We start from the raw sequence: 108,926 nt of genomic DNA, 5'->3' as shown, positions 1-108,926 counted from the left end.
GCATTTAAATATTTTATTTTTAATTATGTAAGTGGCTTTGGGACGTTTTTTTAGGAGAAAGGTGGAGATAAAATATTTAAAAAAAAACAAAATATACTTCGTATATTGCAAGGGCAAATGCTGTCTTTCTCTACCATTAACAGCTGAATAATTAGGCTCTCAGAGAAATAGAATCTCTAGATTCTAGTCCCCACTGGGATACCGTGCATGAACTGGCCGGCTAATTTAAAACATGCATCTTAAGTCTTAACTGAAAAGAAAGAGGGATGTGTAAAGGCAACATAACTGTAGAGGAGGCATTATTATTTCTTTTATTTGTAGCCTGACTTTCTCTCAATAAGGGGATATTTTAAGAGATAACGTGCTGCCTCATAGTTCAGAATGTGTTTATTCCCAAGCTGTGTACATGACACGTGGAGAACACTATGTGAACGGTCCTATGTGAGATAGGGCATGGCTACACTTCTGATTTGTATCAATTTCAGCTCAGATGTATTTTAAATAGATTTTTAAGAACATGATTTTTATATTGCTGTGTGTGTTCACTTTGAAAGTTATTATTCCAATATAAAGTAGAGGCTTTGCTTCGGGAAACTACCTGTGAGATTTTAAAGCGTTTCATATTGTTGCTGTTCTGGGTGCTTTGTCAGTGATTGCAACCTTCTCTTTCCCATTTGTTTTCAATGTTGTGCAGGTTTTTATTTTTCGTTTTCAGGCATCCTTTGGGAGATGTGCATTTCTCTCTTTAAAAAAATTTTTTTTTAAGTGACATAGCGAGAACATATGACTTTGGATGGACAGACAGCAGTATTCCTGCCATCTGAAACCTGCAACCACCCACAAAATGGTATTTAATACAACAGGGACATTTATTTTGCCTGAAGTGATTCATAAAGAATTGATTTCGCAAGCATATTAAATGTAAAAGCCCCCACTGGCTTCTTCAAAAAAAAGGCAGGTTTCACCATGCGTCATGTAGCTGTGAATTTTTTAAAATAAATTTTTATTACACAAAACCCAATTCAAAAGCAGTTCTTACTGTTAGTGTAATCACACCCTAAGTTAAAAATCCACTCTGATGTGATACCCAGCACATCTCAGAGACATCTGCAGGCCTGGAATTTTGGTTTGTTGACTGGACTGTTGCAAAGGAAGAGCAGACAAGCGCCAAACAGCAACAGGTCAAACAGGATTTTTATAGCTGATTTATACTTCTCTGCAAGTCAGATCCCCATGGAACTTGTGATTGAAGGGCTCTTTCCATCTTAAGATGACCCAGCCTTCATGAGAATTAAGATTCAAGTCCAGTATATTTAAGTGTATCTGAAAATCTTTGCTACCTGAATTCACTGTCTTGGTTGAGCAATATCAACATATGCAAAGTGTATGTATTTGCCTATTTGTCTAATCCCCTCCAAACACATCTGCTGTCATTTTGGACATTTCCTAGGCTCCTCTAAGGCCCTATTTCCATGTTACCTACAATGGTGAAAGCATTGTGTAAGTGGAGAACAGGACTTTGCCAAACAGCTCTGGTCTTACATTCCACTGTGCTTGAAGAACACCTGTAAAGATGCATTTTATGATTTAAACGATGGCATTGTTGCCAGTGGAGAGGTCATCAACAACACCGAACTATACAGCATTATTAGTTGACAGTGTTAGATGGTCTGCAGAGGTTGCTCAATAAAATCAGAGAAGAAATGAACAGAGTCTGAAAGCAAACAGTTGAAGAAATGCAGTTCAAGATCCCAAAATGAAAGTGTGGAGTCTGTTGACAAATACAAGTCTCTTACAGCTTGGTTGAATAAAACAGTGAGGCAAGAGCAATAAAAGCCTAAAGCAGTTATCTTAAAACAGAGAATACAACATGCAATAAAACTTTGCATTTTGCCTGGAAAATGCGTATTACAGTGGACCCTCGACTTACAGACTTTTCGAGTTACAGACTTCTCTGGCCGCAAAATTTAGGTTTGACTTGCAGCCGGAGAATCGACTTACAGACCAGAAAAAAAACAAAATTTAACAAAAATGGCCGGTTACGGCATTAATTGTTTTTCAATGCATTGTAGGTCAATGGAGACTCGACCTACAGACTTTTCGACCTGCAGACACCGTTCCAAAACGGATTAATTCCGTAAGTAGAGGGACCACTGTATGCAGTTCTACTGTACAACAAGGAATCATGAACTGTAACACAGGCGACAATAAAGACTTGAGAAGTAACTGAAATGGGGCTTCACTGCAGGATGCTACAGGTTTCTTAGGCTGAGAACAGCCAATGAAAAAAAGTACCAAGTTGAATGAATAAAGACCAAGGAATCATGTCTGTAATTCATAAACGCGGAAAGCCGGAATTTTTTTTCTCTCCAGAGTACATTAGTGACTGAAAGCCAGACATTTATGTCAGATAAGTCAGTGTATTATATATATATTTAAAAATCTGCAGATAGCACTGTGGCATTTGTAACCTCATACAAAAATTTCTCACTGAGCTCGGGGATGGGAATCTGTTCTGCCTAAGTAACAGTGTCTCCTTTATGGGGGAAGGGGGCACCCCCCTCACCTGGAGAGGCCTGAATCCTGTTCTAGTTGCTTACAATCAGTCATATGCCGCAGGTAGTGGGGCATAACTGGGAATGTGGACCCCTAATGACATTAAAGGCATTTTCTCAAAAAGTTATTTGGTTGGATCACAATTCCAGGATCCCCTTGGCTGGGAGGCTTCTGGGAACTGTATTTTTTTTTTTTAAAGGTACCTTTTCCAGGCTAATTAAAAGAACAGTGAGATGGCTCTGCTGGGCTGATGCAAATAAAAGTATGCCTTGGTTGGCACTATGGCAGTCTGACTATATGAATCATTATTCTCATGTTGGACACTTGATGTAACACATCATTTCTGATGCAATCACAGTAACAATGATGATATGATTCTTGGTGCTCTAGACACTTCCCTTTCAAACTTGAAGGGCCAGGATTTAGAATATTGCACCAAGTAGCTCCCTTGATTGCTTGCAGAGGTATGAATTGTCCCAAGACACCTAGAACTCCAAACATGACAAGATTGGGGAATTATACAAGGGCATGGTGAAAATGGGTGTTCTTTAACGATACTGGACTCTGCATGAGTCGGTAGAATAAGGGGACAGTAGACAAAGCCATGCCTTCTCTAGGAGCCAGCTGATTACTCTGAGGCTTGCTCCCGCGCCTCTCCCATTTCCCTTGTACTACCTTGGACATGGGATATAAAAGTATTTGCTCATGCACTGTTATAAATACCTCTTGCTCCCGACAGACTTTCCAGGACACTGCAGGAAATGAGATTCTTTCCCTCAAGGCTACTTGAAATGACTGGGGCCCGCGATGAATCAAGAGGAGAATGAAAGGGAAAGAGAGCTCATAGGCTAGGACACAGGAAAAAGTGTTCACAGTGAATCAGCTGAAATCTGTTATTCTGTGTCCGGAACTGCAGACAGCTGGCCAGCTTTTGATTACTCACTGTTGAGGAGCCAGTTGTGTATTTATTCTTGGAGAATACTCTTAGAACTGCAGAGCTGGAAAGGACCCTATGTATCTTTGAGTACAACCCCTGTCAAGGAGGCACAGTGGGGAATCAAACTTCCAACTAATGGATCCTCTGCTGGATCCCACTCTTTCCAAAAGAATCAGCAACCCCTCTCCCTGATGTAGCCCCACTGCATGCTGGAGACATCCAGGGGGCTGGGAACCCCCTAGAATGTCGTGTTAGTTGAGGCATGAATGGGAAATGGGGAAAAGTCCCGGTTTCGCTGGTTTTGGATATTGAAGGATGCTGGTAGATCTTGGCTACTCTTGGATGTGCAGGTTGCTAGGCACGTTCTTCACCTTTCTGCCTGCAAAAATTTGAATTAATTTGATGCATTTCTTTAGCTGATACCCAAGCTATGGCAGGTGCAACAGAAGCCACACTGAAAGCTGATGTAACTTCATTGGTCACCACAGTAGAAGGCAGTGACCTGTAGTATATCCACAGTTTCACCTATTCTGAAGTATCAGAGTGATCAGAGCAAATACAGTGGTGCCTCACACAACGATGTTAATTGGTTCCAAAAAAATCAACGTTGTGTGAAACATTGTTCTGTGAAACACCATTTCCCATAGGAATGCATTGAAAACCGGTTAATGGATTGCCATCACTGAGTGAAAATCCCCATAGGAAACATCGCTGTGTGAAACAATGTTTCCTCCATTGGAATGTATTGAAGCCGACTCAATACATTTCAATGGCTTTGCGAAGTCCTTTTTCGCTCCTGTAAAAGTGTCTTACAGTGTTTGGAAGCTGTTTTAAATGGTTGCAATGGTTAGCCCACCTCCTGAAACCTATGCAAACTTAATTTGATGTTGTTCTGACACTTCGTTAATTTATGGTAATTTTTTGTTTTCTCCATTGAAAACTATTGAATGGTCTGTCTAATGGTTTCCAATGGAGAAAACAAAAAAACATCATAAATTAACGAAGTGTCAGAACAACACCAAAATCAGTTTGCATAGGTTTCAGGAGGTGGCCTAATCATTGCAAGCATTTAAAACGGCTTCCAAACATTGTAAGACACTTTTACAGGAACGAAAAAGAGACATCGTTGTGTGAAAATCCCCCATAGGAAACATCGCTGTGTGAGGCGGCAAATTTAACAGAAAAAGGCATCGTTGTGTGAATTCATCGTTGTGTGAGGCACCCGTTGTGCGAGGCACCACTGTATAACAGAACATAAGGTGTGAATTTGCTGTATGTAATGGAGAAAATAAGGCTGGAATTACGTCTAACAATTCAGTGTGCAGCAAACTCTACACTGAATTCTGCTTCTTAAACATTACATGATCTGAAACTCTCTGCCAGCATCTGCTGATTAGGCTAGGTGCAGAAATGAAAAATACTACATTAGGAGGAATAGGAGTGGTTGTTTTAGTGTCAGTAGTGTATCTAACATAGTGTGTAATTCCAGTCTTAGACAGAGTATTTCTATACTAGCTATTAGTATTTCTGAGAATTCATTCTACCAGAATTAACACTTTGGTGCTTGACGTGACCTCTGAAGGCTTTTATCCCGATTATGCTCAGTTAGAAGTTAATTCTGCTAAAAGAAACTTGTTTGCTGGAAATTTCACCAGTCGTTTGCTCAAACAAAATCATTCTGGTAGATGTGAACCAAGAGGAATAGCTGAAAATGTAATCCTAATAATTTTAAATCAAAAGTGTGTGTCCAATGTGGCTTATGCCTGAGTAAATCTACTGCATTTCTTAAGAAAAGAAATACACAGCTAGGAGTCAAGACTTCTACAGAGAAAATACTTTCCAAGTTGTATCCACTATTACACTGAACATGGCTCTGTTGTTTGTCCACAGAGTTGTTTCATCTGTGTATCTTTACAATGGTATAGCTGAAACTTTGCACTGATGTTTTAAGGCTACCATTTTTTTTCTCGTTACAAGAATTTCCAGCTTGCTCTAAATGAACTGGCTACACTGGTAAATTTTTTTTTTTTGGGGGGGGATCCCAAATAGGGTAATTGTTCTCACTCACCAGTCAATGTACCCATCTTACAAGCTTTAATTAACAAAAAACCAACAACCCAGAATCTTCATAGTGCTGTGAAAACTGTAATGGAAAAAAAAGGTGCTGAGTCACACAGTGCTGCTGCTTTCTCCACTTGAAAACTCCCCCATCGCTCTGGGCAAGGTGAATTTGACGTACCTGCCCCTTTCCCACCCATTCCTAATACGCCACAGTCTTTGGTTCATACATGGAAGATGAAAGAAAAGTTTAGCCAAGATGACAACACATGGTACCAGCAGAGTGAGGGTAAAGGTGGGAGGCAGGTAGAACTTGTACTGGCTTTCATCAAAGGCCCTTCCCCAGCCGTAGGTCAAGGTGTGGAGGGTGCTCACCACCAGAGCAACAAAGCCGAGGGTAGACTAGAAAGGAGAAAGAAAAGATGTAGCTGATGTAGTTCTCCAAGCATACTGCATGTAATTAAGACAACTGTATACTTTACAAACTCCCGCCAACCTAGCGGTTCGAAAGCATGCAAATGCAAGTAGATAAATAGGGACCATTTCGGTGGGAAGGTAACAGCGTTCCGTGTCTAAGTCGCACTGGCCATGTGACCACGGAATATTGTCTTCGGACAAAATGCTGGCTCTATGGCTTGGAAACGGGGATGAGCACCGCCCCCTAGAGTCAAACACGACTGGACAAAATTGTCAAGGGGAACCTTTACCTTTACCTATACTTTATAAGACTTTTGGCTACCCTACTCAAGACAGTATTCAAGATTCTACTCAAGATACAAAGCAATGAGTCCAACTGTTGGTCAGTGTAGCAGACTCAGAGGCAGAACTGGACTGCAAATGAACGATAGCTCTGTTGAAGGTGGTGTGCCAGGTTTTGAAATTTTCACATGTGTTATTTGAGCAGATTCTGATATTTAACTCTAGAGGCACTGGTTACACAAGGGGGATTAGCCTCATAACAGAATATCTGAGTCCTGCATTTTCTGATCAGTGTAAGCACAGAATGTCCTGAAAAGTCTACTGATACAGGGAAACACTGCCCTCAGTTCAGTACTAGCAGAGAGCCATCCTGTGCCATTATCAATTAAGTTTAAATATTGATGGATAAATGTTATTGCTCCTCAGTGCAATCACAGTTACACAAAGTGTCTGTATCTTGCGTTGGGCTGTGATGTGTCATTGTGTCTTTCTTTTGGAGCTTGATTCCAAAATAGGATGGACAATAAGAACACTTAAGCAGCACAGCAACGTGATTCATTTGTGCTGGAACTTCTGAGATGTGTTCCTGGAAACAAACAAAAAAGAACTGTGCACAACTAAGACCCTAAAATAGATAAAACTCATCAATATTAAACATGAACCAATCTATAAGCAACAACTGGCAATATGAATCTCTCTCTCTCTCTCGATCTTGGTTTCCAGTGACACCTCCTTGGCGATCTTTTCTAGTTCCTTCATTGCTGCCCTTCCTAGTGCCAGTCTTCTGATTTCTTGGCTGCAGTCTTCATTTAGAATAATGATTACACCAAGGTATACAAAAATATTTCACTATTTCAGTTTCTTCATGGTCAATGTTAAAGTTGTCTAATTCTTCTGTAGTCATGATTTTTGTCTTAACATTCAATGGCAGTTCTTCTTTGGCACTTTCCTCTAAAAATCAGTTCAAGTCATTGCTGCTTTCTGCTAGTAAAATAGTGTCATCTGCATATTTTAAATTATTGATGTTTCTTCCAATAATTTTCACTTGTCCTTCATCTGAATCTAGTCTGGCTTTCCGTATATGTTCTATTATCTGACTGAACAGATAAGGGGATAAAATGCACCCTTGTCTGACACCTTTGCCTGTAGGAAACCACTCTATTTCACTGTATTCTGTCCTAATGGTAGCTTCTCGTCCACAGTACACATTACATATCAAGATAATCAAATGCTGAGACACATCCATTTCTTGCAGAAGAACCCTTAGTTTCACACCCAGACAATCAAAGGCTTTTGACTACAGCCTTAGTAATACAGGCAAGCATATGGTGAATAACCCAGTGAAAAAGAAATGTTGAGTTTTTGTTTTTTTCACAATTGACATGACTCAGTGAAGACCTTAAAGGCAATGTCTTCTTGAGGATACTTTCTATACATGTAGAACCTTTCACCACTTGGGGGCAGAGAAGCAGTGAAGACCGCTGTTTAGGGGACAAGCAGTTGTGCTAATAAAAAAACATCTGGATAGCTCTGGAAAAATGTAAATATCAATATATGATACCTTGAGCTCATCAGTATGAATAGTGTTTGCTAGTATTAAAATCTCATCCCACCGTTTCTGCATCTAATTCATAGAGCTGCTAATACTGGCATTTCAAATCTGTGTTGAAATTTCCAGGAACTCCTCTGTGTGGTGGTGCTGGCTGGCATCTGAGGAGCCACCAGCAGTGCCTTTTTGCAGCCAAGGGGTTTGGGGGTTCTCAGGGTGTGACCAACAATCACGTCTGATATGAAGGCAAAAGGATCCAGAATGGGTTTCTGAAGAATGAAGCCACAGATTACCTGCAAACCATGCAACTTTTTAGCAATAAAGAAAGTAGCGATTAAACGTGTTGAGAAAGAACACAGTGGTACCACGTAGAGGTAAAATTTCTAGTGCATCATGACAGACTTGCTTTAACATAAAATTTAAATTGTGAAATGCAGGAAGAGTAGGAATCAATTCAGCTTTTCTCGCATTTGTTCTCCCCATTTACACTAAAACTCAGTTAATACCTTTCTTTCCTTTTCATGGTGCAACATCTGTACATAGTCTCCACCAGTTAGAAAGGGTTGGTTCTTACCTCAAGGCAGCATTTCTACAGAGTTGAGGGAACTCCCTATAGCTCAGTCTATCCTAGCCTCCACATCATTTATGACTATAGCCTCCATCATTCCTAGCCAGCGCAGCCATAGCTGGGGAAGGGCAGTGCTAGCGTTGCAGAACCATTTCTCAAAAGGTTCACTCAGGATAACAGTATTTCAGAAGTACTAATGAAGCTGCATGGATGAGCAAGCCTTAGGGTGTGTTAACCCCTTCCAATGTGGGGGCATACGATCCCACCAAGTGTGAAGTAGCCTCTTCAGCAGAACAGTATCAACCCACATGGAACCATTTTGTTGGACAGCATTCAAGCCTGGCTCAAAGCAAAATGAAACTGGATGCTGCAGTTAATCTAATCTTATGGAACTAAATAGGTTTAAATCAAATACTGTTAGAAATAGGTAGTGGAATTCTGCTATTCAAACAAGAACAGTCCTTTAAAAAAGAGCACACTTATCATATAGTACCTTCCATCTTATTGTATCCCAGAATTTATGGCAAACCTTTTGGGCATTTAAACATGTGCACACACAAGCACACACACACAGAATTTGGGTGGAGCCTGTCGTTCCAGCCCAACAAGGCTCCTTGGGATCAGTTCTGATGCTTCTGGAAGCACATTTCTCTCTGAAGTAAACTGAACTAGCCAACTGGACAGCCTCCCCTGCTTCTTGCGACCTGCTCTCTTTGCACTTACGCTTCAGCCAGAACACTTCACACACCTATTTATTTGCACAGCACTCCTGCCAGGAGGAGATCAAGGCCGGGGGTGGGCGGTCTGCTATTTACTTCTAGGCATCTGCAGGCTTGCCTACACTTGTCTCCTTGCTCTGACAGGTGCCTCCGCTCACCTAGCTCGCCTCTGCCCAGTGTGAGCGAGTAGTTCACCTTTTTGCCAAAGTGTGGCGCTCCAGCCTGTGATCCGGGAAACACTGTGCCCCAACGAGCGTAGTGCTTAGTCTTGGCAGGTGCCCATCTGACTGATTGCCCGCTTTCTCCACTCACGCCAACTGCATGCTGGCTGCCTTTATGCTGCTGCACGTTCCCACTGTTGTCCTCATCCTTGTGACCACCATGTTCACACTGTCTTTGCTTGGCTCAAATAAAAGATGGCAGCTATATGTAGAGGTCTGTCTTGCTCATGGTTAAGGAAAAGCTGTACCTGCTGAGACGGCTTCTTGTTAGGATCTCCTCCCAAGACTGGCACCGGTGCATGGAATTATGGACAAAGCAAGGCCAGATGAGAGAGGGCTTAGATGGGACTGTGAGATGGTCTGTGTACCCTCTAATGACACCACGCTTCTCCACTCAAAAAAGCCTTACACTTATTTCCCACCATCGTAACTAGCTCCCAAACTCATATTTTCTTGTCTGCGGACATCTCGGTGTTATGTGCCATTTTCACACAAATGGCTTTCTCCAAATAGCGTGCAGGGGGGGGGGTGTTCCTCATTCCCCGGGTGTCAGGGCTCCCTTTCTGCACATCACTGCATATCCTTCTGAAGCTTTGCAGATTTCCTACTTTGTGCTGCGCACACTCTCTCTGCCCCTTGCAGAACAAGAGGGAACTAAAGGGACAAGCACGTCCTTTTTTGGGATACGCAACCTACCCACCTCCCATGATGCTTGCATGAACTCGAGCCATCTCTGAAAGAGGAGAGGCTCCTTGGTCCAGGGGGAATAATTCCTTGCCTGGCAGGAAGAGAGAAGGCAGCACAAATGACCTGAAAGCTATTTTGCATTTCTGACTTAGATGAGTAGCAAAACAAGCACAGCAAGCACTCGGCAACAAATGTCAGTGCAGGAAATGAAGAGACTGATTTAAGTGAATTTGCAGGAGCAATTTGCGAGCAAGCGGAGACGTGGTTTGATTTTGCTAGGAAGTCAGGACCCATCTTCCAAACTGTGAGATCTATTTATATACTGTGCTGTTTTACAGGGCTTCAGTCCATTCCCCTATAAAAGCTGAAGCCAACCTCACACAAAAGCAGCACAGCTTTTTGATCTGATCCGTTTCTTCTAATGTGCAGCTCATGGGAACAAAGTACCTTGGTTTTATATTCTTAGCAACTAGTTGTTTTCTTTCATAGGTATCTCAGTTAACTCAGGGGTGCGGAAACGTTCGCCTTTCCCAATACTGTGGATTGTCAATCACTGTGCATCCTAAATGGTACCAATACGAGTTGTAGGCCAAAACATCTGGAAGGTCAGAGGTTCCCTACCTGTGATTTACCTGCTCTATATCTCTTATATTTAGTACAAGACTACACTGGAACCATGAGATACTCCTCCTCTGTTATTTAGTGGAGCCAAATCCCTGTAAGCAGGGTGGATAAAATCAATGATCTTTAAAAATCAAATTGACTTAAATCACAATTTAACTTTAAAAAATTTAATTTTACACTTTGCCTGTAACTACGTGACTTAACTCAGAAGTTTCAGTTACACCAAAAGCAGTGAGAAGTTATTCCTTGTTAAGCGGCAGTTTTAACAAACTGGAGCTATCTGTTTTGTTTACTGGAAAAATGATTAATTACTAGTGATCAGTTATTTGGAACTGGTTATGTCAAAGCTCTGCTCATGTTATTCAGCCCACGGCTTATTAGCAAGGCCTGCAAAACTCTGCCTGTTTTCCGAAGACCCTGACCTGATTGTATGGTCCAATGAGACAAGCCGGCCATGGTCTCCTGTCAGGAACCCATCTAAGCTGCTGAAGACTTCAAATGCAAACCCCTTGAGATGAAGTTTATTGTTGCTGCCATATACTGACAGATTCTGTCCCAGACTGAAATGAACACTCAAAACTTATGTGGGATAGCCTGTGTCTTTCCTATGGCATAGTTTGGGACTTCATCCTCTTTCAGACAGTTTCAACACAAAAAGAATAAGGGGGGCTGAAAAAATGATCAAGGGTTGTAGGTGGGCGTATGCTTCACTTGTGAAACATTCCAGATTCAGTCCCAGGCATCTCCAGACAGAGCTAGAAGAGGTTTCTCTCTGAAGCCCTAGAAAGCTGCTCTTAAATCAGTATGAACACGCTTAAACGTGATGGGCCAACTTTTTGACTTGGTATAACAAGGCAGCCTCCTTTTAGTTACGCTATACGTACTCTCGATCCATCACTGGAGGAGACATTGCTCTCTGGTTGAGCAATGGATAGTTATCTAACGTACACATGCACACCCCTTGTAGATTAGGTGGCACTATAGCCAAAATCCTGTTGCTTAGCATAGTAAGTTATAACTAGAGTAGGCCCATTTGGATCAGTGGAACTCACAGAAGAGCTCACTTATCAAATCCCCATGGTTTCAATGCCCCTACTCTATTAAGCAAACAGGATTGTGGCCACTGTGTGATTGTCTAGGCCACTGATGGCAAACCCATGGCACATGTGCCACAGTTGGCATGCAGAGCCCTCTCTGTGGGCATGCGAGCCATAAGTTGTCGCTACTCCCCCCCCCCCCGCAGCCAAACCTGAGGAGGTGGCTGAAGATGTGGTGCTGGCGCCCCAACAGGTGGCGGGCCAGGATCTGGAGCAGCTGGTGCTGGCGGTGGATCCGGAGTGGGGTCTCGAGGCACCTCGGTGCCCAGGATTCCCCCCTCTGCCACCACTTCAGCTTCTGCTGCCGCCCGCTGGTGTGTTTCCTCTCTCACCCCCCCCCCCGAGATTGGGCATTCGGGCCCAAAAAGGTTTGCCGTCACTGGTCTAGGCAATCGTAACAGGGCTAATTGTCTTATCCGTTTCTCAACCTCCTCACTCCTCCAACTACACATTGCTATAAGAATCTTTTAACATCACCCGCCCTGGGCCAACGGCTGCAACTTTATGTGTCTGAGGAACCGACACACATATATTGTCACTCTCTTTTTCTGCCTGCTAATTTTTAAGATGCCTTGCGGTTTTTACTAGAACAGACTAATAAAGCTGCCCTCCTAGAAACAGGCTGTGTCAGGAGGCCAAACTAGATGTGCTACGGATGGCCCTTTTCTGCTGACGCATAAGGGAGTGGGCAGAGTGTGGGAGGAAAAGTGCTCAGTCTTTTCCTGCGCTCCCCAAGAATCTTATATCCCCCTTAGTTCTTTGTGCCACTTATTTTCTTCTCTTTTCGGTCCACTTTTAGTATTGGAAACAGCCGTTACTGGAGTAACAACTTGCAAGTTAGGAAGGTACAAGAGGTGGAAGGGTTGTGTGCTCCTTGCACAGATAAAGTGATGTTATCAATAAAAGTGGCTAGGCGAAGGGTGGCTCCATCATGAATGGTTGGCACCTAAGAATGTGGGTTTCAAGGGCCATCGCCCTATCTCGAGAAGGCCCTCAGACACAGTGCTTACCTGAATGAAACTGAATTCCCTCCAGTTGAGAGAGTTGGCGATGGAAGGAAGCGAAGTAATGGCAAGTAAGGAGAGCAAGCCCAGGGCCATGATACCAAATGAAATGTAGATCTCCATCCTCCAGACCTCCTCCTCTACCCAGGCATCCGTTTTCTTCTCCACCTGAGGGAATAAGGACAAAGGCGGGCGGAATGAACCAATACAGTGGTGCCTCGCATTACGACTTTAATTTGTTCCAGCAAAATCGATGTAGAACGAAAATGTCGTAATGCGAAAATAAAAAGCCCATTGAAACGCACTGAAACCCCTTCAATGCGTTCCAATGGGCTGGAAACTCACCGTCCAGTGAAGATCCTCCATAGGGTGGCCATTTTTGGTGGCTGTCTTGTGAGGAATCCGTCCCAGAAAACAGCGGGGAGCCATTTTACTTACCTGGCGGCCATTTTGAAACCGCCGATCAGCAGTAGGAAAATCGTTGTTTTGTGAAGAATCGGTTCCCGAAGCAGGGAACCGATCATCGCAAAATGAAAAAAACCCATTCAGACCATCGTTTTGCAATCTCAATTGTGATCGCAAAAAGATCATCATAATGCGGTTTCATCATAATGTGGGGCAATCGTAAAGCGAGGCACCACTGTATTCTGTTCACTTTGCTGACACTACATGGACTTGTGACTGACGGCCATCCTATTTGACAGCTGTCTGAACTGTTTGACAGAGACTGTATTGATTAATCAGTTTAATTCAGACCATTATTGACGTCTACTTTAATCTACGTGCTTAAACTGGGCTGCTGGCTACAGTACTTCTGTCCCCTTCTCTACCCATACCAAGGACAGAATGAGTTGGTACCAAGGCTGTCACTGCAGTACATTAGTCTTTATGTTATGTTTCTTTGTACTCTGTTCTAAAACAAACCTTCTTCTACACTTAGCTAGTGGGCAGTTTCTTTGCTTCATGTTGGTTGAGCATGACTCTCTTATCCAACTACATTAGGTTTAGAAACAACCTGCCTGAATAAGTCCCATGTTTCAATTCAGCTTGCATTCACATTTTGGAAAGAGTCTGTGAATGCACTGTTTCCCACAAAGGTGTTCCAGGACTTGGAACATGTTTGTCTCATCTTCAGCTTTATAACCTTAGCTTGGGGCTCAGCTAACGATTTACTGCAACCACCAGCAGACTCTGGACCGACTCCTTCCCTTCCTGGTCCACTGCAGTTTCACCAGCAACCACTTGTGAAACTGTCTGTTGTGGGACTGTGACTCCCCAAACCGTGCTCAGTTGCACCCTGCTAGCAGAACTGGCAGTCAGCAGTGACAGCACTGGTGCAAACCTTTAGTGAAAGTGAGGCAGTGGCCTCAAATAGTTGAATGTGGGTGTCGTATGACCAACAACAGCTGCTTATTATGACTCCTCATAGCCAGCCCATCCCTATAATGAGAGTTGAAAAACTGAGAGTGCTGCGTGGGTCTGGATGCAGAAATGAGGAACAGCTTCTTCTTCTTCTTCTTTTTTAAGTTAATGCCCATTTAAGGAAATCACACTAAAATATTTTGCATTACAAGAAAGATAGCTTCCTATAATACACAGTTCCCAGAAAAATCTATTTTTTGTGCAGCTACTTGACAAGTGTACCTAAGCTCAGAGGGAACAGGAAAGCCTCTCTCTCTCTCTCTCTCTGTGTGTGTGTGTGTGTGTGTGAGAGAGAGAGAGAGAGAGAGAGTCCCAAGGCTGCTGCAACCAGGTAACTAAAGCTTAATTATTACATTTGTTATTTTATTGCTAGGGACAGCAAGATTTACCTTTTGAATCTTCTGTGTCAGATGTGGAATAAGTCGGCTACTTTGAGGTGTGTGCGCGTGTGCATTTCCTACTCTGCCTCAGGCAGCAAAATGTCCGGGCTGGCCCTGCCTGTCTGGATGCCAAGGAGGGTTAGGAAGAAGAGGTCACACTAAAGAAGTGATTGGCTCCCTAGCTGCTCATGTGAGACTGACTAACAGCTGTCTTTGAAAAGACTGGCAGCTAGTTAGGGGACAAATATAAGATCCTGTCCACAAAATCCTGTCCCGGGAAACGCTGAAATGCGACTCTTGAACGTGGCTCAGCTAACGATGGCTGAAGTCATGGCCATGAGAGAGGGGCTAAAGAGCAGTGATACTTCTCTCTGACCTCTGGGATACTATCCAATAATTCGGCGCCTGGAAGCTCAGGCTCTGTTTTGCCTCTGAACGCTGCAATGAACAAGGAAAGTCGGCTCCAGTTTCCAGCTTAGACCACAAGCCCAGCTCTCTGAATCCTTGACTGCTCAGGGGCTTAATGGGATTTGCTTTAAGTGCATTTAGGAGAGAAGTGTTTGGGCTAATGGAAAAAAAAAGAAATGGGATTTGTACTATATTACAGAGACTGACACTTAGGCCCCATCCATTTATTCTATTACATCAATGTGATTCACAAAGCAAGGATGTTGCTCGAGGGGGGCCGGCATGTAAGAAAGAGGAAAAGGCAGAGAAGACTTGCTTGAGATTTATTTACAGGAATCACAGAAGAGAAATGCACGTGGAATTGAGAGATGGTTGTGGAATATGGCATGACAATCAGATAGGAGGGGGATACTGGCAGCCATAACTGACTGAAAAGTAAGCAGGTTTGGGAGACGCAGGTTTCACTTGGCCATTAAACTAACTTTCCAGCCTGTCCTGCAGATATTGATGAATTCCAATTCTAATCATGCCTCATTATTGGTTATACTAGGTAGAGCTGACAAGACACTGCAGTCCAATACCTGAAGGAATACCCCACCTCAGACATATAACTATAGTTTCACAGTTCCAAACAGTAAAAATAAGGGTTAAGGTAACACCTTAAGCTTTTTTTAAAGAGACATAAGGGTGTCACGACCTACAGAATTGCCCTGGGGGGACTAGGAATTTTGGGCACAGTGAGGTCAAAACACTGATGATCCTACAAGCCCTATTTAGCCATTACCGCTATATCACCATGGACACACCTGATCTCATCTGATTTGGGAAGCTAAGTGGGTCAGGCCTAGTGAATTGGATGGAAGACCACCAGGGAATACCAGGGAATCTCTAGATAGTGCTAGGAATGAATCCTGCCTGAAACCTTGAGAAGCAACTGCCATTCACTTAGGCTAGATGAACTAATGGTCACGCTTGGTATAAGGCAGGTTCCTCTGTTCAAAAAGAGATTAAATCAACATGAGCGCAGAAGGCCTCATTCCCACAGAGAGAAATCTGAACAGCTTAAAATAATCCATAAAGTTTCTCCATATAAGCCACAACTTGGATTTTTGGGGTTCTGGCTCACCAGGAGTGCCCTCACGGCTAGATAGGCTCTTCTGCTTCAGATTTCTCAGATTTTGTGCAGGAAGATGGCCTTAGTGTACTCTTGTTCTCACAGGTTTAGTGAAAGCTCTTTTCAGCATTTGAACCAAGCCTTGAAACAACCTTCTGTCCCTCAAAACTAGCCCAAGAGCAAGAGGTACAGTACCTGCTTGACGGCCTCGCTGAGTAGCAGGTAACGATGGGACCGTCTCATAGGAAGACACAAGCTGTAAACAGCATGCAAAGCGGCACAGAAGAAGCTCAGGAGGCCGATCTGCTTCCTGTGTTGTAGCCACTGGTCGAGCCAGTCTGGGAAACGCTTGTACTTTGTACAGTGGTACAGCTGAAAGATGGCTGCAAGCACTCCGGGCAGGTAGACGAGGGACAGCATGACGTAGGCGACGCAAGGCAGAGTGGTGTTGACAACCTCCACGGGCATCTTGTAAAACTTGTTCTTTTTGTCCCGAATGTAAGGATGCAACACCTGCCGGATGAAGTTGTAGGTGTAGAAACAGAAGAAGAGGCCCAGCGCCAAGAAGACGGGGATCCTCCAGGCTGGGAGGAGGCGCAGGGGAAGGTTCTCGATCTCACGGGCTGAGAACAATGACCCCATGTCCGTGGGGGTGAATCCCAGCTTGTGTGCAATTTCAGAAACAGCCTGTTTGGCTTCTTGGTTATCACTACAAAGGAAGACCTGCAAGAAAAAGAAGGTGAATGAGTAGCAAACTGAAGCCAGGAGTGCAGGAAACTGGTATAGGGTGAGAGCATCCAAGCGAGGCACAGAGAATCTAGCAAGCAATAATATAGTGACTGGTGGGTATAACACAGGATTCCTAAATCAGTTGCATCAGTAACCTGAATCCACGTGTAGTCCCCGTTAAAGCAGCCTCAGTGGATCAAGGGGCCTTCCATAAGTGTTGACTTAGTAAAACCAGTTTGTTCAGATGGTGCACGCTAGGCAAGATTCACACCAACTGGACTGTGTGTGTCGGTCTGCTCCTATGAGCTTCCTGTTCCCCTGAAAACTAAGCCTGCTTTCTAGAATGTTTGGAAAAATAATTGCTTCCACCCAAGTATCTGCAGAAATACCTGCCTGTTCAAGTAACATGTTCTGTATCTGATAAAGTCGGTTACGGTCCACAAAAGCTTAGGCCGTGTGAAACTTGTTGGGCTGCAAGGTGCTCCGGGACACTTTGTTGTTTTTGCTGCGGAAGACAAACAAGCTAACCCTTGCAAAATCTACAGTATGAATGTTAGGGTACGTTGTATTCTACGATCTAAAATACTACCAGTAACACCACAGAAGATGTGAAGGATACCATTTGGTTACAGAAACCTTCATTGTACGCCTTTTAACTGATTTCATTAATTCAGTCTGCCTAAAGTTCATGTTTCTCACAACTACGGGACCAAGAATGTACCATTTTACTTGGAAGAATGCCGAGGGCTTTGAAGCTCCAAATGATGTGCAACGGAGCAGGTTATGAGCCACCTTTGTGAGACAGGCAAACCATTCATCTGCGGACAAATTACAGTTCTTTTCCCTCCGAAATTTCCTGGTATAGTGCTACAAACACAACAGATAAAAGCAGTGAAACAATACCTGCTTATTGCCATCTCTAGGGCCCGACTGTAGCGTCCACGCTGAGATGACATTAAATCCTTTGACAACAGTGCATGCTGGGAAAAGTGCTGCCAAGTACTCAGCATTTGATTCTTTGTGATGGTTTATTTCAGTGTTGTTGCTCACATCCACCAATATCTTGCCGGAGAGCTCATCGCTAAGATCACAGAGTGTGGTATAGTGTTCTCTGAAAACTGCCACAAAGATAATGTCTGTCTTCTTTATAGCATCTGCCTGGAATGTTACTTCAGCGGCTGAAGGGAAGAGGCTGGCATTGCGCTTCGGGTTCCGGCTTCCAACCACCACTTTGAAACCTGAGCACACCAGACGCATAGACAAGGAACGGGCAAAGTCACCACTTCCTAGAATCCCAACCGTCCTGCTACTGGAAGTGGGGGCAAGGTTTGGGTCGCTCTCTGCATTTTGATGACGCAGCAATGGCTTTACCATGTCGCTCGATGGCATCCCGTGAAGCTAGAGCAAATAAAGACAGGCTCGTGTCAAACAACCAATTGAAAATGGCACCTCACTGTCCTACCACTGTAAATGAAAGTTTTTGTTTTTCATTTTCATACTTAATAAATGTATAATTGATAAATAAATTTAGCCACTACATAACAGTTTCACGGATTGGCTCACAAACAAACACACAACAGTTTTTCTGTTGTGAACAGACATATTCTTGTTTACAGATTAATTCAGGACCCCAATATCTCAAGGCTTACCCTTTCCTCCTTGAGGTCTGCCTCTGAGACTCTCCTTTGTGTGTCCTCCCCAATAAAGGCTCAAGGTACACATGCAGGAGTTCAAAAGCAGGCTGTTGCATGTTTATAGAACATCCTTCTCAAGGAAGTTCAACAGTGCCAACAATAACATTTGTCCAACACCAGACCAAAGACCTATTTTTTTTCTCAGGCATTTGAACAAAGGAAGCCTGCTTTGGGCTAGTGAGTTTCATTTTGAGTTGAAAGTGGGGAATGAATACCGTATTTTTCGCTCCATAAGACACACCTTTTCATAAGACGCACCAATTTTTTAGGAGAAGAAAACAGGAAAATATAATCTGTTTTCTTCGCTCCATAAGATGCACAGACTTTCCACACACCCGTTTTGTGGGAAAAAAGTGTGTCTTATGGTGCGAAAAATACGGTATATACAGTAAACGTCTCCACTGTAGATGAACGCTTTTAGTTGTGTGTAGTTTCCAGGGATGTCTGGTTCTTGTACGCTGATCGCTATGCATCATTACATTGTTTCTGGATGTTTTAATGTTTTCTCTTGTTAGACAGACACAGAGAGACAGAGATAGAGACAGAGAGACAATTACTAAACAGTAACTTGAAAGGTGTCTCAAGGCAGGGCCGGCATTAGCAACACAAAGAGAGAGAGAGAGAGAGAGAGAGAGAGAGAGAGATATGTTATGGAAGCTAAAATAAAAATAAAAAGGGAAATAGAGTTGCACAGTATCTTGCAGTTCCTGATATGTTTTGGGAATAATTCTTTCTTGCAGGAATTTTTCACCTTTTTAGTGAAAGAGACAGAAGCAAACACATGCCAAGCAATCATTTGGAAGTTTCAGTAGGAATAAAAAAAAATCCCTTGATAAAAAAAAGTTGTTCTAGAAATGCATCAGGAACTACAAGGTATTAGTAAGAGTGGCATTAATCTCATGACCACTAAATGAAACACAATAAGTATCTCACTTATCTTAAAAGTTCTATTTAAATTGTGTTAAGTTGCTTTAGACCTGATGGCACACTAACATAACATTGAGTTGAACATAGCATTTTTGGGAAACTTTGAATGTAAACTGCATGATTTACTAAAAGCAGAAACATCTGAACAGTTCTCTGTATATTTAGTGTGCCCTCTTGCCAACACCGAAACATAAGCCTCATCCTTCCTATAACCAATGTGCACAGTATATGCCAAAAAGAGTAAACTGCTTGCAAGAGACAGGTACACAAAACTATGAACCAAATTCATTATTATTATTTTATATTATTTGTTCAATCTTGACAGCTGCCCTGGGACTATGATTAAAAGGTAATATAAAAACCTTAATGACATATAAATAATATTTAATTAAAACCCTAGCACTTATATGTATCATCACTTCTAAGGACAGCCGAAGTGCATGTGTAGCAACCCATCTGGTATTAAATGTGGGCACCATATTAATTAATTCTCAAGAAAGGGTAGGAAAACTGGGGGAGGAGGGAAACAGCACCATCTAAAATAAACTTCTGAAATAGTTTTCATTGTTATTTTTAAGTTGGTCTAAAACAACCTTCTCCGTGCAGCTGTTTCATTAGGAGGAAAACAAAGCCTGTTAACGCCGCTCTCAAACCAGGAGAGGCTTCCTTCAGAACAACAGAGCAGGTGGAACATCGCCCACTGAGATCCAAGCAGGCTTTTGGTAAGAAAGAGATCTTTCAATCAAAGCTCCTCCCCCCCTCCTCCCTCTGCCATCCAGGCCTTCAGCTCAACAAGGCTTCCCAAGAGACTCTTGATCAAGGATAGCAGTAACCTGACTCATTTACATAAAATGAGGGGGGGAGGGAGGGGGAACCAGCATGGAAGATGCTAAGCAAACAGATCCATTTACCTGTACGGGGAAACATATACAATCTTTTAGGACAACATGCCTGCCGTATTAGCTGTTTTCTAGCAGTCATAATTAGCCATCATATGCAAGACCACCCCCCAGTTTTTATTTATTTATTTATTTAATGGCTGGGCAAAACCTACTGTTGATCCATTTCTTAAGTTTGTAAACTGACCACACAATCCTATACAGGTCAACTCAGAAGGAAGTGGCTGAGGTCCTTCCCTTCTACCTATAGACGCCGATGGACTGAAAGAAGAGCTTCCTTCAATGCTAGGGATGGGGCAGCATTTCCAGCTCACTTGAGGACACAAGAGGCCCGCAAAGAAGAGGGAGTGGGAGGATGGCCTCTAGCCTCGCCTTGGGCCACAGGTGGCCTCCTTGTAAAGGTAACAGGCTTCCATGAGGGTGCGAGGCGAGCTTTTTAGAATACACTGAATTGTGGTCCAATGGAAGGGGACAATCAGACCCTTTTTCTGCCATCTAAAGTGACTGTCTTACTCCACCTAGTGACATGACTGGTTCTGGAAGCACATTCCTCTGTACTGTGTATGCACATACCTATGCTGCTTGGTATTTGCCCACCGAGTGTGGGGGATAGCCAGTTACCTGCCTCATACTAGCACTAAAGATTTGGAAAAGTGACTGTCCAGTTTTGATCTGCATACAGATTACCTGGGTAAGTGGAAGTGAATCCTTCTCATTCTGCTTGAATGGGAAGGGCTTTCAAAGCTCACAACAGGGACTTCATCTGGAACAAAGCCCAATGTAACAGGATAAGTGCCAGCCATTGTCCCATAATTGTAACTGAGATATAATTAATGAAGGATTGTGAAGAAGCTGCACTATGAACATCTCTGCTTGATCAAACTGAACTGCAAATGATGATCTGAACAGCAGCTAAGATGATGGCTCAACAGTACATCCTTTTTTGCTATAAAAACCATAGTCCATGATCTCTGTGTCACCTACTCTTTCTGTGCAATCATGGAAAGTTCTTTGTGAATCCACTGGGTAATAAAGAAAAATATTACACAGAAATCTGACATCCAAGACATTAAAACTCATATTTTTCACTGAGTGAAAGTTTTTACTTAGTTTAGGGGGTTTTAACCTTCCTAAGGTTAATGCTGATTATGTAATAAGTTACAACTTGCCACAGTTAGTGTCTGCAACTGAAAAGTGAAAGATCTGCCATGAAATACTTAGTCAAGAATCAGAGATGATGAAACCAGCTGTTTCTGTAGTGGCACAATTGCCTCTTGAAAATCTGACATATTGTACCAGTGGTGTTGCTTGCTGTTCTTGTATCCTATTCATGTGCTGGTACTGACTTTTAAATTGAGGCTCTATCTCTTACAAAGGCAGGTGACTGAAAGTCCACCTTTACCTGCAACAGCCTGCCCACACCCCTGGGCCTTGCTTCATGGGAAATAAGTTCTGCACCCTGGAGAGGAAAAGCCTATCAGCTTATTCTAATGAGAGCCTGCCTCATTCCCTGTTTCATAAATTAAATTTCCTTTTGCATTATAATGGGTCAGTCAGGAGATAGCACAGCTCTGTGTGTCTGATGTCTCTGACATGCAACTGTGCAAAATCTGGATGGACAGCTCTGTGAAAGAAGCACATGTGTACTCAGCTCTCTGAGGACCTACTTTATACACCCGCCTGCAGCAGCTATCAGAGCAATGGACATGAGGGGCAAAAAGGGCTTTCCAGTAGTGCCTCCCTCATTTATGGTATTATGATCCAATGGAAGTAGAAATGCATCTGTTCCCGCCATCATTAAAGTCTTTAAATTGGCTCTGAAGACTTTTGTTTACCACTGCCTTCTCCATGCTGCACAGTATGTGGTTTTAGGCATAATTATTCATCTGATCATAATGTTTTTGGAGTGTAGCATGTTACCAGCTTTTAGTATTATGTTTGCTGCTTCCAACTATATATTAATCCTGTTGCAATTATGTTTTATGATTTTAAAATGTACTGTTATCTACTATAATTTTACGATATATTGGAAGGCACCCTGAGAGGATTTTATTGTAAGAGGTGACCTACAAACATTTACTTATAAAGAAATACATGAGAGGCCGCTGGAAACATCTTTAGACTCTTTTATAGATACTACCTTCATAGCTAAAGAGAGTAAACACTTCAGCATTGTTTAATTCGCAACTCCACATTATGAGAAGTAAAAGGAGGGAGGAGTTGAGCATGATATTCACGACATACTCTGAAGTGAAACCATTTGACAGTGTGGGGGGAAAAAACAGGAGAGGCAAGTGGCACAAGTTTCCTGAACAAAAGAGATAAAAGATGCTGTATCATAAACTGAAAATGTTTTCTGTCTAAGAGATAAAAGACAAAATGGTGTGAGGCATTCTGGCATGACAAGGAGCGATAGAGACCCCTTGTACTTGAGCTTCTAAGCTTCACAATATTTGTTCTCAGGCACTTCTATGTTACTATTAGGATGTCAAGGAAAGTGCCAAGGAAAGTTAAGGAATGAGCAATTGATTGTATTATGCTCTATCAAGTTACTTCTCGATTATGGTGACCCTAAACAAGGTTTTTGAGGCATGTGAGATGTTCAGGGGGTAGTTTAGCACTGCTATCTTATTTATTCATTTATTCATTCATTCATTTATTTATTTCATTTATACCCCACCTATCTAGTCATTGCAACCACTCTAGGCGGCTCACTTCCAGTGAGTTTCCACAGCCAAACAGAAATTTGAACCTGTATCTCATGGGTTCTAGTTTGATACTTTATCCACTGCACTGTATTGGCTCTTCATAGCTCACTGGTTTAGGTATCTGGCTGCAGAGACAGAGGCTGGGAGTTCCATTCTCCACGGTGCCTCTTGCAAGTAGAGTCAGCCTGTGTGGCCTGCACAGCCCAAGAAGAAGGGATTGGTAAGCCACCTCTAAGTATTCTCTATCTGGGAAACCATGAAAAGAGCCACCGTAAGTTAGCATTGACTTGATGGCACGTGAGGATGACGGCGATTTTCAATACTCTAATAATTTTACAGTATTTAATTGTGACATTTGTTCCCCACCCTTCTTCCAAGGAATTGAAAATAAAAGGTTTGAATCCTATATTATTTCATTGTGATATTCTATAAGGAGACATGCTTACCTTAAATATGACTGTTGTACCATCAGCTTCTCCTTCCCACCAGTTTGCTGCTGTTGATTCCCCCCCCCCTTGCCATAGGATTTGCCTTTGATTGCTCTTCTGTTTCATTTCTTTATATGTAATGTACCTCACCACTAAAGTTCCTTTCGTACGTAAATACTCTGCAATGGTTCTCACTCTTTGTTCCTTCAGCCCCTTTCAGCAATCAATTCCCAGTAACCCTCTCCGTCAATCTGGGAGCTGAAGTCAAAAACAGCTGGAAGGTCGAGTTCCGAGAACCACACTTCTACAATCAGGCAAACTGGGTCTACCACGGTTTGCAATGCCTCATTGTTCATTTACCTAATTACTTTATATCCCATTTCTTCCATGAATGAAACTCAAGATGACTTACAATTAGAAAATACAAATACATATTAGAGCACAAATGAATAAAATCATTCAAAATTTAAAACACAATTAGGAATATACTGGGAAGAGATTATCAAGGAAGCTAAAGATTATCAAGAGGAGGGTGACCAAGATGATAAAGACTCTGGAAACTAAGCCCCATGAAGAATGGCTTGAGGGAGTTGAGTATGTTTACTATGGTGAAGAGAAAACTGAGAGGTGACATAGTAACCATCTCCAAAAATCTGAAGGGCTGTCAATTAGAATACATCTCAAGCTTTGGTTGTTGCTCCAAAATAGATCCCACACACCCAGAGTCTTTCCACCTCCTTGCAGTTGATCACAATTCTTGACTTATTTGACAAAAGGGGGAGATAATTTTTTAAATTCTGTTTATTTATAAATCCATTCAAAAGTGCATAACGGAACAGTACCTATTGCATTATAATAATAGTAAATGTCTTATTCATAAACTCCTATACCTTCATATATACACACTGTTTACAGGGGAGATAAAACATCCAGCATTAGCAGTACCTACACAGCTTACACATTCTCCTCCTTGTTTTTCCCCCCCCCCCAACTGTTGCAACCACAGAAGCAGGAGTGCATAAGATGCCTCTCCAAGAACTACTGCACAAATGTTGCCCCCCCTCACTCCTGTGAGGGTGCTTTTCACTGAATATGGGTGTAACAGAATCAGTAACTGCTATTGTACTCAGCACAAGAAGCAAAAGCAGAAGTTATCTGTGCAGAAGGATAAGCTGTTCCTTTATTACCAGCAGTGACACCTTAGTATAGGCTCACATGCTCTGCTGCTTCACCCTGGTGCATCTAATCCAGCCTTAAGGTATCTTACATAACCCGCTGTGTATAAGTATAGCTGCTTTGGTAGGGCAGAGTCAAGGCATTTGACTCAGCATTCCTCTTAAGCACATACTTAACACAAAGAGCACAGCTGAATCCCTTTGGGGGTGAATCACTTTTTTGAAGAGCTTAGCTGAAGCTGAGTTTTTAAAGAATAATACGGGTAGTAGGCAAAGTGACATCAGAGTAACCTGCAAGGTTCCTAGCAAGCTAGCAGACATAAGAAATGGCCGCATGGATGCAACCTGGTCTTGATAGGCAAGTTTTAGTTCCACAACTGTGAACAGAGAATAGCTAATCATTTCAGAGCACAAAAAACCAAAAACAAAACCCACACACATTTGCTTGGATTGGTAGCATGCAGCCTGCCCTCCTACCCCTGAAAAAAGTACTACTGCTTCTAGAATCTTCACATTTTCCAACAAAGTGAAAAAACACCTCTTCCCTCCATTTTTGAAAATGTGACACTTCCGCCCAGGCGACTTTCAAACTGCCGTGGCTATGTAAATGTGTAGGGTTGTCACATTTCCATGGAGGCTGGGTTCATCTGCAGAAGAAATTGGGCATTTCCTGTCGTAGACCTAATCCAATGAATAGAATGATCTCCTGCATGCTAGAATTGGGAGCATGCACACTTACTTCCCTCTCTTGTCCTTTTGACGGTGAATGGGAAATGATGACATTTTCATTTTTAAAATTATTTTATTATTGAGATGCCAGTTATTCTGATGCTGATATGCTTTTGCTGATCTTTAGATACTGTTTGTATTTTTCACTCATTTCAAGCAGATTCTAATGGATATTATTAAAGGGAGCCTATAGAAAAAGACACTATGAAATATTTTTAGAACCCTAAAACATAACAATGAATCAAGTAATGTAACATCAATTAAAAGCAGTAGGATGGGATAATGAAAGAAAATCTAAACTAGACCCCACCCAGATTTTTTTAAAGTCGTATTTTCAGTTTTTGAATGATACAAATCTTTGAAACTTGTTTAAAAAGCGTAACTTTTTTGAGAAAACATCCAAGACCACTGTTACTTCCTCTAACCTCATGGGTCAGTAATCCAAACTACAGAAGACTCAGATGTTAACCGTTGACTTATCTATCATTCAACAACAGATTCAGTGGATCTTCTCACCTGCAATAGGATACTGGCTTTGGAAGTCCAAATCATCCAACTTAGGAGAAGACAGCTGTCCATTAATATTTGCAGCCATTATTATAAAGATCTGTGTTATAGAAAAGCAAGACACTTAGAACTCATGGACCAGCTTCCACTGTTGTCCAGAGTTTCACTTCTGCAGTAGGAATTTACTTTTCTATCTCCTCCACAGATCTACTTCCAAGGTCTCCTAACTCCTTGGTGTTGGGGTGTGTGTGTGTTTGTGTGGAGGGGGGAGTGCAGCATTGGGCAGTGCTCCTCTCAGGGGCCCCACTGAACTGCTGCTAGTCACCCGAAGCTATATTGGCCTGCAGAATCCAGTAGCATTGCTCAGTCTAAAGCAGTCTCATACTTTCCTGTATATATTGTCTCAGCCTTTGCCAATGAGATCACAAAGATTATTTTTCCACTTGCAAAAACAAAGCAAAACAAACAATAAAATTCTCTTCATAGCTCTCCTACTATCACTACCCCTTTTCAATAGTCAGTGTTATTAATATGGCATGGCAACTGATTTTCTTTGCCAATTCAGCAGCCATATAACTACAATGTGCAAGCTGTCTAAATGAATTTTGATGGGATACTTATTTAATGCAGTTGATAAATAGCAGTCATTCAGGTAGAGCAACTGTTCTGCTGTTTTTATGTCTTTCCTTTCTGTCACTAGGTAACGCAGTAGTGTGAGAATAAAAAGTGAATGAGCTAGAACATGTGATCAAAATCGAAGACACAGGGTTTAAATCTGAGGAACCTCTGTTCTCCAGACTCCCATCAGCCTCAGTGAGCATGGCCGGTGGGATAGTGGTGGTTGTGGCTCTCTGTTGATACTATCAACAACTAACAGGGGCTGTACAACAACCAAGACTCTTCTTTCTAAGATATATCAATCAGCCATATAGAATCCAAACAGTACATCTGAGACAATTCTTGGTGACACAAGATTGCTTGGGTAGAGCTAGAGATTTGTGGAAATGCAGCCACCATTTTAGATATTCCACGGTCTCCTTTTTTGGAAAATACTGTAACTTATTTGTTCCTTGGCTTGGATGGTACCATGATGTGCTACATTTTTGCATGCCAGAAGTCCCTGTGAGAACATAAATGAGGCTTAAGCAATTTTAAATTCTATTTTAAGATTAAGTATTCTTTAAAATTGTAAGTCTTTTTGAAATTTGTCCAGTTTAGATGCTGTACAACTGACAGTAATTTATGCACATTAATAAGGGGTGACATTTATTATTGATAGCTTCTGTTGCTTTTCTGTTCCCATTATCAGATTCTAAAACACTTACACAAACAGGAACTTTCGCAACAAGCAAATGCAGCACTGATGTACCTGTTTGCAGAATTAGAATTCCAAGTCAAAATGGACACCATGAGGATATTTCCTGACATTACTCTACAAAAGGCAGTAATAAGGAAGAAAAATCCAAATTCTAGCTTATTGTTTTTCACAATACAGTGATGCCTCGTTTAGTGACCTTAATCTGTGCAGGAAAAACGTCGCTAAACGATTTAATCGCTAAGTGATTTTAAAAATCCCATAGGAACACATTAAAATGTGTTTAATGCGTTCCTATGGGCTAAAAACTTACCTGTAAGCGAAAATCCTCCATAGCGGTGGCCATTTTGGGTGCCTCTAAAGCGAGGCAAAACAGCGGTCGCCATTTTGTTTTTCCGACGGCCATTTTGGAACCGCACGATCATCGCAAAGCAATTTTTACCCATAGGGGCCATCGCTAAGCGATCGCTCTGGCGATGGCAAAAAGTCCATTGCTAAGCAATTTCATCGCTGCACGGAGCGATCGCTAAGCGAGGCACCACTGTACAAACAAAATATATTTATTTATATTTATTTATTTATTTATTGGACTTATATACCGCCCCATAGCGCTACAAGCACTCTCCGGGCGGTTTACAATTTTTTTAATTATAAAGGCTACACATTGCCCCCCCAGCAAGCTGGGTACTCATTTTACCGACCTCGGAAGGATGGAAGGCTGAGTCAACCTTGAGCCGGCTACCTGGGATTTGAACCCCAGGTCGTGAGCACAGTTTTAGCTGCAGTACAGCGTTTTAACCACTGCGCCACGAGGCTCTTATTATGCAAAATTTAGTTTATTGTGACAATCAAAATTTCCTCAGCCAAGAAAGCTTGATCAGGGACCTTAGGCCAGCTGTTCTCTCTCAGTCTACCCTACCTCACAGGACTATTGAGAGAATACAATTGGGAAGCTCCTTGGAGGAATGGTATACCTAACTGTAAAAATGTATGGTGCACATTCCCAGAATACCAGTGAAAAGAGGGACTTGTACAACTACTGCTGAGTACTCTGTGTCTTGAAAACCATGGGAGAACTGCCATTGACACGAGGGAACATCATCCTCACGCTCATTATCCTTACTACCATTACTCGTATTACATGGGAGAAACCTGAGGTGTGTTCCACTCTAACCATATATGCAGTGCAAATTTACCCTTGGCTGTTATCAAAACCTGAGCATCCTGCTTTAGGATTGAATTCGGGAGTACATTCAGACTGCAGACACTGAGCTTCAAGAATAATGTACCTACACTCATAATAAATTCCTATTCCCTAATTTGCCTTAAACTGATTAAACTGTTTTTTTTTTTTTTTTTTTGCTATTCAATCAATTTCTGTCATTAGATTCTAAATCTGAATCAGAACAGCTTCCTTACATTTAGATGGAAGGATTGATAGAGTTTGATGTCCCCAGCATACCCCTGGCACCAAACTCTGATCAACTTCCCCCTGCAGTTTCCCATATATAGTAAACACTGCAGAGACTTAAATGGAAATTCATGAAAGAACACCACAGGCTGATGATGACCACAACAATGAACAGGAGTCCTTCAGAACCTACTAAAATCACTCTTCCAAGGACTGGGGCAAGAGTTAAACTGTGCCTCCAGCTTCCACCCCACCCACCAGTCCAGAAGGATACCATGACTGAGGGCATCGAAACCTGCTGAGAAGTTTAGCAGAGCCAACAAGGAAACATTCTTTCTACAGACCACACATGTCAGCTGGTGTTTTCTCTCCTTTCCAGCCAGGCAGGCAGAGATTAAGGAGACTGGTACAAACTTTCCAAATCTGTCTATTTATTTATTTATTGTCCAAGGTGACTTACAACAATTAAAAGATAGTATTTAAGATTAATAACCATGAGTATACTATACTATAAGGATCAATGAATACAAAACCAAAACACATTCAATGCAGTAAGGTACAACAATCCATTTAAAAAAAACCCCAATTGGCAGCCATTCACTCAGGGAAAGCTTGCCTGAAGAGAAAAATCTTTGCCAGCTTGCAAAAGGATAGTAAATATGGCCCCAATCTGGCCTCCTGTGGGAGGGAGTTCCAGAGGCTGAGAGCAGTGACAGAGAAGTCTCTCTCCTGCGTCCTCACCAATCGCACCTGTGAAGGTAGTGGGACCAAGAGGAAGGCCCCTCCTGATAAATTTAACACTTGAGCAGGCTCATCAGGCTACATGTTGGACTCCTCAGTTCTATGTACAGAATTTGAAGTAGAATCCTGATATGAAAATATTCAATTTAAAAACAATCCTTCCACTGGTAAAGATACTGCATGCCATATAATAGTTCCTTCATTAGATGATTAATAATGCAATCCTGTACAACTTTCTGAATTGACTGGTATAAGATTGCATTGCACAGTTCTGGATAAACATAACTGTGCTCGAAACTACTGTATTTACAATACAATTTTGTTTTGCTTTTCTTTCTCTAATTGTTACATATGAGTTCTGGTACAGACAGAGTTTTGATAATACTGTGTGCAATTTACAATGTGGCTTTGATAAAAATGCTTATCATATGTTTAGCTTTGTCAGTCTATGTGTTCACATCTTGTGTTCTACAGAATGTTGCTTGCTCTATACAGTAGGTATTCTTGGTACTAGTTACAATGATTTTGCCTATTTCCCTCCGTGTTTTCTTTAATCCTCCTGCTGCCAGACCTCCTGATAGATTCTACTACTTCTTAATTATACTCTTAGGAGGTTTTGGTTGTTTAAAAAATTGGTTATGGAAAGCATAGTATGGCATGCTTTGAGAATCTTTGTTCTGGATAATTTTAATCTCTTCTTTTAGATTCAATTTATCTGGAAAAAAAATCTGTGGCATTCTTGGATGCATCTTTAAACCACAGGCATCTACATGACACATTTCTCTCTCCTCTTTGCCTGTCCTATCTAGTCACTGTTTGATGTCTTCCCCTTATCCTTTTCACTTTTTCTGTTATAAATATTCACGGCTTACAAAATTGCAAGATCAAAGGGTTGTCTGCTATAATGAAGAACACAACAAGATCTAGCATTTAAGAGAGAGAGAGAGAGAGAGAGAGAGAGAGAGAGAGAGAGAGAGAGAGAGAGAGAGAGAGAGAGAGAGAGATGGTTGTGGGGAGGCTTGAAGAGCTTTTCAATATGGTGTGCTACACCTCCTCTCACAGCATGTCTCAATTCTTTCCAAGAAGAGGTACTTTTTGTATTCAGAAAGCGAAAACGGATTATTTTTTCTGTAAAAACGTGTGGTCAATGGCCAGGAGGAAAGGTGAGAGGGAGAATGCCGTAATACCAAGAAAAGCCTTAGCTGACGTATTCATCAACTTTCTGTAACCTAACAGCTTATTGCACTCATATTCTGGAATGACTTGTTCTTATGCCCCCCCAAAAGTTGCTTCCCCTGTATAAAGCAATCTTCTGCTTTGAATTGTTGGGACCTGTAAACACCTTGAAGAGGGCACACTTGACAATGACTCAAATAACAAACAGCTGCACTAGAGTACAACCCTTCCTTACCTGCTACCTGCCAGACACTTCCCCTTCATCTCCCACGATCCCTCACCACAGTCCATGTCAACATTTGGTGAGCATCAGGAGAGGCCACATCTTTAGAGCAGCACAACGAGAAACCACCAAGTTTTGGTACAAAAGTACTACCGACAGCAACTGGAAGAGTTGCATTGTATTATCCTCCAGTTCATTGTAATGGAGACTTTCATAGTTTAGTAATGGAATTACCCCCCACCCCTATATAGGCTGGCACAGAATCAGGATGTTTATATTTCAGGATATACCTATACCAGCATACAGGGACACAAGAATCTCACCAATTCTCTTGCTGATATCAACTTTGTAAGTAAACTTCCGCAGCACACTAAATACTTAACACTGGTAGCAAAGAATCCTTTCCAGTCACCTTACCTGCCCCCCCCAAAAAACAGAAATGACGTCACTTCCGCTAGGATGGCGATGCAAGGCTGAATGTCCGTCTCTTCACCCGATATCTAAAAAATGAAGATAAATGCCCTTCTCCCTGCGGGTTCTGTGAGTAAATAACTTTTAAACTCCTTCTGACAGCACTTACTGTCTTTCTATCTTTCCACAAAATATTCGTTAAGGAGAAAAGCAAGTACTAGCTGCACAGTATGTTTTGACCTGTGGTGTGAGAAGCCATCTTTTTACATGCTCTGTAAGTACATAAGTCTGCTATGTTATACTGGCCAACTCTTCTTTTTTTCAGGTTTAATTTCTGAGACAATACCTTTCTAGGGGAAACTCCCACAACTATCACAACATATGATGTTTTTAAATAATTTCTCTCTCTTAATTCACTGCCCTTCCTCTGCACCATGTTCCATGCAGCGCCCAATTCAATCTATTGCCCTGCTAATATCATTCACTTGAAACACTGCTACTACGAGATTACACGGACAAGAAGATCGCTGTGATAATCAAGACAAATACAATACAGGGGTGTTTGATAAGTGGAGCTTTATAGTAATTCCAGATCACTTCCAGAAAATTAAGACACATTATGAAGAGATCACAGAGACACTATTACCAGTCAAAGTAGCAGAGAGTCTTTGAGTATTTTTACCATTCCCTTTTTCTGTGGGCTGTCTGGGATTGCGGAGTTTGCCCAATACACCACAGACTAGCTCTATTCACAGAAGGTTCAGTGGAGAAACAAACTTTCATCCTCTGGGTCTGCAGCCAGATACCTAAACCACTGAGCTAGCCAGCCAGTGAGTTTATTTACGCATGCATTAAAGGAAAAACAAACATTGCTGTAGTTAATAGCAGCATACTGATAAAGCAAAGTGCCATAAGGGTGTCTGTCATGCACATGGCCTGAATGTGCCAGAACACAATCAGGCACCCAACTGGTATCCTGTTAGTTAAGCCATGACAACTTTGCCATTTTCTCTTATGCATGCATAAATAATAAGATTCCAGACCGTGTGATATAAGCCTACTTCATCAGATGACATAAATGACTGCACACAAAAAATGTTATGCTATTACACTTTAGTTAGATTTGGATCCTGAGTAGTCTTTGACTTCTTTGAATAGAGAATTGATTTTCATAATCTGTTTTACCTCCATGAAGCACCATGCAAGTTTCTGGAGGGCTGTGCTCACCTGCACAGAGTAGATTTGGGGTCGGTCGGTGAGAACTGAGACCTTCAAATGTGGTGTGAGGCATCTCTCTGCCCCAGCACAACCTATAAACCACTGCATTCACAATCCATAGTTCACCCATACACTTGCACCAAAAGAGTGAGACCTCCCAGCCTTTCAGAACCAGGATGCCTTTACACCTGCCATTCAATAACCAGTAATTCACTCTAGCAATCCTCTCAGGTGGTACCACCTGACTAGGAGTGAGTTACTAACTACTGCAACTGACAATGCAGACAATACAGAAGAGAAGGCCCTTTTAGGCAATTTCTGCTGAAGCAAACTCCTGGGGCCTGAGGGAAGAAATGGGACACCTGAAGGGTGGTCTCTGTGGAATGGAGGGGTTTATTCTGTGTGAAAATAATCCTATGGAGAAAGCCACATTAAAGAGGTGAGTTACTGCCTAAATAATAATCCTGCCTGAGATTGCTGCAAATTAGGTCCACAATGAAACCCCAAGCCCGTTTACACCGAAAACCCACAGGCTTCCACTAGTTTAACTCCCTGCAGCCCTAACTGCTCCACAGCACAGTCATCCTGCCCAAGGCAGACCCCAGTTTTCCTGACTGGCCAGAACAGTCCATATACGCCAAGTGACCCCATCTCAAGCTGGTTTGGGCCTAATCCTGCCTTGAACGCAAAACACACCAACTTTTCAGCTAGGAGGGAGGAGAACCGAGCTCTTTTCTGTGCGAGGGGGAAACCTAACACGAAGGGGTGGAGAGAAAGAGAGAGGAGACCGGGGCGCACAGCAAATTCGGACCACAGGGCAAAGACATCCGCACACCCTGGTGGCCGGCGCCAGGCTGAGCACGGAAGAGAAGCGAGCCAATGTCGCCAGGATTCCCAAGAGGAACAGAACTCGGTCCACAGGGTCCGCTCAGGCACGCGCTCCTTCTTCGCCAAGCGAGTTTCAGGAGGCGGCCCCATTCAGGATTTTACCTCTAGACTGGAACGACGTGGGGGGGGGGGCGGAAGCAAAGCAAAGGGGCGAGAGACCCTACCGCGAGACCCGATTCTCAAGCGCACAAACGGCGGGGAAGTGGGGGTGGTAGTCGGGGCGGCGGTCAGGCGTCTGCAATTCCTCTTTTTTGCAGGGCCAGCGTCGAAGACGTCTTATTTCTGGATCGGGCCCTCCGCCCCCTTCTCCCCCCCTCCGCCCCGTTACAGCTCTTCGCTTCGGAGAGTTGAAACCCCCGCCCAACTCCCCCCTTTTATGTTTGGGGCCGCGGGCGGCCGCAGCCGATTCCCCCCCCCCCGGCTCCTCTTTCTCCTCCTCCCCGATTGCCTTGAGCATGTGCGGCCAGCAAATGGCATGGAGCCACGCGGGCCCCGCAGCACGGAGAGCGCACGCCGGGCTCGGGAAGGGAAAAGGCGCTGCCTAAGAGGTCCTCAGCCGCGTCGCCCGCCACCTTGGGCTGTTTACTCACCGCTCCTCGGGGGCCAGGGCAAGGAGACAGAGAGAGAGGGAGACAGAGAATGCAATGTGTTTCCCCCCCCCCGTGCTTAGAGTCTGTGATGTAGTAAAGGCGCTGCCCGGACTCCTCCCCCTCCTCGTCCTCGTCCCTACCCTCCTGCCTGCCTCCCCGCGCCTTTCCCCGCCTCACGCCATGTGTGTGTGTGTGCCTGAGGGCTATGTACTGTATCGCCCTGCCGGTTCTCTCCTTATCCGGGCCAGGCGGAGGCGGCGGCTGCGGCCCTCCCTTATCGGCGACAGGTTTCACGGACTCCCAGGGCTGCTGGCCGCCTCACTCCTTCTCCACCACACAAAATGTCCAGGGGATAAAGTACAGGCGACCGGGATAGGAGGGGGGTGGCTAGAACCTTTTCGCAGGTTTCGCGGAAGAAAGGGACTGGGGGGTGCCCAAGATTATTTGAATGCCTGAACGCCAGCCAAGCGCGACCCCCTTGAAGGTTCATAGCAAAGCAAAAGTACCAGCGTTTGCCGCTTATGTAGCTCTCTGTAAAGCTTCAAGCACTTCCTGGGCGGTTTGCAATTTAATTATACAGGGTACACATTGACCCCCTAGCGAGCTGGGTGCTCCCTATAATAATGATGTACTGTGAAGTCAATGCTGCTTGTGGCAACCTTTTTTGCTGGATTTTCCAGTTAGAGAATATTCCAGGTAGAGGGAATTCCCGTCCCTTGGAGGAATGCATTCCTGGGACTGTGCAGAGCTTGTCTAAGGCCACACAGGCTGGCTCTGCTTACAGCATAGCTGGCGAATCAACTCCCCCCCCCCCCACTTGCAACCACAGACCTGATCTATCCAGTCATTTGTACTCAGCAGTACCTAACTTAAAGTTGGTCAATTAGTTTTGGCAGGCGAAGAAAAGCCGATGTGCATCTCTTCTTTCCCCCCCACCACTCCAGAGTAAAAAAACAATAACATAGTAAAGGGGAAAAAATAATTTGCTGACGTTTCATGACATCCCCAAGTCGGCTGCCAGAGATGTCTGCCTCATGCTGTAGCATTAGGCCTGATGATAGCAAGCAGAATGGCTAGATTCAGGTATTTGCCCCCCACCCACCCCATGTCAAAATCAGCTTCTAAAGTTTGTTAGTTTCCCTTTGGCTGGGGGACTTGCCAGCTCCCATCAGCCTCAGCCAGCATAACTAGTAGAAATTATGAGGTTGGTAGTCCAGTAGATGATTACATGAGAAAAGGAAATCGCTCCAGTAACTTTAAAAGCAGTATTGAAAAGGAGTATCACCAGGTGTCACATAACAAACAAAACCTGTTGATATTCCCTGTTATACATAACAAGTTTGTGGAACTGTCTCTCAAGGGAAGTTAGGCTCGCTCGATCTGTTTTGAGCTTCCAGCTAAAACTATATTGCCTTTGGTCATTATGGTAGGTTTTTAAAAACCAGCTTTTGAATCTTCTTTTAAATAACGGTTTAATGGTGAGTTTAGAAAGATGTCTTCTTTTAAAAATTGTAATCTTCTAAAAATTGCATTTTGATCTCTGGTAGGCAGAAAGGTTATGAAAAATGCTGTAAATGAATAAGCAAACACATAATAAAAAGTATAGGAGCCTTGTCACCTCTTTCATAGACCAAAAATGCTTGAAGAGCCACACATTTCTCACCTCTGTCCAAATATGCAAGACAAGGAAGTAATTTATTTAATTAGTATTTGGTACCCCATCTTTCTGCCAAAAATGATGCACAGGGCAGCTGCATTTAAATAAAAATCTTAACAAAGAACTAACTGAAAAGGGCAGACATTTAGAATAATTAAAAACAGAGCAATGATAGACCAAGGAATGGGCCATGGAATCCAGCACAGGCTTGCAATTTTGACTGACCAGGAGCACTTCTGTCTTGCTTGGATTAAGGAGCACTGTCCATGAAGGAGGTGTGCTTGAGAAAGTAGATTTCATCCACAAAAGCTTGCTATTTGTTAAACATTTTTGTGGTCTAATAAAAGGTATCATCCTCTCTTGCATTTGAACAATGAAAGTTATAGCCAGAACTATTTTCAACCATATTCCAGCTTAAATGAACCTTTAAAAAAAAGTATTTTTGCCTGCCAACAGAAGGACAACAGAGTGAGTACAAGATTATCTAAACAAGGAGTTCTAGAATTTGGGGAAAGTTCCTCTGTTTTGTCCCCCTAACAAAATATTTTTGTGATTGGTGTGGGACCAAGAGAAAGGCCTCCCTCAGATATCTTAAAACCCAAGTAATAGCCCCAGGTAAAGTGTGTTACAGTAACCGAGCCAGATGTAACTAAAGCATATATGGCTGTGACCAAATCAGGCCTCTCCAAGAACAGATGCAGTTGGCTCATTAGATTTAATTTAAAATGTTTTTACCCTGCCTTTCTCCTTAAAATGGACCAAAGGTGGCTTGCATAATTAAAAAACAATATTTAAAGCAAAAATCATAAGTATACAAATACAAAAAAAAAAAAAAATCAAAGAAATACCACCTTGAAAGATGGAAAGAAAAGCAACACACCAAAAACACATTCAAAGCAATAAGGCACAACCATCCATGTAAAAACCTCATTTAGGCAGCCTGTTAATTAAGGGAAAATTTGCCTGAAGAGAAACATCTTTGCTTGCTTGTGGAAGGAAAGCAAAGACAGCCTGACCCCCTGTGGGAGGGAGTTCCAAAGTCTGGGAGCAGCAACAGAGAAGGCCCTCTTCCCTGTCCCCACCAAGTACACCTGTGAAGGTGGTGGCACTGAGAAAAAGCCCCCCCCCCGATTATCTCAATACCTGGGCAGGTAAAGAAAGGGAAACATATTCCTTGAGATAGCTTGGGCCCAAGTCGTTTAGGGCATTATAGGTTAGAAGCAGCACTTTGAATTGTGGCTGGAAATAGATTGGCAGCCATTGAGACTGCTGCAACAGAGGGGTTGTGTGATCCCTGTCACCAGCCTCAGCAATCTGGCTGCCATGTTTGGGACCCACTGGTTTCTAAACACTTTCCGGAGGCAGCCCCTTGTAGAGCGTGTTACAGTAATTCAGCCATGATGTAACTACGGCATACAGTATGCTACTATGGCCAGATCAGACCTCTCAAGGAACAGGTGCAGCTGGCATACTAGTTTTAATTGTGCAAAGGCACCCCTGGCTACTGCTGAAACCTGGGCATCCAGGCTTAGAGATGAATCCAGGAGCACCCCAAAGTTGTGCACCTGTGTTTTTAGAAGTAGAGCAATCCCATCCAGCACAGGCCTTTCCACTGACCAGAAGCACCTCTGTCTTGCCTGGATTAAGGTAAATTTCAGTTTATTCACCCTCATCCAGTCCATTACTGTCATCAGACACAGGCCTTGAGCCAAAACAGCTTCCTCAGATTTAGATGGCAAGGAGAGATAGAGTTGTCATCCTGATACTGATGATACGTTTCAAACCCCAAAACTCTGGGCAACTTTTCCCAGTGGTTTCAAGTAGATGTTAAATAACATAGGAGACAAAACAGAACCCTGTGGGACCCCCACCAACCACCGGCCAGAGTGTTGAACCAAGAGTCCCCAGCACCACCTTCTGAGTTCTCTCCTCCAGGAAGTAAAACAGTGCCTCCGAGTCCCATGCTAGAGAGATGGGTGAGGAGGTATCATGGTCAATGGTATTGAAAGCCTCTGAGAGGTCCAGCAGAACCAACAAGGACATTTTACAAATGTGGTGGTTTATCTACAGTGTTATGTTCTACTCCTCCACAGGGCTCTTAACAGAGACCTGTGGAATATTTCCCTCATAGGAGAAGGGCAAAGGGAGTGTTTGAAGCTTATTGTTGTTTTAAATGCAGTTATGTTGAAATGTATGAGCTGTAGACTGTCACAGTATAAAATATCCTGCCATTCCTCACTCCCTGTAATATTTAGCACTTTGATGATCACTACCTTTGGGTAGTGTGGGCGGCATATAAATTAAATAAATAAATAAATAAATAAGGTGGAAATAATGGTTTTGTACATGTACTGTTCGAGAGTATTTTTACAAGAACAGACTTTAATTGTGGAAGATTGATAATATGCCTGTACAAGCAACATATTTACTGTATCTCATGACTTTAACAGGACCCCAAGAATAATAATAAAAAAATAAATCTGAAGGCATTCTGAGGTTTTACTAAGGAAGCTGCCATGCTTTTTTCTTTATTTGCAATCTAAGGCCAGGTCTGCTTATGGAGCAATATGAGGAAGTAGAATGAAGTGTATCATTTTAGTCTGCAGGTAGATGATCATGTTTTGGAATAATTTCCCCCCTGGAGAAGTTTCTCTGCAGACAGAAGATTAGTGCAGCAGGGAGCACACAAGGAGATAATTTTTTTCTCAGTGACTTTAACCTTCCCCCCCCCTTATTATATGGGGGAGCATTAGAAAAGTGGTTTCCCCCGCCTGCCCTCTGCAATGGTACAATCTGTTCTTGACTCTCATTTGATGTGAGCCAGTCTCCAAATCAATTTAAAGGCAGGAGATGGAGGAAACAGGGCTTTGCCACCACAGAGCTGATTATATGTGAAATCTAGTTTGAAGAAACCCACAGAGATAAAATAATGACAGGCAGATTCTTCTGCCATTAGCACACTGGGACAAGTTAGCACTGGTTTCTGCTCCAAGACAGGAGTCTGACACAGACTTTAATTTTCTATTAGCAAGCACATTTTACAGCTGCAGAAACGTGGCCTCTTCTTATGGGAGCTTTTTTCCATATACTAGCTTCTCTGCATGCTATCAGTAGCCAGCCATTTACAGCCCTTGCAGTGCCAAAGGGTGTAAAGAGAGATAATAGAATTTCTCCTAGCTAGACAGGGAGAAAGCAGATGTGTTGAAAGCACTGTTGCGAATTTGGCCCCTTGCAGCTCTGTTCCATTAGCTCCCAAATGAATGCTGGGGCTGCCAACAGAAGGCAATGAAAGCCAATGTTATACTTCAGCAGAGAAGATTGTGTTTAATCCCTACTGTGAACAAAGAAAGCTCTTATGAATATAATCATCAGGCACGCTAGTGAAGAAGGGTTCTGATCACAGACTGATGGCATGAGTTGGTTGAAAACAAGGTAACCGGGGAGTTATACCCAGGGTTATGGTTGCACTGACCATTGCTGTGGTTTTCTGAGGCATGGTGGGAAAGCACACCTGCACACACTGTTGTTGACTTTCTGGACCACAGGGTCATTGTCAGAATAAAAAGAATAGTTAATGATTGAAACGCTCATGACAGCTGAATGACAGAAGCCCAGGCATGCATTATGACTGTGGGTACATTGTGGGAAGAGGAGGCGGCTTCAATTTCAAGTTACTATGAAGCAAACAAAAAACCTAAAAATATTATTTCATTCACTTTATGATTTTAGTAATATAGTTAAAAAAATTAAAAAATAGGTGTCTCTACATTTAGTGGTCATGATACTGGAAGCCAGGGTCAAGTTTATTTATTATCTTTTTGCCAGTCATTTTTGACTGGGCCAATGTCACCCTGTGAGTTTTGGAACTTGCTGTTAGACTTGAACCCAGGTTTCCTAAGATGTAGTTTGGCAGTCTAACTGCTACACCACACTCGTTTACTTCTTACAGAGTGGAAGCAATTAGAAAGCTGTATATTTTCTTTGCATCTTCTTCCATGAAGTAGATATCTGTGTGTATGTGTGCGGTGGTTTGTTTGTTTGTTTGTTTTGAGTGACAGCTCAGACCTAGAGAAATGTTCTGTAGCAGAACTGCAGGGGGGGTATTTACTGGTTTGAGAAGAGCACTATCTCTTTATTAAAGCAAAGATCCTGGTGTGGGTTAAGCATCCACATGCTGTCTATATGCGTTGAGTCTTGGCCATACGTCAGGCATGGAAACATGCATCCTTCCAAATGTTATCGCATCAGCCCTAGCCAGTGCAGCAATGAGCAAGAGATGATATGTGGAGGGTTTGGAATCCAGCAACATCTGGAGGATCAGAATATATCCAGATATACCAACCATAAAGAATAATCAGGGCAGATTGGAGATAGAAATGTTATTGGAAAAGGGGAAATGCTAAAATTTAATCAGCTGTTGGTGATGTCAGAAATCTCAGTTATTATTATTATTATTATTATTATTACAGTATTATTAATTTGATTTATATACTGCCCATCTTGCAGCCAGGGCCACAACAGATAAACAAACAACAGAATATACAAAATAATAATATAATTGGGGCGTAAATCAAATATCATAAAGTACAGTAAAAACAAATACAATACAATAAATTACAATTAAAAGCATAAATCATTAAAAGCATTACCATCATCTTCATCATCATCACCATCTTAGGACTGCAGAGCTGGAAGGCACTGTATGGATCATAGGATCTGTCCCCTGTCAAGGAGGCACAGTGCGGAATTGAATGCCCAGCCAGAGGCCTAAACCACTGAACTATCAAGCAGTTTAAGCTTGGAGGGGCCAATTTTTTAACGTATTAATGCAAAATTGCCATTTAAATATATTTATTTCTTTTTCTGATTTAAATAAAGTTAGCTAACTACTGTACAATAAACCTATAGCAGAAAAAAAGGAAAAATTCTATTACTTTATTCCTCCACTTTATCCCTGTCTTGAGCTTTTCAGAAGGAAACAGCCACACACATTTATGAAAAACCTGTCTCTCATCCAGTGTACCAAAACCCTTCTGCTCTCCCGCTCACTTTTTCTCCCTCCTTTCCTTAGAATCCCATATCCTTACCCTTCCCATTATAATTTAACTAGCTGAAATTCTCTGGCTTAGCATAGTAAGTCTTATTAGAGTAGGCCCATTTGAATCAGTGGAATTTATGAAGAAGTTGACTCCCTAAATCCCCACTGATTCAATGGACACATTCCATTGCAATTTATTACACTAAGTGACAGATTTCAGCTGCTGTTTTTCAAGCGCAATAGTCCCAAAGATTCAAAATTCAAAACAGTTTCCTGTTATGTGTTATTAGAAGACACATAAACTGCAATCATAAACCCACATACCTGGGAGGAAACCCAAACAGACATAGCAGGACATGCATTTGAGCGGATGGCACTGTTAGACTTTTAAACCATAACAGGGCCTATTACAGTACCTAAACTGCTGCATTAAGCTGAACTATGACTTCCTCTCATTCTGTTAAGTGTTGCTGGCATTGTTATGTGCTGTCAAATAACTTCCAATTTATGGTAACCCTGTGAGTTAATGACCTACAAATTGTCCTATCATTAATAGCCCTGCTTATATCTGGCAAACTCATAATTAATTAAAGCTGCAATGCTGTATCCACTTGTCTGGGAGTAAACCCCATTGAACTTAGTGAAACGTACGTCTGTTTTGATATGCAAAAGGCTGTGTTCTGACTGACTTTAATCCCTCCTTCTTTCATAAGGATGCAATTATAAAAATGAGCAAGCGGTCTGCTCCAATTTAATCATCTAGATGTGAGTGCTACTAAAGATTTATTTGCATACACCTTGTTCTCAAACAGGAGAAAGGCAACATTACTGGGGGAAAGGAACATTGGTCGTGTGTTGATCCTGTACAGCCAATGGTGTAGCACTGTCAGGATGCTGATTTCACTACTACTTCTTGGGCCAGAGTTTGTCAGCATCAACACCTTGCATTTATTTCCCAAGTACCTTCAGATTGTGGTACTTGGGTAAATTTGAAAGTGTAGTGGTAAATTTGATTGTGGTGTAGTGGTAAATTTGCTCTTTTATAGCAGTCCCTGTAGGCCGCTGGATCAGTCCATATCAGCAAATGAGAAGCATGTCCTTTGTAAAGCTAATGGTCCTTAGCTGCTTATTCAAGATCAAAACACACATGTTTTATATTACAACAGGGATAGCTTGCTATAGTCTACTGGTCCTGGAAAGATCGATCACTGTTCTAAATACCGTAAAGATTGCAGTTAAACCCAGAAGGAAGGGGGAAACCTGAGAGACGTGGTAGGTAATATAGTCCCTGGTTCTCAGACATCCCTGTTCCATTGATTCAAATAGGCCTCTTCTATCAAGTTGCAGTTAGAGCAGGCCCATTTGAATCAATGGAACTTAAATCAAGTTGCAGTTAGAGCAGGCCCATTTGAATCAATGGAACTTAAGGAAGAGGGGACTTGCCAAATCCTCTGAGCTTCAGTGGTCCTACTCTAGTGTGATTTACTACACCTAATGGATTTTGACCATTAGGATTTTCAGGAAAAAATGGAGCACTGTATTTCCCCAGGGTGATGACTGGACACGCAAACTAAAGGGGCAATAATATTTCTCTTAATTGTCCTGTCATATGGATGGAGATTTGAGACAGAGCCAGCTCCACAGAAGCCAGTGTTCAGTGGATCATGGCCTTTGGGTATTCCTGCTCCTCCCCCACTCCTGTTTTGGCTGCCGTCCTAGAATCACTTTCTAATCTTGGGGAAAAATCCAGGCGTTGAGCCAGACAGGCGGAGGACAAGGCATGAAGGGCAGCCTGCTGGCTAGCAAGCTGGGTTCATAACGTGGCACGGTGCCCCGTGGAGCGCCTGGACAATGGATGCTTCAGGCCAGCACAATCTGCTGAGACAGTGTCAGGTCTAGTGATCATTTTATCACTTCTTAGACCAGCCTCCCAGGCATATAACCCCACCTCACCCCATTTCCTCCCCTAGTATTCTCCTCTCTTCTTTCTCAATTCATCTCCTTTTGTATTTCCCTGGGTCGTGCTCTCTTTTATTTAATATCAGTGCTGCCACAGGCATAGGCGCACACATACTCAGTTAGACAGTCAGTCACAGGGAAAAGAAAGCAAATGCAGTAAGAGTGTGAGCGGCAGCCTGAACGCAGCCATGCCACTGTGCTCCCACACGGGGCCACTTGCTCCCCCCCCACACACAGTGCCAGGGTGACACTGATTAGCCTGCAGCTGCCGGAAGGGGCCATTACCTTCTCAGATCTTTCCAGCTTGGTGGGGGGGGGGGTCAAGCAGGGCAACTGTGAGAATGAAGAGGGGCGTACAGGTGCTTTGGGAACAGCAGTTCAGCAGAACGTCAGTCTCCCTGGATTAGCTCCTCTGAAAGCCCCTTGTAAGGCATCAAGCCTGGGCCATTTGACAGATCTTCCTTGATCTGGATGAAGGAATCTTCAAGGCGTTTCGTCATGGGTTAGGCTTTGGCTTGTGAATGACAAATACCTTGATCGACAGGTATAAACAGATGGACAGGGACGGCCCGGATCCATTCCCTTCCCCACCACCACTTTTGCTGCATATACAAAGTCCATCCTTGAATCTGGGAGGACCTCTAATGAGGGTTGCAGATGAAGGGCAATTATTCCCATTTCAGCATAAAGAATGGATGCTTCCTAAAGTGAGATTAGAGGGCGCATTACAATGCTGGTGTTGATTTCTGGTTTCTAGTTCCTCAGTTCATTGACTTAGGCATCTGGCTGCAGAGCCAGAGGTTGGAAGTTCGATTCCCCACTGTGCCTCCTTGACAAGCACTAGACTTGATGATCCATAGGGATGGATCTAGCTCTGCACTTATAAGATTATTATTTATTATTATTATTTGCATGACATTCTGAAACTGCACTCAATCTCTTAGGTAAAGACTTCATATTTATATGCCCTGGGATACCAACCTTAAGTTGAGAGCTACTATTTAGAAGTGTGACTGTATGATTTTGTTGGCACGGAAACCCAGTTCTTTACATATTATTGTCATCTAGGATCAACACACATTAATAGACTTTGCACAAAACCCCTGATATTGATTGGAGAGAGTTGCTATTGATCTTGAAAGGCACAGCCTTCTGATCATGGAGATACATGGCATGGAGCAGTTCTGAACTCCAGATGGAGTGAAGAGAAATACAGGTCATGGGTTTTTATTTGTTTTACTGATTGACCTCTGTTTCAAAGTTTTGCACTGTTGCACACATAAGAAACCGGGAGCTGGTAAGCTATTTCAGCATCATGATGACCCTTGTGTACAGTTCATCATATATTTTGCTATTTGAATGTGTGGAAGAAAGCCCCAGCTGGCAGGAGCTTCCTAGTGAAAATAAGTTAGTGAAGTGAATGCACATATTTTCAGCAAATACAATGGCCAAAATCCTATTGCTGCTTATGGAAGATTTTACGTAACTTGCTTTGGCAAATTACAGTTAATTGACAACGTGCTGGGGTGCCTCTCTATTGTGTGCTTGGTCAAGCATCCAATTGTGGAACTGAAATGCAATCCAGCACTTTATTAATTAGTCATAATTAGGTGTGGCAGGTTACAATCAAGCTTACAGCCTGTCCACACTGGCATATATGGATCGATATATGGATCAATATATGGATCGCTGTTGGCATAGTTTGGATTAAGCCAAACAATGGCATGCACATGCCTTTCTATTTAGAACTATCCATCCTTCCCCTTTAAGAGTTGTTGCCTACCTTTCTGGCACAGCACTAGGGCATGTATTCTTTTTGGCATGATTTAGATCTTGCTTGAACTGTGTGAAGAGTTAACTTGCACCAAAATGGAACTGTGGGCGGAGTTAACTGTGGTGACAACCTTGTGACATATTAGGTGGGTTGTGTTATTGCAATGGATGGCAGGAACTCCCTTTTAAACTGTAGTTTTCAATTCCACTGCATTTTTTCTTTTCTTTTAAAAAACATTTCTCTAATGATGCAGTGTTACTTGTGACATTTTATTTTCATCCAGTCAGGACAGAGCAAGCCTGGAGGATTTTCCTTCCTTGGTTTGCAAAAGCAATACAAAGTGGGCCCCTTTGCATTGGTTTGCATTTTAGCAGTCCAAAACTTGCCTGGATCAGAAAAGGGGGAGCAGAAGGAGGGAGAAATGGAAGGTCCTGGTAGAGTTTGCAGTTGAAGTAGGGAGATATGTGGTCTGCAGCATTTGCTTGCCATTAAATATATAAGCAAGCAAAGGGAAATGAGCAAAGCCCCGTGCACAGGTGGGGTTGCATCAGTGGCCCAGAAGAAAGTGGGTTTGCAAATTGGTCTCCCCTTCCCCCAAGAGTCTGTTTGGATTCTGTGTCTATGTGCTAAGCAAGAAAACTTTACAGTGTTCTGTCTCTTCCCCCATGGAGAGAGATGACCTTAGGATGGGAGAAGAGGACCCACAGCACAATCTCCCATGTGGACAGAAGGATTGCATAAGTAAAAGTTAAAATAGATCACAGTGAAGATAAGGGCCTTTTCTGTGCAGACTGCACAAAATGTCCCAGTGTGGACAGGGCCTGAGTGCCCTTGTCCCTCTTCTGTTTATTTGGTAGTTACTTTTATATCCTGAGTTATATTTATATTCAATTCTGAAAAAAACCCTCTGTTTTATGAATGTGGGATATTGTTCTTTTGTATCCATGATTCAAAAATACAGGAAATGGCCCAATATTGCTGCACAATATTGATCCCAAGTTGCCAGCAGGAAAAAGGATGCCAAACTTTACATAGTAAAGAGCAGTCTGAATGTTGACAACACCAATGGCAGCAGTCAAGATGGTCTACAGCAGTCATTTGCAATCCCCTTTTATGATAGTTAAGTAACTTGTGAAAAAAAAACCCTGCCATCATGTTTACATAAAATGGCATTTTTAATGGGGTAAGGTCATCATTTCTCAGAAAGGAGAGGCTTCTTTCTCCCCCAAATACATATACACTAACTTTAGTATCTGGCTCCAAAAGGTCAAGGAAGAAATTATATAACAAGGACTATAGTACATATGAGGCTACCTGTGACCCCTCTAAAACACTTTGCAACCCACTTGGGAGTCACAATTAGAGATGGGGGTATTCGTATATGAATACGAATGCTCCCCCACAGGTGGAGATAATGAGGGTCCAGCCCCATGGGGCCAGATGGTCCACTCACGACTCCGCTGCTGCCACTACTGCCACGGAGCCTTCCAATGGCTCCGGAGATCGCATTCGGCTCGCCACTCTTGGCAGGAGACAAGTCTCTCTGCTTGGTCAAAGAGTGGCTAACTGAACACAATCTCTGCAGCCACTGGAAGGCAGCGACACAATTGTGAGTGGACCATCTGGCCCAATGGAGCCGGACCCTCATTATCTCCACCTGTGGGGGAATATTTGTATACGAATACAAATATCCCCATCTCTAGTCACAACCCCCAGGCTGGGAAACACAGGTCAAGAAGATGCCCTCTATTGTTCACTATCATTCAGAAAGTGGTACCACGCAAGGGAAAGACCCCAGAAATGGACTCCTTTTTTCATCGGTTAACTACTTCTCACCCAAATACAAATGCAATTGTCAGGGTTTTTCTTCTTCTTCTTTTATGGCAATCACAAATGAACAGATCTGGCCATTCTTTTATGAACTGTACCACAGAGTTCCAAAAGGAGCAGAAATATGGAGTACTCAATGATGTGAAATTGATTGAGTTTTAATCACTCTTTGAATTCTTGTTTCACTTCAAATTCACCTTAATCAGCTTTCTTTGAGATGACATTTCTATAGCTGACACTATGATTATGACAATTTCTGTGACAGACACATCAAGCACTTTCACCGTAAGGAAAAATCGATAGTAAAGCTACTGCTTTTGAAGATGGTTGTATCAATGAACAGTCATCTTTAGTACCACCTAGTGGTTAACATAGAAATTGTTCCCTTATTTTAGGAATACAGTACAGTATTTTACTTTCATTGTTCAATTATCTCTCTGAAAACTGTAAAAGTTAATGCATTAGCAACTATTTTTTTCTTGAGTTAGTTAGCTCTTTTTTCTTTAGTTACCATTATATATGCTATGCTGGTGAATCGTTTACTTCAGTAACTATCAGGGGGCAATAAGAGAAGGATTTTCAGTACTGTACACACTTTATCTGTCCAAAGTCTAACAACCAACTGTGGTTGGCCTCCAGAGAATCAGACCCATATGTATTGAAGGGAAGCTTCATTATTTATGCTGTAGTAGGTTAAACATGTAGTCTATGTGCAGCAACAAACTCAAAGTGTATTCACAAAGGCTTTCACGGCTGGGATCTAATGGTTGTTGTGGGTTTTTTGGGCTTCTTGGCCGTGTTCTGAAGGTGGTTTTTCCTAACGTTTCACCAGTCTCTGTGGCTGACATCTTCAGAGGACAGCAAACTGTGCTCTGGTGTAGTTGGCTTTGGGGGTGCAGTATTTATGGCAACGCCATGGTAATCATGGAAACAGAAAAATACAAGGACAAAATCAGAGAACTTCTAGACCCCAAAGTGTGTTTGTTGTTGTTGTTTATATTTTATTCTGTCAGGCCCAATACGATTACTGGGGCTGCTGCATCCTTGGCAGAGGCTCCGTCGCCTTCTCCTCCTTACTTCAAGAGGCCTAAGGAAGAGGAGGAGGAGGAAGGCGGTCCCTTCACCCTTGGAAGAGGAAGCCATCATGGCTGCTTCTCTGGGGGTGATTGGTGGCTTCCCTCCCCATTGCTACCTCCTCCTTTCTTTTAAAAGACTTGGACTTGTGTTTAGTTGGTTTGCCCATTTTCTCCCGCCTTACCCCCAACAGCCTGCTCTTGTCAATTAGAAGCAGGGGGCAACCGTGGGAGGGATCTAGAGACTACTGATTTGGCAGGTCAGGCAGCCAAAGACACAATTCAAAGGCCTGTGGAGGAGCTGCTTGCTTCTATGACTGATTCACAGGAGCCATTTTCACAGAGTAGGGTTGCCAGATACATGGGTACCAAAAAGAGGACATAAGAAGACAAAAAAAGAGGACAGAGGAGGACGTATTGAATGTTTCACTTGAATCGTTCCGGATCAAACCCGCAGTCAATACAATTTTGTTACAATAACTGCCAATAAATGTCTCTTAGTGAACCGACCAAGAAACAGTCATGTTAAAAAATAAAAATAAATTCAATGGAGGCTTTTTTTCAAAATACCAAAAAAAACCCCAACAAAAACCACACCATTATTTAAACAGCCAATTGTACAATTATTACCTTATAATCTTTATTAACTACACGATATATCCCGGTGCCTGCTGTTGTTGCTCCTTCACTTGCACTGTGAGAAGGTTCCCCTTTCTTTCCTGCCTCCTTTTGCTGTGCCGTCGTCGGCTGCCACCTCTTCTCCTTCTCCCTCTTTCTCTGGCAGGTGCCTGGCGCAGAGCCCCACTCTTGCTCTGGCTCCCCTTCCCTGCAGCTTCACCTCCGGTATTCAAACATTTCCCCCCTTAAAAAAAAGAGATCCTGCCCTTCTCCGGCCGCCGCTCTCTCTTGACTCTCTCCTTTTGTTTCGCCCATTCCCTCTCACTCGTGGTGTGTGTGTGTGTGTGTGTGTGTGTGCTTTGCGACCCGCTGATCAGCTGTTCAGCGGCTACAAAATGGCCACCGGAAGCCGCAAAATGGCCGTGCGCAGCGTTTTCGCGCCCTCGTTAAGCGAGGGGAGGGCGCGAAAATGGCTGCCGGCCATAGAGGAACATCGCTGAATGGTGAGTAAAGGATCCTTTTGGAACGCATTAAATGATGTTTAATGCGTTCCAATGGCTTTTTCTGCCCCGCTCAGCGATGTTTTCACACAGCGAGGGTTAATCCGGAACGGATTAACCTCGCTGTGCGAGGCACGACTGTATCTATATAAATGAAGCAGGAAGTCACCTCCAGAAGCACGTGGGCGTGGCTGATTTGCAGCCCGAAGTGGTGTCTTAGATTGTGTCTCCATCAGAGACTGCTTTCCACCTTCCACTTCTCCCCCTCCCATCCAAAATTATAACATAAAATATTACAAAATATTAAAGGTTTTTAGCTTTGCCTGCCAGACAGAGGACCTTAGGCTAAAAAGGAGGACATTTCCTCCTTTTGCTGGACATCTTGCAACCCTACCTCAGAGCCACTTCTGCTAGTCTATCTCAGAACCAAGTTAGCTCAGATGTCCAAAGACATGTGGCTTCCCGTGTCAGGCAGCCCCCCCCCCCCCGGGAACACACAACAACCTCTGTACCTCAGCTCAGACCTCCAATGAAGCATTGTCCACAGGGGGTTGGGAAAGGATGTTGTCCCTCCCTAGTCCACCTCCTGATGAACATCTTCTGTGTGGTTCCCTGGCATGAACCACTGCTGGATTTTCCCCCAAGCCAGCTGCTAAAAGGCACTTTCTTGGGGGGGGCACTTGTTTTAATGGTGCATAACTCAGACACCTGAAATCCAAACTTCACCAAACTTTGAGGGGGTGTAGAGGAGAGCCAGAGGAAGTGTTTTGGTGATTTGAGTTTCTCTGGGTGGTTGGAGGGGGCATTCTAGGGCTCCCAAACTTTGAAACCAAACCTATTCATGATTTGTTTTTCCAAAAGTTTAGGAAATTTGTGGTTCGTGGCCCACAATGTACTGCCATTTTTCTGGTTCGTACTCATCTCTATTTCTAGCTGTTAATGCATAGTTTATGTTTAAATAATATTTAAACTGAATTATCAGCCCAATATCGCTTAATTCTATTAGTTTCTATTATTGAGGATCTCTGTTGGGATGCAGCAAATCAAAAGAGATGTGGAGCTGATGGAACTGGTGGGCTGAATGGGAATGCCCTGCTATCTATTCGTGTTCTGTAATTTGGAAGTTCCCAACAATTGATTATGGAGGATTGCACATTAAATCTACTTTAACTTTCTTGCTGGCCTTTAAGTGCAGACAAAGGGATTCGTAGTTTCATTGAGATGTAATTAGGACTTCCATTTGATTACAACAGTGCTACAATGTCTGTGCCATAGCTACTCACCTTGTGAACCCACATGTCTGAAGATGCTTTCACTCCATTCTGCAATTATTCTGAAGGATGCAAACAGCAACAATAATAAAAAGGTAGAATGGTTATAAAATCCATGGCTATAGCCAAATGCTTCTAGTGTAAATTTCATTCTGAATTAAAGTAAGAGGGTGTACTATGGCATAGCTCTATATCCCCTCAACATATCTACTATTGTATCTTTCCAGTAGGTATAATGATGTGGTTCATTTCTTAGCTCAAAGAGAGAGAAAGAATAGTTGAGACTCATCTGAAGACAGCAGATGGCAAACCAAAGCCTGGTTACAGAGACTCTCTTCCCTGGCCAGGAAAGAATTTGCATGTCCCTAGCAACTGTGCACACCTCCTTAGGGAGAACCACTTTGAGATTGAAAGGCTTTTTAACATAAAAGTCTATGAACTGCCTTTTAATTAGCCTATTGAGTCAAGTGATAATTTGGCACTGTTTAATGAAGTATTTTGAGCAAGGAAAAGAAGAGACAAAAATACTTCAATGTTTGAAAATCACCTTAAGCACATCAAGTGAGGAAGGGCAATAAGACATGAGAAAAATGTCTTACTTGTATTCTTGAATTTTTTTTTGTCATTTGCAAAAAATCTCAAAATAATTTATAGTGATAGCATGTGAGAATTCAACAAAAACACACTCTTTTAATATATGAGAGAGCGCCAAGCATCTCATGACTGGGGGAAAGCCAAAGGGAAGGGGAAAAAAGGTATTAAATAAATGTCTACAACAGTGCTGAGGTCTGACATATTGTGGAAGGGAATTCATTCCACAGGATGGATGCTACCACCAAGAAGACCTGCTTCTGTGTTGCCATCAAATGGAAATCCATAGGACACAGCACAGATAACAGTGTCTCCTCTGATAATTGTTGCCTCACTGGAGCAGAGCTTTCTTGAGCTAACCTGGTTGTAGAGGGCTTTGTATGCTAATACCAGCAGTTTGAAGTTAGTTCGGTGGACAGTACTGGCTTGGGCCCCAGTGCAGATCCTTTAGCACAGATGTAGTTGATGACTTAGCCACTGCCTATGCTGCAGCATCCGAGCCAGCCTTCAGGGCAGCAGCATATAGAGTAATCACATCTTGAGGTTTGCCTGTCTAGAAGTGGGTGCAGTCGGTATGCCAGATTCAGAGGTTAGTAGGCGCTTCTAGCCACAGAAGTCCTTTGGGCCTCGGCAGGCCTTCCCCTTTGTCAGCTCCTGATCCCCCTTTCCTTCTACTCCCTAGTTCTGTCCCAACCTGTTGCAACTTCTCCTTTGTAAAATTGTTTTAACTATATTGTTGTTGTTTTATTGTTGTAAGCCGCCTAGAGTAATCTTAATTGATTAGATAGGCGGGATAGAAACAAACAAACAAACAAACAAACAAACAAACAAACAAATAAATAGATCCAAGAGCAGCCCAAGACCACCACCTCTTTCCTTCAGGGAGAAGACAGCCCCGTGTGATGCTGTTTACTCCCCTAACGCTAGCACATGGGAGCCATTTCCCCACAGGGCCTTTGTCGTATTTGGATAAATTATTGGCCCTCCACTGCGTTCAAGCACGGATCTAGGCCATGGGCAGCCTCCTCTAATCCATAGGCAAACCAAGAGAGAGAACTCAGTGTCATGAGCATACTGGGATGGTATCCTCTCTTAGCGAGAGCACACAGTGATTTGATATAGATATGAAGTATTATAGGAAACGAAAAAGGTACCTTCAGGTGTCCCATAGTGATATGTCTGGGGGAAGGATACTCTCCAGAACCAGCCCTGTAGACAGGAAACACAACTGAACCCTACCTGAGCATGCCTCCCAGGCAGAAACCCACAGAACTGATCCAAGAGGATGTCACAGTCAACAGTGTCAAAGCTGCTGAAAGATTAAGAACAAGAGGGTCATGCTACTTGTGTCCTTCTCTTGATGAAGGTACACCTCAGGATAAAGGAGGCTGGTTCCATTCCATGCCTGGGTTGAAGCTGAGGCTTAAATGCCTCTAGTGAACCGGAATTCTGCCGGAATGCTTCATGTCATGTTGCCACTAACCACTTGAGCATCTTTCTCAAAAAGGCGTTTTGTGGGTTAGTTTTTCTTTTACAAGGCAGCAGTTAGTGTAAACCTCCGTTTCAGGGGAGAGTCCTTCCCCAGTAATAGTTCTATCACTGCTTCCTTGAGGAAGACTCAACACCACATTCGGTGATGTGTACACTACTCCCTGGACCAGAAATGGTCAGGGAAAGTTAAATAGTGTTGATAGTCCGGTGGGAATCTATATCTGTACTGACATGTATATGCAGTTTGAGATTCCAGACAGTTCCTATACAGTCTTTGTTAGATTGCCTTATCTGAACTTGTGGATTACATTGTTATTGTAATACCTAATATCAGAGACAGGGCTGTATGCTTAGCTGTTTCATTTAAATTAACCAAAATTCAGTACTTCCCTGATGAAAATGATTCTTGCGCTGAGATTCTTGAGGGAAGTGCTCTCACCTGGATTAAAACAGGATGGAAAGAGTTCTTCAGTTTGGTTATCTCCATCAGTATGTGCATTAAATGCAAAGGATTTTAAGACCACACCCAAAATCTTTACTATTACTACTACTCTTATTATTATTAGGTCATGAATTCACTATTGTGGTAATAGATAAGGGATTTGTGGGTTTTATTTCAAGTGTTGGCATATTTTCCATGTGCTAATCAGATTAATCCAGTAAGTACTGTATATTGGAAATATTTTCCATATTTGTTTCATTTCCATATTTTATTTTATTTTTTTTAAAAAAATAGGTACAGGTGTAGAGATTTAATTTCAAATGAGGAATTATCAAATGTCTTCCAAACCAAACATCTTCATTGACCTCCTATGATCAGAGTCTTTATCTAAAGTATCCTCTTGAAAATAGGATTTGTAAAAGAAAGTAGCTTTGGACTGCAAAACAAAGTAGGGTATTCAAACAAAGGGGTGAGCCAAAATTAGTCTTCACTCTGAATTTACAATTCAGAGAAGCAAAGGAAGTTAAGAAGATCACAGACAATTCAATTTAATTGAAAGAGGAAGATTAAATAAAATGAGACTAGAATATGAAGAGCTAATTTAGATTTGAGGTGGGGGTAGAAACTACTGCTTGCCTGAAGAAAGCAATCAGAGAGTTGAAGTCATGGGAGTTAATATAGATGCATTGGAACTGTACAGTTTTGTGTTGCTTTTTCCTTACAACTGAAAACAATGTTTTGGATTTCAAATGGGAGTCTGGGTACCAACAGTCTGAGCATGGAGGGTTACAGCTTAATATCACTGGTCATTTTAATTTATTTGCTTATTGCTAATTATTTCATTGGAATAAGGTTGTTTCTCCATCTTAGCTACTATGCTTTTTCTGAATGGTTGTGCTGTTTTCCAAGCTTGTGCAATAATGTATCCATGCTTCCTTGCACATGTTGGAAGACTTGTCCAGTTGCTTGTGCAACAGAAGGAACACGCAGGCTCTGCCTCAACTTTTAGAGGTGGATTGCTACTGAACATGGAAGTTTCACCTAAGGTTATAGAAGAAATGCCAGGAAAAAATGTAGTAACCATATGTTTATTTTAGTGCCAGTAGAATGTGAATTGAAACACAACACAATCTTCTGTACAGTGCAGTGGTTCGCAACCTTGGGTCCCCAGATGTTCTTGGATGGAAACTCCCAGAAGCCTCCACCGCTAGCTGTGCTGGCCAGGATTTTTTGGATTTGTTGCTCAAGAACATCTGGGAACCCAAGTTTGGGAACCATTGGTATAGAATATGAATGTTTTGTCAGAGGTTGAGGAGCCAGTGGAGAAGATCCCTGAGCAAGCCCTACCTGAGACCTCTGAGCCAGCCGACTTAAGACTCCATGAGCCACCTGAGTTGGACACTTCAGAGATGTCCCAACCTTACCTGACCCCCGGACCCTGAAGCTTTCGAGTCTGCAACAACTGTTTCACCTCCAAGGCCTGATCTCAGCATTGGGACAGGCTGCTTGCTTCCAGAAGCTCTACAGCTGTAGGAGGCAATCTGCTAATACCAGCAGTGTGCCTGGTAAGGCCTTTTGGAGAGGTGACAAAGTGCCAGGCTGCAGATCTGGGAGCTGTTCCTTTAAGGCAGTGGTTGCCAGCCTTGGGCAACCCAGATGTTTTGGGACTGCGGCTCCTAGAAACCCCGGCCGACACAGCTGGTGGTGAAAGCTTCTGAGAACGGCAGTACAAGAACACCTGGGTTACCCAAGGTTGGGAGCCACTACTTTAAGGTAGCCTCTCCATGTGAAGTAGCCCGTTGTGCCGTTACCTGTGGGAAATGGCCTGATAGGTTTGCTTTACACCGCTGATTAATTACAGGCAAGGATGGTAGAAAGGGGGAAAGTCCACACGTTTTCACATGGTGTGTGATTTTTCTCTTTTCACATTGTGCCAAGAAGAGTATGAATGAAGACAAACTGGAGAAGAGGCAGGCACAGAGAGTCCAGTAGAAATGGAAAGCTTATCAGAGCAGCACCGAAAGTCTGATTTGCTTTGTGTTGTGTCTGTGGAAGTGCTTTATATATTTTAGTGGAGAAATTGTATTGTACACGGGGCAGTTGTGCTAGCCCTGCTTCCGAGTTCTGTGCTTGTGCACCGACACTGCTTTCAGGACCACCCTTCCTTCCATTTGTTAATTATGTTCTGTCAAGCTAGAACCGACTTATAGCAACCCTATTAGAGATTTCAAGGTGAGATATTTAAGAAGTGGGTTTACCAGTTTCACTCTATGGCCGAATGGGGATTTGGTCTCCAGAGTCCTAGTCTGTCACTCTATCCACTATTCCACGCTGGGTACCCCTCCCTCCCACTGCCCCTTATTTGCTGCAGCCACTGCCAAACTGTATCACAAACAAATAAAATAAAAATGCTTGGCTTTGGAGCTGCCACGGGGGGGGGGGGGGAGAGAATCAAATAATCTTCCCTTTTCTTCTCAAAGAGAAGCAGACACTCTGTCTTGTATGCTGGTGGGATTCTATGGTATTGAAAGATGCTTTGTCGCCTCCCTGGGTCACAGAAAGGTGAATTCCAGTGCAAAAGTGGTGACTATCACACATTTTGATGATGGCAGTGTTGTGACCTCCAGTGAATCCATGGACAAGTCCAGTGCATCTCCTTTATGCCAGGAATTGCCCCTCCCTGCTCAGGCTCTGGAGGTTAATATCAGTATGGATAGTATCAGTATGCCATAGCATGTCACAAATTGCATCTTATAGTTGAACAACTGGTAAAGAAGAGTGTGTGGAATGTAGATTGCTGTGAAAAGATACATCCAGACCTTAAAAACAGAACAAATTATGAGTATAAGTAATCCATACAATAACTTTCAGGACCACTAATATTAGTTAATGGGTCACAGATAGTCATGAATTAATAAATTATTTTGCAGTAGGAAAGGTAGGGAAGGATAATATTTAAAAAAAAGGGCATATTCTCTTTCTCTGTTGTCATCAGCTCATCATCTCTCTTAGTTTCTTTTTAAAACCCTTTTCCGGATTTCTAATCAAAATAGTTGAATGCTGGATTTCTCAGAAGGGATCTGTGGGGATGCCACTGTGCTCTGTTAATGCTCCGGTCTCTTCACTCTGCTCAAATACTGTATTCTCCCAGAAACACAGAAATGTGCCTGCTTTGGTTCATATTTATATATTTGTCCAAAGACAGTTTGCACTGACATATTTGTACCAGAGGAGGGGAGTGCTGAGTATACATGTCACACATACACTGTGTATATGTTATGTGGAAAAGGAAACTGCATCCAGTTGATTAGGGTGTTGATTAGCCACTTTGCATCCCAGAAAGGAAATTATAGGTGTGGGGAAGTACATGCTCAACTTCCTTGTGAAACCTAATTGAGCAAACAGTTGACATATGGAGCCACGCAGGCAAACTAATTAAAGTTTACCTCTCTTCAGCCGTATGTGACTTCCAGAAGACAAGCTTGATTTCATATCCTAATTAAACCTCAAAAACAGAATGAAGAGGACTTGCACCTATTCGTGACTACGGGAGTCAACCGGGCGGATCTATTGATCCTTTATTCAAAGCAGAGCTGGGAAAGCCTCTTTTAAGAAGAAAGAGTATAATGATATGCAAAAGCCATCCATAACTGAGGAGTGGTAGGATGATGCTCTTGGGAATCATGGTGCTACTGCTCAGTTACTGTATGTGTAGCTTCAGGATATCATTATATTCATTCTTCTTGCTAGTGACTTTTCAAGTTCTGGTTTGGAACTAACAGACAATGGAAGTCTTCGTGTTGGACTACCTGGCACAGCCCAGGTTATGCAAATGATCACACTCTGCTAGTATGTTTTTGGTTTGTCCACTGTGTATCACTGTGTTCCTTACACATTTGCAGGGAATTTATGAATTAGATGTCAGATAAGTTCCTTTTAAAGACCTCAACTCTCTTTAGAGAGTTATGGAAGATGCAGCCTAAAAAAGTAGCTTTCCCGAGTCCTGTTACATGTCTTTCAATTACAGATCTACTGTGTGTCTACTAATGGTGAGTCTATCAATGACAACTCTCATAATCCTCTAACCAGACAGACCCAGTCTGAGACTGAGGGATATGAATATGATCCACCAGCTGTGTGTTGTGGTACATTAGGTGCTTCAAGGCAGACAAGGCAAAGGAAAGGGCACTCAAAGACAAACAGAAGAAAGTAAAAAGGTGGCAGGGAGGTTGGAAGGAAGAGATGCCTGAGTGGTGTCTAAAAACAACACAGGCATTCAGCAAGTACAAAGTGCTAGTACTGTAGAAAGAGAAAATGAGAGAACTGGAGCAGCAAGTGGTCACACTGAAGGGTATAAGATGGGTGGGCAATTAATTTCTATAAGGGGGGGCACATGAAAAATCTGAACTGTGTTCAGGGGCCGAACCAACTTTACTTAAAAATAAAATGAAACAGTGATGTTATAATTGTTTTTATTTTAAACTTGTTAATCTTCACAAATACTAAAGAGGTTTTTTGTGGTATGTTAAAGAAAAGCAACTGATCTACTTTAGACAAAAAGCTATAAATGGTTTAGATGTTCAAAACTGTCCGCAGGCCAGACAGGAGCAGCTCGCGGGCCGTATGTGGCCCTCGGGCTGCACTTTGCCCAGGTCTGGTATAAGAGAAGATGAGGAGTACATAGATAGAACTCTTGAGCAGCAGCAGCAGCCAAGGGAGGCACTGAAAGTGGAAGAACAGCAGGACAAAGCAGAGGAGGAAAATGCGGAGGAGAGAACAAACATAGCGGAGGAAACATCATGGAAAATAATCACAGTCTGGAGGAAAAGAAGGAGAAGACACTTTTCACCAGTCCAACTGCAAAATTGCTTTCAGATTCTTGAAGAGGATTCTGGCAGATAGCATGCAGAGGAAGACGTACAGGAAACTGCAAGGAGAGGACATGAGAGAGGCTGAAGTTCAAAAAGCACAGTCACTAAACCCACCCCCTAAGAACGAGAGAAAAGTATTTGTAGTAGGAGACTCCCTACTGTGTTGGGATTGAATTGAACTATGCAGGGAAGATGGACACTCCAGGTATTCTGTCTCCCTGTTGGAAGGATTAAGGATGTGACAGAAGGATTGCCATTGCTCATAAAATCCACAGATGCATATCCCTTTCTTCTCATCCACTTGGGAATAAATGACACAGTGAAGAGGAACTACAAAGAAATCACATCAGACTTTGAAGCTCTGGGAGGGAAACTCAAGGACTTTGAGGCCTGTATAGTCTTCTCACTCATCCTAGCTGTGCTTGTCAATGACTCCTTCAAACTGGGAGGAGGTAACAAGTGGAGTATCCCAAGGCTTAGTCCTAGGCCCAGTGCTCTTCGACATTTTTATTCATGACTTGGATGGGGGTGGTGCATGGAATGCTTATCAGATTTGCAGATGATACGATGTTGGGTGGAATAGCTAATGCCTTGGAAGACCGAAACAAAACTCAAAAAAATCTTGATAGGCCAATTTTTGACTGAACGTCAGGAAAAACTTCTGAACTGTTAGAGCAGTACAACAATGGAATCAGTTACCTCAGAAGTGCTCCAGTACGTACTTGAGGCATTCAAAAGAATGCTAGACAGCTAGTGGGTTGGACTCGATGGCCTTATAGGCCCCTTGCAACCCCATTACTCTATAATTCTATGGTTCTGTGTCTCTCCTATTTCTGTAACCCTCAAGCACACAGATAATGGGAAGTTTATTAATCTTTTAGAAAGCTGCAATACGTCATTGGCTGTATAGTTCTGCTATAAATACTCAAGAGGTCAGGGTTAAATTGCCTTTGGCCAATATAGCTTTCCCATTCATATTACAAACTGAAAGCAGCAAAAACTGCTTTAAGTATCATCTGTAAAAATGTCCACAGTTGCTATATACAGGAAGCAGTCAGATGGTAACCAAACTTGGAAAATGTACTGTTTCTACTACGCTGCCATCCTTAGCACCACTGATGTAGTAGGCACTGATGCGAGTGAGTTGCCATAATGATTAAAGTGTTGGGTTTGGAATAGGGTGACCAAAGGTCAGATCCCTGCCCAGATAGCTTCCTGTGTGACTTTTTGGACCACTCACTCACTACCTCTCATCCATACTTCAAGGATTGTTGTAGGCATGAATGAGTAGAGTGGAACCATGACAAGCCATCCAGCTAGTGCTGGAGCAATTAATGACATTTTATCATGTACAGGGGCTTTTGAGGATTGTCACTCTGGATCACTAGTGGGGGCTCTTCCATCAGTTTCTAGTGATGGCAAAAAATGAAACAAAATGTAAATCTATAAGAATATCATAGCAATTTCTATGGAAAATGTACCTTTATTTGATCTGCATGAAAAAATATGTGTGAAATTGAAGGCAAGCTTCAGGAACCAAAGGGAAAATATAAGGAATGGTCACCTGCAGAGACACAGATAAAATGTTTAAATATTAGTATAAAATTTTCTCCTTTAAATTTGTTTGCCTGATTTGGCTTTTCATCATAAGTGTGTTTGTAACTCAGTTCATCTATTATTTATTTATAGAGTTTATATGCCGCCCATTTAGACATAGTCTACTCTGGGCGGCTCACAAAACATGTAATAAAAACAACTACAGTAATAAGTAATAAAAACAATTAACAATTAGAATAACAGTTTACAACATTAACACAAAACAGAATAGATAAAGAAAAAGAAAAAGAATTACATAGTGTCCGGAGGGAAGGCCTGTCTATATAACCAGGTCTTGAGTTGGTTTTTGAAAATGCCCAGCGAGGGGGGCAGATGCATCTCAGGGGGGAGTGTGTTCCAGAGCCTGGGAGCCACTGCTGAGAAGGCCTGGTGTCTTGTTTTTTCTTTCCGGGCCTTCCTCGGTGTTAGGCTCCTTGGTTGTCCCTCCTGGCTAGATTGTGTGATAAGAGTAGATCTAGGTGGGAGGAGGCGTTCCGGCAAGTATTGAGGTCCTAAACTGTTTAGGGCTTTGTATGTGATCATTAGAACTTTGAAATCAACGTGGAATTGAATGGGCAGCCAATGCAATGCGGCCAGAGTGGGAGTAAGAAGTCTGGCTGCTGCATTCTGCACCATATGAAGTTTATGCGTTAATCTCAAAAGTAGCCCCACGTAGAGTGCATTGCAGTGGTCTAATCTCGAGATTATGAGCGCATGGACCAAGGTGGTGAGTGCACCAACGTCAAGAAAGGGACGCAATCCGCCAAAGATGGAAATAGGTGGTGCGGACCACTGATGCTACCTGAGTTTCCATAGTGAATGCCGAGTCCAGATGTACCCCCAAGCTGCAAACCTCAGCAGTGAAAGTCATCCCCTCAAAAGAGAGGGAGTTTCCCAAACCACTGACAGTGGGTCCACCCATCCTCAGGACCTCCATCTTGTCCGGGTTCAGCCTCAGCCCATTTTCCTGCATCCATTGCAGTACAGACCCCAGACAGCGCTGCAGAGACAGAACAGCATCCTCTGTAGTTGGAAAAAAGGAGATGTAGAGCATACTGATGTCACAATGCTCCCTGATGACCCCACGCAGCGGCCTCATATAGATGTTAAACAGCATTGGGAGAGGGTTGAGCCCTGCGGAACTCCACAATTGAGGCTCCACGGGGCCAAGTCCCCCTCCCCAAGCTGGACTCTCTGGAGATGGTCCTCCAAGAAGGATCAGAGCCAGGCCAACGCCAGTCCACCGATTCCCAGCTCGGAGAGCCTCCCCAGGCGGATATCGTGGTCAACAGTATCAAAGGCAGCTGAGATATCGAGGAGGACCAACAGAGACATTTTCCTTCTGTTGGCCTCCCAATAGGTCATCTAACAGACATCCATGCTTGGATGTCTATGCGACCACCTAATTCCTGTTTGGTATTCTCAGTATTTAAGGTGATAATATTTGAATTTCTGGTTGCAAAATGGTTGGGTAAAAGAATGATGACATATTTTACACCTTTTCTTGGTCTTGGGAAGGCTAACACAAGATGGTTTGTCTTAGTAAAGGAAGCCATCACAGCCTTAAGCTTGCAAAACCTGAGCAGGGCTGTTAATGATAGGACTTGTGGGGGTCATTGATTTATACTGTAAGTCTGAAGTGACTTGATGGCAAGTAAGAACAACATAAGAGCTAGGGAAAGGAAGGAAGGAAGGAGGCCATGTCAGCCCCACCATTAACCCATGCCCATCCATCTTTGCTTCTACATTGGCCTGATTTGGAGACTGGCTTGGTAGACATTGCAGGTTTTTTTCTTCCACTGTGCAAATATTATAGCTGGGTAAAACAAAACTTCATCAGGATTATAGCTGGGTAAAACAAAACTTCATCAGGATCCCGCGCATGATATCAAGTGAATTAGCCAAGCAGATGCTTTTGTTTTTCATTTAACTCTTTTCCTGTTTGCCTCAGAGTCTACTTGCAAATGCAGCAGAGAACAAATGGTAGTCCTTTGCATTAAATAATATTTCATTGGCATTTTAGTTATAATGTTGTAGTACAATATGTCATCAATTTGTGCATTCTGGGTGTACAAATCAATGCAGCTAATCTAATACATAGCAGGGGAAGTTGGGTGGCACCTTGCTTTAGCCTTGACAATGTTAATGCTTTACATTTCAAAATATATGCAGTGCAATACATTTTAATTTAATGTCATAATGGGCCCTGGCCGTATATTGTTATGCTGAAGCATTAGAATAGAAATATGAATATGTTGTGCACTCTGGAAACTTATCAATCAGATCACCTTGGAACGGATTGGATTTAGTGCCGCTGGAGTGGCAGAATTAGTTGGGCAGCAAAGCAAAGCAAAGTGTGCTGCTTATATACCACCCCATACGGCTTAAAGTACTCTCTGGGGAATTCACAATTTAATTATGCAGACTACACATTGCCCCCCCCCCCAAGCAAGGTGGCTACTCAGTTTACTCACTTCAGAAGGATAGAAGGCTGAGTCAACCTCAAGCTGGCTAACTGGGATTGAACCTGGCTTGTGAGCAGAGTTTTGGCTGCAGTGCTGCAGTTTAGCCACTGCACCACATGGTTTCTAAAACTTAAATGTAAAAGGAAAGTCTTGCTCGCAGCCCTTGAGGTGTTCAGGTCTAGGCAGGAATTACACAATTAGGTCAAAACTATAACTCCCCAGAAACTCTTTGATCAAATCTGCAGCAACATCTATTGTAGCACCCAATGCAAGGTTGTACAGTGATTCAATATGTATCCTAATTTGGTTATTTTATTTATTTTATGCCTATACCACAGTTCCAGGTGATGGAGGACCACCCTTTTTCTCCACCAGTTGTCTCCCCAACCTTCCCCCAGGCAAGTTCACCAACCCTTGCTCCTCCCTATATCTCTGTCCTTGCCATAAGGTCTTCAGATTGGTTTTGTTCTCCTTTCTGCCTCTGTTCGTACATGCAGAGGATAAATTCCTTTTTTAAAAGCCTGCATTTAAAATTGCACATCTGAAGATTTGTGACCATAAAAGTGAGGGTGAGAGGGGGCCATGACATCCCCGTAACTGGATGTCCTGCCCAGTCCCCAACACACCCATGCGGAGAGCAGTCACACACGTTGCAGCACCTCCCACAACGTGTATCACTATGCCAGAATAAACGACAGCAGAAAGTGTGACATCTTGGATGTGTGAATTACAAGTTGGGTTGTACCTGTTTGTGGTTAACCTGCCACAAATACTCTTTCCCCAGTTTATTGCAATGGTGTATTCAGCCTTCACTAAACACAGCAGCTGAGGCACCAAAATGCAGCTGTGTTACCTGTAACTAGACATCTTGTTGCCTGCTCCATGGACAGGAAGAATTCCATTGACTTTTAATGTCTTTCCTGACTGCTTCATGTCTTACGGGTGTGTGAAGGACAGCTCTTGGGCCGCTTCCAAGCCCCCATGATGGCTCCACAGAATTCACTAGATTCTGTCTGATTCCCCTGTGTCTCTCATATCCGGAACCTTTCCACCCCAAATGGTCAACTCTACCGTCTACCTTAACCATTAAAACAAAACATCCTCTGTGTTGACTGTTGCTCAGGTCTGTTTTTGATGCAAACTTGCTTGGCGTAAGTCTTAAGAAGTTTCACAGATCTCAGTGGGACATACAGTACTCTCAGAGAAATGTGTATGACAGAGATGGGGAATCTTTAGATCTCTGGATATCTTTGACTATAACTCCTCTATCTTGTGGCCACACTGCATGAGATCTTTATTGCAATCAACAGAACAGGTAAGGCTACACTGCATGAGCTGCAGCAAATATAAGCCTATGCCGAAACATTGTAAAGGCTAAAGTTACCACAATCCTCGTGAGAAAGATTGCAACCTATAGCACGTGCATAACATATTTGAATGATTCTCAAGAACATTTCAATTTCTTACCATGGAATTTTGCTGTCAAATATTTTCTGTAGAAAAGTAATAGTTAATCTACTTAAGGTTTAAGTAACTTGCAAGCACAGCATTTTTTTCATAGAGCTGCAAACACTTTGCATTATGTTTATTTTCTGGTGTTTCTTTACAAGAACACTCCAGCAGCACACCATTCTCCTATAACTATCCTGCGCACTTTCAGGATTCACCTGAAGGAGCTGATTTCAACTCGATGCCCTATATTGTGTGTCATACACTACAGACAAGCCACAGATCTCTCTGCCTTTATTTCTAAAGTTGGTTTGTTAGGTATCATGGATCTCATGGTGCTGTTTTTAAATCAGTATAAGGTTGGTCACTTCAGCTTTCCTTTTGAATACTTGTACCCCCTGCCTTAGAGTCACCATAAATTTGAAGTGACTTCATAACACAGTAAAAAGCGTGCGTATGAATTCTCTCTCTTTCTGTGTGTGTCTGTCTGTGTGTACATAAATATATGAATGGTAGGTGTGCATGGGTTCCTCCAGATGAGGCATTCGTATTCCTTTGAGTTTCTTATTAAACGCTCATCTTAATGGATCCCCCAACATCCAGACTATGTTCCTGTCATTCCAGCTTGTGCAGATATAAAAAGTCCCTCTCCGTCACACTTTTTTTCGGTCTCTCCCCTACCCTTGGTTTCTTTTCTCACACTCTGTGTCACCTCCCTTCCTAGTCCACAACTTGGATTTTCCTTTTCTCTTTTTAAAGGTTCCCTTCCCTGCTTCCAAAAAGCACAGGTGGTGATGGTGGTGGTGGTGGTTGGCACCTCACTATCTCAAAAAGGAATGCTCTCCAAATGGGGGAGATGAAAGAAATTGTAGGTGCCAGAGGGACAGCAGAAGAGGTGGCACACCAGCAGCAGCGCTCGGAGGCTAGTGCTGGTATGCAGTTTGCATCCCAAGCCCTGGCTGTTAATAGATCACCCGCAGCTGCCCCTCCAATTCAGTGTGCAGAGGCTACATGCAAGGCATGGTTGCTCTGACAACAAGGGGACTGTTTTAAAATGCCTCCCGAGCCGTGTGGCTCCCTGATCTTCGAGTCCATTTTGGATCCAAATCCTGGTAAGTCCCCATATCTCTGGGTAAGTCCCATGCTTTGGTAACCGAAAAGGGAGCAGAATAAGGTGGTATAAATGTCCCATCTGGAAAATCTCTGGGTATGTGTGTGTACAATATATATGTACTGTGGTTAAATATATATGTACTTTTTATATTCTATGCACATATTTATCTGCTACGTATGTGTACACCCGCACCCTCCTCTCCTTGTGTCTTTGTATATTTGACTTTCAGCTTAAATCATATGCATGAGTTATATATGGCTATTGATATGTTAGATAGGCACGGCAATGCTTAGGAAATTTGTGATCCCGTTCCTGGCATATTTGACAGATAAAATTCAAAATACAAATGTCAACATGCATTTAGATTTCCTCCCCTTTCCCTAACGAGCCCTGAAGAATATACAAACCCTTCTTGACAGAATCAGTTCAGCAGACTCCTGCAAGCCATGCCTTAAGTATTCCGGAGAATCAAACTCTTAAAGCCATAGAGATCCATGACTGCCCCGTGAAGGAAAAGCACACCACCTCAAACAAAAAACAAACTCAAGGGCCCAGGGGTGGAATTGTTTAAGAAAATCCTGACATGGTTATTAAATAATAATAAATAAATAAATATAGAAAACATTGAACAGATTGGACAAAATTAATTTGATTTCTACGAAATCCTTGAATTGTCATGAAAAACGATGAGTTAAACTGTATAAATTTATTTTTTAAAAAAAGGAGAGAGAGAGAGAGAGAATTGCCTTTGGTCGTATCCCAGACATTTGAACTAAGGCGATTTCATGCCTTTAAATGTAGAACAGTGCAACAAGGAGTCAATGTAATATATTCAGAATCAGGCCCTCCTGGGACTGGATCATTTCAGAAGAAGATTCAGGCTGAGGATTTCAAATCTGAGTGTTCTTGTTAACGAAAAACTCCTGTATATAGTAGTTATGTCAGGTATAGTATATACATGTAGTATATATGAACTATAATATAGTATATACGATATACTGCATATAGTATTCTCATATAGTATAGTACAGTACACTGTAATATAAGGCATAGTATGGTGGAGAGCTTTTTTACCTTGCTACCTCTGTTCACCCCTTACATGATAGCTTTCTGTAGGAGAATGTAACATGGGGAAGATAACAAAATAGGGATAGGGGAGATGTGTTTAGAGGGCAGAGGCCAGGCCAGGCTAGGCCATATGACATGCAATATTCTGTCCCACAGCATCTTGCTACTGTGCAAACTATTCTTTGCAAAAGCTGGTGACTTCAGTTTTATAGGGATAGTGAATCCATTCCAGGGTTTAACCTGAACTTTTCTATAGCTAACCAGGGCACTAAACCCTATTTCCCCAAATAGATCTTGCACCAGTGATAGCTCCTTTAAGTCCTGACTACAGCCCAGAGGAGATTCATTGATCCTGCAATACTGGAGTCAACTGCCTCTTTGAACCAAATTCAAGTTGACTATTTCAGCTCTGTTGAAAGACCACTTTTTTGGGTGTTGCAACTCCTTATAATCAGCATGGCCAGTTGCTGGGGACCCCGGGAAGTTGTGGTTCAAATGAATAACTTGCCCAGATTTTGCTCTCTCCGTATCTATTTTGCTCTCTTTGGGCTTGCTCTTCCTTTGATAACAGCAAGAAGGGCTTCTGTGCCCTTGGATGCTGTGCCTTCCTGTTCATTCAACAAGGCCTCCTGAGTGCCTCTGTGAGATCCCAAACACAATGGGTATTGCTCGCCATGCAGGGCAGCTGGCAATGCAATGCAAGCGCTGGTGGCCTCAGGGAAACCTGTCCGTACCTGTGATTAGCTAGCCCAGCCACAACATGTCACCAGCGCTCCACACAAGCAGTGTTTGTCCTGAAGAGGGCACAACAGTGTCTTCTGTGTTTGCAAGCATGGGAAAGATCAGACAGAACATATGGAGTCAGTCCTCTTTTCCACATTCTGTTTGGGGCAGGGAGGGGGGGAATATGTTGTTCAGAGTAAAATAAGAACCAGCTGTCTTGTGAAGGTACCGTCTGCACTGTCCACTGCAGAGGGAGAGGGCATCAAAAGATATCATCTGGGTGCCATCAAATTTGAAAGAAACCACCTGTGAGAGCCCCTGCCCCACCTCCATTTCATAAAATTTCCCTGAGGTCTCTTTGACTCGTTGTATTTTTTTATTCTTCTCCCTGTCCCCAATCTGGATCAGGCAGGTTTTCTGCATTTCAGCATACATGGATAGCTGATGAGCATTAGGGGTTTAATAGAACAATCTTATGCTGCAAGAGTACCTAGTTACCTAAGTGTATGCCTCACTGAATTTCCCTGGACTTACCTCTGAGTAGACATGACATGTTCATGTTTCTTTACTGCAGGGATGGGAAACCGGTGGTTTCCAGATACTGCTGGACTCCATCTCTCTCCATCCCTCACTATTGGCCTTGCTCACTAGGGTTGATGGGGACCAGATTCTAACAGTAACTAGAGAACAGCATGCTTTATTTATTTAATTTGTTTAAATAAACATTTTAGACTACTATCTGCTAGTAGAGAAGCCACATGAATTAGAGAACAGCTTTCTATACCTTTGAAAGCTGAAGGTGGGCATTTCAGCAGGGGTAGCTTATCATAATTTGGCCCAACTCTGGGAGGCAGTGGAGGACAGGAGGGCCTGGCGTCAGGAGGAGTTGGTCACGGCTTAATGACTAAAAGACAACAACAGCTGATCATAAAACTATAACAGCTGAAATATCTTCCATATAACTATTAAAGGTGCAGAAGCCCTGGCTCCCATTTCATGGGGTCCTCCCACCTACTAGCTGATGTTGTGTGCTACAGTTCTATAGATTCCCTATATCTCTGATACATGGAAGATGCACAGAATGTTTCAGAGTAGAATTAGCTGAACAATGGTGGCAGGAAGGACTGTCTTGTAGTTGTTTCTGAGTCTCTCGCATGGGATTGGTGGAATTGCTGTTCATTTTTAGGAATCTGTTTGCTTCCCATATGTTCTGCCTGCATATCTTATACAAATATTTTCAACATGTTCTGTGCTTGTTTGTTCTGAAAGAGCTCTAAAATTGTAAGGGGAAGAAACGCGAAATGATTTCCCAACTGATTTCTGAGGTTTTATCTGAAAATTAGTTCTTCGAGAACCCCAGTTGTGCTCACTGCTTGATATGCTTCTGGTGATGCCTGTTCAGAGACATTTGCTGGACTCTTCTGAAAAGCGTAAATGCCCACTGTGAAGGCCTTTCCTTTCTATAATGAATGAAATAATTGTAAACTTGCTAGAAATTTGTTTGTAAGAACTAGAAACACAGCACATTTGCACAGCACTTAACTTAATTACCTGCATTGGTTATATCTGAAAAATTGTTCCACAGTTGCATCCACTGATAATCAGCTTTCTGTAGTACCTAATCATGGGCATTTGGCTGACTCTTCTGCAAAGCATTTCAGATAAACTGCAACTATGAAATCTTTTCCCTCCGGCTGAGAACTATGTAGCTCATGTGTTGTTCACTAGGCTTCTGTCTATTCTCTTTCTCTTATTTGATCACAACAACACTGCACATTGTAGTTAGTATTTCAGAGAATTGACTTAGGTGATGATAAGCAAGCAAAATAGGATGAGTGTAACAGTGAATGTGATATCCCCAACATTTTAAATAGAGAGTTCATTTCCGCATGGGTAGACGTGAGTACTGGTGAATATGAGTACTCTGGAGTCAAGGGAGGGAAAAGACCAGCATGAAAAAACAGATAAGCACTGGAGTGGAGTATGAAAAGGGGTCCACCACTGCGTGGGGGAGGGGTTGGAGGCAATGGGTTTCTGGATGTTATGTGAAGGTGGGGCCATTCATCAGTTTATAACTGAAGCAAGAATTGAAAAGGCAGCAAAAGCTGTGCAGGGGACCTAGTTTGGAGTCCAATAGTTTTTAGGTTTTGGCACCAGTTCAACTGGGGTCAATTTAGATGTGATTCATCCAATACCATCTGAATAGGAATGTGGAAATCTGAACGTTTGCATCTTTCATTGATTTGTGTTGGAAAACAAAACCTGCCATACCTGTTTTTTGGTGTGTGTTGTGCTTATGTGCATAAGAGAAGGGGATGAGGTAGTCATTTAAGTGAGCATCAAGTATGCCAAAACTCATACTAGGGATTTTTGTACTGGCTACCTTTAAGATCTGTCTCCCAAAATGTTGTGATTATAGAATACTGCTGAGATTTTGCTCTACGTTGCAAGCCAGAGGTATCAAGAAAGCAACATCTAGCTCCACTCCTTTCTCTCTTTGGGTACTCCACTTGTTACTTCCCAGTTTGAGAAGGAGCCTTTGATAAGCACTCTCTGAGTATGATTCTGTAACATGTTTTGCATCCAGCTTGACAGTCCTTCTATCCAAACCACACCTAGTTAGGTTGCTAATCAGAATATAGTGGGGCACTTTGTCATAAGCTTTGCTGAAGTCAAGATATATTACATCTGCAACATTCCCACAGTCTACCATGGAGGTTAGCCAATAAAAATGTGATAAGATTAGTCTGGCAGGATATTGAAACTACTGGATTCTGTTATTCTTGAACAGAGTTATTGTGTGGATTTCTTTTAGTTTCTGGATCACAGGGTCATTCCAAAATGATTTGGACCTGATTTGGACCCAGTTTGGGCCCAATGCAGATTTGGCCTGTTTTGTTTTGAGATTCACTCAGAGTTGTTGCATGGCCCTATAGTGTATAAACTCCAGTGTTCTCCCATTCCAAGGAAGGTGAGACTAAAGTCCTGAATACATTTATTAGGAAACAAGCCCTGCTGAACACAATCAGATTTATTTTTGAATAAACATGCATAGAATTGTTCTGTAAGCCTGATAGCCTTGCCCTAGGAACTTTCACTGTGTGAGCACTTCCTTTGCTCTGAATAAAGATGAATAAATTAATGACTAAACTGGCTTAAAAAAAACTATGGAAAGTGAGGAATGCCCAGCATTCATGTCAGCAGTGGGAAATGGTTGTTTTCCAGGAATAGCATTGCAGAGTCAAGAGCTTTGCTGCCTGTTTTAGGTGTTTGTTTGGCTTATATGGCTTCTTGAGGAACTTGTCAGAGCTCTTCAGAAATTGCCTAATGATATAACTATGAAGGAATAGATCACCAAGTGGATTTTGTAACAATCCTGCCAAAAAAAGTAAGAGCAGTTTTTACAAAATACTTTGAAAGTGAATGCTAACTAACAAAGATGGTCAAGAGATAGCTGAGCCAAGACTAGATTAGATAAACCTATGCTGAGACCGAATCCACCCCATTGGAAATTATTTAGGACTAACCTAATCTTTCCCTTATTTTATGCTGGCATTGTAGCTGTGGCTCTGGGATGGAGGAGTGTTGGGTGTGATGTAACTCATTTCCTTTCCTACCTTGCCTTTTCTCTGCTCCTTTTTTTCTGGGGGGGGGGAATGCTTTTGCAATTATGTCTTCACTTGCAGAGTTGATCTTCTTACATGTCATTCCTGTTGACACATCTCTAAGTGGAGATTTCTGCTAGCAGAAGAGGCTTGTGCTTCATCCTAATTGTATACATGCAGCACATATCTAAGTCAGGATTGCACTATAGTGCTGGATGTGAAGAAGAATCCCTGTGATCAAACATGCATTCAGTTTACAGCTGCACGTGTGCTGAAGTCGTACAGAGTGATTGGTATATCAGGTTCCCAACCTGAAATACAACAATCCACATTGCTACCAAACCACTTTGTGGCCTCTATTACATAGGTGACCCACTGAGAATAGACAACCCTCTGTCAAATGTGCTTGATTTGGCTCCCTACATTGAGAAGGTGGTTGGATTGGATGACCTCAGATGCCCCTTCCAACTCCATTATTCTATGATTCAATAAGTCATTGGTGCTTTCTGCCAGTTATATGGTGTCAGCTACATTAAATGAAGTGTATACATGGCACCCATGTTAATCACATTTGTACTTCTTAAAGCTGGAGTCAGTGTCCACAGGTCTATACATCTGTGGCTTTACTTTGTAGAAAAGGCTGCCCTGCAAGGTAGGCTCAAAAATAAAAGCAGCTAAATGTATATGTGCAATCAATTCTTTCATTCTGCCCCATTACAGTATCAGGTTCAGTCCCCTATTTTGTTGGATACCTATCCGGAACTACAATCTGTCTGTTTGTTACATTTATATCCCCCATCTTCCTTGCTGTTGGGTCCAAAGAGAGTATTTCTACTTTCTACTTTGTCCTCTCAACAACATTGTGGACCTGGTTAGATTGAGTGTGTCTAAACCAAAGTTGCCTTATGAGTTTCATGGCTGAGTGGGAATTTGAACCCAGTAGCCCTAAGCCCTATCCCAATACGTCGATCACTACATCACACTAGTATTTATGGAGGTCACTAAACAAGAGCAGGCTTCATATAAAACCAGAATGTTTCAAACTTTCTCTACAAGACTCTGCATTAAGCATGGTATGAATTGCTGAAGATTAACCAAGAAACCCTCTTGGGTAAGGATCACTTCCATCACTACAGTTTCCAAGGAAGTGGCCATGTTAGCCTGTCTTAGCTTGTTGGCAAAAGGCAAAATATTGGAGCCTGAGGAAATGGGTTTTGATCCATGAAAACTGACACTGAAATGAAATTGTTAACCTTCAAAGTGATACAATAATTTGCCTCTTCGTCCTTTGCCAACACTCACTCTTTATAGTTGTAACTCCAGACTTCCAAATATAAGGTATCAGATGATACAAGCACATATCATACTGGCATTAGAACTAGAATCACAGAATCACAGAACTGCCAAACTAGAAGGAAACCCAGGATCATCGACTCCAGATCCATGTGAATGTAGGAAATCTCCAGCTAAAGCCAACAAGACAAATGGCCATTCAATCTCTCTTTAAAAACCTTCAATTAAGGGGAGGCAGCCACCCTCCAAGACAGTCCATTCCACTGTTACTAGACAACTGTGATGGTTACCCCCCTCCCCCAGTTACTGAGGATACAACTACATAGCAGGGATCCACTATGATCCACCGTTTTTCAAATCGGGTCCCTGTTGGTTTCCATTGGTGAAATTGCTGTAGCCATCCACGTGACAATCAGTTATGATGTTGCAGGAGTCAGCAGAGAAAGAAGCAATAAAAGCTGTATTTGCATGGAACTCGAACACTAGAAGCTGCCTTTGATCGGAGAAGGTACTAATTAGCAATTTCCAGCTCGTTTTCTTTAAATTTATTTTTCTGAAGTGACCTAGCGATAATCTGTTGCAGCACTGACTTGAAAGCCCTTTAGAAAGAAAAGAAACACTGTTTGGATACAACCGGCATTTGGACCAAGCAATTACGCTGAGTAGAATGTGGACAAAAGTAATGACAACTAGATAGATAGGAGCCTATTTAAATCACCTCTGCCAGTTGAACAACAAAAAAAGTGAAATGATTTTCTATTGGGCTTCCCCAGATTGAGCTTTATGTCGTGCAGTCAGTCACTGGTTTTTAATTTGATTTCCTCTGTGCCTAATCTGGTCCAAATTGCATCATAAATGGCCAGTGGAGTCACCACCTGAGCGAACAACTTCCCTTCTAGGAATCAGATTCCATTGTAATGGTTTAATTCAATGCTTGTGTTTCAATTTTCAGGTTTGAGGAGAGGTCCTTGTGACATTTTCCATGCCTAAACAACTCAGGTGGGTTTAGGTGCCACCCACTTTGTAAGGCAGGTAGAACGGAATGCTGTTTCCTTCTGTGCCTTGGGCAGCAATATCTCTTGGGACAGCCCGAGGTGCAGTCAAGTCAACGCTACAAAGGAGTTCATTTCTTGGCCACAGCGGGTAAGACCCCCACAAAGCAACTGTCATGTTTAAGTCTTACTGAAATTAATCCGGCTGAAGGGCTTAATTGAGTGTTTAAATCTCATTAATTTCAATTGGATTTAACTTTGATTGCACTGTGTGTGTTTATTTTTGCCACAGAGGTTTCCTAAACAGCCAGAACTGGCAATTAAGAGCCTTTCCCCATGACAAAAGCAATCGCTGAACCTGTCTGAGACTCTTATAATGCCACTAGTGTTGGAAGATGCTACCTCAGGTATGTAATGGGGAATCATAGGAGCACTGTCACAAAGCAAGGGCAGGGAACATGACCCTTCCAGATGTTCTGGCTCACAATTCCCATCCGCTCCATCTTGCATGGTCAATGGTGAGAGATTGTCAGAGCTGTAGTTCTAAACATCTGGAGGGCCACATGGCCCTTTGTGGCAGAGTTTGACCTAAGATTGGGCTTAAGCGACCTCTTCCTTTGCCGCTCTGCCTTCTTTCACTTCTTCTAGCCGAGCAGTCCTGATGGCAGATCACTTTGTTAGCAAATCCCTGAGATCAATGGATGGAAGAGGGTTGTGCTTAATCTTATTTTCCTAAAGTTGGCAAACTTTTCAGTCAGGATTATACCATCAGTAAAAGTGTTTTTTTAAAAAATCGATCAGTCAGCAGAAGAATGGAGACCCAGGAGCACACAGTTCATAATAGAAGGGTTTTAAAATTAACAGAGGAAATGTGAATTCATTTATTTATCTGTTTATTCCAATTATTTATATACCACCTTTCTCCCCATAAAGGACACAAGGTGGCTTGCAACAGATAAAATAAGAAATTTTAAAACACTACATGGTATCACATTTAAAAAGTAGTTAAACATACAATAAGTTTTTTTTAAAAAAAACCCAACTCAGGTATAAAAACAATTCAAAAACATTTAAACCCTGTAAGTTAAAAACCAGCATTCCTGAGAGAACTTACTGCTTAAAGACCTGCCTGAAGGGGAGGGCCGTTGCCTGAGGACAGAAGGACAAGAGGAGGGGGCCAACCTGGTTAGGGGGCATCTGTTTTCTTGCCAGGACCACATTTGCCTTCTAAGTACTGTATACTCTTCAAGTGTGTTATTACAAGGCTGGGAAAGAGAAAATTCATTCAGTCATTGTGAAAGAGGATTACCTCCTCCTGTTATCCAATATCATCCACCCCCAAACCTATTGTGTTTTTTTGGTAAGGATTCTTGGGCTTGATCGACAGTGACATTGACAAGATGGAGGAAAGCCATTCTGCCCAAGGAAGTGAACTATGAGAATTTAGTCCAATATCGATCTAGAGAGGGCAGTATTGTCTTTAGTGACCGACAAAAAGGGTTCTCAGCCCTTCACCTATTTCTAACTCTGCCTGCTTGGATTGGATACACCATGCCAGGTGGCTGAGTTAGCAAACATTTGTAGAGCCATACATAAGTGAATTAGATGGTAGCCTTTTGCAGCAACTTTTAAAAATGGTTTCTGTGGTTCCTTGAAAAGTACCATTTTATTTGGCACTTGCAAATGTATCCAGTTTTGCCTGAGTTTGAAACCCATTAGTTGTATCCCTCACCATTCAAGTGCTGGCTCTCTCTTCCGCTAACCCTGTTTCTTTTCCTGTTGGTCTCACTTCTTTCTTCCCTCCACCCTAGTTCTCACTCAGCCTAACATTTAGTCCCATATTTAGCCTAATATTTACAGGATAAAAATGTACCTTCTTTGAATGACCCCCTCAGCCACCATCAAGACAATCAATCACCTATCCAGTGATTTAATTTGGGACATCAGTAGTGTCCATGGGGGTGGGGGGTGGAATTATGTTTAGAGCCCTTACCATTTTGGTTAGCAGACTACAACTCCCAGCATTCCCCAAGGCAGCATGGCCAGTCAAGATGTAACCCAGCCAGTTACTTACAGTAGGACATCAGTAGCTCATGCACAATTTTGTGTTTCTGGCTCAAACCATCTTGGGGTTGGGGATTCTGGACAAGCAAACAAATATTTAAACTTTAGCATTTGTTTGTAAGGCAACCTCTCATGGACTTCAGACTACTTCTTCAGATACATGGAGAACAGCTTTGGTACACAGGCGTTTATGCACATGCAGGGAGTGAGGAACATGCACAATAGGTGTAAAAAGGCTTTCAGAAAACGCAAGGAATTATTTTTAAAAAGGGAACCATGTGCTTGGTCTGAAGGAGTCGTAGCCTGAGAAGGCTTTACAGCCACAATTTTGTTCTGTCTCCACTTTGCACTGAAGAACATGTAATTTCAAGAAGAGTGCCATCTGCTTTGCATATATTTCTTCCTTCTGCAGACGTCGCCTCAACTGTGGGTCCGAGGGCATTCTGACTCACTTAGGAAGCACAATTGCTGCCTAACAAGCTAGAGGCCTAGCCCTCACTTCCTGTGACATAAAAACATACCATTAGGGCAAGAGCAAAGCCAGCTTGCTGTCCTAGTCTAAAAGGTAAAACCAATGCTTTATGAGAGTGCATATAAATAAATATACACTGCTCTTTGACCAATTAACTCAGAAAAGCATTATGCTGAGCATTTGGGAAACATACACACACCATATTCTGAAGGTTACTGTATAAAAAGAACCCCCTCTGGAGGTTCAGTGGATGTGAAATCTGTTGGTATTTCAGATGTCACAGATTCCTAATGGGTCAGTAAAATACAGAAGATTTGGTGGCAGTGATGCCAGCACCTCCCTGCCCGATATTTAAGATAAATGGTTCCACCCTCTAAGAAATCAAAGCTGATTCACAAAGGAAGCGCCACAGCTATCGTTTCACTCAGGAATATCCTGAACATCAGAATGCCAAATTCATGGAAACATAGGCTGAAATCCTGTTGTTTAGCATAGTATGTGGCAACAAGAGTAGATCCATTAAATCAATGGAACCTAAGGATGAGCTGATACACCAAATGCCCAGTGATTCAATGGCCCTACTGAAGTTGCAAATTACTATGCTAAGCAAGAGGATTTCTGCCATAGTCTTTTAGGTGGATAACATATATTTCTATGCTCAGTTGATGGATCTGAATAGATTGGTAGATCTCTGACTGATTTGTAATAGGCTTCTGGATTTCTGTCTCTCAGTTGTTTAACAATAGCAGCAGTGAAGTGTCTCCCCTTTTGTCCTAAATTAAATTACAGAAATGAAAAAGATAATTAGAAGTGGAAGGACTGCAAACCCACTTCAGTTCTGGCACTCTTTCCACCACTTCTTTCATTCTTCTGCTTGTGTGGGAGTGTTGCCCCAAGATATAAGGAGATAATGCCCAATATAAAGAATTGTTTTACACACACACACACACACACACACACACACGTGTGTGTGTATATATGTATGTGTGTGTATATATATATATGTGTGTGTGTGTATATATATGTGTGTGTATATATATATATATATATATGTATATATGTATGTATGTGTGTGTGTGTGTACACACATATTTATATATATATTTGCACCAAGCTTCAATTGGTGGATCTTCAGATAACAATGAATGAAAAAGCATTTTCCACAAGTCTGAAGTCTGCTTATCCACCCCCATCTTTAGCCATGATCTTCATTCATATGGTCAGCTGTGAAGCTGAATATCCCCAGACAGTTCCCTGTATTAAAAAGAGAGAGAGAGAAAACATGCTATAGAGAAAGTCTTCCAGAATTCTGTACAGAAATCTGTACAGAGCACAAATGTTCCATAACTAATACTTACAGATTTCTTGGCAGATAGATCTATGTGAAAACTGAATATAGAAAGTTTGAAAACATACTGGTTTTATATGAAGCCTGCTCTTGTTTAGTGACCTCCATAAATACTAGTGTGATGTAGTGATCGACGTGTTGAGCTAGGGCTTAGGGCTACTGGGTTCACATTCCTACTCAGCCATGAAACTCATGAGGCGACTTTGGTTTAGACACACTCAAACTAACCAGGTCCACAATGTTGTTGAGAGGACAAAGTAGAGAGGAGAATACTCCCTTTGGACCCAATAGGAGGAAATGGGGGATATAAATTTTATATTTTAAAATATATTTTAATAGCATTTTAATTGTATTGACTTGGGTAGTGTGGGTGGCATATAAGTTAAATAAATAAATATAACAAACGGAAGACAGACTGTAGTACTGGATTGGTAGCCAAGAAAATAGAGGACTGAACATGACAATGGGGCGGAATGAAAGAATTGATTGTACATATACATTTAGCTGCTTTTATTTTTAACTTCAGTGTTTTTGGGAATTATATAGTAAGAAAGAGGTAAAGAAGGCATTGCTTGATCATGATCCTGGAGTGCAGGACATATAATAATGGGCTCAGGCTACAGGAAACCAGATTTAGGCTGAATAGCAAGAAAAGCATCTTAACTGAGAGAAGCATGACAGTGGAACCAATTACCTTCGGAGGTGGTGAGCGCTCAGATGCTGGGAACATTCAAGAGAAAATTGGACAAACATCTGTCAGATCTGCTTTGATCTGGATTCCTGCACTGAGCAAGGGGTTGGACTTGATGGCCTTATAGGCCTCTTCCAACTCTATGATTTTATGAGTCTGTGAAATTGTGAACTATGGTGGTGATGGTGAATGGGATAACAAGGGCTGCCTGGTGCTGTCCATGAGAAGTTCGTACTGACTGAGTACTGCGATTGCTGGGTGGGACCCCCACCCCCACCCTTCTATTCCTAGCTACTCTGCACTTCTTCACTTGCATGCAGTTTGCTGGCTCAGCTATTTAGTGGTTTCTGTTTTCGAGAGGAGAGCATTTTGAAATGTGTGTGGACAACGTGGGAGCCCAGGTGGAGTAAAATACTCTAGCAATGGACATGCACCCTTTTCATCTAAATAATGCAGAGTCTTGTGGTGCCTAAGAGACCAGCACATTTTATTTGGCATAACCTTTTGTGGATTGTGATGCACTTCTTCCTCAGATACCTCTAACCCACACAAACGTTTGCCAAATAAGAATGGATTAATCTGTAAGAGGCTTCAAGACTCCTCGTTGTTTTTCTTTCGACAGAGCACCCTCTCTTTTTATCCGGTTTCTCCACTGAGACAAAAAAATCTACCCTTGGAGGTGACCGAAGACACTAACTTATTTTTCTGTAGACCTCTCATGCTTGGACTTCTGTAAGATTTCATCCTTTTTGCTGTGTGTGAGAGAGAGGGTGACATGAGCTCATGTGCTTGGTTTGCATTCTGGCACCAAGGGCTTTCTCGTCTACACAGAAAAAAAAAATCAGCTCTGCCTGGACCATGAATAGAGCTCAGACAAGACTTCGTGGCTCTTTCTAAGCATCCCAGCTCATATCTGCCAATGGACAATGAGTCTGGTGTATGGTGCGCAATAGTGGCTAGAGTGTTGGACCTGGGTTCAGCTCTCCACTCAGTGATGAAACTTCCTGGTTGAGTCTGGGCCAATCACAGTCTCTGAACTTGGCCTACTTCATAGAGCTGATGTGAGAAAAAACACTGGGGGCGGCAGCCATGTATGCCACTTTGAACTCGTCGGAGGAAAGTCCAGATAGAAAAGTAACAATTAAACAAACATCATCCAAACTCTTCGGAAGCCTCATTACTCATAGCCCTTCCACCTCTTTTTACTAAGTTATAGATACACCTGCCAGGATACTCATTAACATTGAAAAATTGATTCACTAAATCTCAATTAATTCAATGGGTCTACTCAAATGCGATTTACTACAATAAGCTACAGGATTTTGGCCAATGGCTTGCTCAGGGGAATACACCAAAGCCAGGATTTGAACTGAGATCTCTGCAGACTGTGTCTACTGCACTCCAGATAGATTGCCTATTTTTTTTTTCTTTTGCCCCATCACAATTAATATGAGGGAATGTGCTAATCCCTATTAGGGTGAAATCCACTTATGCTCTATGTCCTAAGTTGTTCTTTAACTACATCTGAGAATTTAAGGTCCCAGTGTTTTTGTACAAGAGATGAGCGGTTATGTGAGATCCATAAGGAAAAAAAAGCTTCTTATGCTTTAAATCCATAAATGGCATGTACAGCAGAGCATAACATTGAGCTTCAGCATAATCCCACGGTGTTATATCTTCCATGGAAGTGCATTCCTTTCTCCCTCTGTTGTATATATTCTCCCCCCCACCGGATCATGTACCCCTCCATTCTGGTGGCTTGAAAAAGGTGTCACTGTTCTTGTAAAGGAGATTCTGAGACCCAAACAAGAGATCAGTATCATTTTGGAGAAAAAATGTGCCAGGCAAACAGTGAATGCTTGGAGGGCACTATCTGCTGGTGCATAAAACTATTGAATAGGAATCTGACAGCAAGCCAGAAAGAATGCCTGCAACAGAATGCTCAGGATGGGACCTTGGCCAGAGAGGAAGGCAAAGGGGACAATGTCAGCAGTTCATGAAGCTATGCTGGGTAAATGGGCAAAGAGAGAAATGGTGCTCTCAGGATGGGGTTGGAAGGCTGAAAGCCTGGCGCCACAGGTTCCCCTGTGTAGAAATGATTAAGGCTGCGATCTGCACAAACTTCCACACATAGCTGGCAGGAGTTTCCTCTTTTTTTTGGATTACATCTCCCAGAATCCTTATTTTGGCTTCTGTCACTTGTCGTCCAAAGTTTAATTTTATTTTTTCAGCCACTGCATCCTTGGAAGGAAAGTCTACTGAACTTGGGAGTAGCTCTTTTTGAGCCAGCCGAACAGGATTCAGTTGTAAGTTTCTAATTACCTGGAAATCATAATGAAGCCAATGTGAGCAGTTCCAGACATGCTTTTTTTCTAAAACACAACACAATCATTCATAGAATTTTATGGTGGCTTCCACTTCTGCCATCTTCCACTCATAACCTCCCTTTGTTGTTTTTTCCCACCTCTTTCATTACTATAGGAACATTTTCAAGGAGGCAAGCATGGAACTATCAACCACTTCTTTCTGGTTACTCGGAGAAGTCTTCTATCTCAATAAGGTAAAGGTAAAGATTCCCCTTGACAATTTTTGTCCAGTCGTGTCTGACTCTAGGGGGCGGTGCTCATCCCCGTTTCCAAGCCATAGAGCCAGCATTTGTCGGAAGACAATCCTCCGTGGTCACATGGCCAGTGCGACTTAGACACGGAACGCTGTTACCTTCCCACCGAGGTGGTCCCTATTTATCTATTTGCATTTTGCATGCTTTCAAACCACTAGGTTGTCAGGAGCTGGGACAAGCAACGGGCACTCACTCCGTCGCGTGGATCCACTCTTACAGCTGAAGATCTACAGACCTTACAGCACAGAGGCTTCTGCGGTTTAACCTGCAGCACCACCACGTCTATCTCGAAGACCTCTGTAATTTGCTTCTAGCGCACATAGCTAGGATCAACAGGTTGTAAAGGCACTCTCTGTGCATTTTGCTCAGACAGAGAATGTCGTTTGGGTGGGGCTTCTGGGCATAGGTTCTTAATTGCCACAATATGCTTTGCCCTGGGTAGGCAATGAGGATCAGAAAACTGAAGTCTGAAGCTTGTGTGGGGAGGAGTATCAAAGGCTGAGAACCTCTGAAACACTGGCTGCAAAGCAAAGCTACGTGGCACATGCAGCTCTTTTTCCCCACAGTGCGCTGCTGTTCTTTGCCCACAACAACTGCTACATAAAGTGGCCACATGCCTTCTGCCTTAATAATCATAATCATCTGCTATCAAGTCAATTCTGACTTATGGTGACCCTTTCTAGGGCTTTCTGACAAGAGAATATTCAGAAGTGTTTTACCATTCCTTTCTCTTGGGGGCAACCTGGGACTGTGCAGCTTGCCCAAGGCCACACAGGCTGGTTCTTCTCCCAGGAGGCACAGTGGGGGAATTGAACTCCCAACCCTTGGCTCCACAACCAGATACCTAATCCACCAAGCTATCTAACCAGCTTCCCCTCTCTGCTATTTCTCAAATGTTTCTCATTTTCCGTATGAATTCAGTGTATAAATACTGAAAATGGAATACTGAAATATAAAATAATGATAAGGCTGGCCTTGTCCACGAGGTCCTGATTTGTTCAGGATAGGTCTGTAAATTTGGGATGATCTGAATCACACATTGCATTTGTCTGCCTAAGATTTACTGGTGTTGGTCTCTCCTGTGAAGAAAAAAAAAGTGGGAAGTGGAAGCCGTAGGCAGACTCACCTTTCCTTGGAGATTCATTGCTGAGCCTGTCAATCCCAAATCAAATTCCAGCGTTGCTTGTCATGGGCAGCCAGTAGCCAAGCCAAAGAAGGTAAACACACGGACGCACATACAGTACACTGTAATACAATCACCTTGCTCCTGTGTTTGTTTTGCAAAGCACTCCTGTTAGGTTTGAAATCTCTTTATGAATTAGTAATAGCAAGATTTCTCTGGGGATTCTCAGACCCACAAACTGAAATGTGGGTGTCCATGGGCAATTTTAGGGTTGCAAAATGAATGGAATTGGGAAGGGGTAAAAATGTGGTGCCAGAACAAGAGCTTGCTGGCCTTCGATTTTTTTTTCTAGAAAGGAAAGCCTTAGATATCTTCTGTGCCTCTTGTTATGCATGTTTCTCTTTTTAATGGGAAGCAGGATTTGAAATGGATTTGGTCAAAGATTTGCAGAGCTGTGCCTGGGCTTTGCAGGAAGAGATTGTTTAAAATTTGCTTGGAGTGAAGTGCAAAACGATTAAAACAGCCTAGCGAACTGGAGTAGCGGTTTGACGAGTCGGCTATAGGTAAGAAAGTGACTGGTTGGAAGTTTTGGGGCACAGTGGCTGGTAGGAGTTGCCTGTTTTCTGCGTGGTACAACGGGGCATGGTCCCTAACCCACATTTCTTGGTTATGTCTCTCTTAGATTACTGAAGTGCTCTGTACATGGGACAGCTGTTGAAGACTGTTCCATGAGAAAGCTAGAGAAAAAAGTGGCAACCAAGACTTAGATGGCGGTTCATTTTGTAGCTCATGTTGTAGCAAAGTTGGGAATGTTACTTGAACTACAATTCCAAGATTGTATGAACCAGCATGTGGACTGTAATAAATCTGCCCATCTTTCAGGTGCCACGGCTCTTTCATTTTTAATTTTTACATGCAGAAGCAGACCAACACAGCTACCTAATTAAATGTATCAATTGTTTGGGATTAAAATCTCTAAAAGATCATTTCTTCTCATGGGGACCTGCCTGTTTTTTGGGTCTTTGGGTGAGGCCTTAGTGATTGCCCTCCACCACACCCGCTGTTGGCCGGGAACATAGAAGGTCTTTCCTGGAGAGGGCTGGCTCCTGGTTTGCAGGGATCCTGGGCAATGGACCCTCTAGCGGAGCTGCTGCTCTGCCAGTCAACCCAATTAGGACTATCTGGTTAGAATGGCAGTTCTCCAAGCAGCACTGGGCAGTTTTGACTAGTCACCTTTCAGGTTTCCCACAATGCCAGATTAAGTCAAGGGGTTCGTGGGAATGTAATGTAATGTTGCTAGATCCAGCTTGGAGTATCATGCCACAAGAACTATAAACAGAGCCCTGGGCCAACTATCAATAGCTGTATCAATAGCCTTATTGCTGAAGATGCCAGGTGCTGGTGCCAGCTCTATTTCTGTATTAGAAACCTCCGGTGTGGGGCCAATGGCGGTATCTTGAAGGTTTTAAGCAAATTGCTTCACCCAAGAGAAACATATTTGAAATCCCTTTTATTTCAGTGGAGGAATTTAGTGCATGATAAACTCTCTCCTGGGACTTAATGTTTCTTTCACTGTTTTTTTTCCTTTCATTTTGTGGCTGCTTAGGAAGCCCTAGCAGCTTTGAGAGAAGTCCTTTTAATGCATCTGCGGTGCTGATGTGCATGAGAGTCTTCAAAAGCCATGCTACCCCTGCATCTGTCTGAATGCATTTGGAGTGAGCTTGCCTCCAGTGTTAGCATCTTGTTTGGTTCTGGCTCCTTCCAGGCAAATTCCACTAAATGACACTTTGAAAGCCAGATATACATACGCAGCACATCAAACCCTGTTTAGAAAGTACGCATACTCTTCTTTCCTAAACGAGTGAAGTTTATCAAGACTCCCCCCCCCCACAGCTCACTCAAGGACTTGTTTCAAGAACAGAAACCAATTTGCTGAAGAGGTCAATGCCAGAGTGTGTAATTTCTTGGGGGGGGGGGGAGAAGCAAAATGTATTCATTTGCAACAGTAGATTTTGGTTTGTTAGCACAGACATACTGTATATAAAAGTATTTCTTGAAAATAGCAGGCTGTTTTATAAAACCTAAGGGATGCAGGACCCAAAAAGACAGCTCTACAGCAGGGTGGGTAGATGTTGTTCAACTGCAACTACCATCATTCTTTGCCATTGGCTATATGAGCTGGGGCTGATGGGAGCTGTAGTCCAACAGTGTTTGGAGGGCTGCACTTCACCCACCCCTTTTCCAGGTGTATTAATTCTGAATATGTGGACAGTCTTTTCCGTGATACATGGCGAAAGCACTGGCAGCTTTTCCCTCTCTAATGCCCTCCAGACTTGTGGAGCAGCATAGCGGAGGGGGTGGGTACTTTACCCCTCAATTCTGCAGGCAGAATATGTTAATTTACACTCCCTACTTTCTTGCTGAGTGGGAACTTTTAGGTGCATCTCTTAAAAGGTATTATTCCCTGGGTGAGAGAGAAAATTGGAAACACAAAAGTATTATTAAAACATTTGGTTATTGCAAACGTAACAGCTTTCATAGAATCATAGAAAAGTGAAGTTGGAAGGGGCCTACAAGGGCATCAAGTCCAACCCCCTGCTCACTTTAGCTGTGGATTTCCTGCTCTGGCAAAGGTTCAACAATGATCCATAAGGTCACCTTCTAGCTCCATAGTTACTATGATCCTGTGAGTCTATGACCATGTTAGACCATGCAAGTAGCCAGGGATTTCTAGGCACTGTTGATTTTCCCTAAAGCAAACATATACACTAGGATTAGCTTTCTGAAAGTTGCTTCTTGGCAGCTGGCTGCAAACATGCTAGGCCGTCTGCCTCATTTATATGAGATATGGAATGGCCAAACTCCCTATTCTCCTTCATCCTCAATGATTGTCCAGAATCAAAAGGCCACCAATATTTATTCCAGCATGGCTCTTTTAACATTCCCTGGAGAAGTCCTTCTCCCTTTTTGCTCACGATATGACGATGTAGCTTCTAGGAAGGGTCTAGGATTCAGTGAACAGATACAGCTTTGATTAAACTAAAGTAGAACACAGGAGCCAGCTCTCATGATTCATCAGCGTTGTTGCCTGTTTGTGACACCTTTTGAAAGTTGTTTGCCTTCTGCGTGCAAGCACTGGGAGGACAGGGCTGGCTTCCAAGCTCTCCGCCGCTTTGCCCAGCAGCCACCGCACATCCGGTTCTCCTTTCGTATTCACGCCGTGCACCCAGATGCATGCTATGTTTTTGCCCCTTGCAGACAGCTTGCTTGATGCCAGCGCTATTCCCAGAAGTCCCTCTGGTATGTTTATGTCAACCTGAGTTGTGTCACTCACATTGGAAGGAGTCAATTTTAGGAGTTGTTTGGCTAGTATTTTAGGAGGAAAAGAGTGCCGGGAGTCTGATGGTGTACGGTATTTTAGATGGAGATGATAATGGCCTTCTTCTTGGTAGGGTAGCAGTAACATGCCAGAAGCAAAGTGAAGTTCTGACTCAACCAACAGGGCATTGTTACACATGTCCACTTGAAAGGAAATAAGTCTTATGGATCTGATTGGGCTTACTCAACATAGATGTCCATTGTTGTTTTCACTATGGTATCAACATGTATAAGAATGTATGGAGAGGGAGGGAGGGAGGGAGGGAGGGTGAGTGAGTGGGTGGGGGTTCCTGAAATATCAATGTGGGTGGAATTGTGTATATTTTTGGCCTGCTGGCCCCAAGAATCATAGTGGAGACTCTTTTTACCATATACTGTAGGAACAGGCTGAATGTTATGAATTGTGTTACACTAAACAACAGGATTTCAGGCAATAAATGGTTCTTGAAAACGATGGATTATTCAATGCATTGCAACTCATTGAGTGACTCTGGGCCACTTTCTGTTTCTCAGCCTCACCTCCCTTGCAAGGCCGTTGTGAAGATAAAATGGATAGGGAAGAGAAGAGCTGTACGAATTCCCGTGAGTTTGAATTCCTGGGAAGAAGTGAGGTGGATGTGCCCACAAGAAACCAGCTTTCCCACCTTGATTCCAGGGGTACTGGAATCTCTCTGAATGGCCAGCTCCAAATGGCAGAAGAAGCTAGGTGAGCATTAGTATTTCATCCCACATGTCAGATTTTTTTTTTTTTTGCTCGTTTTTTGCAAATGTTTTCTCATCCATCTTTCTGTGAGAGCACCATTGATCCTTGCACTACGTTTTCGAGTGCTTTGCTTAGGATAACTTCCCTCAAACTTTGTCACAGTTGGACGTTCCTTTGTCAAGAAAAATGCTTTGAGCCTAGAAATGTCAGAGATCGTTTGATTGCCATCACTCAGTCACGACTCATGTCAAGGATGGGAGACCAGTTTATGCCAAGAGAGATGGCCTTTCCTGAGCATTCACTTGGGGTTTATGAAGCTGCAGTCTCATGCCTTGGAATGAGCCTCACAAAACACAGTTCATAGGTTTTGTGGTTAAGGGAAGTTCTTACACATAGCTTGCGAAACCTGCTCCTTTGGATTATGATTTGCAGAACCTCAGAAGACCACACTCTGAGAGTTGTAGTTCTCAAATGTAGGCTTCCAAGTTCTGTTCTTGGGAAGCAGGACAGGTTCATGTGGCTTTCCCGCCATCATAAATAGCCCAGAATGTTTTCTTTAAAAAAAAAAATCCTTTGCATTATTCATTAGTTTGAGGCAACCAGTTTACTTTTATCGTTGTACTGTTCGTAAAAGTAAATTTTTTTGCTGAGCACTTTGGTAACATGTTGTGTTGACCAATGACCCAAAAATTACAAGGATATGCTTTATGGTTTTCTCATCTGGCCAATCCTGACATTGTACCTTGAAAATAGTTAAGTAATAATAATTACATGTCATCGAGTTGCTCCAATTTACAGCAACTCTTTCCAATGTTTCCTAGGCAGAGAGCACTTATATGTGGTTTATTGTTCTCTTCTTCTGGGGGTGTTTTGGGGTTGTTGGCCTTGGCCAAGGCCACATAGGATGGTTCTTCTCCTGGAAGGTACAGTGGGGAATTGAACTCCCAACTTCTGGGTCAGTACATTTTTTTAAAAAAGCCCAGCAACTTCACTTGCCACTTCCATCTGATAAGAGATGTGCCTCTGAATTTGCTTTAAAATATTCTTTAACAGTAACTACGTGTTCTCTTTTTTGGAAATGTAACTTAGTTACACCATTGTTACCCAAAAGTAACTATGTAAGGTAACTATATTACATGCAACCAGGTACTTCTAAACTCTGCTTAAATAGGGCAGAGTTATTTTAAAAACTTGCAAAAACTGTTTGACCAAAGGCAATAACAGGAAATAAGGCAAAAGAAACACGTGTTTACTGCTAGAAATGATGCTTCTCTCAACCCCATTTCATTTCTCTCAAAACCCCTTTGTCTATCTGTGTCAGGATCTGGCAGCTGCAGGATCGGGGCCAGCCTGACCCAAGAATGGCCTGGTGTTTGCAGGCTCAGGCCCTGGAATGTGTAGCAGCTGCAGGACTACTCATGAGGCTCACCTGGAAACCTGGAGGGAAGGCCTATATAAGGAGTGGTCCTCCCTCTCGGCTGTGTGGCTCCTGAGTTCTGGAGTCTGCCTGTGCCTGCGTTGGTCCCTGTTCTTGTCTCTGCATCTTGACTCCAGTGTTCTTGCACCTGTCCCTGCCTACTTCTGGTCTCCTGCATCTTAGCACCTTGTTCTGGCTCCATCCTGCAACCTGGCCCCCAGCCCTGTGCTCCTGCCTCTGCTTGATTGTGGCCATCTGTGCAGGGAGTGCCTTTGGACTTGATACTCTGTGCGGTGGACTGGATTCTGGTGCCTTTGCCCCTGGTGAGGGGCTGCCTGGGATATCTTGAACCATGACACTCTGCAGCCTTCCAGAGTGCTATTTATGTCTGGTGCCTCCAGATTTTTGGAAAACAAGATTGGATGGACAGCCAATTGGGAGCGAGAGGTGCACTCTCATTCAATGACTGTGTTAGATCTGGAATTCCAAGGAGGCACGCGCAACCATGCCAAAGGAGATGTTTCCTCTTGACTCTTTCCCATCTCTGGATTTGTTTTGCCTTACCTGTGCCAAAGGCATTGCATTCATACCCTTGTCTGTCCCCATTTGGTCTAGGATAAATTCCGCAATCATTTTAAAGATTTTTAAAAGTATTCTTTGAAGAAATGCTTGCAAAAGTAAATTATGTTAGTGGGAAGTGGGTATGAATTCTGATTGAGCCTGCATACGGTTCAGTTTACGTTTGATATTTTAGATTTATAGAGATGAAACGGAGATTAGAATAAAGACTAATATTTGTTTATTTTCCCTTTCCCATGTAATGAAATCATATTGATTTTTTTCACCCTAAGTTTGCAGAGGAATCATTCTGTGCAATCAAAAAGGGTTACACTGATATGCAGGCCAGACAACTGAGATTCTTTTTATTATTATTATTATTTCTTACAAAAAAACGCATCATTCTTGGCATGCAGAGTAGCAAAACTTTGTTATGTTTTCAAGCCTTCTCTTGAGTGATGCTAATGAGTAGAATGCAAGTAGCATTATAAATGCAATAAACAGTATCTAGCAAGGATTAATACCCACTAGATACCTGACTGGTTTAAGTGTAGAGCAACTGGCCTTCCACTGTGCTAGTCTTTGAGGGTATCACATTCCAGAGAATTGTTCAAGCAGTAACAGATGTACTGTGCCTTGGCAGGTGCAACAGAACTTCCCCTTCTTTTACTAACAAACCCCTCCATTTCCTTGTGATGGAGGAAACTAGGGAAAATAAAGTCTCAACATGGGGCAAGGCAGAGATGCTCCTAGCATAGAGGCATTCTGAAGTGTTCCATCATATGTCGTGATAAATGTCATATTTAGTGTTTTCCTAGGCAGCTGAGGAAAGATATCTACATCTGCGGAATGAAGGCTACGTTTAGCTAGTTGTGTACAAATATCAGTACAGTTGAAGGAACACAGTTTCACTGAATTTCTAGTCCAGTGCTGTCAATGGGGAGATTGTAAACATGAGAGAAGGAGAACCGCAATAACTCTACACCTCCCCCATCACTGATTCTGTTGCCTTCAATACATGGGAGACTGAAGTGAAGAGTCTCCTCTGGCTATGTAGGCTCCTTGCACAGTTTGCAACTCTGGAAGTGTGTATCAAAACACCCAGGTGCCAAGACAGGGGTGGGCACTGCCAGCTTCCAGGGCCCCAGCAGTTGTATTTGCCTATTGGACCTTTGGTGGCCACACTTGTCCTCCAAACCTACTCAGGCCCTCTGAATTCCCCTTATTTTTTTAAAAAATGTATGACCCTATACTATTTATTTATTTGATTTTTACCCCGCCTCTCTAGACAACGTCTACTCCGGGCGGCTTACATAGGTAAAACACAACAAGATAACATATATAAAACACCATTGTTACAATTAATTTTAAATTTTTAAACAATATATTTCCAAGATGGCAGGACTAAAAAGGAAGAAAAAAAAATCATATCCTCTGTGGTCTCTGTTTGGGGACATGTTTATCTATGTATACTTAATGTAGGCCCTTCAGAACAATGTTTTTTAAAAAAACAAGGAGGCAATGAGCTGGTTAGGGCTTGTTTTTTAAAAAAGGCTCCTATGACCCAAATCAGGAGTATAGCCATGTGTTTGAGAGAGTATGAAATGGCCTCAAATGAGTAGTTGTTCCCCTGAAGAATGCTGCCAACCATTCCAGGCCATGGAATGCTTTTTTTAAAAAAAATTAAAAATTGGAGGGCTATGTGTGGAGGGATACTGGGGGGCTGCAGCATGTCTGCTGTTGGGCCTTGTGCAACCCATCTTCTGACCACCCCTGTTTTTTTTTTCTTCTACTCACGGCCACTCTCTATGAGTAGATGATGATGGAATCGGTGGCAAAGGCAGATGGGATTAGGATGTTTCCTCTCCTCACATGTTTGTTATTTCAACACTCCTCGTTTCTGTACAAAATGCCTCCATGGTGCGTGAAACGATGTGTTTTCTCAGCCATTTTTGTTATAGAATATCAAGTTGTTTCTGACTTTTAGGGACCCTAATAGGGCTTTTTGAGCTACTGTATTTGAGATGTTCAAGGACTAGTTTACCATTGCCATCTCCCAGTGAGTTTCAGTGGCTGGTCAGGGATTTAATCTATGATGTCCTGAGTCCCAGGCTAACACTCAGTCTACTACATCACACTGCCTGTCATCTTCAGCCCCCAAACCTAAAAAAAATCCTCTTTGCGGCATTTCTGGTATAGATCAGACATCATGCAGCTATTTTGTCTTTTCCTTCATAATGGGAATTACCCATGGGAAACAAAGAGGCAGAAGAAGATGGAAAACACATGAGAGTTACACCTTAGAAGCAGGAGGTGTTGTCATCTAGATCCCTTATAAAATTCTGTGCGTGAGGCAAGGCAAGAGTATAGCAAGAGTCTCATCTGGAAACATAGTTTGTTCTGATCATTTATCTGCAGCCCACCTGGCAATAATGCTGTGACTGTCCTGCAAAAAGAACAATTCTTCCGAGTACCAAAAGCTTCCTAGACAAAACATTTTTGTGCTAAGAGTGTGACACATTTCATCTTGTCGCAAAGTGCCCTACTCGTTATGTCCTAAGAGTTTCTGAGACATGTCTCTAAGCCTGTTGCCTTCTATTTGATACTTGGTGATTGATAAAAAATAATTGATCGATGTCACAAAAAATTATCCTTCCCATACCGAAGGCTAGCAAGATTGCATTTCGAACAGCGAATTCACAGCTTTGCTCATCTTATCAGACAAATGACATAATGCGAATACAGACGTTCCAGGCGAGGGTAAGTTAACGGAGACAAGAACTTAATTATCCCAAAAGGGTTAGAAACTGCAACAGTACAGCTGCTGCCTTTGGAGAAGAGGAGATTAAAGGCACCTCTTAGTGAGGCAGACAAAAATCTGAAGGGAATAAAGAGACCTCATAATACACAAGCGCATTCAAGCTAGCAACAAATGCTAGAACAAAAAGAAAATTAATTAAAGTTTAGGAAGAGCTGATTGGGAAGGCAGTTTAAATCAAATATATTTGTAGTCAAGGTTGATATGCAGAAATTGCCAGGGTAAAACCCACAGCAACTGCAAAGAAAAGATTTTTAGGTCTGTGGTTTGTTTGATTTTTTTAAAGTGGGAATGAGAACGGTATGCTGAGTTGAAGCAGGAGAGGGGTAGACAGAAGGCAGGTCTGGATCTACTGGTAGCTCTCTAGGTGATTAGCAGTAGATTAAGATCTTTGGGCTCCCATCTGTCTAGTCGGAACAGCAAGACAAGGCTGCTCCTCTTGCCCTAAATTGCATTGTTGGGTTTTGGTGTCAAACAATGGGGAGCTTCACTCAGGTCCCATCCCTGGGATTATAACTCTTCAATTCTACACCTGTTATCTTTTGCACCAGTTTTAAGACACTGGATTTGAGGTTTCTGCTTTTTAAAAAACGTCCATCACTGATGCCTGATATTTGCATCTTCCTGATATTAGGGGGGCATCTCTATGATTTAAACCGTATTGATAGTCCCACCTAGAATCAATGGTTGAATGGGAGCTCAAATGTATACTCTCTTGAGCTGCCTGAAGAACGACAGAAATAAATGTTAAGACATGGACTGTAGCTCAGTGGTGGAGCAAAAACTGTGGCTAGATTATTATTATTATTATTATTATTATTATTATTATTATTATTATTATTATTATTATTATTATTATTATTATTATTAGTAGTAGTAGTAGTAGTAGTAGTAGTAGTAGTAGTAGTAGTAGTAGTAGTAGTAGTAGTAGTATTAGTATTAGTATTAGTATTAGTATTAGTATTAATAATAATAATAATAATAATAATAATAATAAATTTATTTATTTATTTATTTATTTATTTAATTTTATTATTTATTTATTTATTTATTTATTTATTTATTTATTTATTTATTTATTTATTTATTTAATTTATACCCCGCCTATCTGGTCGGTGAGGACCACTCTAAAAATACAAATAAACGATTCTAAATGATTTATACCCCGCCCGTCTAGACCTTTGTTCTAGACGGGCGGGGTATAAATCTAATAAAATCAATAAATCAATAAATCCTGGCTTAAATTTATTGTACTCAAGAAGGAAACCTGGGAAAATTGTGGCCAATCAGAGTAGATAATATTGGTCTAGGCCAAGCAATAGTTGGACCTGTACCTAAATCCAGTTGATAGTCTTAACTGAAATAGACCCATTAAATAAATGGGATTTACATAAGGGTGCAACCAGATAGTGGAAATGGTGTGTGTCCAATTGCACTGGAAAGGGCTGATTTGCAGGGAGCAACTTCCCTTAAAAGTGACCTTTCTGTCTGTCGGGGAATTCCTCCCTCCCGCCACCCCCCCTCCAAAGTAGAAGCCCTACAGCTGGACCTTGGGCCAGGGTTGTATGTCATGTGATCACCAGATTGCACCAGACTGATCCATGAGCAGACTTAAAGTCTCATTTATGTCACCAACATAAGAGTGTGGGTGAAGGACAACAGTAAATTAACCCACATGAACATGTTAGCTCAGTTAATATAATGAGGTAGTTGGCTGAACAGTTGTGTGTTCAGGGACGTTGATGCGTTACAGTGGGTGGTTGTTGTTGTTTTATAATCCTCTAGATATGTTAGCTGATTCTGTCATGAAAAGATGCTCAAAATGTAATGATCTCAAAGTCTGTGGGTAATCCTGATCATGAGATTGCCATTTTGCTTACCTCATTATGTAATAAATAGCTTGCTGATCTTACGACCTAATATGGATATTCATACTGCATATATAAACAAGTAGTATATGAATGTGCATAGATCTACTCATTGGGTATGCTATTGGAAAAGGAGGATGTTCACAGCTTCTAATGAATGACAGAACCCTCTGGTCTGTAATCTAAGTACGGAAAAGTTATGTTTTTGGATGACAACTCCCAGAACCCTCAGCCAGCATAGAGAGTGGCTGGGGGATTCTGGGAGATATAATTCAAAGCAGTAACTTGCCCAAACTCTTCTGACCATAAAAGTTTCATAGGCAAAGGCTATAGAAAGAAAGACCTTTCTTTCTATATGCAGAGGGGAAGATGTTTCTAAATAGTTAGAAAAATAAAATATGGGAGGTAATGTATATTCTTCAAATGGTATCCATCATGATTATGTGCTTCTTGAGCAGGATATTGACTTCAGTAAGGTTCACATGAAATCCTAAGCTTGTCCAGATCCACAAGCATTTGATGATGTATGGGGCTTTTGTTAGCAGTGCTGCAAAAATCAAAGCAATTAGCCAATTGATTTCTTTTCAGCACAAAATGGGGGCCAATTGAAACGTGTGCCCCATAATCATCATTCATCATTTCCTTGTTCTGTCTCATTATCCTGCAAAACAATCCTCCTAGGGTGGGGTCATGAGAAGCCTCCACCTTCCAGGAAGATTACAACAAAGATCCTTTGTTTCTATTCATTTGAAACTTAATGATGGACTATGATTCTTGCCCCTATCGTAAGCATTATAATGCACTGGCTTTGATTTATGCATAAGGCCATTTTAACACCTCAATTGCTTCTCTTTTTGCAGAAAACAGTGAAAACCATACCTCCAAGGGTGCTATCCTCCTGTAAAACAATGCACATCCTCAGACCGATTGTAAGATTACAATTAGGCATCCTTCAGTCTTGAGAGACTATGGTAAGTGCACTGTATGGAGGACTTGGAACAACATCTAGTGTAGTTGAGACTTCCTCTTTGCCTCGGCCTGCTGGACAAGTGTCTCTTCAAATTGGGAGAGGCCATGCTGCACCACCTGCCTCCAGGCTGAATGCTCAGATGTCAGGGTTTCCCATCTGTTGAGGTCCATTCCTAAGGCCTTCAGATCCCGCTTGCAGATATCCTCGTATCACAGCTGTGGTCTCCCTCTGGGGTGATTTCCCTGCACTAATTATCCACACAGGAGACCTTTTGGAATCCGACCATCAGCCATTCTCACGACATGGCCAAGCCAAAGTAGATGTCCTCAGATCTTGAATTGCCGCCTAGAGTGGTCCTCACCTGACCAGATAGGCGGGATATAAATAAAATAAATAAAATAAATAATAAATAATAAATAAATTAGCAAATCCCCACTCTTTTTAAAACTGGAAATGACCTTCCCAAAACAGGATGGTGCAACTCCAGGGGCATGAGAGTGAGTGGGAAATTGCTCTAAGTTGCTCTAAAGTTGTCCAGCCCTGGATTAGTGTTGGACTGGGACTTGGACAACACAGGTTCTTGTTCCCGTTGTATCCTAAGAGCCCACTCAGTGACCTTGATCCAGTTGCTTTTCTGCCTGAGCTACTTCCAGGGGTGTTTTGGTATCAAGTGGGGAGGAAGAAAACTATGAGGTCATTGGAAAAAAAAGGGCACAATAGAAAGTCAACAAAAGAATTGCAGGAGAAGTGTTTCAAAAAAAGATAAATGCATTAAGGGTCTGGGCAGCAAGAAGAATTGAACCCTCAATATCTCTTAGTAGTAATGCAACATTAAACCAATATACTCTTCAGAGACCAAAATGAACAGGTCCTGAGTTACCTAGAAGGGCACCCTGGACTAAAAAGGGGTCTGAAAGTTTTGAGATATTCTTGAAACTAATATATATATATATATATATATAAAATACTGTTTAATATTGTAGGAAATGTATCCAAGGGAATCACCGTAACAGGAAATTTTCCTATTTTCATTCTAATTAAAAAACAAAACAAAATAGGAGCCGAATGTCGCATTATCTTTGCACAAACTGGGGCATATGAATAGGATTTGTAGGGTGCATGGGGGACTACATGTTGAACACTTCCCCGGCCTACCAATTCTTCCTTGCTAATCCTTGCTTAATCTCGTTATTTCAGAAGAATGGGTAAGGGAAAGAACAGCTCACATTGGCCTGAATGGGCATGTCTAAATGGGTTGGGAAAGGCTTGGGGATATCTCTCCCAGAGGTTGTAGGAATATAAGAAGCATGTTCATGCCAAGAGGACCTGTCCATCCAGCTTGGTACTGTACCCTCTGAATGGCAGTGGCACTCCAGGTTCTCAAGCAGAGGTGTTTTCCACCATTGGCAACCCCATAGCTCAATGGGGTAAGAAGGACTGTGTGACTCAATGGCATATATGCACTGCTTTGCAGTACTTTACATGCAGAAAGTACCAGCTTTTGATCCCTGGCATCTTCTGCTGAGATTTGTCAATCAATCAATCAATCAATCAGTCTGGTAGAGTCCCTGCAGAGCCACAGTCAGGCAATGTTGACAACACTGGGCCAAATGACTTGACTCCATGTAACACAGCTACCCAAGTTCCTTTCTCATACCCCACAGAAGCTGGGCATGGCTACCTCATGACTCCTCTGGACCTTACCTGTGTAGGGCCACTTTGCTTAGGAGCTGGCAGAGATCTCACAGGGATGATGGAGAAGGCAGCAAATAACAAAAAGCACACGGCAAATGAAAAACTGTACAGAAATTGCTGGCAGTGGTTATCATTGCCTTTCTCTTCATGTAAAGACTGTAAGCCATTTGAAAACAGTGTTAAATAAATTAATGGTGACAGTTATCCTTCCCTTTCTTTTTGTCTTGTTTGCAGCATCGGAAGTTTAAGTTAAGTACCTACCTGCTTCAGGTAGAAAGAGTGAGCCCTCTCAAAAAGGAATGGTACAAGACGGTCTAAAATTTGATCCTGTCCTATTCCACTGCAAACTAAATCTTGGGGAGTTCAATGTGGCTTTCTCCCAGGCAAATGAGATCAGAAAATTGTCAAATAACCAACAAGTAATTAAACTGTTTCTCATTTGTCTACTAAATGGCAGTACAATCTGCATGATTTGATCTCTCTGAGTCTGGGAACAAAGTTAAGTTATTTAGGAAAAGATGTAAATAGTAATCATGTTCTGGAAGATTGGGTGATGTTCACTTTAAGATTGTGAATCAGCCTCTGGCAGCTGATGCCTTCTGGGTGGCACGGCTTGGCAAAGGCAGCCAGAGGTGGAGCCAGCTCTATCAAGTCGGACACCCAACTTCCTCCCTTGCAAGACTTAAATATTGCTGTGATGGGGGTTGGGGTGGATAGTGCCTCACCTGCCCAAACATTAGGAACCCCCCTTGAATTAGGCTTATTGCAACCTAGTGCTCAGGGATCAAGGGTGTCATCCTTGGCAGCATTTCTGCAATTGCATCTATTTCTATTAGAGCTGCTGCAGCTGTGGGGATTTGGTGCAACGTGAACCTGCATGCTGATGATTCACAAGATACTTCAATCACATACCAGGGGCCAGAAAGAGACAGAGACAAAGAAAGTAACCGCATGAAATAATACAGTTCTAAGGAAGAGTGACATCCTCTTGTTTCTCTAGCACTCAGACAGGTTTCTGTAAACACATCCAAAAATTTCTGTTACCCAGAAACTAGAAGGAAACCCAAACAGTGAACAAAGTCCTGGAAGATTCCATGCTCATCATGCATCTGCTAAAGGTTTTTGTGAAAAGGAAAAAAAATGGGGGGTGGGGGAAAATAGCTGTTCCTTGATGCAAAGGTGCCACAAGATTCTCATGTGTGTTTACTTGGGGGTTTGCTCCATTTTGTGGGTAATATAGATATACACAGGGACATGAAGAAGAGCTGGTTGTTAGATGTTCAAGCAGAATTTTAGAGAAGATTCATAACAAGGAATGGTAAAAGTAGCCTGAGAGTGTGGCTGTTTTGCTTGGACGTTAATGGGGCATATTCTAAGGTGAGTTCTAGAACTGTTTTTGGACCTAGAAGAGTCCAAATATAATGTACAATGCAATCCATGCGTGTACATGTATGTACCTCGTATCTGAATAATAAATTCCACTGAATTCAATGAAATGTACTTCCAGCTAAGTGCACAGGAACATTGTAGGCTGCACAGGACAGCAATACTTCTAAATCCGTCCAAAACCTCTTACAGTACTTTCCATCATAAGGCTACTATTCTATACATACCTGCTGGGAGTAAGCTCTATTGAACCAGACAGGACTTCTAAGAAGGCATGTCTATGATTGCCCGCAAGATTCTGACGAACAATAGACGTCTGCGGTCACCTCCAACCTACCATACACGCATCTCTCTCTCTCTTCCCCCCCCCCCCCCACGTACTCCCCCCAATCCTCTCGCTTTGTTTAAGGACATCCAGCTTGAAGTAGCGTTTCTCGTGCACTGGAGAGCTTGTTCACTGCTTGGTGACATTTTCCTTGGGTTTAATAAACTAGGTGATTTATGCTACTTGGGATTGTTGAACTCCCAGGTAAGGGTACATCAAACAGCAGGCTGAACACAGTCTAAATCCACCTGGAATTCTCAAGCCAGTGAAGCCTTCCGCAGATTCACCCAGAAGAGCGGTGTCTGTGGCTGGATGGGTGGGGAGGACACGCGTGATGTAAGCAATCCGAATTGGGGGAAAGCGGGAAAGAGAGAGAGAGAGAGAGAGAGAGAGGTGCAAGAAAAAGCTCTGCGAGTTATGAAACTGCTAAAGTAGGACGGAGAGGTGGAGCGGAAGGGACGGGAAACCAGATCAAGCCTGGCAAAGCAGAGCCTACTTCTTGTTCAAATCGGCGATCAGATGTGTGTAGGGGAGGGTGCAATCGTCATCATCTGTTACAAGGGTCGTTTTTCCAGCGGCTCTATCCTTAGTGTCCGTTATGCCCTTCTTTATCTCGTCCTGTATTCCGAGACTCTTCCTCTGCTTACTCAGGGCTGCCCACGGACAATGATTTTGCCTTCTCTTCCCTACTGCGAACATCTGGGCAGAGGTGATCAGTCTTCAACAGTTCGCTCGGGGTAAAGCACCTGGGTGGCAGAGAATCTCTTTCTCTCTCTCCCAGTCTCTTGTCTCTGTGGGAAGGACATGGGTCTTGCTCATCCCTCAGGGTTGGAGTGAGGGGTGGAAGATAACTCCCCTGGGAAGAAAGCTCCCTGGGAAGCGGGGCTCTCCTGACATTACAAAACAGTGTGCGCGAGAGTCGAGGCGGCGGCCGCACCCAGAGAGAGAGAGAGAGAAAGAGAGAGAGAGGCTGGTGGTGGAGGTCCCCTCTCTGCTCCCCGGCTCAGCAAGGGTGGCGGCGTCCTGGCGGCTGTGGGGAGGAGGAGGAGGATCAGAACCAACCCTCGGAGACGAGGACTCCACCTGTTCGCGCCCAGCCTGTCCGAGACCCGCCGCCGCCGCCGCGGTAGCCGGCGCTCCGCGTCTTCCCCGAGGTGAAGCCTTTGTGGCACACGCGGGTTGACGGATGTTCGAGGGAGCGCGTTGGTGAATGTGCGTTTGTGGGAATGGTCTGTAAACCCCATGGGGGGGGGGGAGAGGGGTTGGTGGGGTGGGGTGGGGTGGACGGGCGAGGGAGGGAGGAGCTGGCTGGATGATCAGGGCGCGGGACTGGGGGAAGCAGCGAGGAAGGACTAGCTGTGGGGCAGAAAGGAGAGGTGGAGGAAGAGAAAGGGGAAGAGAGGGAGCCGGGGAGGGAAAGAGGGCGAGCCGACGTTTTTTTTTTACGTCAGGGTTGTCCCGAGTCTTTCTCCTCCTCCTCGGGAGGGATGGACGGCTTCGTCCCCTCCTCCCCTCCCCTCCCCTCCCCCCCTTCCTGTCCTCTCCTCTTCCTCCTCGCCTTCTCCCTTTGCAGTTCCGTGATGCCAACATGAAGGGCACCCACGGAAGCGGAGGTCCAGGAGGCGGCGGCGGCGGCGGCGGCGGCTCTCCCCGGGAGGAGGGTGCCTGAGCACGGGCAGGAGGTCGTTCCCGCTCATTCGCCGCGGGCCGGGGTGTCGTTCGCGCCTGACTTCCCTCTTCTGGCCCCACCGCAGGCAGGCTCGCCGCCGTCGAGAGAAGTCACCATTACCTCGCCCAGCAAGGAAGACCTGTTGGCGCTCGCGTCCCGGCTCTGGCAGAGGAGGAAGCGGCTGGTGGCCGCCGTCGGGATCGCCCTGGCCATGGGCCTCATCCTGCTCATCGCCGTCCCCCTCCTGGTGCAGGCGCCGTCCCCGACCCAGGCGCACTACGAGATGATGGGCACCTGCCGCATGATCTGCGACCCCTACAGCGCCAACAGCGCCGCCGCCGCCGCCGGACCCACCGCCGGGCGCCCGGGAGGCACCACCGCCGCCCTCGAAGCCCTGCAGGAGCTGAGCGTCAACCCGCCCCCGCCCCCGCCGCCCTTCATCCAGGGCCCCAAGGGCGATCCCGGCCGCCCAGGCAAGCCCGGGCCGCGGGGACCGCCCGGCGAGCCGGGACCTCCGGGTCCTAGGGGGCCGCCGGGGGAGAGGGGCGATTCGGGCAGGCCGGGGCTGCCGGGGATGCTGGTGCCGGGGATCGGGCCCTCGGGAGCCGCCACCACCACCACCATGGGCTCGGGCGGCGCCGGCGGCAGCAGCAGCAGCCCCCCGCCGGGCGGCGAGGTGACGGGCGCCCTGAGCGCCGCCTTCAGCGGCCCCAAGATCGCTTTCTACGTGGGCCTCAAGAGCCCGCACGAAGGCTACGAGGTGCTCAAGTTCGACGACGTGGTCACCAACCTGGGCAACCACTACGACCCCTCGTCGGGCAAGTTCACCTGCCAGGTGCGCGGCATCTACTTCTTCACCTACCACATCCTGATGCGGGGCGGCGACGGTACCAGCATGTGGGCCGACCTCTGCAAGAACGGGCAGGTGGGTGGCCGCGCCGGCCAGGGGAGACGCGGAGCGGGCGGGAGGGCGGCGCGCTGGACGGCGCGGGGCCTCCAACCTCCGGGGGAGAGCTCGGAGAACGGAAGGGGGGTGGTGGCTCAGATTAGGGGAGCTGGGCAGCGGGGTGGTTGCAACTTTTCCCCTTCAGCTTTTCAGCTTGCAAAAACTAAAAGTGCAGAAGGCGACCGAAGGAGATGCGGAAACCCAGGGGCCTGAAACTCTCGAGGGCTTTTGCCCGCGCTTCAGGGCTGCGGCGGCAGGTCAAGCAACCGGGAAGGGGCGCGGAGGAACTTGCCCGTTCTCAGCTGAAGCGGGCTGGTTTTTCGGCGGCGTCGAGGCTGCTGAGTAACCGCCCAGCTGCGCGGGATTCGTGTGAACGAGCCCTCGAGATCTGTGTCAGCCTGAAAATGAGGAACTCGGCGTGGAGGGCAGCCCATCCGCCGAAAGGAATCCCTTCCCCAGAGTTCCTCACTGCATGAGGACTCCGACTTGGAAGGAGCCAAGGAGGAAACCCAGTTCAGGGGAACCTGGAGCGAGAGAAAGTGGGAAGGAAGCTGCTTATTAGGGGATTCTGAAGTGCGTGCGTGCGTGGGGAAGGGGAGTTCAGTTCAGAGGGGAACCCTAAAATAGTTCTGTTCCCAACCCGCATCTCAAGAGCTGGCGGACTTTTTCTCGCAGATGGAGGGATCTGAAGCCATTAACAAGGCTGATGAGCGGGAACGTGGCCAGCAAAGTCCCTGGAGACCTGGAGTTTGAAAAGGTCCACTTCTGGGGCTCTCTTTACGGCTGCCTCCCACAACATGGCATTCTCGAGAAGTGTTTCACTATAAATCCCATCATCTTGCCTATGCTGCTTGAAGATAATGTCAATTGTAATTACACACATATAGAAGGTGCCAGTAGGAGGAGCTGAGTTTAAGGTCCAATCACATATCAGGACTGGTCTTCACAATCCCCTCCTGTGTTACTCCTGCATCACAGTCTTGCTTTCCTTCTTGTTTCCCCTTTGTCCACAAGAGGAAAATTTATAGATTGCCACTTCATAAAATCATCTGTTATTGAGCTCTTTCCATGTCAGATGGCCTAAGATCAGTCCCTTCCATTTTCAGGTAGGGCAAGGAAAGTCCTCCACCTGAAATCATTGCTTCCAGTCATCACTGGCAATGCTGGATTAGTTGGACTTTACCCAAGGCAGTTTCCTATGCTGTTAAGAGATCCTGAGATCCAGGCAGTTTCCCCTAGAAGTTGAATGAGATATGTATGTTGGGGTTTGGTTCATGCCTTGTACATATGGGAAGTCATATTTAGCAATCGTGTGTGTGAATGATGGTGATGGAATGAAATTCTGACTATAAGAGGGTCTTTGATAACAATAAATAAATTGCCAACTATAGGAATTCATTTTTGCATAGTAAGCCCCTATGCTCATTTCTGCAGCTCAAAATTTCATTAAGTTGTCAGCATGGAATGTGCTGTAACTCTCTTCTGCCCTGGCCCATGTTATCAAACATCAGAAGGTCTTGAAAATTGCTGGTGGGCAAAATCTGGAAGGCCACACGTTGCCTGGGTCTGCTATGTGTGTTGTGCTCATCATCCATAAAACCTTACATCAAGAAATTATCTTATGGACCTTCCTTAAAGATTCGGAGAAGTGGGTCTACTCCTTGGTTTAACAGTGGCCCATGATGTGCTCTTGTCTGAAGAGATGGACTTGTCCATGAAAGCTCACAGTAAAATACAGCAATTAGTTTTAAAGGTGCCACAGCATTTTGTCTTCTTAATGTTTTTCATTATTTTTGTTTTGTTTTTGCCTGGTGTGCTCTTAAGAGCTTCACTGCCTATAGGGAGCTATCTATGGTGCTGAAAGGTAGGGGAAAGGAAAGGGGGGGGGGGGAGAGAGGAAACCAGCAGGTACAGAGAGGAGCACAGCCATTACAGGTTCGGAGGGACCTGGGGCACTGATGAGCAAGGAGGAATTTTTGCAATCCAACCCCCATCTGAAGGAAGGACACCTCGTTTTTACATGCTGAAACGATCTGCAGGTGGAAAGAACATCAGTGACAATTTCCTTCTTCTTATGGGGAGCTGATCCAAAGTGAGGTATGTCAGCTAAATTGCAACTTCATTTTATTTCGTTTGTATTCATTTATTTATGTCCCCTTGCACACCCAGAAGTGAGACTCAAAGTAACTCAATGTGATTAAAAAATAAATACAGATAAGACCACAATAGCTTTTGATTTCAAAACATCGTAGTATCAAAACACAATTAACTTTAAAGCAATTCAGAAAGTTCGTCACTTAAAATCATGATCACGACCTCCTTCAGTCCAATACACACCTGCTTTAAACCCTGCCTTTAACAGGGTTTTAAGCAGGGTTTTTAGCTACTTGATAAAAACAGGCTTAAAAGAAAGATATTTCCTTTTGAGAAGGTTGAAGCACATCTCGGACAGCCATCTGTTGGGGAGGATGGTGTATTAGTGGGTGTCCTCTTTTTAGATGAGGGTTGGGCCGTGAAAAGTGACTTGTGTGATCCTTTTCAGAGCTATGAGTCTCAGGTGTTTTAAAACTTGAATTTAGAGACCTAACAATTCTTACTGCTGCCCAATGAAGAAAGGATTTCCTTCCAGGCTTGCCCCAGTTATATGTGGATGTAGCACTTAGGCTGCAGCTACATGGTCAAATATCATGGAATTTGTCCTGCTTATAAAGTGAATTTGAAGGGTTTTTAAACTGACCACACAACTCAAAGACGGATTTAAATCAATCCAGCCTTTTTGCTCCCAATTCTCTGCTCCTTAAAGGGGCTTCTACATCTTCAAGCTGAATGATTAAAGCAGCTTTTTCTTGTGAGGTTTGTTGTGATACATTCTTGTAAAGATAGGGTGTGTGTCTGTAGGTGGTGTTTTGGTGATGTAGGCAGTTGGGGTGTGATGTTCAGGACCAGGAGAACACATCCCCACATTCTTTCCTCTCCTCTGATCATCCTCTGAATTTTAAAAATTTTAAAATAATTTCTTACATATATGAGGTTAGTGTTAGATCACCCCCCATTGCTGGGTTACTGCTATAATTATTTCATATTTTATTTATTTATTTATTTATTTATTTCTAAAGAATGAAAAGACAATCGAACATTTTACAAATATTAAATACAAAACTATTCCCCACTTTTCTCCAAATCACATATATGTATATACCTTTACCCATCACCTTTAAAAAAAAAATTGAAATAAGCCATAGTAAATTCACGGAAAACTGGAAGCCATTATTAAAATATGCCGATAAAATGGAGACATGTGGTTTGAAAAGAGACTTAGATTGTTGGTCTATAATTATTTCATATTTATGTTTCCGTCCATTCCCAGTTAGATCAGCAGATGTGGGACCAGAGGGAGGAAAGAAAGAAGGGGGGGGGGGCTGTCAAGTGAAATGTGGATTGTCTCACACCCAGTAAGAATGATGAACAGTTTGAGCACTGACTGAGATTTCAAATGTAATACAGGCTGTGAGTCAAATTACACCCTTCCAGTAAAGTCACACCCTCAGAGGTTTCCCTTTGTTGTGTGAGGGTCACATCCTCAGATGGTATCTTCCTCCAGTTGCATTTTAAGAGAACAAGCTTGTGGAGACCTGACTCACAATCACACCAGAGTCTTGGATGTTGTAGAAATCATGTGTGTCTCTGGAGTGGAGATTCCAAGGTCTGGGGCCAGGCCATGCATGAGGGCTCCTTGTTCTGTGCCTGCAACATGAATGAAATGGCAAAAAGATGGTGAACATGGAGATGGCCCACACATTAGGCTATGAATCAGCATGTTGTGCTTGCCATGAGGATGTTACTGAAAGTGACCATCCCTGGTGAGCAATCCCCATTCTTGCTGTAACATCTAGTTGACAGAACACCCTACAGAAAGAATTATTTTTTTATTGTGCTGTGAGGCCTCTGCTCCATGGGTGATGAACATGGAACCCTTCAGATGTTGCTAAAATGCAGCTCCTGTAAGTCCTAGCCCAGCATAATCAGAGACGAAGTACGGCGGGAGTTGCGGTTCAAAAAACATCATCTGTGATGATGGAGGGAAGCACATGTTCCTCATCCTTGCATTACTTATAGCATGTAGCCTGTTCCTGGCAGATACACTGGGGGATTAGCACAAAAGCTTGGAAGGAAGCAATGTGAGATATAGGTCTGATATTACAGGTAAGTGGGGCCTGTTAACAATTTTAGGGTATTGTCTTCATGAAAGTGGCCTTAGTCTTCCAGGGAGTGAAGATAGCGTCCTGAGACATGTTTTTAAAAAGGCATGAGGAAATAATTTGGCTGAAGGTGGGGACTGTCAATCAGGGTGGGACTTGTGATGTTTTCCTAAGGATGCCTATCTCTTGTCTGACAATGTGGGTACTAACGGCTAGTAAAATGCAATAAGCCAGGGACTAATGAATCCATGAACTGGGCCTTTGGATCATAGTAACTACCATTTCCATTAGGGAAAAGCCAGTCTCTGAGGCATGGCCAGCAAGCCAAGAGCTAGCTGAGGCAAGGAACAGGATGAGGTGCCCTTCATTCTATATACAGAAGCTGGATTGGCAGCTAAATCTTATTTTGACAGCACCAGTATGGATATGGACAAGCTGAGGCTGCACATGGTTTGGTCCACTTAATCAAGGGATTAACTCGAGAATTTAGGATAAATACTTTCCTGCACCTGCTGCTTGAAACCATTAACTCACTCTGCTTAATGGATAGAGCCAAGCCTAGAAGCTTCAGTCTTCTCCTTCTCCGGGCATTTCTGCGCCCAGATGGAGATCCTACAGTTGTAAAGTTATCTTCAGTTGCTAAAAACAGTAGTTGACGTGACTCAAGCATGGCATTTCACCAGACTTCTAAGCCTAAGTATGTCATCGTTTTTCACAGAGACCTGTTTTTTTTCCCAATCAAGGGCTTAATGCTTTGCTCAGAACCACAGATCCTAGAATGGTGGAAAGGAAAGAAGCATTGAAAGAAATGGGGAAACTGCATTAATTAATGACTATCCCACCTATCTTCATAAGAGCCCATTCTTCCACCACGGTTAATCCACATTCTGCCACATCCTGGGAAGAGAACACCACATACCCCATGAAGCCAATCCCCTTACAGTAAAGCAGATGGTTGTTACCTGGAGCCTTCAGTTGGAAACCTCAGGCCAGCCCTTTCATTCTAGGGGCAAAAGCAGCATCTTCTTATTTCTAGTACAAGTGCAGCATTGGTTACAGCAGGATTCAGTTGGCCTCCACTGTGGACAACTTTAAAGGAGAAATAGATTCATGGAGGACAAGGCTATCAGTGGCTTTTAGTTATGAATATGGCTATATATTTCTTCCTGTACCAAAAGCATTTTGCCTCTCAATACCAGCAGTTGGGAGATAGAAGCAGGCAGTCTGCACTCAAGCCCTGTTCGTGGGCTACCCTGAAAAATCTGGCTGCTATCTATCTCTCTGAGCAGATCAGGCCAGATTTTTCTTACATATTTTGCTCTAATGTTATCTGGTGGTTTATACATTTTCCAAAGACAATTTCCCTCAGCTTAAAGAGGGCCTAATTCTAAAGTTCTCATGCTTCCTGGTTTATCCTTCATACTCTGATTAACTCCAGTGGATCCTATACTTTAAAAGCTTTCTTGTTTCCCGCCCCCCCCCCGATATCCCTTTGTCTTTGTTTTCATTTGTTAAGGCTGCATCCCTAACACTGGGGTGAGGTGGATTCCATCTGCTGAACAGAAGTGTGGTATGTGTGTCTGTAAGGGTGTATGAGTGTGCGTACACATACTTGCATGAACCAAGAAACTAAATATCATCACTGTCCTTCTGAAGACATTTTAGTCTTTTCAGTGTAGGGGGTGGACAGTACTTCCTGCTCATTTATGCTCCAGGTCCCTCTAACATTGTGGGAAACCCTCCCTTCTCTTCATCTGCAGCTTTTTTCCCTTCCTCTCTCAGGACCATGGATAGCTCCTCACATTTAGATCCTGAGACTATGTGTGGTACTTGGTCTTCCTTAAAAAAAAACCATGTCAGAGTATTCCACAAATTAACATTATGAACATATAAAAAATAGGTAAAATTAAAACTAACTAAAATTTTTAAATAGTTAGACTATTTTTGACCAGAAGCAGGCTACTTAATGGCTTCATCTTGATCAGTTGCTAGATGTTCTTTTGTACATGAGATAGGACATACATTGCATGCAAATAAGTGCAGTATTGATAGAATTTCTCTACAGTCATAAAAGATCACCCTGTAAACAAGTAGCTCCATTTTACTTGATTATTCTTTGATCTTCCAGCATTGCTTCCAAGTCTATAAAGTGACTTCTAGATCGAGTCTTATGGTGAGAGATACTCTTCAGTAGTCATCCATTCAGCAGTTTGTGTTGTTCTCCATAGGTTTAACTTAGCCTCTCCTGGTTTAATATTTAGAGCTTGAGATGTGTGCAGAAAACCTTTTCTTGATTTTAGCCATTGTCTAGGCAGTTGATGTCCATGAAGTGGATGGGTATGGTGCTGTATTACCTTATTTTGTTCTTTACTTACTAGCATCTCTTGATGTACTTCTGGAGAGGCAATGCCAACCAAATAATAAACTTTTTCACTGGGGTAGGTTTCAGATAGATAGCAATAATTCTGCATGATGCATTAAGAGCTACATCCACTTGTTTAGCATATGCTGATTTATACCATATGGCACATATCATGGGACATGGTGAAGCCGAGGAACAGAGTGAATTCTGAAAACTTTAGGCTTTTCAATGTGTCCCCTTTGTGGATGGTGGGGAAGATGTAGGAGAGTTCCTGCTATATTTGATAGACTACATTTGCTTCAGGTCATGAAGTATCACTACGAGAGGCAATTTTCTGCACTTCAGATACTCTGACATAAATTCCTATTAGGCTCAGAGGCCAATAGTCAAGAATCATGAAAGTTGTGCTCTGAAACAGTTGGAGGACACCAGGCTGAGAGTCTCTTGTTTATTTGCTTTGATATTTTCAACCCAGTTAGAAAAGACAATCTCTGTTTGAGAACATGCCCTCAGCTCACATTCTAGCACCTGCTTAGGCAAGAGTAGGGCTGAAAGCAGGATGGGCAAAAGGGGTATAGACCTGCCAGTTAATTTCCTGGGAAGTAAAATAAGGTGGATTAAGGAAAGTTCTTTTTCTTTCTTTCTTTCTTTCTTTCTTTCTTTCTTTCTTTCTTTCTTTCTTTCTTTCTTTCTTTCTTTCTTTCTTTCTTTCTTTCTTTCTTTCTTTCTTTCTTTCTTTCTTTCTTTCTTTCTTTCTTTCTTTCTTTCTTTCTTTCTTTCTTTCTTTCTTTTTGATACCACTGGACAGGGCCACTTAACAAATTTTGGAAAAAAGCCTAAGTATCTGGAAAATGGAATATGAGAAAAGTGGTTCCAGTTGGGGTTTAACGGAAAGGGGAGAGAGAAAGATGTAGGATGGCCACAAAATGAGAATGGTCAGTAATGTGCACTCAGCCTAATGACTGATCTGACACTTCTTTGATCTTGTTACAAGAGTGATATGAGAGAGAGAGAGAGAGAGAGAGAGAGAGAGAGAGAGAAGTGTTAATACATGGTGTCCTGTATAGCTCCTTCCTTTCTAGATCATTCGCAGGGCTATTGCAAAAGGATGTTGAATATTTCAGCTAAGGGGGGAAAGTGCTAGCAAAACTGTTCTCCTGGGATTCTTCAGCTGAAGAGAAGCACAAAGTCTCATAAATTGGCCGCAGCTTTAAGGTTTGTCAGCTTGTGTGTATATGTTTGGGGAAGAGATCATCTTGTTTTGTGTCATTACAATATATTTACACATTTCTTTGGGGAACCATCTGCTCCAAAAGCATGGTATGAATAATCAAAATCAATAAATGAAGGAACACAGAACCAAAATTGATTGGATTAGAAGTAAGGGAAAAAGGAAGGGATGAGTATCAGGAAGAGAAGGCCAAGGAAAGAGAGACTGAATTATGATGGATGGAATCATGAAAGGTCTGATGAAGATCCAAGGGAGATAGGATTCGGGAGAGCCACTGGGTCCTGGCGATGAAGGAGGATGAAGTGAGACAGACAGGATGAAAAACACATGACATGGAGAAATCTAGCAGTGGAACAGGGAGTCTGGAGAGGTTAGGAAATCTCCATCACCAGAAGTATTAAGAAACAGGCTGAATGGATATCTGTCTGCCAAGATTCAAGTGAAAGAAATATTTCCATTCAAGGAGGTTAAACTATATGTCTTTTACTGTCACATTTAATGTCCTTTTTCTATACAGTGATTGAGGAGGAAAAGAAAAGGAGGGGGTTGTGACAGAAAGAGCTGAGGAGATGGCAAGAGCACAAGAACAAGAAAAGCATTTCTCTGTGAAGGGCAGGTTTGGTGTAAAAGGGAATGGTGGTAGAAAAAGGGTACGGTACGAATGCAAGCAGAATGGGAAACAGGGATCGAGGCAAAGGGAAGAGGTAAAAAAAGGAAAGGAGGATCAGAATAGGCTGATCTGAGAGGCCAAGGTGAAAGAGTTAGTTCTTGCTAGGTGTTATCTTTCTTTCCTAAGACATTTTGTTGGTCTTGCTAAAACTCCCTTGGGTTTTCCTTGAACTTTCTTAAATGTTTGACCTGAACTGATCTCTCCAAATTTGCTTCTGTGGTATGTGTGGAAATCTAACTGTCCAGCGGGTGCCCTTTTGACTGTGCCCAGGTGTTTTGTCAATAGAAAGGGACCTGCCAATCTGTTTTAAAATCCATTTCAGGGATATTTTTTCTTGGAAGGCACAGTAGGTGGTATCCGGAAAGAAGGAAGTGACTGGTGGCGATACGGTATGGTATAAATTTCTTTTCCTTAGTGGTATTTAATTCAGACATCACTTGGAAAAAAATTGACTGTAATACCTGGGTGATTTGGGGAGTTGCAGTTCAAAAAAGTAACTTTCCTTAGTTTTTCTTATTTCTGTGATGATACTGTGCTTTTCCATGGGGAAAAAAAATCACACTCAGACTGCCTTGTCAATTTTAAGAAAGAAACAAACAAAAAAGATCCTCCCCCTGAACTTGAGTAAAAAAACATGATGCTTCTATAAGAGGGTGAAGGAACGTGGAAAAAGAAGGCTTGGGGGTGGGGTGGGGGAAGGATTCAGACCATGGAGTGTCCAAGGATATGAATCCCTTTCCGCTCTTTGTATGCTGTGCTTTGCAGGTGCGGGCTAGTGCCATCGCCCAGGATGCCGACCAGAACTACGACTATGCTAGCAACAGTGTGGTGCTGCACCTGGACTCAGGGGACGAGGTCTATGTGAAACTGGATGGAGGGAAAGCCCATGGAGGCAACAACAATAAGTACAGCACTTTCTCTGGCTTCCTTTTATACCCCGACTGACAAAAACCAAGAACCCAAGTTGTGGCCCGTCGCCTCGTCTTTCCGCCACCACCACCACGCCTTTCCTGGGGGTCTGCTTTGCAGGTCACTTTACGCTTCATTCTAGACAAACTGTATGTTTCGTTGGTTGCCGCCTGAAAGAGTGAGGAGCAGCTTCCAGCATCGGTGTTATCTCTTCTTAGATGTCCTATTGTTCATTACTCAGTACTAGAGGAGTAGGTCTAAAGAGACTTCACTGGCAGTTATCCACACCATGGATTGATCCCTGAAGTAAAATCCATGCTGTCTCTGGTGAAAACGTCTCTCCAACATTCAGGGGATGCTTGTTGTACAGTTATCTCCATAAAGTCCCTTAATCCAGGCTGTCCATCTAAGGAGATTTTAAGAAACTGTCTCAGCTTTGTGTCATTTCAAGCCATAAGAATGTGTACCTTTGTTTAAGTAGTCTTGCATCAAAATCAAAGCTGATAGTACAATATCAGATTTTCATTGGTCTGTTAAGATTCAAAATGGATAAATGGTACCACACACCAACTCAGGCGGGTAAGCCGCCTGTACAAACAAGAGTTTATTAAACTCGGTATTTTTGTGATCTCAGTTGAATTGTAGACATGCTTTCTTTCTCTGAAACACCATTTTATTGTTGGAAATATTTGAATTCCAACTTCCTATGAACAAAGCATGTCCTTTGCTGTTAAGTTACATTTTCTTAATAAGACCAAACAAGTGACTAAAAACAAAATTTCTGTTCACCTCACTCCTAATCTCCTTTCTGGGGTGTCAGTTTGTTTAAACCCACTCCAGTCCTTATGTTTGTATGAAAGATTCTAAGGCGAAAAGCACAGTACATAAAGCAGAAGCGATGAATCCTAGCACTTTATTTCTCTTTAGATGTATGAGAGGTAGGCAACTATGCCCCTCCAGATGTTCTGGGGTGACAACTATCAGCCAGTATAGCTAATTTTGAAGGATTATGGGAGCTGTGTGCCCAGCCCTAAGGTAGAGAATCATTGCTTTTATCAACAGTCTAGAAAATAGCACAGGTTATAGTGACACTACACTGGCTGTTCCTATGCTGCTTTGTATGTAGGGGATTTGAGTCCAATCATTTTGATTTATGTCCTATAAATAGATATATATATATTTTCTTTGTTTCTTCCATCCACCCTTGTGCAATGCAATACTTATGTGGGTGATGATGTTAAAAAAATTAATCTCCTGTCTCTAAAGCAAATGAATGAGCAAAAGAAGGGGGAGTGTATTAAATTATCTTTTTGACAATGGTTTTCTATTGTGTCTCTTTTCTGATGTTGCATGTTCTGAGGGAGAACAGCATAAGAGTGTGGAGCATGGTATTTTTAACTCTTCAAAATGTGTATTTTTTAATGAAAGATGTTTCTTTTATGGCTCCAACACCCCACCCCCATTAGCAGCACATTATAATCTGCACAATATAGACAAGATTTAGCAGAACTGTCATATGGAAAAAGTTCCCAACCTATTTTTCAAGTGGTGATGACAAATAACCTTGGTGGCTTATGACCATACCAAAGACCTGAGAGACAGATGTGGTTCTTGACTGAATGTCTCGACTCCTGTTGAGTCTTGGATGAAGGACTAAATGGAAGGTGGTAAAACTGTTAGGGCAGGAATAAAAGTTTGAGTTTTTTTCTTTCCCTGGTTCCCTTGAATGAAAGGAAAACAAGAGAGCCATTAAAAGGCTGATGGTGGCCTCACCTTCCTCTGCCCATTCTTCTAATTTTGACTCCAGAAATAAAATAATATAATTTAATATGATACAATATGATGTCTTCCCAGTTTTTAGGCAGAGAGAATCAAACATTATACCTGCAATCTTAGGTACACCTATTCACACATAATCACCAGGGAATTCAGCGGGTCTCCTTCTGAATATGTGTATACTGGATTGCGCTGCATGTCTTTAGAAGATGTCCATTGAGATCATGTGAGGGGAAAAACAGGCATTTTGTGAGATTTATAGCTTTTTTTAAAAAAAGACCATCATCTACCAGAATGTTCTGTCAACTTTCATGCTGGATTATATTTTTGGTGGCTATGTTTTTCCACAAAATATACATACAGAGAAATACACTGACTGACAAGGGGCCTGTTTCACACATACTTAAGGTTTTCCACTGTGTTCTTATTGGTGGTTCTGTTCTCTCTCTTTTTTAAGTCAGGTTGCTAGACCTGCAAATACAGCTCATATAAACAG

The 108,926-nt window shown here is 42.9% G+C and overlaps 2 protein-coding genes and 1 long non-coding RNA gene across 9 annotated transcripts; 2 read left to right on the top strand and 1 right to left on the bottom strand.

Annotated features, from left to right (window-relative positions):
* Positions 1 to 5,570: 5,570 nt before the first annotated feature.
* STEAP3 (STEAP3 metalloreductase) lies at positions 5,571 to 33,944 on the bottom strand. 6 transcript variants are annotated; one of them, XM_020779598.3, is made up of 5 exons: positions 33,813 to 33,944; positions 17,676 to 18,170; positions 16,239 to 16,766; positions 12,726 to 12,887; positions 5,571 to 5,953 (listed from the first exon to the last, which is right to left on the bottom strand). In XM_020779598.3, the coding sequence occupies exons 2-5, from the start codon at positions 18,159 to 18,161 to the stop codon at positions 5,663 to 5,665; spliced, it is 1,467 nt and encodes a 488-aa protein (XP_020635257.2). In that variant the 5' UTR covers positions 18,162 to 18,170; positions 33,813 to 33,944; the 3' UTR covers positions 5,571 to 5,662. The 6 variants fall into 6 exon arrangements, with proteins under 6 accessions (XP_020635257.2, XP_020635258.2, XP_020635254.2 ...); XM_020779599.3 differs by lacking the exon at positions 33,813 to 33,944 and adding an exon at positions 33,387 to 33,513; XM_020779595.3 differs by lacking the exon at positions 33,813 to 33,944 and adding an exon at positions 32,344 to 33,153.
* Positions 33,945 to 38,520: 4,576 nt separating this feature from the next.
* Positions 38,521 to 93,041, top strand: LOC140701943 (uncharacterized). 2 transcript variants are annotated; one of them, XR_012080969.2, is made up of 4 exons: positions 38,521 to 38,901; positions 83,442 to 83,634; positions 91,153 to 91,263; positions 92,927 to 93,041. It is a non-coding gene; the product is annotated as an uncharacterized LOC140701943 (long non-coding RNA). The 2 variants fall into 2 exon arrangements; XR_012080966.2 differs by lacking the exon at positions 38,521 to 38,901 and adding an exon at positions 75,505 to 80,113.
* Positions 93,042 to 96,265: 3,224 nt separating this feature from the next.
* On the top strand, positions 96,266 to 107,971 carry C1QL2 (complement C1q like 2). Its single transcript, XM_020779674.3, has 2 exons — positions 96,266 to 97,262; positions 106,511 to 107,971. Exons 1-2 carry the CDS (start codon positions 96,549 to 96,551, stop codon positions 106,688 to 106,690), a joined length of 894 nt encoding a protein of 297 aa, XP_020635333.3. The 5' UTR covers positions 96,266 to 96,548; the 3' UTR covers positions 106,691 to 107,971.
* Positions 107,972 to 108,926: the final 955 nt, after the last annotated feature.

This window comes from Pogona vitticeps, chromosome 1 (genome assembly GCF_051106095.1).
Source record: "Pogona vitticeps strain Pit_001003342236 chromosome 1, PviZW2.1, whole genome shotgun sequence".
In the NCBI taxonomy this organism is placed as follows: domain Eukaryota; kingdom Metazoa; phylum Chordata; class Lepidosauria; order Squamata; family Agamidae; genus Pogona; species Pogona vitticeps.
Note: the sequence above shows the minus strand (reverse complement) of the source record. Positions and strands in the feature narration are given on the sequence as shown.

Bases quoted from the DNA above. Each gene is read 5' to 3' on its own strand.
- STEAP3 (XM_020779594.3), bottom strand. From the start codon at position 23,554: ATGAAACAGAAGAGCAATCAAAGGCAAATCCTATGGCAAGGGGGGGGG. The intron at 18,171-23,446 runs GTAAGCATGTCT...TATTTGCTCTAG, and splicing joins GTACAACAGTCATATTTAAG to CTTCACGGGATGCCATCGAG. The intron at 16,767-17,675 runs GTATTGTTTCAC...TTTTTCTTGCAG, and splicing joins CTAGAGATGGCAATAAGCAG to GTCTTCCTTTGTAGTGATAA.
- C1QL2 (XM_020779674.3), top strand. From the start codon at position 96,549: ATGGGCCTCATCCTGCTCATCGCCGTCCCCCTCCTGGTGCAGGCGCCG. The intron at 97,263-106,510 runs GTGGGTGGCCGC...TGTGCTTTGCAG, and splicing joins ACCTCTGCAAGAACGGGCAG to GTGCGGGCTAGTGCCATCGC.